We start from the raw sequence: 126,132 nt of genomic DNA on the forward strand, positions 1-126,132 counted from the left end.
AGGTCCAAGGGATACTGGGCTCATCTGCTGCTAGAGAAGCTTCATTAGCCTTCCAGAGGCCCAGTTCCCCGCCCCTTACGCCAAAGCCCCTGCCACCTGCTGCCACCTGCAAAGGAGTGGATGCTGGAAGGAGAGGGGGTGGAAGATGCAAGAAGCCTGGCACCCGGGGCCTATAACTTGGTGCTTGGGCAGGCAAGCACCTCCTCCCGAGGCCCTGCGAGCTGCATGTCGGAGGCCTGCTGCCAGCAGGCCCTGTACTTCTCCATCACTTTTATAGGACCGCATGCACCAGCGCCTGTTCTCAGGTGTTGCACAGCAGATGAAGTCCAGGCTGCGGGAACTCCCCGTCGGGACATCTCATGTAGGTCTGGAATAAGGAGACTCCCCAGGAGAAGCCACTGCCTGAGCTGAATCTTGATGGATGAGTAGGAGTTGACCAGCTAAAGGAGGAGGAGAAGGGTGTCCCGGACTCTGGGAATAGCACGTGCAAAGAGGCACAGAGGCATGAAACAGCTTTGTATGTGTGTACAGGGAACTCCACGGAGTTGGGTATTAGTAGAGCAGAAAGAACGTCTGTCCAGAAATTCCTCCCTCCTGTCAACTAAGAACAGGGAACGGCCCAGGATGGGGCTGGGAGGGCAGATAAGCACTGGGTCACAGGCCACTTGTTGTCCCGGGGTATGCAGAAGGACTATTGGGCGTTCCCCACCTGCACCCTAGGCTGCCTGGCACACTCCTACCCATCCTTCAAGGTCCCTCGCTGCAAACCCAAACAAGCCATATGCTGTCTCTGCCCTTTAAACTGAGCCCTCCTACAGGGCAGGGGCGGTATCCAACACATGGTGTGTATCCCCGACAAGGCTGGGCAAGAAGCAGGGTCCCAGCTCCAAGACCTTGCTGGAAGAGCCCCTCAGGCGGAACATAACGGCCTCTGCGCCCTCTGGCGGATCCCTCGAGAAACTAGAGTGCTCCCCAATCCAACAGCCCCCCTGTGGCTCTCAGGACCAGACACTTTCTGAGATGGGCACTGGCAGATGCCACCTAATCCGCTCCTGCCCAAGAAACAGCAGCGATGACCCCAAAGAATACCAGGGAGTGAGTGGCAGAACAGCCTCTTGCTGCTCTGTTTCCAAGACGTTCCCAGTCATCTTCCAGAGTGCAAGTCACAACCCTCTCTGAGCCTGTTTCCTCCTTTGTGAAAGGAATATAGCAAAAGCAGCCAGTACCCCCAGCACAGTGCCGGCCACTCCCTTCTCCCTGGAGACCTCCAGGTCTGGCTGGATTCGCTCAGAGTTTGTTTGAAGCTCTAAAACGGTCTAAGAATCTCCCTTTGGAGACTTTGCCCTTACTGGGCAGATGTACATTGACAAGAGTTTCAGCTCTTAGCTCACTTTCTGCCACCATATAGAAGATGGAGTTGGCCTGGCCTGAGGGTCATAGTGGACCACACCATCTAGACACTCGACTGGGCTTTCTCTAGATCATAGTGGAAAGGATACATGTCTGCACTGTCAAAGACAGTAGCCACTAACTGCATGTGGCTATTGAGTGATTGGAATTGTGGCTAATGTGGCTGAGGAACTAAATTTTTAATTTTAATTGTTATTACTTTAAATTTAAATAGCCATAATGTGGCTTGTGGCTGCCATGTGAGATAGTGCAGCTCCAGACATATAGCAAGCTCCTTATTAAAATCAAGCCCAGACAGACCTAATGCACACACACACACGCACACACACACACGGAACCCTGAGGACCTGGGGATGCGGGGAGCGGGGAGCTCAGGAGACTGCCTAGAATTTGTAGCTGAATGATTAAGACCGAGACAAACGTAAGCAATAACATGTCCATTCCCACAGTCACTGCCCCAGACCAGGCTTGCCGTCACCTGGATACCTGCAACAAACTCCCTCACCACCCATCTGTTTAAACCCTCCAGTAGCTCCCCAGAGCCCATGCACAGAGGCAAATATGTTCTCTTTCTCATGACAAATGATTGGCAGCAGCTGCCTAGAGGTGCTCACCCTTTGCAGAAAATGGCATGATCAATTGGTGATGTCTGCCTCAGGAATAAATACAGAGATGAATGGTAAGCCCTCTCTGCTACAGGATAAAATCCAAACTCTATTAATTTATTTATTTATTTATTTTAGAGACAGTGCCTCTCTCTGTCACCCAGGCTGGAGTGCAGTGGTGCAATCTCCACTCACAGTGGTGCAACCTCTGCTCACTGCAACCTCCGCCTCCCAGGTTCAAACTATTGTCCTGCCTCAGCCCCCCAAGTAGCTGGGATTACAGGCGCCCGCCACCATGCCTGACTAATTTTTGTATTTTTAGTAGAGACGGGGTTTCCCCATTTTGGCCAGGCTGGCCTCAAACTCCTGAGCTCAGGTGATCTGCCCGCTTCAGCCTCCCAAAGTGCTGGCATTACAGGCATGAGCCACCGCACCTGACCAAAACTCCAAACTCTTTAACTTGCCTAAATAAGGCCCGTTGCAGTTGGTCCTTATTTATTCCTCCAGCATCTTCAATATCATCCCACATATGTTCTGGGTCCCAGCAACACCAATATCTGCCCTTTCCAGACTCACTTTCTGCCACCATATAGAAGATGGAGTTGGATCTGTCACCCCATCATCTTCACACCTTTGTGCTTTTGATCCTGTTCCCTTGATGTGGGAGGCCTTTCCTCCTCTCAGATCCCTTCCCTACCTGTCTACTTTCGACCTATCCTCAGGTACTGCTTGAAAGCCGCCTCCTCAGTGAAGCCTCCCCTGACCACTCCTAAACTGAGCTGGCTTACTTCCTTCTCCACTGGCTCCCAGAACACTGCGAGGCTTCAGTGACAGCACACATCACATCATGTCATTATTCATTCTCTATGTGTCCAACTCCCCCAGCTTATTCTTCACTTGGTCACCTCTATCAAGTAGCAACCATGTGTCAGGGGCTCGCTCAGGGCCAGGCACTGTGCGAGGCCATTTTCACACATTATTCTTATTAATAAGCCACAAATCTAGACGTTAGGAGGTTCTCTTCCTGGCACACAGCATCCACCCCCCCTTCCCACCAGCGCCCTAATTTCTCCTCTCCCCACCACCATGGACAGTCTTGGAGGAATGTGAATCCAGGTACCACTTCCTGCCCTCAGCTGGGCTAATTGCGCTGTGGGTGGAGTGATGCGTGCACAGGAAAATTAACCGGAGCAGAACCATCCTCGAAATGTCAATGCCAGGTGACATGGGTGGGCTGGGGACCTGCCCTGCATCCCAGAACCCCATCTGCTCGGCCTTCTCCCAGAGGTGCACAGGAGCTGCCCCTGGCTGACAGCTCACCAGAAAGTGCCCTTTATTTTCAAGGTGAACAAGCATGGCCCACATCCAAATGATCCCACTGCCCTGGCCACGTCACTAGAAAGACATTTTTTCCAGAAAGTCTTCCTTTCTTCAAAGCTTAGAGAACAGAGGAGGAAGAGTGAGAGGAACATGGAAATGCTAAAAGCTTCACGCATTGTTTAAGGTGAATAACAAGATTTGCCCTTTGTACTTAGGTGAAATTTTCTTCACTTGGTCTCCGTGGCATTTTGAGTTGATGCTAAGAAAATTAGGTTAAAGTGATTCTTTCAGAGAAACACACACACACACACACACCCCAGAGCTTGTGTGGGGTGTCACATTCCTCCTTTGGATCCAGACCTAAAATCACATTTCTGTTGTGCCTCCAGTACTGGAACTGAGGACATCAGCTCGCTGAGGACAGGAGCCAGTGGTGAGACAGAGCCTGGAAGAAAAAGACGGGCCTGGAAGGCAAAGCGTGGTCCTTGCCCACGGTGGAACCCTGCCAAGTGGACTAGGAAGAGATGGGGGCTGAGCTGCCTTCTGGGGAAGGTGGGTCCTCTTATCTAGGAGTGTTTTGTTTTTCTGGTCACTGTGACAGGTCAGGGCATGCAAGGATGAAGGTAGTTGTCAGATGCTGGGGCCTGGGGGAGAATAAGTAGGAGAGAGAAGAGACCACAAGTCGGGAGGAAGGTGACAGGGAGGGAAGCCCACCCGCCCAGGAGGCCTAGTTGCGAAGAACACATGTATTTCTAGGAAGGATTTTGACATTCTTTTGCTGTGGTGTGTACATTACGAGCCCCCTCCCCCACTTCAGTCTCCCTACCACCTCCTTCCCGCCACTCCCTTCAGAAAAGTCTGTGTGTTTCTCCTATGAGTCATTTATTGCTTTGTAATGAATTACCTCAAAACTCAGTGGCTTAAATCTGCAAAATGACATGCTTATTATTTCAGTTTCTGTGGTCAGGCATTTGGGAGAGGGTGATTCAGCCTTGGAATGTCTCATAAGCTTGCAGTCAAGATGTTTAGCTGGGGCTCCACCCATCTGAAGGCTGGACTGGGGCTGGCGGATCTGCTTCTGAGATGCTTCCCTCACGTGGCTGGCAGGTTGGTGTTGGCTGTTGGTGGGAGTCCTCTGTGTCTTGTCACATGGACCTCTCCATAGGACTGTTTGAGTGTCCTCACAACATTGCGGCTGCTTTCTCCAGAGTGAGAACAAGTAGGAAGTCTGTGTCTCTTATGACCTGTCCTCAGAAGTAACACTCATTTTTGCTCTCCCGTTGGTTCCATGGATCTGACCCATTCATTGTAGTGAGGGGACCACACAGGGGGTGGAGCCCAGGAGGGAGGTACCATCAGGAGCCCTCTTGGGGGCCAGTGGTTTTGAGATCAATCAATTATATTTGGGGAAGTTGAGGAAGTTCTGTGTTCTGCATCCAGACTAGCAAAGACGAAAACAGACCTAGAGGAGTGGCAGCCAACACAGGATGGCCTGATTCCTTAGGAGTCCATGATTCTGAGAGCCTATGGTCTTCATTGTTTATAGACCAAGGGCAGCTCAAGGCTAATGATGCATAAAGAATGTGCATAAAGACCCTAGGGCTGGACAAGAGTCAAAGGTGGCCGAGGGTGTGGCTCCAGTGAGGGGGTGCCTGTGAGGACCAAAGGCCAGGGCCACACTCTGGGGAATATTTTGAAGTGTCCACGTGGATGCCTGTTGGTCCAGAGACCCAGTTATGGGAGGGACCCCAGAGAACCCTATTAGAGGGGCTGATGGCACCCTGCTTGCCTGGCTGGGGCTGAGATGACTGGATGGTGAGGTTTGCCAGGCTGCCTCCCCGCCAGTCCTGGTAGAGCAGCCCTGGAGTGTGCTGTCAGATAGGGAGGGGACAGGAGGACAATGGGGGACACCCCTTTTGACACACCGGCTGCCTCCACTAGAAGGTGAGCCATTTTCAGCCAATTCAACCATCTAATCCAGATCTTGCCAGTCACAAGCAGGTGCTTGGGGAGGGTCCTGGTGAGCTGCCCCACCCAATGGTGCAAGGGCCAGACCGAGAGTGTCCATCCCCCTCCCCCCAACCCCGAGGCCTGCTCCAACAGAAGCGGGATCTGCCGAGTGTTTACAGCCCCGTGGCAGATGGCCTCCCCTCAGCTCTCTGAACCAGGAGACTCCTCTGAGACACCCCCCAGGGAGAGCTGGAGGAGGAGGAAGGAAGGCTCAGATCTCTGCATCTGCCTGACTTATTCTGTCCCCTAGCCAGAGGCCACTGCACCCCGCACTATTGTGTGGCTGCCATTTGGATCTGAGCACCCTTGCAGGAAGCTCTGGAATTCTGCGGGAGCCACAGCAGGGGGAGCGGAGTTAGCCTCAGCTGGCTCAGCGGCTACGAGGTCAGCCCGGCAGCCTGCATTATTAAACCATCTATCTGGCTCCATCCAGGGAGATGCTGGGGGCGGGGGCAGGCTGCTGCCTGGGTCCGGAACTGGGGCAGCCGGCAGCTCCTGGGAGCTGGAGGTCACCGGCCCCATGGCTGGGCTTGTCACTGCTGACCTGCTGCCGGCTCCGAGGTTCCAGATGCTGCAGGGGCTGGAAAGGAGCTGACTGGCTGGTTTCTTCATGTTCTTTTTTCTGCTCAAAAACTTCTGGTCTCTGACTCCACAGGGTAAAGCGCCAGCTCCTTACGCTGGCATCTGGAGTTTTCTGCAACCTGGCCACACTCTTCCTAAAATCATAATAATAGCTCAAAAAGGAGGTGTTTACTCTCCTTCAGGCTTGGTGCCATGTGCTCTACATGAATTAAAGTCTCTGTGAATGATGACAACAATCTACGAGGTACTTCTGTTATTCTCATTTGACTGCAGAGGCTCAGAGATGCTAAGCAATTTGACCAGGATCACACAGTGAAGAAGAGGCGATGATTCCCCCAGGCTTTCCTGCTGATGCAGCCAGGCTGTGGCCACGAGACGCTGGGGATATTTTAGGCTCAAAGCCCCATTCTTAGCCCTACAATCGCTTGTCACTTCCCAGAGTCATGCCTTTCCTGAGGTTCTCTCACTGTAGAATCTGGGGGACTGACGGTCCCTGGGGAGGGGGATGCATTGTATATATTCCCAAGACTCCATGGCAAAGGGAGGGTTTGTGTGGCTGCTACCAAGTTACTCAGGCCCAAATCCCAGATGCTACCTGAATGCCACCTGGATGCCACCTGGGCTCCTGTCAGCTCTGCCTGCTAAACCTAGCCCCTCCTCTCTCCCTCGCTGCCACAGAAGCAAAGGCAGGTGGGTCCCATTCACCTCTGCGTGCTCAGGGTCTGGCATGCAGATGGCACTCCAAAAATATTTGCTAAGGAAAATGATCAAGTGTATGCCTGCGTGAACAAACGAAGGAAGAAAAGAAGAGGGAGTGGCCAGCATGAGGAGAGAAAACGGATGGGTGAACAGGAAGGCTGGTGAATTCGGCTCTGCCCTAGGGACCAGGGGTGGGCACTGGGCAAAGGAAATCTTCACACAAGAAGAGGTGCTCCAGGAACCTGCCTGACAGGTGGGAGGAGCACGCAGGCAGGGCGCCTGGAAGGGGCAAGACGTGGAGGAAGCTTTGAGAGGGGGCAGTAAGAGCAGGCCACAGAAGAGGCCTTGGTCTCACTCAGATCCTTCCGGTAGTTCTGACTGGTTTCTCCAAAATCTCCCCATTTTCTCTCATCTCCTGCTTTCTGTCTGCCCTCATGCTTGGAGGCCATGGAACTCCAGCTCACATGGCCCATCACAACTCATTGTCAGAGCAAGCACTGGCACAGCCTTGGCATCTGACACCTAGCTGTGCCTTAGTTCTGCCAGGTCTGGCCAGGGCGGTGATAGGGACTTCCCCTCTCTTCCGCCATAGACCCAGCTCTGGTCACAGCCAAGACCCCAGCTCCCCACACCCAGAGGAGAAGGCTGGAGCAGGGCCTGGAGATGGGAAGGGATCTGTGAGCCAGGCAGGCTCCTTTGAAGTGGGACCTCTCCTTCCTACCAGGGGCTGAGTGGGACCAGGAGGGGAGCCTGTGTCAGGGCCACAGCCATGCAGGCTGGAGTCCAGGGCAGTCCCCAGACTCCTTGGAGAGGATAACAAGACCCCTCACCACGTAGGAGCAGCTCCCTTGTGCCAGGTTGTAGATATGCCACCACGTCCTCATGCCAACCTGAGGGGATGTCATCAGTCCCCAGGACTCATTGGTTGTAAGTGACAGAAACCCAACTTAAACCAGTTTGAACTGGATGACACTCAAAGGTGATATCTCGACTCCCATAACAGGGCACGCTGCCTTGAGGAAGACTCGGAAGGAGGAGGAGGCCATCTTGAATGCCATCAACATCCTCTCTTTGTGCTGTAGTTCTCTCAGGCCCACTGTCCCTGCTGCAGGAGAACCAGGAGCCTCCACAGGCCCAGACTTACGGCCTGACAGATTCATGGCCAGAGTGGGAAGAGCTTCTCTTCCCATTCCAAGCTGAACAATTCTAGGAAAGGACTCTGATTGGACCAGCATGGGTCACACACTTATCCCTTGGACCAATTGCTGTGGCCAGGGCGACCCAGCCTGGGTCAGGTACCCCCGCCCTTGTAACCAGGGAGAGGACCTGTCAGCAGAGGAACTGGGAGGGACCCTGGCCAGACAACAGCAACAGCAGCAGTGCAGGGACTTTTTAAAAATACGTGTTTTATTTTGGAGTAATTCTGGATTTATGGAAACAATGCAAAGATAGCAGAGTTCCCGGATACCCTTCACCCAGCTTCCCCTGAAGCCAGCATCTTATATAACCGTGGTACCTTTGTCAAAATTAAAAAATTATCATTGGTGCATTACCATTAACTAAACTCCAGCCTTCATCCAGATTTACCTGTTTTTCCATGGATTCTTTTTCTGTTCCAAGATCCTATCTGGGACATGACATTGTATTTAGCCATCATGTCTCCTCAATCCTCTGGCCTGGGACAGTTTATTGTACTATGCTTGCTTTGCTTGACCTTGACAGTTTTGAAGGGCCAGATATGTTGTAGACTGTCCCTCAATTTGGATTTGTCTGATGCTTGCTTTTTTTTTTTTTTTGAGACAGAGTTTCGCTCTTGTCTCCCAGGCTGGAGTACAGTGGCACAATATCGGCTCACTGCAACCTCCACCTCCTGGGTTCAAGCAATTCTCCTGCCTCACCCTCCCGAGTAGCTGGGACTACAGGCATGTGCCACCATGCCCAGCTAATTTTTGTATTTTTAATAGAGACGGGGTTTCACTATGTTGGCCAGGCTGGTCTCGAACTGCGACCTCAGCTGATCCGCCGGCCTCGGCCTCCCAAAGTGCTGTGATTACAGGTGTAAGCCACCACGCCTGGCCTGTCTGATGCCTTCTTATCATTAATATGGGTCACAGTGGGGGAGAACAGCCCAGAGTTATAGTACATTGTCACTGCTACATGTCAGGGGGTACAGGATGGATCATTGGTGATACTAACCCTGGTCACTTGGTTAGGGTGGGGCTTCCTTCGCTTAACAGATAGGCCTTAAACTGAGGCCTGGAGAGGTGAAGCTGCTTGCACTGGAGTGATGGTAGGGCAGGAGGTGAACCAGGCCCATCTGACTCCCATTATCCCACATTCATTGGAGTTTTAGGCAGGGAAACTGAGACAGAAGCCCAGCTCTAAGAGTGGGAAGGTGAAAAAAGCTGTACCATGGAGTCTATTCGGTCGCAGCAAGAAAACTGAGCCCAAGACTTCTTTTTGGGGGGGTAAGGCCCCATCAGAATGGGCCTGGGGGCCTGGAAGCCATGGTAGATGCCAGCCAAGAGGAGTGGGGAAAGAAAACAGGGGCAGGCACGAGGACCGTGGGAAGGAAGAATGAAGGAAGGAGGGAGTGGTGAGCACAACTGCTGGAGCAATCCAGGAAGTCTCCTTGGAAGAGAAAGCCACAATTTTAAGAACAGTCAGGAGAGCAGCTCAGGTGTGAGGGCCTTCCCAGGAGACAGAGAGTAAAGTATTTAAGACCACATGCCAGGCTGGGCGCAGTGGCTCACACCTGTAATCCCAACAACTTGGGAGGCCAAGGCAGGTGGATCACTTGAGGTCAGGAGTTCAAGACCAGGCTGGCCAACATGGTTAAATCCCAGCTCTGCTAAAAATACAAAAATTATCAGGGTGTGGTGGTGGGCATCTGTAAACCCAGCTACTCAGGAGGATGAGGCTGGAGACTTGCTTGAACCCAGGAGGTGGAGGTTGCAGTGAGCAGAGGTTACGCCATTGCACTCCAGCCTGGGCGACAAAAGCAAAACTCCGACTCAAAAAATAAGACCACAGACCTTGGAGTCCGAGAGGCCTGGGTTTAAACCCTTGTGCTACCACTTCCTGACTGGTGATCTTGGGCAAGTCACTGCTTCCCAAACTAATGGGGTTTTCTAGCCCCCAGGTCTTGCCTGTCCTGCTCACCCGTCTGAAACGGTCATTCCTGAACCAGCCCTGACCAGGGGAGCCTGACCTCCCCAGCCTGAACCAGCTACCGATTTTGTGAAGCTCAGTGAAAAATGAAAATCTGGACTCTGGACTCCTTGTTCAAAAATTATTATGAATTTCAAGACAGCAATAGCAGAGCATTAAACCAAGCACGGGATCCTTCCAGGTGGGGAGCCCTGAGCGACTGCGCAGGTTACATACCCTTGAGGCTGGCCCCGTCCCCGGCCTCAGTGACCACCTGAGCCCTGTGATCTGATGTCCATATTTTCTCTGCAGTTCCTTAACTGTTAATCACAAGCTGTCTGCCGCAGCTGCTCAGACCATCATATCGAACGGTTGCTTCACTCACACATGTGTTTTCTTGTCTTGCCCTGGGTGGAAGGTTAGATGCAATGGACTCCAAGGTGCATCCAACAGTTAAATTTGATGTCCTTTAATTTAATGGCTCTAATAGTTTTCACCGGGAAGCTTCTGAGCTTAAAATGCTGAGTCAAGGGGTCAGAGCTTCCCCTGTGCGGTCTCAAAACCCTGATGATCCCCAGGCAGTTTGGAGGTTTCAGATGAAAGAAGTTTGTTAGAATTTCATTCACTGACATTTTGCAAATTTGAAATGTGAAATTAATTGTGATTTTTGCAGGAATTGCTCAGTTCTTCAAGGTGCTGTGTGTACCATACAGTCCATCCATCCAAAATGGGTCCAGAGGAAACCGGGTGCCATGGCTTATGCCTGTAATCCCAGCACTTTGGGAGGTCAAGATGGGAGGATCATCCAGCTTAGGAATTTGAGACCAGCCTGGGCAACACAGTAAGACCCCATCTCTACCAAAAAAAAAAAAATCAATCAGGCACGGTGGTGTGCATCTGTAGTCCCAGCTACTTGGGAGGCTGAGGTGGGAAGATCACTTGAGCCCAGGAGGTGTGGCTACAGTGAGCTATGATTGTACCACTGCACTCCAGCCTGGGTAACAGAGCAAGAACCTGTCTCCAAAAACAAAAACAAAAACAAAAACAAGGGGTTCCTCAACAGCCCTGAGCCTGGCTGGCACATTTTTACATGTTTTGCATAACTACTTGTTAACTTTGCATTTTCTCCCCTTATTATTGTCAAGAGGCAGAAGATTGGAATCAACTGTACTCATCTCTTATCTCTTCCATGAGAACATATGCAAGTTGCTTAATCTCTCTGGGTCTCAATTTCTTTATCTGAGAAATGGAGATTAAATGAGTTCTATGTCTTCTGGTGATCATTGCTAATTAGAAATTCTAGTGGTGCGAAAAAAAAAGGCACACCTGCTTTATTTTGCTCAAAATTTTGTGGGTCAAGAATGGAAGGGCTTAGCTGGGTTGTTTTTGCTTGGGGTTTTCATGCAGTTAGCCTCAGATGTCTGCTGGAGCTGCCATTATCTGATAGCTCAGCTGGGATGGGTACAATCAAGATGGTTCACCCGCACAGCTGGCACCTGATGCCTGCCATCAGTTGGCAGCTCTGTTGGAGCTGGTGACTGAAGTGGCTATCTGCAGAAGAGCAGAACCAGAGGAGCCGGGCTTATTACATGGCAGCCGACTTCCCCCAGAACAAGCATCCCGGGAGAAGCAGGAGGAAAACACTTGCCCTTGGATATGACAAAACATCACTTCTGCTGTTTTCTATTGATATAATAGAGTCACTAAGTCCAGCCCACAATTAAAGGGAAGGGACATAGACCCCACCCTTCAACAGGAAGAGTGTCCAAAATTGGGGTCATGTTTTAAAACCACCACAGTATTTATAAAAAGCACTTAGAGCTGGGTGTGGTGGCTCATGCCTGTAATCCCAGCACTTTGGGAGGCCGAAACAGGCAGATCACCTGAGGTCAGGAGTTCAAGACCAGCCTGGCCAACATGGTAAAACCCCATCTCTACTAAAAATACAAAAAAAATTAGCTGGGTGTGGTGGCATGCACCTGTAATCTTAGCTACTTGGGAGGCTGAGGCAGGAGAATCACTTGAACCTGGGAGGTGGAGGTTACAGTGGCCCAAGATCGTGCCACTGCACTCCAGCCTGGGCAGCAAGAGCAAAACTCCATCTCAAAAAAAAAAAAAAGCACCTAGAATAGTGCCCAGCACATAGTTGGCCCTACGTATTTCCTGTTGTATTAAGCCCCAAATGACAAAAATGGGTGGATAATGCAAAATGGTTGTTGAAACATCAAAGTGGGGACGAAAATATTAACAAAAATTCTATGATTCAGAATACAACACAATCATAAGTGGTAAGTAGGATTTTTTTATGCCTGTGGAATGTGCTGGTTCAGAAATGTATGATTTTGCACAAACAAAGAAGAAAAATAAAAATAGAAAGTGCAACCCTAAATACCTGAAAGAGGAGACGCATCATACCTCTGACCAGTGTGGGCTCTCTTATCTCAGGTGGCTGGTGGTGGCTGGAAGCCTTTGAAATGTTTTCATGTTTCCCCTACAAAACAAGGTATCACTCCAGGGAACCACTGGAATTTTTTTAGAACAAGCACAAAATAAAACTTTCCAGTACAAAATTGATGACTTCCATCACTGAAGGCAGAGAAGCGACCAAAAGCACAGAGGTATTATTCAAAGTGGCTTGCCGTGTAGAAAAGCCAGGTACAAGCCATTCTATTGCCAAGACACTTATAAAGCTAGTCACACACTGAGTGACAAGTCAGAGAGAACAGGTTAGGCTATTGGCAGGTAACACTACTGGTGGAGAGGGGCTTGAAATTCATGGCAAACAATATGGAAGGTCCATAATTGTCATATGTGCATGCCAGCAGATATTTCACTAGCAGATGAGCAAAGCTGCTGGTGAACAGGACGTATCAGACTTGGGTGGCAGGCACATCCCCCATCTTTCTCTTAATGGACCCATCTTTCTCTTAACGGAGCCCTCGAGGAGGCAGTGCACCCTGTTCTAAGCCAGTCTTGAGATCCTGGTTCCTGATTTCCCAGCCTCCCTTGCAGCTAGGGATACCCATGTGACCCAGTCTGACCAATGAGATCTAAGCAGAAAGCAGCTAGTGCATTTCTAAAGAAGTTTTTTCCTTTCCTTTTAAAAGACATGAGATACAACCAGTGGGGCCCCACCTTTCTTCCACCTTCTTCCTGTTTGGAATGCTGGTGGTGATGCTGGAGCCCACTGTGGAAGCCATCTTGTCCCACCTTGAGGCTTCTTGTCATGTGAGGAAGCCCCAACCCCTGCAGCAGACAGATGCCTCCTCTGCCCCAAAATTTCCTACTGCTCTTCCCCATCTTCACTCAAGCCATCCATGACCTTGCTTCCCATTTCACTGAGAGAGCAGAAATTATCCAAAGAGCCTCCACCAACACCTACATTCCTCTTTCCAAGGCTGATCAGTCAACTCTGCCCCTCACCAAGGTCCACCTCCACTGTGCACTATACCCAGCCCTCTTACTTCCTTAAGGAGGGCACTCCTGCAATGTGTACCCCTCTTTCTCCTGCATTTTCATTTTTATTTTTCCTTTTTTTGAGACAGGGTCTCTGATGCCTGGGCTGGAGTGCAGTGGCATCATCATGTTTCATTATAGCCTTGAACTCCTGGTCCTGGGCTCAAGCGATCCTCCCACCTCAGCCTCCCAAGTAGCTGGGACTACAGGTGCACACCACCACACCTGGCTAATTTTTTTTTTTTTTTTGGTATTTTTTGTAGAGACAGGGTTTTGCCATGTTGCCCAGGTTGGTCTCGAACTCCTGGGCTTAAGCGATCCGCCTCAGCCTCCCAGGTAGCTGGGACTATAGGCATGAGCCCTGTACCCAGCCCTCCTGCATTTTCATTTTTCCTTCTCCAGGTTCATTACCCTCATAACCACATGCATGTACTGCCATTTCTCCATCTTAAAAAACTTGTCTCGCGCATGCCTGTAGCCCCAGCTACTCGGGAAGCTGAGGCAGGAGAATCGCTTGAAACTGGGAGATAGAGGTGGCAGTGAGCTGTGAGCCGAGATCGAGCCACTGCACTCCACCCTGCTGACAGAGCGAGACTCCATCAAAAAAAAAAAAAAAAAAAGTCTCAACAGCACATCCCCAGTTCTCTCCTTTCCTTAATAGAAAGAAGATATATCCAAAGAACTCCCTTTTTTTCACCCCAATTCCTATGCATTAGGAACTAGACTCTCCAGGCTTTGCCCTTCCATGTCACTGATATGACTTTGTCGAGGTCTCCAGGGACTCCAGTGGCCAGACATTCACCCTGCCTCTGACGCACCCGTCAGCTACAGTAGACTCAGCCGGTCACTCCCTCCTCCTTGAAGCTCCCTCCTTCTGGCTTCCAGGACACTAGGCTCTCCTCTCACTTGAATGTAAGCTCTGGAAGAAACAGGATGTTTGTCATCTTGCCCACTGCTGTATCCTCACCACCTAAAACGGTGCTTAGCAACAGTGGGGGCTCAACTCTCTTCATTGAATTCATGAAGAGACTGCTGGTTGTCCCTCAATATCCACTCTCCCCTTCTTCTACAGTAATATTAATAGTTTTAGCTGAGTCCATGGCTGCCTAGATAAAGACTACATTTCCCAACTTACCATGCACTTGGGCATGGCCACGTGACTGGATTCCAGCCAATGAAATGAGGGCAGAAATGAGTTGTGCAATTTCCTGTTCATGCCCTCCAAAGAAAAGGTATGTTCCTCCCTTTGTTTTTCTGCCCTTTCCATGGGCTGAAATGCAGATGTGATGGCAGGATCTGCAGCAGCCATCGTAAACCAGATGGTGAAGCCACCTTCAGGTTGAGGAAGATGGGTAACAAAATAAAAGGGACACCCGCTCAGCGTTGCTCACATTATGTTCAGATTGTCACTGACAGAAAAGTAAATGTCTATCTTATTTAAATCATGGTGATTTTGGCTTTTGTTACAGCAGACAGACCTGTACTCTGAGGAATGCACTGTTATTTATTAAACAAATTGTAGTTTGATTTTCCATAACTTGCAACCTGATCCATCCATCCAGGAGGGAAATGGGTACCACTATTTCTTTGGGTCCTGTTCATCACGTAACAGTGATGCTGTAAGGGAGGACATTTATGGGGTAAGTTGATGAATACTTTGTGAGATGGAAAGGGACTCTGGGAACCGGGCCGGCAGAGTGCCCACCACGTGGGCTGCCAGGAAGGGCACCGCTATGTGGATGGAGGCACCTGCTCCAGAATGTCAGCACTAGGCACTTATTCACAGCGAGCAGCTGGTGGGCAACAATGTGCCTCCCAATCTTCATGCAGCACAGAGAGAAACTGAGAACATTACAATTAAACCCAGGCCACTGAGTGGACATCGTTTTAGCCAGCTGTCAGAAGAGACAGGCAGAATAAAACTGCTTTTCCAACCTGAGCAACTCTCACTGTGGAATAAATGTGCATGTCAAGTTTTTTGAAATGAGGGGCAAGATTTTTTCAATCTTTTTAATCTTGCTTTTTAAAATTTTTTTTAATTTTTTTTTGTTTTGTTTTGAGACAGAGTCTCACTCTGTCGCCCAGGCTGGAGTGCAGTGGTACAATCTCAGCTCACTGCAACCTCTGCCTCCCAGGTTCAAGCAATTCTCGTGCCTCAGCCTCCTGAGTAACTGGGATTACAGGCATGTGCCACCACGCCTGGCTAATTTTTGTTTTCTGTTATGTGTGTGTGTGTGTGTGTGTGTGTGTGTGTGTGTGTGTGTTTGTGTGTGTGTGTGTTTGTGTGTGTGTGTGTGTGTGTTTTGGTTTTTGTTTTTTGTTTTTGTTTTTGTTTTTTTTAGTGGAGACAGGATTTCGCCACATTGGCCAGGCTGGTTTTGAACTCCTGACCTCAAGTGATCCAACCACCTTGGCCTCCCAAAGTGCTGGGATTACAGGCATGAGCCACTGCACCCGACCTAAATTTTTTTTAATTTTTTAAATCTTGCTCTGCCAGGCACCATGGCTCACGCCTGTATTCCTAGCACTTTGGGAAACCAAGGCGGGAGGATCACTTGAACCCAGGAGTTCAAGGCTTCGGTGAGCTATTACCACATCACTGTACTCCAGCCTGGGCGACAGAGTGAAACCTGTCTCAAAAAAAAAAAAAAGTCTCTGTATGACACAATAATGCCATTGAAAACCATTCCTTTGATTTTAAGAAACATGACTCAGTGACACAGTCAGCACCTTGAATATTCTGACTCTGTCGCCTTGGAGCTAAAATACACTTTTCACATTTGATAAAGTGTGGGGCAAACTTCTTGATCCCCGACAGCCTGACTCTGTCCCAGTACTACATGTTTTTGTCCACTGTTCGGGGGAAGAAATCAATGACACGGCAATGAGCGTATTAAAAACCACATCCAAGCACTGCTGTCAAACAAGAAGGAATCCTCTCCAGCGTGAAATATTAAATACAACCAAAGCAGGGTCCAGGCCGTTTGTCTGGACAACTTTCCAGTTCTTGAGTGTGCTGTGTGGGATGTCTCCTCTTCTGACAGGTACTGGAAGGAGGCTTCCATGAGAAATCACCTTTTTGTCACTTCTGAGGCTGTGTCTAATCCCCAAATCCCAGAACAGGCACATGCGGGCGCCATCTCTGACCACCTGCAGCCTAGCAAGGGGCTATTGGCTTTGGGGAGATGAAGAGTGCAAGGAAAGAAGCTGTCTAGATAGGAAACATGAGCTGCTGGCTGAACTAGCTTGCCATCGAGATACAGCCGGGACCATTTGTCCACTCAGCAAGCAATGATTGAGGACCTACTACGCGCTGGGAACACAGGGCCTGGAGGCACGAAGGTGAACAGAAAAAAAAAAGACAGAAGGATTGCAAACAGAATCATCACTCTCAGTGACACAAAACCTTGTTTAAAAAATTGTGATAAAGGGCTGGACATGGTGGCTCACACCTGTAATCCCGGCACTTTGGGAGGCCAAGGCGGGCAGATTGCTTGAGCTCAAGAGTACAAGACCAGCCTGGGCAACATGGTGAAACCCCGTCTCTACAAAAAAAAAAAAAAAAAAAGTTAGCCGGGCATGGTGGTGCTGTGCCTGTAATCCCAGCTACCTGGGAGGCTGAGGTTGGAGGATGGCTTGAGCCCAGGAGGCAGAGATTGCAGTGAGCCAAGATTGTACCACTCCACTCCAGCCTGAGCGAAAGAGCCAGACCTTGTCTCAAAACAAAAAACAAACAAACAAACAAATTGTGATAAAATATACACAACGTAAAGCTTACCATTTTTAACCTTTTTAACTTTTGTCTGTTTGTTTTTGAGATGGAGTCTCGCTCTGTCACCCAGGCTGGAGTGCAGTGGTGCGATCTCGGCTCACTGCAACGTCCACCTCCCGGGTTCAAGCGATTCTCCTGCCTCAGCCTCCTGCGTAGCTGGGATAACAGGTGTGTGCCACCAGCCCAGCTAGTTTTTGTATTTTTAGTAGAGACAGGGTTTTACCATGTTGCTCAGGCTGGTCTCGAACTCCTGACCTCAGGTGGTCCACCCACCTTGGCCTCCCAAAGTGCTTTGTAATCCCAAAGGGCTGGGATTACAGGCGTGAGCCACTGCGCCAGCCCATTTTCATTATTTTTAAATACACAGTTCACTGGCATTTAGTACGTTCGTGTTATTGTGCAAACATCACCACTGTCCAGTCCATTTCCATGCCTGTTTCATCATCCCCAACATAAACTCTGTACCCATTCAATGATAATTCCCCAGTTCTCCCTCCCCACCGCCCCAGGTAACCCCTGGTAACCTCTGTTCAACTATCTCCATGAATTTCGCTACTCTAGGTACTTTATATGCATGGAATCATACAATATTTGTCCTTTTTTTTTTTTTTTTTTTTGAGATGGAGTCCCATTCTATCACCCAGGCTGCAGTACAGTGGCGCGATCTCGGCTCACTGCAATCTCCACCTCTTGGGTTCAAGCGATTCTCCTGCCTCAGACTCCCAAGTAGCTGGGATTACAGGCGTCCACCACCACGCCTGGCTAATTTTTGTATTTTTAGTAGAGACAGGGTTTCGCCATGTTAGCCAGGCTGATCTCGAACTCCTGACCTCAAGTGATCCACCTGCCTTCGCCTCCCAAAGTGCTCAGATTATAGGCATGAGCCACTGCACCTGGTCAATATTTGTCTTTTTATGTCCGGTTTCTTTCACTTAGCTAATATTTTCGAGGTTCACTCATGTTGTAGCATTCATCAGACTTTCCTTTTTCAGGCTGAATAATACTCCACTGCATGTCTACACCGCATTTTGTTAGTCCGCCCTGTGTTGATGAATACTTGGGCTGTTTCCACCTTTGGCTATTGTGAACAAGGCTGTCACAAACATAGGTGGACACATCTGTTTGAGTCCCTGCTCCCAGTCCCTTAAGTAATGTGTCTAGGAGTGGGACTGCAGGATCATACGATGATTCTATATTTAACTTTTTTTTTTTTTTTGAGATGGAGTCTTACTCTGTTGCCCAGGCTGGAGTGCAGTGGTGCGATCTCGGCTCACTGCACCCTCCACCTCCCGGTTCAGGCGATTCTCCTGCCTCAGCCTCCTGAGTAGCTGAGATTACAGGCACCCGCCACCACGCCTGACTAATTTTTGTATTTTTAGTAGAGACAGGGTCTTGCCATGTTGGCCAGGCTGGTCTTGAACTCCTGACTGCAAGTGATCCACCCACCTCAGCCTCCCAAAGTGCTGGGATTACAAACATGAGCCACCACACCCGGCCCTATATTTAACTTTTTAAGGAACTGCTAAACTGTCTTCCACAGCAGTTGTGCCATCTACGTTCTATTATTAATTTTACATGTTATATTTGATTTAGTTTTTTGTTTGTTTGTTTGTTTGTTTTTTGAGACGGAATCTCACTCTGTCACCCAGGCTGGAGTGCAGTGGCACGACCTCGGCTCACTACAAGCTCCACCTCCCGGGTTCACGCCATTCTCCTGCCTTAGCCTCCCGAGTAGCTGGGACTACAGACGCCTGCCACCACGCCTGGCTATTTTTTTGTATTTTTTAGTAGAGATGGGGTTTCACGGTGTTAGTCAGGATGGTCTCCATCTCCTGACCTTGTGATCTGCCTGTCTCGGCCTCCCAAAGCGCTGAGATTACAGGCGTGAGCCACTGCGCCCAGCCCAATTTAGATTTTTTAATGATGACAAATCTGAGTTTACCTAATCGGTGGTGCACACGGGCACCCTGTGCCATCCTGTAGTCCAAAAGGTCACAAGTTTATGCGATGCTCCTCTGGAGTGTTTCAATTCTAAGATTCTGCAACTGAAGGCTGAAATTCTAAGATCTTTTCATGCTAGGATTAAGACCTGTGGCACCCCATTCTGAGGTTGGGAGAGACAGGATCTGTGAATTCACTTCCAGACCACCATGGTGTACGTGGGCTCAGCCTGCCCTGTCTTCTCCACACTGCTTGGGAGGAAGGCTGCCAGAGGCTAGGCAGCTAGGGAGGGGCAAGAACTCACCACCACCAGCAGCTGCAGCCATGGAGCTGGGACTGTGGGAATGGAGAGGAAGAAGTGGAGATGGGGACAGATGGAGGAGGAAAGAGCAAGACCTGGGGACCCACTGGAGAGAGGACAAAAGTCCCAGATCCCCTACCTGCCTGACTGGGGCTGGTGCAGTGAATAGGAAGGGCTGAGAGAAGAGAAAACCATTCACTCATTCAACAAACATCCACTGAGCACTGGGATGCCAGCTGGGAGCGGGGCCTATGGGGATGGAATGACCCAGCCCTGCCCTGTGCCCACTCTTGTGTGTCTCTACTTTCACCGAGTCTAAGCAGCCTGCCAAAGGTCTCCCCAAAAGAACCACTGCCACTCAATCATAGCCACCATGCATGTGGGGTTCACCCCATGCCGGCTTCATTCTGAGCGCTTTACCTAGATGATGAATTCTCACCACCTGCGCTACTTTACAGGTAAGGTGACCGCAGCTCAGAGAGGCTGAGTAGCTTCCCCAGGATCACACAGCTGGGGAGTGAAGGAACCCACACTCGCCACCCCAAACTGCCTCTCTACATGCACAAGCCTTCTCTGAGGATCCTGAAGATGAGACGTGGGAAGGGACTGACACACATTCCACAGAATCGGAGGTTTCCAAGTCCTCTCAGGGGCGGCACCACCATCAATATCCCTCCATCTAGCCCCCTCAAGCTGTCTCTGGGTCCCCCTTCCTTCTGCCCAGATCCCTGCAGAACCCACCCCACCCTCTGCAGCAACAAATTTCTCTTCCTTCTGGAAAGCAGTGGCTGATATGCCCAACCTACCATGGCGGCCTCCACAGAAAGCCAGGCCCTCTCACTCCCCGTGAGCAGTCAGGGCTACTAAGAACAAACATTTTTCCCCTTTGTCACATAGAGTAATAGACTCTTGAAAAATCACATTCTGGGAGGCTCATGGCTGAATCTTATAATCTGAGACTCTCCATCAAAGAACCTCAGAGCCACCGACTAATAGAATCTCGAAGTCAGTGACTGGAGAATCCTACGATGCTGCACTCTCTCCATCACTGACTGGACAACAGCTGGTGTCACAGAGCAGGGCAGGCAGGGAGGCTGAGGGATCGGGGAGGCAAGAAAGCCTTGGGGTACAGAGGACAGGGTGGGGTGCTGGAGGGAGGCCCAGCCTGTTGTCATGCTGGAGGAAGCAGTTGGTGGGTGAGGCCTGGCTTTGTTACTGATGGTTTTTAATTATGTAAATCAGCCCAGGGCCTGCGCCTGGCACAGGCTTGGCATTCATCAGCTGGCAGCAGAATTAATCAATAAACAACCAGCTGGATGGGCCTGGGCATGAACACCCAGCCACGCCCCCACCACCCCTCCAGAGGGGTCCTCCCAGGTGGGCAGGGGAGGAGCTACATGGAAGCTGCCGCTCCCGGCTGTCAGTGCAGTTGCACACACACACGCACATGCACCCTGCGTGCATCGGCAGCTTGGACTCGCTGTGCATATGCACAGGTGAACACACCTGCACATACAGAGAGGCGCGGCATACAAAGCACGCACTCAGACCCTCCGCCCCCGCAGCCCAGCACACATGCAGGAATACAGCCGTAAGAGGCGAGGGCCTCGTTACAGCCTCACATTTCACAGCTCACAGCCACGCCATTCCCCTCTACAACCCGCCCTGGGAGGCTGGCTGGGATGGGCTGGGCTGGGCTGAAGCCCTCGTTTTACAGATGAGGAGACTGAGATCTAGAGAAGGGACTTGCCCAGCATCCTCCCCAGGGGTCCTTCCTCCCAACCCACCTCACTCCAAGGTACAAAGGGGCTGCAGGCCCAACAGAACTGAGGAAGGAAAGTGAGAGGCACAGGCGCTGGTGGCCCCAAAGTTTCTGAGGCAAGGTCCCCTCCCTGAAAGCAGGGCCCTTGGTGACCTGGCAGAGAACAGGGTAGGGCAGGTGACCCAGTGGGGGCACAGGCGGGGGCCGGGCAGGAGCAGGTGGTGGAGCTGGACACCAAGGCCCTCTCTGCTCTCCAGGGAGCCATGATGGATGGCTGCCTCCCAGCCAGCGTGCTCACTCCTGCTCCCGGGGCTGCCCCATAAATCAGCTCCCTCATCTCTGCCGTGGCTGTTCCTTGATCGCTTTTCAGCATCGAGGGGAGAGAGGGAAGTTCACCATCCCTAGCGGCAGGAGGGGGCTAGCAGAGAGGATCATAAAATTAATAGAAAGGTTTTCTCTTCCCCTTTTTGCCTTCTCTCTGCTTCCAGCTTTCTGCCAGCCTCTACCCCTCTCTGGCTGGGGCTCACTAAATACTGAGTGAGGAAATAGGACCTGAGGCATGGATGAATCTCTGAGACATCTAGCACTGTGTGTCTCTGTCGCAGCCTCAGCCATGGCGTTTCCTAGCAGCCCCCAAAGACAAGGAGAGGAAGCAGGAAGGTGTCCTTCCTGGTCCGAGCAGATCTCAAGTAGCTCTAGAAGGAGGCCAGGAAAGGGCCTTGAGTGCTAGGGATCCCTTTTAGAGATCAGCCTTTTGGAGCCCCCCACCCCTTGGAGAAGCTGATGAAGGCTGTGGGTGTCTGTGAAGGCCCTGGGAACTCGACGCCACACAGCGCAGCAGTCACTAGTTCAGCCTCTGCGGCCAGCCTCCCCAGTCCAATTTCAGGCTCTGCCACATAGTAGCTGTTTCACCATAGGCAAGCTGCTTCCCCTCTCTGTGCCTCAGTTTCCTCATGTGCAAAGCAGGGTGTTACAGGACCTGCATCCTAATCAACAGATACATATTCTTTAGAAGAATCACTGGGGATTATAGAGTTAAATGCTCTAAATATTATCAAGTGTTATCATTATTAAAGACACTGGCTCTCAGACCTTCGTGTTCATTCGCTGGAGGCTTTTCAAACCCTGATTGCTGCCCCCTGAGTTCCTGTCTCAGTAGGCCTGGAGAAGGGCCCAAGGTTGCATTTCTAACAAGTTACTGGCTGATGCTAGGACACTGGTCCAGGGGCCACACTCAGAACCCACTAGAGCCCATGTTGGTGTTGCTGATCCAGCTCAGCCCCCTCACCACTCTACATCTTAAGAACTGAGGCCCAGAAAGGTGAGCTTGTGCCCAGGGCCATACCCAGTAAGGGTGGCCTAGGCCTCAGTCTACCACGGGGAGGGGTTCTCAGCAGGAAGTCGGAGGAGGGGACCTGGAGGTGGAGGCGGCTCCATCATGGCCACCACCCACCCTCCTTCCTCCCCCATTCCCCCCAAACCAGCTCCAAGAGCAAAGAGGCAGAATTTGCCTTCCTGGCCAGAGGTAATCTTTTAATCTCTTTGGCTTTAATCTTGCAGCCCAACATAAACCCAAATCTGTACAGGGAAAGGAAGGGGGTGGGAAATACAGATCTCCTTTCCTGGGGAGGGGGTAATCTAGGCTTTGCCTTTCACTTTGCCACAGATCTCCCATACCATTTCCACCTTCCCCACTCCTGCTTCTGGGAGCACTGGGCTGGGAGGCAGATCCAATAGGGCATGAGGGGGCAGAGAGAGCAGCCAGATGGGGTGAGGCAAGGGAGATTCACTTGTTAAAAGGAATCCACTTTGATAGGCAAAGCTTGCTTAAACAAGACATGAAAAGCATTAGACATAAAAGGAAAAAATTACAAATTGGGCTTCCTTACAATTAAAAACTTATGTTCAGCAAAATACACCATCAAGAGAAAGAAAAATCAATCCACACGTGCAGAAAAGATATTTCAGTACATATATCTGAGAAAGGACTAGTAGCCAGCATAAATAAAGGACTCCTACAAATCAATAAGAAAAAAAAACAATTTTTAAGTGGGCAAAAGATATGAACAGGCACTTCACAAAAGAGAGTATCAAAATGCTCAATATATACTTGAAAAAGACACCAACCATGAGCAAGCAGCAGAGATACACAACTTGAAATTACCTCAAGCTGTCATTCACACTCGCCAGACTGGCAACATTTAAAAGAACAAAAACATCAAATGTTGGAAGGATGAGGATCAACTTTCTTATACAGTGAGTGGGAGTGTAAATGGTTCAGCCACTTTGAAAAACTGTTTGGCAGTTTCTTCCTGCTATGGTTTGAAGGTATATGTCCCCTCCAAAATTCATAGTTGTCAATATGAGAGGACTAAGAAATGAGACCTTTAGGAGGTGAGGAAGCCATGAGGGTGGAGCCCTTCTGGATGGGAATCATGCTTTTATAGAGGAGGTCCAAGGGAACTGTTTGTCCCTTTTTGTCCCTTCCACCATATGAGGATGTAATAAGAAAGCCCAGGCCCTCACCTGACACTGAATTTGCAGGCATCTTGATCTTGGACTTCCCAGCCTCCAGAACTATGGGAAATACATTTCTCTTATATGAATTACCCCATCTCAGATATTTTGTTGTAGCAAGAGGAAGGGACTAAGACACTTAAAAAAACTAAATAAACACCTATTCTATAACCTAACCATTCCACTCCTAGGTATTTACACAAGATAAATGAAAGCAGGCCAGACACTGTGGCTCACACCTGTAATCCCAGCACTTTGGGAGGCCAAGGCACGAGGATCACTTGAGGCCAGGTGTTTGAAATCAGCCTAGTCAACAGAGTAAGATATCATCTCCACAAAAGAAACGTAAAAAGAAATTAGCTGGGTGTGGTGGCATGCGCCTGTAGTTCCAGCTACTCAGGAGGCTGAGGTGGGAGGATTGTTTGAGCCCAGGAGGTCGAGGCTGCAGTGAGCCAAGATTGTGCCACTTGTCACTGCACTGCAGCCTAGGCAACAGAGTGAGACCCTGCCTCAAAAAAAGAAGAAGAAAAAGAAGAAATGAAAGCATATGTGTACACAATGAATGCAAATTCTCGCTGACTAATTTTAGTCCCAAACAGAAAACAACCCAAATGTCCATCAACAGGTGAATGAATAAACAAATTCTGGTCTATGCCCACAGTGGAGTTCCAGTCAGTGATAAAAAAAAAAAAAAAAAAAAAAAAGGATCAATTCCAGGCCCGGCACTGTGGCTCACGCCTGTAATCCCAGCACTTTGGGAGGCCGAGGCAGGTGGATCACAATGTCAGGAGATTGAGACCAGCCTGGCTAACACGGTGAAACCCCATCTCTACTAAAAATACAAAAAATTAGCCAGGTGTGGTGGCGGGCACCTGTAGTCCCAGCTACTCGGGAGGCTGAGGCAGGAGAATAGCATGAACCCGGGAGGCGGAGTTTGCAGCGAGCTGAGATCATGCCACTGCACTCCAGCCTGGGTGACAGAGCGAGACTCCGTCTCAAAAAAAAAAAAAAAAAAAGGATCAATTCCTGACATACAAACCACAACCCGGATGAATCTCACAAGGCTTATGCTAAGTCCAAGAAGCAAGAGAACGCACTTTATGAATCTATTTATTTGAAGTGTAAGAACAAGAAAAACCAATTTCTAGTGATAGGGATTAGAAAAGTGGTTACCTTTGTGGAATGGGAGGTCGGTGACTGGGAAGGGACACAAAAGGAAACTTTTTGGGGTTTTGTTTTTGTTTTTTGGTTTTTGGGGTTTTTTTTGAGATGGAGTCTGGCTCTGTTGCCCAGGCTGGAGCGCAATGGTGCAATCTCAGCTCACTGCAAGCTCCGCCTCCCCGGTTCAAGTGATTCTCCTGCTTCAGCCTCCCAAGTAGCTGGGATTACAGATGCCCAGCTAATTTTTTGTATTTTTAGTAGAGGTGGGGTTTCACTGTGTTGGCCAGGCTGGTCTTGAACTCCTGACCTCAGGTGATCCACCCGCCTCATCCTCCCAAAATGCTGAGATTACAGGCATGAGCCACCATGCCCAGCCAAAAGAGACCTTTTTGGAATGCTGGGCATGTTTGATAAATGTATGTATATCATTGAACTAAACACTTAAAACCCATGCATTTTCTTTGCTTTTCTGTATGTAAACTATACCTCAGTTGTTTATTTTTTTTTAAGTTAAAGTAAAAAAGAAAAGGCACCACATGAGGAAATGCACTCAGGCCATCCCCCACCCCCTCAGGAATAAAGGACGCAGGGACCCAGCCCAGCTCTGTGGCGTGTGACTTCCACCTTATTCTTTAGCCTCCCTCAGCCTCTGCCTCTCCACAGTCTCCCCATCTGTAAAACGGGGATGAAAATCTCTGCCCACCCTACCCAATGTGGAGAGGACCAATGGGAAAATGGAGGCGAATGTCCGTTCATGATTAAATGTTCCCTCTCATTGTCACAACCCTCATGACACTCTCCCAGGGCCCAGCAGAAAGGGTGAGGAGCCAGGAGCATGGGCTTGGTCACTGGCCCTGCTGCAGAATCTCAGGAAGCCATTCCAGGTGGCCTGCCACCTGTGGGTCACCGCATCCGCAAGACCCCAGGGTCCCTCTATCTTGACTTCCCAGGTGGACCACCCAGACCTGCCAACTCAGAGCGATGCCTGCAGTGCCAGATGACTGTACTGCCACTGCTATCGCCACAGTTCCTCTCGGAACATACCTGCAAGGCACAGAGCCCCATGCCTGGCAGCCTTCTCCTTCTCTCCTTAGACCCCTCAATGACTGTCCAGCAGTCTTGGAGAACCTCCCTCCCCAAGAAAGCAGAACCTCCCTCCCCAAGGCTGGAACTGCCACAGGATACTAAAGGAGAAATAAAACCCCGAACTTGCAATCAGCTGAAGGGGCGGGTTTCCAGTGCTCGCCTGTGGGACCCCTTCCCCCTCACCTATCTGGCTGTTTGAGCTGAAACAGTCACAGCACTTGGACAAATAGACAGGTTGTACCTTGCAGTGCACAGGAGTCTACTGCATGCTGTGGCAGAGACTGTGGGGGGCCCCTACCATATCCTGTCTCCCACCTGCCTTAGCAACAAACACTTGGATGGCAATGTGCCTGGCCAAAAGGTTCCGTTTCTCAGCCTCCCTTGCAGCTAGGAGTGGCCATTGAGGGCCAAGTGTAAGTTGTCAGGTGGGACAGAAGGGAACATTGGGGCCAGTGTGTGCCCAGTCCCTGCTGAAAGTTAGACGTGATGATGGAGGCCCAGCAGCCATCTTGGATCATGAGGTGACCTTGAGGATGGAAGCTGGCTGCTAAGGCGGGTGGCACTGAAAGAGAGGAGCCTGGGTCCCTGAAGACACCATTGGGGCCCCCACTAACCCAGGACGCCTACCCCCGACGTGTTAGGTGAGAGAGTGAGAAATCTGCATATGGTTTAAACCACTATTATTAATATTTCCAGCCTCTGTTCTCAGCAAAGGGGAATCAGCCCTGACTGATACCCAAACCCCGTGAGGTAGACACCACTGTGCAACCCCTGCCCCTTGCACCCCCGTTTTACAGATGCACCCCCAGCCTCCCTTCCTCCCTCTGTGATGTCTGTGATGCCCAAAAGACTAGCATTCCACTCCCAGCCCCCTGACGCTGTGAGTCAGCCTCTGCCAGACCTGGAGCGGGCCCCACGGCTGCAATGTCAATGGTGCTCCATGCAGATGGCTGCGGCTCGAGCTGGTGACACGAGCACTGTTGAGAAAGCAAAGTGCTGTCATGGACAGCGTGCCCTGCTGTAGAGATCAAGGGGAAGCCGGAGAATATTTAGAAACCACAGAGAACAGACACACGAAGTGAATACCAGTTGGGTATAGTAAAAGCCTCTTTTAAACCTGTCCTACTCTTTCTGTGCCATGTGAAATCAAGTCGCTGGCAAGAAGCTCTCCGGTAAGACTAAGGTTTGCGGCTCTGCTGCAGGAAACACCATGAATTCCACACCGTGACCACGTGCGGGGCTGCCCTGCAATGCAGGGCACAGTGGCTGGGTACTTGGCAAGGACCCTAGACAGCCTGGGCTCACATCCCTGCTCCGTGAACTGGTTAATCTCAGGGCAAATTACTTCACTTCTTTGTGCCTTAGTTTCTTCATCTGTGAAATGGGCAACAGAGGGCGGCTGATCTGGGAAGAGCTTAGAGCGATGCCTGCTACACAGGAGGGGCTATTAAGGATCAGCGCCATTCTCAGGTTCACGGTGAGAACCTAATTTCCTTATTGTCTGTTTGTTATAGGAAACTGAATTTACTCACCAGCATTGGAACATTCCAACCGCTGAGTCACACTCACTTCTCTTATCATCATTAACCCTGCGTAGGGGCTCCTGGCGCCAGAAGGAGCAACCCAAAGCTCTTCGTCTTGGTGAGATTGATGCAAGTAAAAATAAGTAGTGATTATAAGTGATTCACTTGTCAAACGCAAGGTCAAGGGTCCCAATTTGTACATGTCACTAAGGCAGCATCAAGAAGCTCCCCACATCCCAAACTGTCTCCCCTCTGACACTAGTGGAAATTTCACTGTCAGAGCCAGAGAACTCCGAGGAGGAGAAGCAATTTCAGAGCACAGCGTCTTAGAGTAAATGAACATATCGAGGTCAGCTGGGGGGCTGCGAATCATGGCAAGGAAAGGGAGGGAAGGCCAGGGGCAAGTATTTGGACCCTCTCAGGGTGGTTGAGGATTCTGCAGCCACTAAAGGCGCACACACACATACGTGCGCGCACACACACACACGCGCGCGCACACACACACACACACATGCTAGTAATCGCTTTACCCCAGCAGTAGGGGCTTAAGCCTCTATCTAGGCTAGCCCCACCCCCGCCCCCTGCTGCATTAGCCACCTCTGTCCCAAGGCAGGATCCCCAGAGGTTCAACAAGGAAACCCTGCAGGGCTGGAAGCCAAATGCAATAGAGAGTTAGCAGCCACCAGTGGTCACACCCAACTCACACACATACACACTCACTCATGCACTCATACACACAGACAACACACTAGACTCAGACACCCACCGAGCTGTCTTCCCAAAGTCATGACAAATCCAGAGAGAGGTCCACAGAATTGTCCTATCCCAGAGAAATCCACAGAAACACAAGTAGCTGGCACCGAGATACTCACACTCTGCCCCCAGGATCTCTCTGCCTGGGTGCCCCCGTTCCTGCCCATGAATAGACATTCTGCCCGGGGGGAGCCAACCCCAGTCAGGGTTTCCTCTCCCCACCTCTCCTTTCCCAGGTACGCAGGCCCCCAGTACGTTTTCGCCTTCCGTACCGCCTCAATTCGTGCCCCTCCTCGCCCGGGGACTGTGAGGACCCAAGAACAAGGACAGTCTGCCATTTTCCTGTGACCTCCCCAGCCCCCATGGCAGGAGCCGCAAACCCCCGCGACCCTTCTCGTAGGGTTCACGCCTCATCCCAGCTCCTTGGAGAAGCTGGCGGCTCTTCTCATTTTCCAGTGAGTGCGTGAAAATACAGATTAAACCAATTAGGGAAAAGTCGTCAGAGGGCAAGGCGAGAGCCACCACTGCACCTAATTGTCAGCTCCAGCAACGCACAATGAGACAGACTCACAGATTACAAATGCACACAAATTCCGAAGTAGGAAGGGGGTGGCAGGATGGGGGCAGGCGAGCTCCATTTTAGATTCCCTTGTTTTTGTTTAGATGGCTTTCCTCTGTTGGCAACACACTTCCGCCTTCATGCTCCCAGGAAAAGCAGGCAGGGTGGGAATGATTGCAGAAGGGGAACATGAGGCCCAACGGACTGGTAAAGGACAGTTGCAGAAGGCCCGGGCCACCCAGACTGGTCTTCTCCTGGCTGGGCTGGAGGTGGGGATATGAGGGCCAGTCCCCAGCAGAGCCCCATTGGCCTGAAGGTCTGCTCTCTGTCCCACTCCTCTCCCTACAAAGAACCAGCATGTGCCTGAGAGGCAACCTTGCCCCTCACCAAATGGCAGGATTATTTAACTGATGGCTGCTGTCCCCCAGATGGTCATGTTTGTTAAATCTGGTAAGGAGACGTGCTGTGTGCTTTTCTTCCCCCTGGCTGGGGAGGATTTTCTTAGAATCTGAGTGCAAGGGGCCCACTTTCGTGACCTTTTATCCCATAAGGCCCCTCCCAAGCCTAGCCTGGTCCCCTCAGTGGCACCCCAGTCATCTTAACCTTCCAGCCAGGCCTGCCTTGCCCTGGTCCAGGTGAGAAGCCAGTGGTGATGCATGATTGCCCTCTGCTGGTGATGTTCTGCACTGTCCACTGGGACTCCTACCCCAGATCCAGCCAGGTAGCAGCATTCCCCACACACACCTCCAGGACTGCCTGGCTGGGTGAAGGAAAGGGTGGGCACCTGTGGGAGGAGCACAGAGCCCTAAGAATGTGCTTCATAAAGGCCCAAAGAAGCTGGGAACAGCTCCATTCCTGTTCCAGCAGCAGGGGGTGTGACTGTGGGTGGCAGGTGGACACTGAGCATTTTCCAGCAGGGGGCAAGGGAGGGTGCCTGTCATTGCGTATGGACTGTCAGAGAGACTTAGCATATGTGGGATGGATGAAGGAAGGAATGAGTGAATGAAGGAATGAATGAACTCATTATTTCCTAAAAGGTCATGTGAATAACACTAGTAAACTATCAGGGTAATTTTTAGATAATAGCGATGAACTTCTTTAAGAGTTATGTATCTAGTTTGATTGTATCTGATCCATCAGATTCATTAATATTTAAAACGAATGTCTTTAGATACAAAAGGGCCCATGTAAAGAAAGACATTAGGTAAATAACATGTATGTACTCTCAGCTCCTAGCATGGGTGTTCAATAAATGCTAGTAATGAATGAAGAATAAACAAATGCATGTACAGCTGACAAGGCAGATCATGGATGATCATTATAGGGCAGTAGGTCCCACACTTAGCTGTACCTTGCCATCACCTGGGGAGCTTTAAAGATTATCTCTGGGTGACTCTGTGTCTCTGAATCTCAGGTGACTGGGGAGGAAGATGGTGCACCCTGGACAACCCTCAGAGGAGGAGAAAATCACCGGCTCCCAATTTGGGCAGCGAATCAGAAGCAGCATGGATTCACTGCCTTTTGAAATAGTGAAACTGCCGTCATTGGAGAAAGGCGAACTGTGGTTAGGCGACCTGGGATTCCTCTGCTGGGAGAGAGGTTGAACTAGGTGAACTTGAAGGTTTCATGCAAGGAAAGATAAGTGAGCTGATATTTATGTAGACCAGCTTCTAGATTGACACTAAGTACAAAGCTAATGTGTATTTACTATGGCTTTAATCTATACTGATTAAGAACGTCTCATTTATTCACCTGCACCTCATGTTTTACTTGGCATGTATCTTTATTATAGTTAATATAAATATTACATTAGCGGCTTACAGAACATATAGAATTTGCTGTCCTGAGTTTATTTACAAGTTAGTACCTCATTTATGAGACTTTTTACCCCTTGAGAACATCTGCCTTCTTCTTGAAAACTGTGACTGGTTCATTATAAACATATATTCGTATAATGGAGTTAATGGGGTTATCATCTGTTTATCTCTTTTAATTAGGTCCTGATTTGCCCAAACAATTTCAGTTACTTTCTTGATTACAGTTGGAGGAGCATATGGTTTGGTGTGGGCTTGGTAAAGAGCTGCTGTCTGCTTCTCTAAATCCACATATAGTATCATATGTGCAGGCTGAGTTAATATTTGATATGTGAGTTGTTCCCTTATCTTGTTAGATACTCTTGATAAAAGAATTCCCACTCATGAGTTTTCACGGATATACCTCTGGAAAGGAATTGAGAAAAATAAATGTTGTGCTATTTGGAAAGGTTGGGAGACACGTTGCAATCGAGTCTGAGTTTTGATATCAGCTTAATGGTATTCGAATAGTAGCTTTTTTTTTTTAGCTTTGAGTGGATTTTTAAAACATAAAGCATAAATAGATTTGTCGTAGTGCAGGGTCAAAATTAGTTCTGTTGATGGCAAGTTATGCAATATTAATTGTTTTATGAACAAATGCAATTAAGTTGCAAATCCCTTGACAGAGTGCAATGTTAGGCCAATGTTTTCATCAGTATGAGGAAATGTCAGATTAGCTTCCCCAAGGAAGACGAAATCTTTGGCACGATGCCGAAAACATACGTGTTTGTTTTATAGCCGCGCCATGCTCTCTTACATGACTGGTGGGAATAAAAAGGGACACATTCACTCTCAAGGACAATTGGATAGCGTCTACCGAAATGATAAATACACCTTCTTTTTTTTTTTTTTTTTTTTTTGGAGATGGAGTCTCACTCTGTCACCTAGGCTGGAGTGCAATGGTGCAATCTTGGCTCACTGCAACCTCCGCCTCCCGGGTTGAAGTGATTCTCCTGCCTCAGCCTCCTGAATAGCTGGAATTACAGGTGCACACCACCACACCTGGCTAATTTTTTTTGTATTTTTAATAGGGACACAGTTTCACCATGTTGGTCAGGCTGGTCTTGAACTCCTGACCTCGTGATCCACCCGCCTCGGCTTCCCAAAGTGCTGAGATTACAGGCGTGAGCCACCGCGCCCGGCCATAGATGCACCTTCTCTTTAATCCGCCAGTCCTCCAATATACTCACATCTGCACTTAATAACACGTGTATGAGAAAATTCACTGTAGCATTGTTTGAAAAGCACATGATTGGGAAAACCATCCAAATGCCCATCCATAGAGGACTGACTGGTCAATAGAAAACTGTACATTTATTATGTGGAATACCATGAGGCTGTCAAAAAAAGAATGAGAACTCAACAACAACAACAAAACCACCTGAATAAAAACTGGGCAAAAGAGTTGAATAGACATTTCTCCAAAGAAGTTATACAATGGGCGGCCAATAACACCTGCAAAGATGTTCAACATCCCTAATCATTAGGGGAATGCCAATCAAAACCACAATGAGGTGCCACTTCATACCCAAGACGATGGCTATTTTAAAAAAGAAAAATAGGCAAGTGTGGTGGCTCACGCCTGTAATCCCAGCACTTTGGGAGGCTGAGGCAGGCGGATCACCTGAGGCCAGGAGTTCAAGACCAGCCTGGCCAACATAGTGAGACCCTGTCTCTACTAAAATTGCAAAAATTAGCTAGGTGCGGTGGCACTCACCTGTAGTCCCAGCTACTCGGGAGGCTGAGGCAGGAGAATCACTTGAACACAGGAGGTAGAGGTTGCAGTGAGCTGAGATCATGGCACTGCACTCTAGCCTGGGTGAAAGAGTGAGACTCAGTCTCAGGAAAAAAAAAGAAAGAAAAGAAAATAATTGTTGGCCATGATGTGGAGAAATTAGAACACTTGTGCATTGCTGGTAAGAATATAAAATGATGCTCTGCTATGGAAAACAGTATAGCAGGTCCTCAAAAAAATTAAACATAGAATTCCCATATGATCTAGCAATTCTGGCTATATGCCCTGAAAAACTTGAAACTGGGGACTTAGACAGATATCTGTATACCCATGTTCATACCAGCATTATTCGCAATAGCCAAAAGATGGAAGCAAGCCAAATATCCATTGACATGAATGCAGGAGCAAACTGAGACATATCCATTCTATGGAATAGTATGCTGCCATAAAAAGGAATGAGGTGCTGATATATGCTACAAACATGGATGACCCTTGAAAACATTATGATTAAACATTACAAAAAAGTTGTGGTGATGGTCACACAACATTGTGAATAAAATCAATGCCACTGAATTGTACACTTAAAAGTGGTTAAAGGCCAAGCACAGGAGGATTGCTTTGGCAGGAGGATCGCTTGAGCCCAGGAGTTCAAGACCAGCCTGGGCAAAATGGCAAGACCCTATCTCTACAAAAAAAAAAAAAAAAAAATGTAGATTTAAATTAGCCAGGGTGTGGTGGCATGCCCCTATAGTTCCAGCTACTCAGGAGGCTGAGGTGAGAGAATGACTTGAACCCAGGAATTCAAGGCGGCAGTGAGCTCTGATTATGCCACTGCACTCCAGCTTGGGCAACAGAGTCAGACCTCGTCTCTTTAAAAAAAAAAAATGGTTAAAATGTTTAAAATGGTAAATTTTGTTATATATATTTTAATGCAATTTTTAAAAATTAATAATGTCATTTTTTAAAGCGTGGAAGTCTAGGGCCGGGTGCAGTGGCTCACACCTGTAATCTCAGTACTTTGGGAAGCCAAGGCGGGTGGATCACCTGAGGTCAGGAGTTCAAGACCAGCCTGGCCAAGATGGTGAAACCCTTTCTCTACTAAAAATACAAAAATTAGCTCTACTAAAAATACAAAAATACTAAAAATACAAAAATTAGCTGGGCATGGTGGCGTGTGCCTGTAATCCCAGCTACTTGGGAGGCTGAGGAATGAGAATCACTTGAACCCGGGAGGCAGAGGTTGCAGAGAGCCGAGATGGCTCCACCGCACTCCAGCCTGGGCGATAGAGCAAGACTCCGTCTCATAAATAAATAAATATATATATATATATATATAAAGTGAGAGTCTAAATCCCCTCCCTTTGAATATGGGCTGACCTTGGCTACTGGATTCTAACGGCATGATGCTGCCTGTCTTCCTAGGCCAAGTCATAAGAGGCCCTTTGGCTTCCACCGAGCTCTCTTAGCTGGGAGCCCTGAGCCAACATGTAGGAGGCCAGCTACCCTGCAACAAGGTACTGGAGAGCCCTCATAGTCGTAGGAAATGATGTCTGCCCAATGCTGGCCCAATAGGACCAGCTGTTCCAGCCCCAGCTATCAGGGTCTGCCCGGCCTGGGCCTCAGACAGGTGAGAAAGCCTCCAGATTGTCCCACCCCACTTGGGGCCACCTCAACCAACACGGTGCCGAGGTGGATGGAGCAGAGATGAGCTTTCTCACGGAGCCTGCCAAATTGCAGATTCATAAGCAAAATGAATGTTGGTGCTGTTTTATGCCATGAGGTTTGGGGGTGGTTTGTAATGCAGTAGTAGATAAATGGAACAGTGAACACATTACTTATGTATTTGAATTCGTTTCAATTTAATTTAAAAAGCATCAGATTTAAATAAAATGGATTTAAACTACATAAATGTCTCTTGCAAACCAATTGGTAAATTGGATGGTTTTCATTCTCATGGCTTGCATCTTGCCTCTATAAAGCTATTAAAGGTGCAAAAATGTTTTCACCTGAATACTGATAAAAGCTTGGTGGTCAGCGAGGTGGAGTGAGGGGGAATATAGTTCTGTCGGAGGGCTCTCTACCCAGAAGGCAAGGGCGGGAAGGAGAAAGGTAGCTGGGGCTACATACCATGAAGGGGCAGGTTTCCAACCTAGAAAATTAAAGACAAACCTGGTCAGCAGGTCCTTGGAATAAAACCCAGAATGTGGAGGAGTTAAGTGAGTGATTGATACATCACCTGAGATGGGGTTTCAGGAGGCTTGAGAAGGGAAGGAAGTTATATGGCCTAAGACCAGGACCCCTGAGGAGCTAAAGGTATTCATTAAGCGCAGGTGGCTCCTGCCTGTAATCCCAGTACTTTGGGAGGCCAAGGCAGGTGGATCACCTGAGGTCAGGAGTTCGAGACCAGCCTGACCAATATGGTGAAACCCCATCTCTACTAAAAATACAAAAATTAGCCAGGCATGGTGGTGGGCGCCTGTAATCCCAGCTACTCAGGAGGCTGAGACAGGAGAATCGCTTGAACCCGGGAGACAGAGGTTGCAGTGAGCCAAGATCGTGCCACTGCACTCCAGCCTGGGTGACAGAGCAAGACTCTGTCTCATAAAAAAGAAAAAAAAAAAAGAAATCCGTAATGCATCCTCCCCAAGGATTCTCCACTGTCCCCTTCCTGTTTATTTCCTCCATCACCCCATCATCTCTGAAATTCCTGTTTGTTTGCACCTGCTTGATGTCTGTCTCTCTGTATTTGTCAGGACAGGCTAAGTGCTGCAACAAACACCCCAAAATTTAGGGCCTCAACTCAACACTAGTATGTTTCTGCTGCTTGCAACAGTTCAGTGCCACTATTTGGTGAACAGACTTCCTCCTGCTGTTTCGGGTCCTGGGCCCCTCCCGCCTCCAGGCTCTGCCCTTCTTGCACCCAGAGGCTTCTCTCACCAGCCAGGGAAGAAGACGAAAAGAGATCATCTCATGGGGGAGGGCTTTATGGGCCAGCCCTGCAACTGGGGCACATCCATCAGGCAGAACTCAGTCACATGGCCACCCTCACTGCAAGGGAAGCTAGAAACGTCGCCCAGCTGGGGGCTCAGGAGAAAAAGAGGAGGAGCCATGTCTGCCTACTCTCCCAGTATCAGATCCCAGGGTGCTAGCTCTCATCCACCTTATTGTCCGTGTCTGGCACTGTAACTGGCATATAATGGGTCTTCAGCAAATGCAGAGTCTATGAGTAAATGAATGGTGCTCGGGCTGGGTCCTGGGAACCAGGCCAGGTGGGCACTTTCCTAGTACATGCTGGGGGGCGGGGCGGGGAAAGAGGGAGGGATGCAGTCACTCCCAGTTCTCAGATCAGGAAACCGAGGCTCTGAGAGTGAAGCCACATGCACAAGGCCACGCAGCTTGTCAGTGCCAGTTCTCAAATGCAGGAAGCCTCTGCCACCAAATGTCTGTTCTCTCCACTCCCCTGGCTGCCTCTCTAACACGCACACTGACTGGACTCAGGGTCTGGTTATCTTCAAGGCTGCTCTCCTTTCTAACAACCAATGAACCATGTTTGACAAGCTGCAGGTGGCTTGAGGAGGCGGCTGTATCTCTCTCTCATCCCTACATGCCCCGTGGCTACCAGCACAGCCCTTGAACACAGTAGGTGCTCAAACCATGTTTGGGGGATTAATTTGTTCACACAGGATCAGGCTTCATGCTTTGCTGCTTGCACAGTATGGGGGCCACTTACAACTTATAAAAGAGATCGAGGGGATATTTATTATACGGCCCCTCCCTGTGCACAGTCAAAGCTGTCTCTGCAGCGAGACCATTGTCCTCCCTGAAACTTGCTCCCGAAGCAGGGACCGGGGCTGCATCATGTGGGGGTCAAGACCACAGGTGTCACCTGGCCCCCATCAGGATTAGACTGTGGATCCCTGCCACATACAGAGACTGACCTTCCTTGCCCCCAGCTAGTCAGTCCCAGGGAAGAGAGTCGATGGAAGCGGCAGTGTGGCTCTGTCCGCGGTGCTGAACTGTCCTCTAACTCCCTCACCTCCTTCTGTAACCCAGCAGCAACTTACGACCTCCTGGGTGGGGGGGGCAGGTAAAAATACAGATTCCCTGGCCCTTTCTTTAAAGATTTGGGTTCTGAGGATCTAATATGGAGCCCTGGGATCTGTTTTAACCAACTATCCTAACTGCTTGTGATTCTATCCAGCCATTTTGGTACTGGCCTGAGTTTGAACACTGACCTCCATAATCAGCTGGTCTTCATGGAGTGCCTGCTATGTACCCAGCACTGTGCCAGATACTGTAAGGCACAGAGCTGCATCAGGCAGGGTAGACGTGGGGAGGGAGGGAGAGAGGGAGCCCCTTCTGCTTTGTGTAGACACAGCACCAGGCACATACCTGGCCTTTATCCTGCAAGATGAGATACATAAGCATGTGAGAACGGTAGTTATCATAACCATAACCAGCATCTGTATCTTTCCTTGAAGTCTCCACGGCCCTATCTGCAAGGCACAGTATGACACATTCTGCTCCTTCAGATCTCGTGGCCTAGGACCCAGACACAACGCCACTTCACACATCAATGTGCCTGATTCCTGCCGCCCAGAACCCCCCAGAATGTAGTCCTCCCTCCCTGCACCATATGGTTGCTGATTATCATTGTTTACATGATGTGCTATGTTTTCTTTTTTTTTTTTTTTTTTGAGATGGAGTGTCACTCTGTTGCCTGGGCTGGAGTGCAGTGGCGTGATCTCTGCTCACTGCAATCTCCACCTCCCGGGTTCAAGCGATTCTTCTGCCTCAGCTCCCTGAGTAGCTTGGATTACAGGCATGTGCCACCACGCCCAGCTAATTTTTGTATTTTTAGAAGAGATGGGGTGTCACCATATTGGCCAGGCTGGTCTCGAACTCCTGACCTTGTGATCTGCCCGCTTCGGCCTCCCAAAGTGCTGGGATTACAAGTGTGAGCCACCGCGCGGCTGCTATGTTTTCAATCATGTCCCAACTGGGATTGGGACTCCCTATTGAAGGCAGGGCTCGCACCTGATTGTCCCATGTAGCATCTGACACAGGGACCCATCCCATCCCCACTTCCACCTCCCTGACCCCTGCTAGAGGAGGCGAGCAATTATTGGAGGATGAGTAGGGAGAGGAATGTGCCCAAGGGAAGTGCTCCTGGGTTACACAGCAGCTGAGACAAGTGCTCAGAACCCAAAGAAATCAGGGTGGGCCTCTGGGAAACCAGGCAACAGGCCAAATGCAAATCAGGCAGGAGCCAGAGTTGAGTCAAGGCCTGGCTTTCCTTTCTCTGGGTGTTTGGGGCTAACAGGAAGTGGGGCCAGGACAGCTGTGCCTGGTAAAAACAGATGTTCTCTGGGCCTGAATGTGGGGCGTGGAGGAGGGGGGAACTGGAAGGAGAGGGCCACAGCCAGTGAAATGAAATATGCACAGACTGACTTTTGTTTATTCCATTTTACTTTTATTATGGAAAGTCTCAAACCCCTACAGAAGTAGAGGGACTGGTATGAGGCACTCCCACGCACCCATCACCCAGCTCTAACTGCCATACCCACTTTGCCATTCTCATTCCATTCCTCCCTCAAGCCCCTTTTTAACAAAAATGTCAGACATCAGATCATTTCACCCATTAATATTTCAGAATGTATCTCTCACTAGCACATTTCTAAAAATAAGCCCAACATCATCACCATACCTAATAAAACGAACCATTCCTTAAGATCCTCTAATATGCAGTCCATCTTCAAATTTTCTCGTTTTCCTGAAAAATGCTTTTTAGGGTTCGTCTGCTTGAATAAAGATCTAAACAAAGTCTTGTTGCCCAGGCTGGAATGCAGCAGCACGATCTCGGCTCACTGCAACCTTCGCCTCGGGGTTCAAGCAATTCTCCTGCCTCAGCCTCCCAAGTAGCTGGGATTACAGGTGCCCGCCACCACGCCTGGCTAATTTCTGTATTTTCAGTAGAGATAGGGTTTCTCCATGTTGGCCAGGCTGGTCTGGAACTCCTGACCTCAGGTGATCCGCCCACCTTGGCCTCCCAAAGTGCTGGGATTACAGGTGTGAGCCATGGCACCTGACCCATACATTGCATTTTGGTGCTTTATCCCTTAAATCTATTTTCCTCTCTAACAGTCTTTTCTCTCTTCCTTTTTATGCCCTTTTACTTGTTGAGGAAACCAGGCCCTTCGTCATGTGAGACTGTCCTCATTGTTGATATGGCAGACTGAACCCTCATGGTGTCATTTAACATGTTGCACTGTCCTCCCGCTTCCTGTAGACTGGTGTTTAGGTCCAGAGGGTTGAGGTGATGTAGGGTCAATCATTCTAGCAAGCGGACTTCCTGGGAAGTGCTGTGTCCTTCCTATGGGATCACATCTGGAGCATACTAAGAACGCTTTCTGGGTGATACTAAGAAGGCTTGGTGCGTTCTGGTATTGCCAGCCTGATCCCTCCATTAGGAAGCCCCACTGCATTGCCTCAGTTATTTCAGTACCTTCCATAGCATCTTAAAACACTGACAGAGCTGGAAGAGATCTGAGAAGTCCGTTCACTTATGTTTCTGTTCGCTCCTCAGATATTTGTTGAGAATCTACTATGCCAGGTCATGAGCTGCAGGGAACAGAACCAAGGGGATCCTTGATCGTGGAGCTCACAGCCAGGTGGGAGTAGACAACAAACAAATACCTGGAAGGCAGGTCTGCAAGGGTGACGGGTTATGACTGACTATAACAGGTGATTGATGACCACCAGATGGCTGCTGTGTGATGGGAGTGGGGAGCCTCCCTAAGAGGTGGGACATGGGAGCTTGACAAGAACAAGCCAGCTGTGCAGGAGTGAGGGTTGCAATACAAGGAGAGGCAAGAACTGGTGCTGGCAGAGAACGTGGCACCTGCCACAGCAAGCAAGGAGGCCATTGTGCCAGGAGCCAGTGAGCAGTGGAGAGAGGACTACAGGAGCAGCGAGGAGGCTGCTGTGATAACAGCCAAGGTAAGGAGTGGAGGTGATGGCCAGCCCAGTACCCCAACCTCTTACTGCTGAGAACGTGAGTTCAGCAAGGACAGAGAGGTGCTACTTACTGAGCAACTACCCCACATCAGGAGCTTTCTATGCAGCATCTCAAAGCCTCGCAGCCTGCTGCATAGGACCCACTGTGCCCATTTTACAGATGAGAGGCCAGTGAACAGTGAAGCCACCTGCCTAAGGGCATAGAGCCACAGGTGGGCAGCAGGGTGGAGCCCAGGCCTGAGGAGGTTCTCCAACTCTTCAAAGTTGTCCCGCAGCGAGATGACCACTGCAGAGCCAGCCTGCCTCCAACCTTGGCTCTGGCACCGAGAAGACCTGTGACCTGGCCCACGGACCTTCTCCCCTTCTGTGCCTCAGTTTCCCAATCTGTAAAACGGGAATAACGATTGTACCTACTTCAAATAGGTGGGAATGAAATGAATTAATTTATGTCAAGTACTTAGAACAGTGCCTGACCCCCAACATGCACGTGATGGTAGATATGTATGTTTATAGTTCTGTTGGCATCAATACTTACAGAAGGGCAAAGCTGAGATAATAGGTCACCAGCCTCCCGGGGTGGAGTCCACCTCACTCACAGCAGGAGCAGGTGCATCAATTAAAAGATTGCCAGGGCCAGGCGCGGTGGCTCACATCTATAATCCCAGCACTTTGGGAGGCCAAGGCGGGCGGATCACTTGAGGTCAGGAGTTTGAGACCAGTCTGGCCAACTTGGCAAAACCCTGTCTCTACTAAAAATACAAAAATTAGCCAGGCATGGTGGCACATGCCTGTAATCCCAGCTACTCAGGAGGCTGAAGCACAAGAATCACTTGAACCCAGGAGGCGGAAGTTGCAGTGAGCCAAGATCATGCCACTGCACTCCAGCCTCGGTGGCAGAGTGAGACTGTCTCAAAAAAGAAAAAGGTTGCTGGGAGGAGAGGAGACCTACCTTGGGCCCCTGCACACTCCTTGCTGGGGATAGGGGCTGGTTGAGGGAGCCATAGACCCCTATAGGAGATCTCCAGGCTCCTTCTGGTGTCTGCCCCAGGCCAGGGCTCCTGTTCTGGAGTCACTCTCTGTCCCTGTTATCATGGAGGCCTACCCTCAGCCACCTAGCCGAAGGATCAGTGACCACCCATGGTCCTCAAAGTATCCCATCCACATGCACCCTAAAATGGGCAGGCAGAGCTCAGGCTAAACGGGAGGAAGCTCAGCGGCAGCTATGTGCCCAAGGGGCATGGCAAGGCCAAGACTAGGGGGTCTAACCTTGCTACCCCAACCCACACTCAGCCCCTGCCTCTGGGGCCCAGATGGGTCACTTCAGCACAGGGTACAGGGAGCTTCCTAACTTCCCAGGCAGACACGCAAAGGGTTAAACTCAGACTCCCTCCTTCCTTCATCCCAATTCTGATCCTTGCTGACTCTGCTCCCCCTCCCTACCCCCAGCTATTCTGGGACAATGGAGGCAGCAGATGGCCCGAGTCCTGTTCCCTCCACCCGACCCTCAGGATCTGGGAGCAACCCGAAAATCTGCTGCCGCGTCTAAATGCGGGCCAATGAGCAGCCTTCCCTGGGTGGGGTGGGGAGGACGGTGACTGTGGATGGCACCATTCCAGCCCCACGGGGCTGCAGGGCCGGGGGCTGCCCTCACTCGACTGGCATCCCATAAACCCAGCCCTGGGCCAGCCCAGAAAGAAGCGGGGCTTTGGAGAAGCACAAGTGGCCGGTTGCACCCAACTCACTGTGTGACCACAGCACGTGGCAGTCCCTCTCTGGACCTCTCCTCCCTGGAAAACAAGGGGCTGGCTTCAGGTGCTCAGTGGTTCCAGATGTCCCCAACACAGATGTAGCCAGAAGACAGTTTCTGATTCTTCAAGGGTGGAGCCCCTAGCCCTGGCTCCCTGGATCAGGGCCCCTCTGGCCCTCGGGATCTCTCCTCCTCCTTCCCCATCTGAGAGCCCCACTGTGACCCCAACTCCGAGCATCACTGGGCATGACACAGACCTCCCCTCTCTAACCCTCCCCTGCCTATGTGCCACCCTGCCTGAAATTTCACCATGATCACTTTCATTCATCCATCCACCTCCTTGGGATCCGAAATTCCAAGGGCACTTGCATTTATTCAGTTCCTGCCCTTGGCTGTCAAATCGCCCTTTGGCACCATTATCTCATACCTGAGGCTAAGTCCCTCAGCACTGAGTCTCCATTCCGCCTTCCCTGATTCTCTGACCTCCCCGAACCCAGGCCCTGGGGGCAGAGAAAAGGAGGAACCACTCCACACCTCACAGCACACACACTCACATGTATACATCATGTACACATGTGCGACACAGCCACAAAAACACACACCACAGGCTGGGCGCAGTGGCTCACACCTGTAATCCCAGTACATTGGGAGGCCGAGGCAGGCGGATCTCAAGGTCAGGAGATCGAGACCATCCTGGCCAACATGGTAAAACCCTGTCTCTACTGAAAATACAGAAATTAACTGGGCGTGGTGGTGCACGCCTGTAATCCCAGCTACTCAGGAGGCTGAGGCAGGAGAATTGGGAGAACTGCTTGAACCCCGCAGGCGGAGGTTGCAGTGAGCCAAGATCGCGCCACTGTACTCCAGCCTGGTAACAGAGTGAGACTCTGTCTCAAAAAAAAAAAAAAAAACACATGGACATCTTTATGCACAGACACATGTAGAAGGTACATGCCACACACACACACACCCGTGTACCGACTCACACACCATGACTCACAAACACGCCAGTAACAGTCACCATCCACTCTGCCCTTCCTTTCTCTATGCCAGGCTCTGTAACATGGTCTTTGCACACATCCTATCACACCATCAAAAGTGATCACCATCTCCACTGTGATAGACAGATAAAGACCATACCCCGTCAGGAACAATTTGGCTGCATGTAACAGAAAACTGGACCAAGAGAGACTTAAACAAATAAGCATTTAATTTTCATACAGAACCAGATGCTGGAGGGAATAGCTGTGGATGATTGTCTTGGCCTTTCCTTCATGGTAGCAAGGTGGCTGCCCCAGATCCAGCCATCACACCCACATTTATAGCAGGAAAATGGGGAGTGGGCTGCAAAACCTTCCCCAGAAACATCTCTACTGGATTTGCTTAGTTCCCTCTGGCCAGAGTTGGTCCCATGGTAGCCCCTAACAGCAAGGAAGGCTGGGAAATGAGCAAAAAGGATCATCACAATTGGCTGGGACCCGTTATGCTCCATCATCTGGGCCCTGGCATGCTGAGGCTCCAAACAAAATCTGGTCCTGTTAGCAAGGGGTGGGGAGCAAGGAGCTTTGGGAGACTGGTTGGCAACAACAGCAGGTGCTGCAGACCCTGGATTCTGCCATCATTCCACCCGTGTCCCTTCAGGAACTCGGGACACAGATGAGGGAGGCAGGAGTGGGCGGCCCAGCGCTTGAGCCCCAGGGGAATGACTGAGAGACATTAGCCAGGGCCAACGGCCAGACCCCACCCAGAGGCCATGTCACTGCCTAAAGGGTTAGGACCCCTGAGCCCCAGCCCAGCTCAAGTGCCCCCTGCCCTTTTTCAATTCAGCCTCCTGAGGGAGTCTAGCCCCTGGAGCCTCTCTGGCCACCACCTGGTCCACCTGGTCCCCTGGGCTGTCTAACTCACCTCCCAGGGGCCTGGGGTGCCTTCAGTGCCAATTGCCACTCAGATCCTGGGCTTGCCAACCACCCGAAGGCCCTGCCAGAGACTGCCTATCGCAAGACACTTGCCAGGGACCTACAGCGCCACCTTGGGAGCCAAGGCACACCCAGAAGTCTCGGCCCAAGCTTTGCCCAGCAGTTCAGGATTCATCGGGCACCCAGCTGGGGACACCAGGGTGTATCTGGATAGAGGAGACAATGGAGGGAGCGAAATCTGCAGAGAGACCAGAAAAGGACAGGATGGTCACCCCCACTTCTGCTCTCAGCCCACTCTCCTAGGTGGACACATGCCACAGAGGCGGTTTGGAGCAGGGTTTCTCTACCTCAACACCACTAACACTTAGGGCCAGAGAATTCTTTGTTGTGGAGCTGTCCTGTGCCTTGCGAGATATTTAACAGCATTCCTGGGCTCTACCCACAAGATTCCAGTAGCATCTTCCTGAATCATAAGAATCAAAAATGTCTCCGACATTGCCAGATGTCCGCTAGGAGACAAATCACCCCCACTTGAGAACCGCTAGTTTGGAGAAACTTCAAAAGCCAGAGAAGCCATAAAGAGACCTCAGCTGAGGCCAATCATCTGATCACATGCATCTGAATCTCTAGGTGGCTCCAGACCCATTTGGCAGTAATCTATGACTTCTAGAATCTTCGAGCTTTGAGGAAATTTAACAGCAATTCTTAAACCTCTTGTCAGTATAGCTACGGCTTACAGACTTCTGCTGACGGGGAGCTCATCCTACTAGAAGGCAGCTTCGTTCGTCTTGGAATTTTGAATTTTTGTTCCTATATCAAGCCAAATTCTGTCTCCTTGTAATATCCAACTTGTTCAACGTAGCCTTGGCCGCAAGGGCCCTCAGCATCACGGGAGCCCTCTGCCGCAGGACAGGCAGCACTGCAGAATGTCAGGGCCAGGGGCCCTGGTTCCTCCAAGCATCACAAGCGTCCAGACAGAGCCTACCAAGGCCTTGGAGAGGCCCCTGCCACGTCCCCAACCAAATTTGACACCATTCCCTCCTCTTCTCCACATTCCAGTCACACAGTCTCCCTTTCCTACCTTGAGCAGGTCAAGGCCTGTCTCCTGCTATCAGGCCTTTGCATATGCTGTCCCCTCTGCGGGAGTGATCTGCCACCTGCTCTTCTCCTAGCGAACTCCTGCTAGCCCTTCAGGTCCTTCACGTTACCTCCTCAGAGAAGCCTTCCCCGGCCAGCCTCTACTCCCCAGTCAACATCAGGGCTCTGACTTACTCTCCCATAACAACCTATACTTGCATACTCACCCTCATCCCCTACACACACAGTGTCCCAGACTCCCCGTCCCCCAGGACTCCCTCTGGACAAGTCTCTGTCACTCAAGTGGGCCCAGAGTTCACCCCATGCCCTCCTCTACTCGTTACCTCCCTGAGTCCCTGCTAAGTCTCCAAAGGCAGAATCAGGGCTCCTTCCCCAGTTCCCAGACCCATTGCATGTCACTACAAGGAGCAGAAATGCAAATAGAAGGGTTGGGGCTAGTCCAGCTGCCCAGAGATGGAACAGACTGCCACAGGAGGGAGGAACTCCCCATGGCTGTAGGCATGCAAGGTGAAGCCAGCCCATCAGTTGGCAGAGATGCTGGGAAGGGGTCAAGCATCAGTTCTGGGGTTGGACTGATGGGCCCAGAGTCCATGTGTCCCCTCCCCCAACTCCTCTGCACCCCCCATCCCGCCACCCCTGGTCAGAATCACAAGCCATAGCTGGGCCGGGGGCAGCGGCTCATGCCTGTAATCCTAGCACTTTGGGAGGTCAAGGCAGGCGGATCACTTGAGGTCAGGAGTTCGAAACCAGCCCGGCCAACATGGTGAAACCCCGCCTCCACTAAAAAAAAACACAAAAATTAGCCAGGCATGGTGGCAGGCGCCTGTAATCCCAGCTACTCAGGAGGCTGAGGCAGAAGAATCATTTGAACCCGGGGGGCGGAGGTTGCAGTGAGTCGAGGTCGCACCACTGCACTCCAGCCTGAGCAACAGAGCGAGACTCCATCTCAAAAAAAAAAAAAAAAAAGCCACAGCTGGCAGGTGCTGGTGTGTGGAAAGGAAGCTGCATATCACAGGCTATGCTCCAAGACTGCTCTAGACAAGTCAGGAGCGGATTTGGGTGGCCCATCTCCCCGTGGCCAGTTCTGGGCAGAACTGGAAGGCGTTATTCCAACCCTTTACCTGCCTAAAAGAAGCATTTAAGAGTATCAAAGAAACAAGGAGTCCAAAAGAGATAAAATAAAAATCCCCTACCAGAGCCTGAAGTTCCACCATGAGAGCATTGCCTGTGCTCAGGGAAGGCATTTCAGCCTTCCAGGGACTCCCGAAGAACCCCAGAGGATTGGGGCTGGGAGAGCTCTTCAGATCCATCATAGCCAGCCTCCAGGTGTTACTAATGGGAGACTGAATCCCAGAGAGGGCAAGACACTTGCCCAAGGTCACACAGCAAGCCAGTGGCAGGGTCAGAAACTGAAATCCACTCCCTCCACTCCTAGCTCTGTGCTGTCAGCCACCAAAGCCTGTCCCACTCCGCTCCCTCCCAGCTCCCCCATGTCTGGATGCCTGGACTCAGCCCCCACTCCTCCCATCCAAGGTTCCAGCCCCCAGACCCACCTGGAGGGGTCCTCCTCCGGGGAGAAGGGGCCCTGTAGCTTAATGACGTTGAGTTTCCCCTCAAAGACACCGTAGCTGAGGGTGACCTGGGCAGGGAGATAGAAGAGTGTTGGGGCATCACACTGGGTATCCCCACAAGGGGGCAGCATCCTGGCACAGGTGGAGGAGGGGTTTTAAGCTGCAGGGAAAGCTGCCCGGGAACCTGAAATTTCCCGCTGGTGGCGGGAGCCCACCCCACGCCCCAAGGCACTTCACAGCTGGAAGAGCACTGACATGCCCTTAATCCCATTTGCTCCCTCGAGAGTTGAGCTCCCCTGAGAAGCTGGAACAATACCCCCATCTACAGATTTGGAAACTGAGGCTCAACAGGAAAAGGCAGCTTTCCAGTAAGCTGCACGCCTGGACTAGAATGGAGGTTTTCTGAGACTCACTGGAGGGCCTTAGCACATCCCTCTTCACCCGGAGCCTCTACTCCACCAGGCAGTGACGACATGGATCATGATTTCAGTTCAGAGGCTGTAGAGCACAGTGGTTAAAGACTGTGGGCACAGGGACCACCCAGCTAGGGTTCCAGTGCCCCTCTGCCCCATATTAGCTGTGTGCCGTGGTCAGTTCAGCTCGCTGGGTCTCATTTTCCCCATCTATAGAATGGGGATAATGTTAGTACTGACCTCATGTGACTACTGTGAGGAACCAGAGAGTTAAAGAAGCGTGGCTGGGTGCGGTGGCTCATGCCTGTAATCCCAGCACTTTGGAAGGCTGAGGCAGGTGGATTACTTGAGGTCAGGAGTTCGAGACCAGCCTAGCCAACATGGTGAAACCCTGTCTCTACTAAAAATAGCCAGGCATGGTGGCGGGTGCCTGTATTCCTAGCTACTCAGGAGGCTGAGGCAGGAGAATCACTTGAACCCGGGAGGTGGAGGTTGCAGAGAGCCAAAATCGTGCCATTGTACTCCAACCTGGGCAACAGAGCGAGACTCTATCTCAAAAAAAAAAAAAAAAGAAGGGAAGGACCCCAGTGTGGTGCCTGGCATTGTGGGTACTCAGGATACCCTAACCATTAGGATGCCCTGGTTTGGGCTGCCTCAAATCTGCCTCTCTTTCCTGGCTTCAGGCCCTGCCATCCTAATGGGACCAACCTCATACCCCATGGGGTTCCAGGCCTGGCCAATCAACACTAACTCCAGGTGCTGGTAGGAGATGGGTCATCTGACCCAAGCCCAGTCATCAAATCAATGAACGCCAGCCCGGGGATCTGAAGGAAGGAGGCGCTCTCCTCCGATAGTGGGGGGAAAGCTGGGGCTGCCATCTTGCCAACATGAGGGCTGAGCCCACCTGAGGATGGGCCAACCTGGGGGAGAGCTTCTCAGTTTATGTGAGCCAACAATTTCCTTTTCAGGTTAGCCAGTTCATGTTGAGTTTCTGTCACACCGTTGGGCAGGAGATCCCGGGGACGCTCCCAGCCAGGACCATCTACAGTGTCAGAGGGCAGCCTCTCCGAGGCAGAGCCAGTTGGACCTGTATCACCTGCCAGGTGGTGGGATGGGGTCCCCCTCCTCCCCCAGCCTAACATAATGCTAAGCATCCCCCCGAAGACCCATTCCATCCTGGTAACCTTAGGGTTGGCAGGAACAGCACTGAGCAATGGATAGGGGAGTTTTGATGAAGGAGGGGGCTCCTAACAGGTAAAATTAGAAGGGCCAGCTGGGCTCCCCGGGAGGAATGTGGGGAGGATGGAAGACTGAGTGGAGGTATGGGTGGAGAGCAGGGTGGTGGGAACCTGAAGACAACCTCATCTCATTTGTTCAGGTCCTTCCCGGCATTTGAGGACCAGATCAAAGAATTTCAGCTTCACAAATGCTAATCCTTGAGGGTTAGAGGTGAAGGGGTTGAGTCCCTGTGTACCCTTAGGGTGTCCTTTGCCACCCTAGGCCTCAGTTTCCCCATCAATAGGGAACACCCAAGACCCATAATCTGGAGTTCCAGGTTTCTTTCAAATGCCAGGAGGGAGGGCTGGGGGGACCCCATGTTCCTTTGGTTCCCCCTTCCCATTTGCCACCTGCCCCCAAGGCCAGCTCACCTGTTCTGGGAGCTGTGCAGTCCTCAGCAGCTGCAGGGTCTCCAGGTGGGAGTGGAAGAGGGGGCTGGGCTGCAGGCGGCCGCCCAGCTTGCACTCAATGATATAGCCCATGGTGCAGTCATCAGGCAGCCGGATAAGAGCAGATGTGTCCATGAAACGGGAGCCACTGAGGGACAGAGCCAGACTACAGAAGCTGGCCCAGGCTCTCCACACCCAGAGCCGTGGGCCACCCCATGAAGGCCCTCCACTGGGACAAGCTGGCAGAGCAGAGCACCTGCCTCCTGCATACTGTATGACCTTGAGCAAGTCAGGAACCTTGGGGAGCCTCAGCCTCAGTCTCCTGTTCTGTGAAATGGGGATGCTAATGGCCGTGTCTTCATGGAGCTGTCGTGAGGATTAAACAGGGAATGGGAAGATGATGCCCTTTATAAATGTAGCCTTTCCTTCTCTCCCTGTCTTGTCATTCATTCATTCACTCATTTATTCATTGCTGGTGCCAGATACCATGCTAGGGCTGATGATACAGAGATGAGAAAGAAACGCTTCCTGCCCCCAACAGCAGCCCCTATTCTGGGGGGAGACAGAGCAGGGAGCAGGTCTTTCAAAGAGTGGTGCTAAGTCAGAGGGAAGCATGCTGCCTGGGGGTACAGGGAGAATCAGGAGGGCTTTCCAGAGGAGGTGGCAGCTTTTTTGTGTGTTTGCTTGTTTGTTTGTTTGTTTGTTTGTTTGTTTTTGAGACAGAGTCTCCCTTCATTGCCCAGGCTGGAGTGCAGTGGTGCAATCTCGGCTCACTGCAATCTCCGCCTCCTGGGTTTAAGCAATTCTCCTGTCTCAGCCTCCTGAATAGCTGGGACTACAGACACCCGCTGCCATGCCCGGCTAATCTTTGTATTTTTAGTAGAGACAGAGTTTCACCACGTTGGCCACGCTGGTTTTGAACTCCTAACCTCAAGTGAGTCACCCACCTCAGCCTCCCAAAGTGCTGGGATTACAGGCGTGAGCCACCTAAACAGAGTCTTGCAGGATGGGCTGGAGTCAGCCAGTGCTGAGGGGAGACAGGAACAGAGTCCCAGGCATGGACTTCAACTGGCCGCGTATACCCCATTAATGTCGCTGCCCTGGATGCTTGTCCAAGGGGCAAGTGGATGTGGAAATCCAGCCTGTACTCCCCTCCCCAGCCTGCACTCCCCTCCCCAGCCTGCGTGCCCTCAAGCTGCACCTGCAGGAGTTGGAGGGAGGGGGCTTTTTCTAATTCACACAAAGGTAATTTAGAGGTGGGCAGAAGCCTGGGTGGGGGCACCCCAGGCACACGGATGACCCTGGTCATGTGTACACACACAGTTCTGTGGACATGCCCCAGGACAATGAGCCTGCTCTTGTCCAGTATGAATCGCCTGGGGGGCCCCTCCCAGCCAGAGCAAGGCAGGGCAGGCTTGGGTAGTAGCAAGGCTTGCAGACCTTGGAGCCAAACCCAGCAGCTGAGTGACCTTGAACCTGGCTGACCTCAGACTGGCTTAATCTCAGTGCCTCAGTTGCCTGAGATCTAGAAACAAGACTAACGCCACCTTCTCGCCCAGGTGTTGTGATCCTCTTGATGGAGCACAGAGCTGGCTCAGAGTCAGTCCTCAATACAAGGGAGTGGCTGCTGATGGTGCTGTTAATAATAATAACAGCCCGGAAAGACCTCCAGAAGCCAGGCCTCGCCACTTCTAGAACACCTGTGTCCCACCCCCACCCACACTGCGGCCTCCACTACCCCTGAGATCCCCTCATAATATTAGGAGTAATATCATCTCCCTTAGATGGCCCAGTGTATACTGGACTGTCCCAGCTCAAATACCACCTCTTCCTGGAAGCCTTCCCTTCTTCCCTCACCCAGAAGGCCCTTCTCCCTCCTCTGAAGACCCTTAGATTTGGCCTTCACCTCCCCTACGGCATTGACCAGTCAGAAAAGGGCAGTAAATAGCACCTACCAGGGCCTGCCCAGACATTTTCTCATTTAACCCTTACCACACCGTTGGCCACTGCATTATCAGGTCCATGTGCCGACGGGGGGACTGGGGCTCTTGGAGATGACATGACTTGCCTGTGAGTGGCACGTCATGCGCTCAGCCGTGCAGCCCCTGAGGGCAGGTGGCAGGTGGCTTGTTCACCACCAACTGCCGCTCTGTGACACACACAAATGAGGAGCAGCTTCTCCTGAGCTCACTCTCAAAGCCCTTCCTGCTGCAAAGGCCCCTCCTGTACCCCAGCTGCCACCCCCTCCCTGCCTTCCTGCCCACCCCTGGGTCTCTGCTTACCTGGCCCATGGAGCCATCTTCAAAGCCAGTTTGCGATTGATGCAGAAGCCAGCACCCCCAGTGGCAAACCAGAACTGTACCAGCCTCTGAGGGAGAGGAAGGCCAAAGGGCAGAGTGAGCCTGGTGGCAGCTGTGGGGAAAAGGGACAGCCAGGCCACCCTTCACCCCCAATCAGCATGGCTCAAAAGCCCTTTATTTTGAATCTCACTAGAGTCTTGCTACAACCTGGCATTATTGCACGCATTCTACAGATAAGAAAACAGAGGCCCGAAGTCACATAGTTAATTATGAGTGGTGAGGTCACTGATCAGACTCAAGTCCAGCTGAATTCCAGTTAAAGGGGACAGGTGTTGTTTTACCCACCCGGCCACCATGCCCCTTTCCCCTGAGAAAGGTCTCTACCTCACTCCATGTGGCTTGGGAGGGGCTGCCGAACATGGCACCTGCTCTCCTGGGCCACAGAGGTGGGCCTAGGTTGACGGGGCCTGAGTGTGCATAGGAAAGATGTGGCTGGGAAACAAAGGTCGGGCTGTGTCCAATACAAATCACTAACACTTTTTTTTTTTAAGAGACAGAGTCTTGCTCTGTTGCCCAGGCTCAAGTGCAGTGGCACCATCTCTGCTCACTGCAACCTCCGCCTCCCAGGTTCAAGCGATTCTCCAGCCTCAGCTTCCCAAATAGCGGGAACTACAGACGTGCGCCACCACACCCAACTAATTTTTGTATTTTTTAGTAGAGACAGGGTTTAACTATTTGTTGGCCAGGCTGGTCTCAAACTCCTGACCTCAGGTGATTCACCCGCCTCGGCCTCCCAAAGTGCTGGGATTACAGACATGAGCCACCGCGCCCGGCCTCAGATCACTAACACTTTCTAGTGTTGACTTCGTGCCAGGTCTCATTCCAAGGACTTGGAGAGATGACCTCATTTCATTCTTTCTTCTGTGTTCACAACCACTCTTTGAGTAGGGGCTGTTATTACCCATTTCACAGATTAGGAAACTGAGGCACAGAGAGGTGAGGTGACCTCAGTCAAGGTCACAAAGCCAGGAGGTGGCAGGGCTGCCGTGTAAACCCAGGGAGTCAGGCTCCAGTGTGCAGTTCTCCGCCCCAGAGGCAAACTGCTTAGGCAGAGGTGAGTGGCCAGCAGTGAAGTGGTGTGAGAGCCTGGGGGACCCCCTGGCTCCCCTGGAATCACTCATACACAGAGCCCTAGGGCCCAGAAGAATTTAATTAAGGCTCAGAGGCTGATTAGCTACTGATAATTAAGGCTCTGTGTTTTCTGCTTTTGGTTTTCCTAATGAAGCAGATGGGGACCTGGGAAGGGAGGTTGAGCCCCGCTGTGTGCCCAGCTCCTGCACCAGGCACTGCCTCTAGAGAGGGACCTCCCGACCTGTCTTCTTCCTGGAGCCAAGGGAGTCCTAGGGCCAGGACCACTCTAACACCTGATGCCCAGGGGGTCCTGGGGACAGGGAGAGAACCATGCAATATTTGGGACATACTTATACTAAAAACTTCCTCATTATTTATTGGAAAGTCAAGTTTAACTGGATGTAGTGGTTTTTCATTTATTTGTTTAATGAATCTGGCAACCCAAATCAGTGTCCATCCAGGTCAGGAACTGAGGTGGGTACAGAGCCCCCTGTTGTGCCAGGTGTCGACTCTTCAGTCACAGGCTAGTGGAGGTGTCTGGAGAGAGAGGGTGCCCAAGGAGGGGAAGGTGGGGAAGGGTTCTGGGGCTCAGGCGGCAGCAATCACCCAGCCCCACAGTATTCAGCAATTTTTTTTTTTTTTTGACGGAGGGACGGAGTCTCGCTCTGCCGCCCAGGCTGGAGTGCAGTGGCACAATCTCAGCTCACTGCAACCTCTGCCTCCTGGGTTCAAGCGATTCTCCTCTCTCAGCCTCCCGAGTAGCTGGGACTACAGGTGCCCGCCACCATGCCCAGCTAATTTTTGTATTTTTAGTAGAGACGGGGTTTCACCATATTGGTCAGGCTGGTCTCAAACTCTTGACCTCAGGTCACCCACCCACCTCAGCCTCCCAAAGTGCTGGGATTACAGGCATGAGCCACTGCCCCCAGCCATTCCAGCATTTTAACAACCTGCACACCTACATGGGGACAACCAGGTGACTGGGAGCCCTGCTGTGGTGTCACACAGCCTCAGCTCACCTGGATGCTCCCTAAGTGACCAGGACAAGCCGTGGTTCCTGGGGGATGGAGGCCTCACTATGTACTGTGTCTGTGCCACGACTGCATGATCTCAGTCTCCCCATTTCACAGAGGAAGAGACTGAGGGTTGAAGAGGGGAAGCTACCAGCCCAAACCCACATGGGGCCAAACCTGAAACCCAGAACCCCTCTCACCTCTCTAGCACACCCCCACCCCCAGGACCGGCCTGGCCCTTGGGATCAGCGGGCCAAGGGGCAAAGGAGGAGGAGAGGGACCCACCGTGCGGTTGTGGGGCTGTGGCTCTGAGGCATGGATGGGCCGGTTCAGGCTGGGCCTTCCCACATAGACGTCGCGGGCCAGCGGGAAGGCTCTCAGAAGCTGCAGCAGCGCCCTTGGGTTCACATAGTTGTCATCGTCCACATGGCAGAACCACCTGTAGGGATGAAACAGGGACAGTGAACTTGTTGGGGGGGGTTCCAAGCCAGGGTCCCCAAGCACCCCCACAGTCGGTCAACAGTGACAGAATGGGGGTAGGGGTGGGAGAGGCTGACATTTAAGGCATCTGTTTTGTGCCAAGTTGCATATTGTGTAAGCTCATGAAGAGGGTACCCACTTCACAGTTGAGGACCAAGACTGAGAGGTTAAGACACTCGCCCTGGCCAGGTGTGGCGGCTCACGCCTGTAAGCCCAGCACTTTAGGAGGCCGAGGCAGGCGAATCACCTGAGGTCAGGAGTTTGAGACCAGCCTGGCCAACACGGTGAAACCCCGTCTCTACTAAAATTACAAAAGTTAACCAGGCATGATGGTGGGCATCTGTTATCCCAGCTACTTGGGAGGCTGAGGCAGGAGAATCGCTTGAATCCAGGAGCGGAGGTTGCAATGAGCTGAGACTGCACCATTTGCACTCCAGCCTGGGCAAGAAGAGCGAAACTCTGTCTCAAAAAAAAAAGTCATTTTCCCAAGGTCACATACCCAATCCTGAATGTCAGGACTGGAACCCAGCTGGACTTCCCAGCCATCTGCCCACTGCCTGGTAGAGGAGTGGGGGCTGAAGTCAGACCCCAGGAGGCCCAGCGGTTATTTTCACTGGGCCCAGACCACACTTATCCCCAGAGACCCAGGAACACTCGCCTAAGCCCACTGGCCAAGAAGGTGTCGAACTCAGCAGCCATCTTGCAGGACAGAGCTGGGTGGCTGTGTTCCGCAGAGCAGTTGGTGACCACAAGGTGGGACCCTGGAGAAGTGAGGAGGAGTCAGGGGACCCTGCCCAGGTCCCCCCTTCAGAGCCCTGAACACAGAATACAGAGCAAGGCTGGGCTACAGGGACTCTGGAGCAGCCCGCCCACTCCCATTTTACACATGGTAGCACTGAGACCCGGGGAAGGCAGACCTGCCCAGGACCACAGAGCTAGTGGACAGCAGGCTGGGCTGGGACTCAGGTGTCCAGGGCCTTGTCCGGCACAGCTCCTCCCCATACCCACGCCCACACCAGTTTCCAGGGAAGAGGCCCACTTCCCTCCTGGGCAAAGGGGAATCTCCACATGCCAAGGGTGGGCGGTCCATTTCCTGGGAACCCTCAGGCCAGGGCACAGCCGCCCCAGCCTTCCCAGGCAACAGCTAAAGTCCCCCACCACACCCAGGCCGGGCAGAGTTACCCAGTCTCTCCTGGAGGCCTTTGTCTGGGCTGTCGGTGAAGACAAATGTCTAGGAAGGAGAAGAAGGGGTCAGGACTCACATCGGCCCAAGGGACACCCCAGACCAATCCACAGCCCACCACCACCAGGCCCCAGATGGACTCTGTACTCCTCCAGTGACAGACACACCCCTCTCATGGTCACACGCTCCTTTAGGACAACATACAACACATACAACCCAGCTTTTGTAGACACACAACTTCAGGGTGTACACAGCCCACAGTCTAAACACATACACTCACTCCCTTTCCAGAGCAGCACCACAGGGACCCAACCACAGCCACACACCTGGGCAGCATCTCACCCTCTTCTATCACACACACACACACACACACACAAAATCTCTCTCTCACACACACACACACACAATCACAGCTGCACTCGGCTCCTCCACAATCACATAACACAACCTTAAACCCATTATCAGGACACAAACTCTATGTGAACAGACACACGCCCACACCATGGGACACCACGCCACTAGGGAGACGTCACACCTTCACAGCCACACAAACCCCCTGTGCAAGCCATCTCGGAAATGCTGCCTCACAACCCAGTCCAGCTCTCCCAGATTGGACATGCACGTGCCCGCAACGACCCTCAAACCTCACGAGGCAGGCGTTGTCATCTGTTCCCTTCCCAGATGACAAAAAGGAGGCTGAGTGATGGACCAGGATTGGCAAGTGCCAGGCTGAGATTCAAACCCATAGGCCCCGGACCTCTCCCCACGGCCTCCCAGGCAGCTAAAGCTGCTCAGCCCTTACATAATCCAAGCTCAGACTCTGAATGAGAGGTAGAGGAAGTACATGGATGCGACAAAGACAAGCCAGGCTGGGGACAAAGACAAGTCAGGCTGGGGACTGGTGTCCTTCCCATTCCACGCCCGGCCCAACATGGCAGAGCTTCTCAGCTGCCCAAGTGGGTCCTCTCACCCATTGAGCATCAAGGGCCTTTGAGGGCCTCCCCGGCCCTGGGACTGCCCGGCCCAGGACTCAGGACAATTCCGGACCGTTTCCAAGTGTCCCACCTCTTTCAAGCCCCCAGACTCTCTCCGCCCCCACTGGGGCCACACTCGTGGCTTAACCCTGTCCTCCTTTGAAGCTCAGCGCCTCCAACTGCAATGCTCCCCTCTGCTTACCCAAAATCCCCTCCCTCCTTTCCAGTAATTAGCCCTTCAGATCAGAACAGTCCCCGCCTTGATCCTCAGTTTACCCATCTACAAAAGGGGGATAGTAGTGGCTGTGAGAATAAAAGAAGATTGTGTGTAAAAGAGCAAGGAAGAGTTGACAGTGAAGTCAGGCTCAACTACTTGTATTTCAGGGTACACTGAGGCATAGGAGGCCAGGAGGCCAGGAGCCAGGTTTGACACAGGAAGGCGCAGGAGGGAGCCAGGCTATCTCCCAAGGCCCATGGCCACAGCCCTGCTTCTGAGCCACTATCACCTCTCACTGGACTATTGTAAGACTCTGCCTCATTCCCTCAGATATGTTTCCCTGCCAGGACCAGAATCGAGTAACACCCAGCTCCACCCACCAGCCACTAACACCTTTCATGGCTCCCTACTACTCTTGGGATAAAGGCCAGCCTCCCTAAGTGTGGCCAGTGAGGGGCCACCTGGCCACCCTGCCTGATGTAGTCTGATCTCATTACTTCCTGTCCACCCCTGGGGCTTCTCTGTCTGTCTGTCTCTCTCTCTCTCTCTCTCACACACACACACACGCACACACACGCACACACACATACACACACACGCGCACGCGCGCACGCCTCTGAGCCTCTGCACATGCTATGCCCTCTTTCCACCCTCTAGCTCCCAGCTCAGGCATCACCTCCCCCAGGAAGCCTTCCCTGACACCCCTCCAGCTACTTTAGAGGCCCCTGCTATGTGTTCCTCAGCCCTCTGTTTCTCCTGTCACTAACAGCAGTTAGCAAAACTCCCTGGTTACAGAAATTTCTCTCCCCGTCTCTTCCACCAGACTATGGCATCCTGGAGGCCACAGGCTGGGTCCAATTTGTCTCCTTGTTCCGGCACCTGGCTCTCCTCAGGAAGGCCTGTGCAGCATCCACCCTCCGAGCCTCTCTCCCTGGGGTCTGTCTCCCACCGTCAGATTTAGCGAATGCTGGAGGTCTCTGGATTTCCGCAGGGGGAAATGGTGGTGGTCCAAGGCTAGACCCTGGTCCGCTTCTCCATGAAGCCCACTCCGTCAGTGACGCCATGCAGCCTCTCAGCTTTAAACACCATCAGGGAGCTGGAGACTCGTGGACACCACCAGCCCTAGCCTCTCCCTGAGCTCCAAACTGTCAAATCCCCTGAAACCATGACATCTCCTGGGGGGCTTAGCACATCAAGACTGAGCCTCCGTTCTCCCCAAGACCTGCTCCTCCCTCTCACTGGTTGGGACCCAAAACCTCAGACTCCCCACTCCTCCTCTCTTCCTCTCACACCTCTTCCCGAGCCTATCATCAATTCTGCTCACCAGCCTCCAAATCGTCTGGGACGCTGCTCTTCCCTCCGGCCCGCCCGGCCACCTAGTCCCCGCCACTGTCGTCACCTGCTGCCTGCTTTGCTGCAGGCCCTCCTCCCTGGCCTCCCTGCTCCCTGCCTCCGCCCCAAGTCTGTTTTCAACACAGCCTCAAGGGATCCTATAAAAGAAACCAGGCCTTTCCTGCCCTGCCCTCGACAAACTTTTGCCACCAAACAGCCACCAGATAGTGAAACACTCTCAAGCTTGGAGCATGGGCCAAATGGGCTGAGGACTGTTTCCCGGTGAAGATCTAGTAAGCCTGAATAAAGCAGGAGAATAGGCACTTTGGGAGGCCAAGGCGGGTGGATCATTTGAGGCCAGCAGTTCAAGACCAGCCTGGCCAACATGGCAAAACCCCATCTCTACTAAAAATAGAAAAATTAGCCAGGCGTGGTGCGCATGCCTGTAGTCCAAGCTACTCAGGAAGCTGAGGATCACTTGAAACCAGGAGGCGGAGGTTGCAGTGAGCCAGGATCGTGCCACTGCACTCCAGCCTGGGCAACAGAGTGAGACTCTGTCTCAAAAAAAACAAAACAAAACAAAACACCAGCAGCCGTGAACAGAGTGAGGGAGAGAGCCGGGAAGGGGAGTCCAGGTCCAGAGGGGGTGGGGGCACAGGAGAGGGCAGTGAGGCTGGTGCTTTCAGTCCCTGGGAATCCTAAGGTTGGCACAGAGCGATGGGCAGAGTTTCTTTGGAGCCAAGGGCTGCATTTGACTTGTTTAAGGAGGGGAGCTGACAATGGTGAAAACTTCACAGGCAGCCGCGGGAAACAAAGGGACACGCAGCCTGCTGGGGCAGGGGAGGGGTGGCCGGGGACCATCTGCTGCAGAGGAGGGGAATGGTGGGGCTGCTGCCACCTCTCCCCCCAACAAGGGGACCATAGGGAGGAGAAAGGCTCGCCTTGAGCACAAAACCTGCCTCCCCCAGCCCACCCCCTCAGCCCAGGACAAAGGCCGCACACGAGTCCCGGCCCCTGCCACAAGGCCCACCTGCCACCCGACTGCCCTTAACCAGCCAGGCGGGCGCCCAGCGCTGCAGTTAACCAGCTCAGGCCCGGTCCAGACACTCCTGCCCTGTGCAGATGGGGAAACTGCGGGCCGAAAGGGGAGGGCCTTGGCTGAGGTCACAGAGAGAAGTGAGCCAAACGGTGAGAGACGTGGGGTAGCGAGCGAGGGCCTCCCTGTCCTCCCACCTCCTCCTCCATCTCAGCATCCTTCCTTCTTTCAACTTCAAGGACAAGATTTCTAGAGTCTGCCCCTCACCCCTCGGGTCCAGCTGAGTGGATTCATCTCCCACTTCGGCTGAACCCTGCTCAATGTTTGCACTGTAAGGCGGGAGCATCACGGCCATCACAGCCAATCTCTGGGGCTTACTGTGAGGGTGAAACAAGCAACTCGCCTGGTCTACAGCCCTGAGCATCGGCATAGCTGCCAGCACCCCCACTCCCACCCCACTGCCTGATTCACATGTGGGATCGAGCTTGGGACATGAAAGGGGTTGTTCTTGCCTGCATTTGCTGGCCTGGTACTGCCAGGCACAGCCACGCAGGCTGAAGGCCAAGGACCCTCTCCTGTAGCCCAGTGACCCAGGCCTCACAGGGCTCCCAAGTCTCAGCAGGGGAGAAAAGCACCCAACCAGGAGCGAGGTTCTAGGTCCCACTGGGCTCTGTCCCCTCAGGCCTTCTGCGTGACACCACGCCAGCCAGCACTTCCTCCTCTCTGGCCTCAGTTTCCTCATCCGGGGCAAGGGCACTACCGCGGTGATGGAGACAAGACAGGAAAGGGCCGTGGGCCATGTGAGGCCACGCTCCTGGGTACACAGACGCATAAACAGGAAGGCCTGCGGGAGGGTCCGCCTCGGCGGCTTCCGCAGGAAGAACCAGGATCTCCCCAAGATGAGAAGCCGTGTGGGGCCCAGAGAAGAGCTGGGGTGCTGGGGGCCAGCTGGGGAAGAGTTAATCCCAAGTACGAGGGCAGAAATCAGGGCAGGGTGCCCCTCCCCAGGAGGGCCTGGCCTCTGCCAGCCATCCTCTCCCCCTCCTTTTGGTCTTCCAGGAGGTCTCGACTATCTCCAAAGACTCAGTCACTTCCTCCCACTGAGCCAGCCGCCAAAGAGGGGACGGATGTGTGTGTGTGTGTGTGTGTGTGTGTGTGTGTGTGTGTGTGTGTGTGTACCCGTTCTCCACCTCCCCCATCAACGGTCCCGAACACCAACATCACTAACTTTGCTTAAGGAAGATACTGGATGCGAGGAGGGAAAGGACTGGAAGGAACTTGGCTCGCCGGAGCTGCACAGCCATGTGACAGACATGCCTCTTGTCACACACATCTAGCACACTCCAGTTCCGTGCATGTGAGCACACACACACACACACAATCCCACGTGCCAGGCAGGCCTCCCCGACCTCCGGCCCACCACTGCCTCAGCCGCCACCCTCGTGGCATGTGCTCTCCTTCCCTCCCTCGGAAGCAGTCCGCAGGAAGCCAACACAGGAGGCCAGACATGGCGGCCTCGGCACACCCGGGGCAGCAGAGACACAGCGGCAGGGGCTATCGGGAAGGCCGAAGGGATGCCTCCCCCAAGAACAGACCCCACCTAGACATTCTCCTCCCGTCCTCCACCCTCAGAGCCTGGGCAGGACAGCACCTAGGGCCTGGGTGGGACAGCCTGGCCTGGGCACGGGTCTGGGTCAGGACCTCTTGGAGGCCTCCACCCCAGCTGCCCAACACCCACCATTACCCCTGATGCCAGGCTGGGCCTGGGTGGCTAGGAGCGAAGCCCCCACGGGAGCAGCTAGGAATAGAAGAACCCCCAGGAGGGACCCGGGAGCCTGGAGCAGGGGCCCAGCCTGGCCCCCAAAAGTGGTGGAGCGGTAGGACCTGGGTGCACCTGGAGTCAGGACCAGTACAGGGCACAGGCAGGGCCGCAGGCAGCCCCTAAAGCCCGGAAGAAGGAGAGAGGAAGAGGATCCCTGATTAGGCAGGTATTGGGCAGCTTCTCCCATGAGGCAGTCAGGGACCCCAGCCCAGTAGAAAGGCCTCTGAGAACCCCTTAGGCCAGGGGCCACCCCCCGGGCCCAATGTCACCCACTTGTCACCTGTTCCCTGGTCCTGGAAACCCACGTGTCAAGCAGCAGCTCCAGGCGCAAGCGGTGGAAAGCCCGGGTCGTCTTCACTGCAATGAAGACATCGTGTAGCTGTAGCTCAGGGGGCCCTGGGCTCGGCTGGCTCAGCTCGGGGGTCTCCTGTACCCGCTGCGGGGACAGGTTCAAGTGGTACCGCAGACACAGGAGCCCCATGCACAGGAGGGTGAGGAGGGCTCCAGCCAGGCCCCGCAGGGGCCGGCACTGCATTGGTTGGCCCTGGGACCCCAGACAGCTCAGCCCCCAGATCCCAACCAGACAGGGAGGGGAAGCTGGTCAGGCAGGGGCTCCAGCAGAGGCAAAAGTCTGGCAGGCATCAGGGGCTGGCAAGGAGGGAAGAGGTAGGAGCTGAGGCTCTGGACCCAGAGGCTGAGCCATGGCAGCACGATCTCGACCGCCGCCAGCCCTCCACCTGCTCCCGCTGTCCTGCCTTCCGCAGCCTCCGGGACCGCCTGGCCCCGCCCCGCTTAGCCCGGGGGGCGGGGCCAGACGAAGGGAACCCCAGACAGAGGCGGCTGAAAGGAGGCACCAGCAGAAAGGGCAGCCCCGGCTCTGCCAGCTGCTGCGGTGGGAGGAAGTCACAACAAACCCTCCGTGCCCGGTGGAAGGGAGTGTCCTCCAGCACCATCCACTCCCCCAGAGAGCTGTCAGCTTGGCCCATTCAACACCCATTACTTTGGTGTCCTGCTTCACCCAGCCCCCAGTTTTTGCTCACAGGTTTCCTCCGGGATGCTCTCCCGTCTTCCACCAGCCTCACCCACATTCCCTCCACTAGGCTGAGTTCTATCTGGACTTCAAAGCTTAAGGGTTCCCTCCTCCAGGAAGCCTTCCGTGATAACCTCTTAACCTCTGGGGCTCCCACAGTTGTTTGCTCAGTTCCTGAGGTCTTCACAACAGCACTGGGACTGTCGTTCCCAGTTTATAGCTGAAGACATAAGGCACAAAGGCACAGAATGAGCAAAAACGATCCAGCAACTCAGCCGCAGAGCTGGCAGAACCCAGGTCTCTGTTCCTCATCTAGTTCACAGGAGGTCCCCTGAGGGCACCTGTCCAGCTGTGCCCCAGCCCATACCTGACCTCACTCCGTAGTCTCTGGAGCTGCCTCTCTCCCAGCGCCTGACCAGTGGACAGACAGAGGGCCTTCTCCAGCCACCACCTCCATCTTGTTTCGCACAAGCTCACTCACGCCTCCTCCCTCCTCCGCTCAGAGCCTGCACTGGCTCCCATTTTCTTCAGAACAAAAGCCAAAAAGCACACAGCAGCCCACAAGGCCCTGCGTGAGCTGGCTCCCAAGTTACTCCCACCCCATCTCCTGCTACTCACCCTGCTCCACTCCAGACCCTGGGACCCTCGCTGGCCCAGGCACCTGGCCGCCACAGGACCTTGGCACTTGCTGTTCCCACCTGGGCCCCTCCCTAGAGATCTGCATGTCTCACTCCCCCGCTCCCTTCTGGTCTTTATACAAAGGTCACCATCTCTGTGAGGCCCTCCCTGACCACGTTATTAACATTGCAACCCCTTGCCGCCTCCTTCCCAGCCCCCCAGGCCTGTCCCTCTCAAGCCACTTCACTGTTTTCTTCATCACACTTTTCATCTTCCAACATTCTGTATGTTTAACTAAGTTTCTGTCCTCTCCTCATGAGAATATCAGGGCAGGATTTATTTTTTGATCACTGAGTCCCTAATCCCCAGTGCCTAGAACAATGACCAGCAGACAAGAACTCAATCAATGTTAATTCAACACAACAAAGTACCAGGTGGCTGGCGAAGGGAACTGGCCCTGCCGGGCTCAACCCTGCATGAGGACAGCTGGGGGAGAGGAAGGGAAAACCAACCCTTTGAATGACCTTCTCATGGGCCAGCCCCCAGCCAGGCCCCGTCACAGGCCATATTCTCAGAATGGTGATGATGCCAGCCTTGGTGATGATCCCAGACTCTGCACCCCACAGACCAGGTTTAAATCCTGACTGGGGGCTGGGCGCCGTGGCTCACGCCTGTACTCCCAGCACTTTGGGAGGCCAAGGCAGGTAGATCACTTGAGGTCAGGAGTTCAAGACCAGCCTGGCCAACATGGTGAAACCCCGTCTCTACCAAAAATACAAAAATTAGCTAGGCATTGTGGCAGGCGCCTGTAATCCCAGCTACTAGGGAGGCTGAGGCAGGAGAATCACTTGAACCGGGGAGGCAGAGGTTGCAGTGAGCCGAGATGGCACCATTGCACTCCAGCCTAGGCAACAGGAGTGAAGCTCCATCTCAAAAAAAAAAATTCCCAACTGGGCCACTCACTGGCTGTATGACTCTAGGAAAGTTACCTTCATCATTTCTAAAATGGGGACAAAAATATGACTTGGTGACGATTACAGGATGAGTGGGCTTCTCCACCCCACAGAAAGGATGCTTGACACGGGGAACAGGCAAAGGCAGCCAAGTCACAGGCCCTGCCTTTCCCCAGGCCAAGCACTGGGCCAGGCTCACTGTGGGGCAGGGGGAGGTTCATGTACCCAAATGCACACAGCCCAGTTTCCATGCCCAGGAAGCCACAGACATCGAGAGACAGCCACACAGACACCCTCGTCCCGCCACAAGGCAGGACATGGCACGGGCCAGGAGAAGTCCCAAGGGCTGGGAGGACCTGGTGGTGGGCTTCATGGAGATACATAGTATCTCAGCCAGGCTTCAAAGATCAGGAAGATTCAGGCAGGGAGAGCAGCCCAGGCAGGGTCCACATGAGCAGAGGAGCACAGCTAAGTGTAAACTGAAAGGCCACTGCCACTGCCCGCGGTGGGGATGTGGCTGGGGGGATGGCAGAGTCAACACCTGGGAAGGCCTGGAGTAGAAAGCGGCATTGCCGCTGATTCCCATGCAGTGAGGCTGCCCTTCCCCCAGGGCACCGCCTTTGCCACTCAGGGTCCAGCTCTCCAGCCCCTACCCCAGTGGTGACAGACTGGCAGGCCTCCAAGTCCAATCTGCACCTTGTTAAAGACACCCTGTCGTAGAGAGTGGGAAGACCTTTTCCCAAGCAATGGCTCAGCCCCAGCCACACGTGCTCACCTAGCCGTGGCCAATCCGTACCTCCATGCTCACTCCACCATCCTGGCCTCCACTCCACAGGGGAGGGCCCTGGGCCCAGAGAGGCCACCCGAGTTGCCAGGGTCTCCTGGCTGACCAGAGCTTTGGGTTTCAACCAAACTACAGTGCCCTGCGCACCCTGCACTCCATCCTGGGAAAGCCTGTCTGGGTTCCCGGGACAGCCTGGGCCCACCGTCCACCCTGGCCTCATACCCAAGCACCGTCATCCTGCGTGGTCCAGTCTCTGAGACCCTCACCACCTCTCCCCTACACCCACTCCTTGTCTCTTCCCACTAAAGATGGGGCTGTGGCCCCCTGATCCACACCCCAATCCCCTCCCCAGCTTCTCCATTCCCTTCTCCACCCACCACCCCAAATCCCCAGCCCTGACCCCTTCTTAAGCATTTTTCTTGTCAAACATGGAGATCCAGACCCACCCCTGGAGGCCACAGAGCCCCTCTTCCTGTCTGCTCCTCTCTCCTCCACTGCCCCTGCCCCCCACCCCCTACTCCAATTGGCCTCAGCCCTCTCTAAGTCAACTCCAAACCAGAGCTCCCATAGCCCTGCTCCCACATCCTGAGAGGCTCCCACAGCCTCCAGGGCACAGCCCAAGCTCCTTTGCGTTCCCAACCCCATCCCTGGACTTGCCCTTCCCAACCTCATTTCCGACCCCATCCAAGGTGGCTAGATCCAACCCATGTGCTGCCTCTGAGCTTTCGCCCTTGAGGCTACCCTACCTAGTTAGTACAACCACACCCCAAGCCCCAGGGACCTGCCCAGCCTCATCACTGTGGCTGAGGACAGTCACCTGCACTTGGACACGTAGGTCCAATAAGTGGTTCTTGAAGAAAGGAATCCCAACTCCCAAGCTCAAGTGGCACTTCTTCCAGTAAGGCTGCCTGGATTGCTCCCAGTGGGAGCAACCATCCTCTCTCCAGTAGAGCTGTCTCAGGAACCTGCGTGCATACCAAGGGTTTGCTCTTGAGCTCCTGGGCTCAGCAGCCAGGCCCCTTCAGTCGGAGGCCACACCCTGCCAGTTTTGGTGCCCTGCTCCAGGGGACACTCCTCTGATGATCAGCTGTGGGCAGGGCTGAGCGTTGGGGTGGCCCATCTGTGGGGCCCTCCTCTGGTCATTCAGGGGCAGGTAAGGTGACGCCAGCACAGATGGCGGGCGGCTCTGGGAAGAGGCAGGCGGGAAATCCGACCCTCCCGACAGGCAAGCGGGGACCTGAAAGGTGGTATCCCCCTGAGCTGGGAGACAAATGAGGAGACTGACGGGGACCCACGCCAGGGATACAAGCAAGCAGAAGGCCACCAGCATCTATGACAAAAGTGTTTAATGTTCCATAATGTGCAGCTTCTAAGTGAAAAAGGCCCGTTAATCATCCACGGGCCGTACATTCTCATGACAGAGCAGCCGCCCTCCTCGGCCCCCCAAGAGGGAGGCATAGGCAGGGAGTGGACCCTGTGAGGCACGGTCCTGAGTGTGCCCGCCTGAGTGTGCCCGCCAGGAACGCACGCGTGTTAGTGCCCACATGAAACAGGGGTGGGGCGTGACATTTACACAGGAGAGAACCACAGACACCCATGTGAGGAGACACGAGGGGCACAGGTGACCGTGGGCCAGGGAAGACCCCAATCCATGCATGGCTGAATCCACGAGGAGCGTGAGCTGGATGGTGGGAGTCACACGGTAACGGGCTCGGGTCTCCTAGGAGCAGAACAGGCCCAGGTCCTCAGGAGACCTCGTGCCCAGGGCAGCGGGACAGACCTGAGCCTGCCCATGAGAACTTGAGTGTGCAAACCTGCGCACAGGTGTGAGAACAGACTCCAGGGCGAGTGTTTAAGGAGAAGACACAGACACACATAAGACCCACTAGTGGGAAGGTGGAGACCCCAGGAAAGGTGGGGAGGCCCAGAGCAGCAAGTAGAGGGGAGTGGGCGCTCTGTCCCGGGACTCCCACAGGCTCGGCAGGGCCAGAGACAGCCTTGGGGGTGAGAGGCCAGAGCCAAGGGCCCTGCATCTGAGAGTCCAAGGGTCTAGGAAGGCTCAGGGTGGGAGGGCCCAGCTTCACCACAGACACCAGGGTCCACGCTGGCTTGGGAAGAAGGTGCAGGTATCAGATGAGCCTCAGGCCTCACTGCTGCTGGGGCAGCCTCTGCTGCTGCCGCACTCCACCCACACAAGGCGGGCCTGCTCCTGCAGGATGCGGCCGCGCACCACCTTGGCCAGCTCCTCTGCGTGTCCCCACTCATGGGCGGGCACCTGCACCCAGGAGCAGGGAAGCCCCCAGAGCACCTGCTCTGAGCCACGGCACTGCCGCAGCAGCTCTGAGTCCCGCCAGCCCGGCCGGCCCAGCAGACCCCTGCCGAGAGAGGAGTGGGCAGCAGTCAAAGTGGGGGACCAAGACAGACAGAGAGACAGGGAGAGAGGGACAAAGGGGGAAGAGTCAGAGAGAGAAGATGGACAACCAAAGAGAGACAGATGGCAGATGGAGATGGAGAGAGAGAGAGAGAAGGGGAGGGAGAGACAGGGGGAGGGAGAGAGAGGGGGAGAAGGAGGGGGGAGGGAGGGAGGAGGGAGGGGGAGGGGGAAGGTTAAGAGGGGGAGGGGAGGAGACAGGGGAAGGAAGGGGTGGAGGGGAGAGAGACTGGGGGAGGTGGGGAGGGAGAGAGGTGGGAGGAAGAGATGGGGGAGGGAGAGAGAGGGGTAGAGAAGAAGGAGGGGGTAGGGAGAGGGGGGCAGAGAGAGGAGAGGGAGAGGGAGGGGGAGGGAGGAGGGAGAGAGAGGAGGAGGGAGAGAGAGGGGGAGGGAGAGAGAGGGGGAGGGAGAGAGAGGGGTGAGGGAGAAGGAGAGGGGGGAGGGAGAGAGAGGGGGAGGGAGTGGGGAGGGAGAGAAGGGGGAGGGAGAAGGGGGGAGGGAGAGAGGGGGGAAGGAGAGAGGGGGGAGGGAGAAAGAGGGGGAGGGAGAGAGAGGGGGGAGGGAGAGAGGCATCCTCAAGGAGGAAGCTCTCAGGTCCGAGTGCCCTGCCCACTGCCCCACCCACCCACCTCACCTGACTTCCCGGACATTCTTCTCAGTCACCTCCACGTGGATGACGATGGGGTAGATCTCGTTCTGCACCAGCTCCCGCACACCCCGAGCACCCAGCTCCAGCAGGCAGTGCTTCTGCTTGGAGGATCGAGGCTACATTGTACTCCTGGGCCAGAGACATCAGCCTCCCATGCTCTGCCCCCAGACGGGTCCCCTATCACCGCCTTCCCAGATGCAAGTCCTGCCTCCCCACCCAGAGGGACCCTGGCAACGAGGAAGGAGCCCAAAAGTACAGACACGAGGCCTGGGCTCATGGGGCAACCTGGAGATACACACCTCCCCCTCAGGACCTAGGCCTCCCCACCCGGAGGATGGAGCTGACCCAAACCCACCTACCACCCACCACCTTATAGCCGACTGCCAGCTCCCAGGATAGTGGCAAGTTCAAGGATAAGGATGTGTAGGTGAGCTGTGTCAGCCAAACACCTCAAGGGGGGCCCACATGCAGTCAACTGCCCCCACCCACCCAGGCAACAGGTGAGGAAACTGAAGGCCACAGGAGGGAAAGGACTTGGCCAGGGCCGCCCTGCCAGTGAGCAGCAGAGCATGGCCTGCGCTCAGACGCTGGCGCTCAAGCCCAGAACAGCAGCACCTGCTCTGGGCCACCTCTGTGAGCACCCCAGGCCAGCCCCCAGCACCCACCTTCCCAACAGACTCCTGGATGGCCCGGATCCTGCTGCCTAGCCCAGGGGTGGCAGGCTGAGCCTTGGGGGCTCCAGGCGCTGAGGATGGGCACAGTTCCTCCCCAGAGAGGCTTTCTGCACAGGGAGTGGAGAGGGAGAGATGAAGGGTCCATGGGCCCGGCTGCCCAGAGGGGCACCCAGCCTCCCCTCCTCGGCACATAGTCTCACCCGCTGGGCACACTTGGAAGTCCAGCCGGGAGCTGGGCAGGTCTAGCAGGTTACGGATGAGCCGGGGCGCCAGGCACTCAGGCAACAGCACCACGGGCCGCAGGGCAGACACCAGTAGTGGCCGCACCAAACTGTAGGGTCTGAGGCTCCGCTCCGGCTCTGTGGCAGGGGAGGGGCGCAAAAGAGATAAGGGCACAGGCAGGCAGCATACCAGCTCCTCGATACCCCAAAACCCACCCCGCCACCCATCCCTTCCTAAGTCCTGCTGCTGCTCCTCCTACACATGCACGCACACACACATACCCCCCACTACACACACACACCCTTAGTAGGACCGACGGTGGCAGTAGGCTCCTCCCTGATTCTCCGCCTCATCCCTGCCCCCTACAGGTCATTCTCCACCCAGCAGCCAGAGAGGCTTTAAAAAGCAAATCAGATCATGTTAACTCCCCTGCTTTCAACACACCAGTGACTTCCCAGATTCTCAGGAATAAAAGCCACATCCCCCACGCGGGTGACGCAGTCCTGCCTGAGAGCCTGGGGAGGCTGCCAGCCACTGACCCCACACCACCAGCCTCCACTCTCTCTTCAGCTGCCTCCAACCACAGGGCCTTTGCATGCCCTGGGGCTGCCCAAAGCCCCAGCCCTGCACCACTCAGCCCAGTTAACCCTTGCCCTCCCTTCAGAGCCTAGGTCACACCTTCCCTGGTCCCCAGACAGCAGGGCCCCTGGCATGTGCCCCACGGCCCCCAGTTCTCCACTGCACACCTCACACTCTCTCATTGTGTTCACAGGTGGGATTATCTGACCCTCTACCCCCTAATTAGACAGCAAGCTCCATGAGGGCAGGGGCAGTCACGTCCCCAATGCCTGACAGCTGGTACTCAATACTCACCTGCTGTCCCCAACACCCTCCAAGCACACCACACACAGCCATGCCTCTGTGCCTTCTGCCTGGAACGAACTCCTCTTTAACTTTGAAGGCCCACGCGGAAACTCCCTCTCTTCCAGGAAGTCTTCCCTAACTACCTGCTCCTCTTGCCCCAGATTTGCTACTCCCTCATCTGAGCTCCCCCAGCCCCTTCTCCCTGTCTGGCCTAAGGCCTCACCCTACTGCCTCCGGGAACCCCCCTGGGTCCTCACAGCACCTGCCACCACACACGTGTGAGAAGCACCGCTACACACACTCTGCCAGAAAAGAACAAGCCAGTATGTGTGCAAACCCACAGTCACAGCCACGTCTGCATGCACCTCCCCGCAGGGTCTCCCTCAACCTTGGCAATCACCATGGCAGGTGGGGTGGTCTTGTCTCTCAGGCCCCCAGCATGACCCCCACTCCTGTTGGAACCCTCACAACAGGCCCTTCCAGGCCAAAGAGGCCACCCAAGCTAAAGGCCACCCAGCTGCACACATCCCTGGACAATGGGAGCAACACGGGATACAGCTTTGCCCCCGCGCACTCACCTGCACAGGGCTCCAGCAGCAGCTGATCCGGGGAGTCCGCTGCAGGCGTCCCCATGGGCTTGGGCCTCACCAGCCGCAGCTGGTCCAGGGCTCTCTTCTTCAGCTGGGAGGATGCAGGGACAGAGGAGCATCTGAGAGCTCAGCCCTGCCCCCTCAGGGAGAGGAGGAAACGGGACCCCTGGCAGAGCGGGCCCCACTGCCACTGTGGTCCAGGCTTGCCGGAAGAGCCTGGGTCAGCAAAGATGTCCTTCTCCACCAGGCCCTCCCCTGCCCCTCCCCAGGCAGATGAGAGCAGCCATCCCTGTGGCCCAAGGGAAGCCAGCCCGTCTGAGCCTGGTGGAGGAGCCTTAGGTATACCCCCAAGCTATAGATGGGGAGACTGAGGCCCAGAGACCAAGAGGAACCAAATGTCACATACGAGGCAAACTTTAGGGTCTCTTCCAATGAATTAGCAATGTGACCTTGGTAGGAAAATTAATGAAACCAATAAAGATGGCACTGATTTTACCAATACCTGACACGTCTCAAATGCCTACAACATGACAGACACTCACTAAGCCCCTGAGGGGCACTAACTCACGGAAGTCATCTCCCACCACGCACAGCCTGACAGGCAGTACAACCCCCGCATTGTACAGATGAGGAAACAAGCCTCAAGGAAGGTTCAGGTGATTGTCCAAAGTCACACAGCTGATAGGTGGCAGAGCTGGGGTCGAATGCAGGCTGCCTGGCTGGGGCCCTCGCTCTTCCTCTATCTGATGGCTCTGAGCCTCACTTGCCCATGTGCACAGCAGCGCTGGCCACGAAGCCCAGCCACCATCCAGGCGTTGGAAAAGGGGACGTGACTGCTGGTTTGTTTTTTTTTGGGTTTTTTTGGGTTTTTTTTTGAAACGGAGTCTTGCCCTGTGGCCCAGGCTGGAGTGCAGTGGCGCGATCTTGGCTCACTGCAAGCTCCGCCTCCCGGGTTCACTTCATTCTCCCGCCTCAGCCTCCCAAGTAGCTGAGACTACAGGCACCCACCACCACACCCGGCTAATTTTGTTTTTGTATTTTTAGTAGAGACGGGGTTTCACCGTGTTAGCCAGGATGGTCTCGATCTCCTGACCTTGTGATCCACCCGCCTCGGCCTCCCAAAGTGCTGGGATTACAGGCGTGAGCCACTGCGCCCAGCCTGTCAAATGCTTATTATGTACCAGGGGTACTCCTGCATACTAGGCACGCTTTACCTCATTTCATCTCTAAACTACCCTGGACGGTGAGCTCTGCTGTTCTGTTTGCTGGGCACATAGTAGATGACCAATTAAATCACCAGGGAAGGAGGGAGGGAGTGTCTTCCTAGGTTGCCAGAGAACAGAGCCTGCTAGCTCCCTTTTGGACCCCACCCTTGGGGCCCCCCACCCACTACCCGCCCAGCCGTGCTCACATTACTGCGGGGGCCTCGGTGCCGGCTGGAGGGCAGGCATTTCTCCTGAACTTCTAGGAGCTGCTGGGCTCTGTGGGAGGGAGTGACATCATGTGTGTAGGAAGGAAAGCTCCTCATTTCTCCTCGAACCCCCCGCCCTGTCCCAGAGGATGGTGAGGGAATGCAGGCGGAGGGAGAGCACCCCCATCTGAGCCCTGGCTCCCAGGGGGACCCCATCCCCAGCTCCTGGCTCTGCGTCACCTTTGATAATTGGGCACGGTGCCCCGGTCCAGGTCCCGCAGAGTGAGGGGGTCAACCCGGGTGCAGAACCATTCCTGCCTCCGCTTGTATGCCGAGTCCACCAGTCGAAGGATCTCTTGGGCTTTCACGCAAAGGGCATGGGGATCTGCCCTCTCGGGCAAGGTGAGGTTGGCACGAATGTAGAAGGGCTCGGCACCTGGTCCCTTTGCCCAGGCTTCTAGGGCCTCGTGGAAGGACTGGCAGGCTGGGCATGGATGGGGCAGGGGGCAGCAAGGAGGACAAGAGGAGGATGGTGAGGTCCAGGATCGGCCTTGGTGGGGCCATAGACGTGGCCCTCTCGAGGCCTGAGCTCCCAGGACCCGACCTTCACCTTCTTGGAATGACTTAGGTCCAGAGGGGGCAGGGACTTGCCCAAGGCCAGTGCCTTCTAGAAACAGAGCCAGGACTCAAACCCAGGTCTCTGGACTCCTAATGTAGTGCTCCTTTCACTGTAAGCTGCTTACAGAGGGAGGCATAGAGAAAGGGCACAAGGACAGACAGAAGGAGGCATCAGCAGGCGGGGAGCCAGGAGAAAGGCAATTGGGGCAAGGCTGGTCCCTTCTCAGGTCCTTGGTCCCTCCCCACCCCATGCACCACGGGTTAGAGGACCCTTCTGGGGCCATCAGCTCCGACTCCCAAGCCAGACTTACCCTTCGAGTCCATCAGGGAGGGGAGTGTGGACCCCTGATTCCAGAGCAAGGTTCTCTGCTGGGCCTCGGCTTCCAGGCACGCCCCCTCCAGACCAGCAGCTTCCACCCTTTGCTGGGAGAAAACCCAGGCAGGGAGGGAAAGAAGTGAGCCTCTGAGAGTAGAGCAGCCCAGGGGCTGGAGGAAGATCAGGTGTGGGGGTGATCATGCCTCACAGTTCAGATAGCGCCCCCTCAGAAACTGCCATGCCCAGCCCAGTCAGACCCGTCCCCATCCACAGGACGCCCCCATCCACAGGACTCCCCAACCCGCCCAGCTCATCCAGGTCTTTCTCGACTTGAAGCGCAGGAATGTAACGTGCTGTCAGTTGGCTCCACCTCCCAGTCCCTGCCCAATCAGACTTCAATTAAGCCTGGCTGAGCAGGCAACCACAGCTAATCACTGAGCCCGCTTCGGCTTTGGCCAATCCCCAGAAGCTCCGCCCGGTGATCTTGATCCACCAATTAGGGGATGTCCAGCCTGGGCAAAAGCACTGACCCCACCCCCCCAGCTCAGGAGGCAGGGCCTCACCTCTCTTGGTTCCATCCTGGCGGACCCAGGCCCAGACAGCACCCTGCGCACCACAGCCCCAGACCATCTGTCCCCATAAAACGACAGTCCATCTGGTCCCTTGTCCTGCGGCTCTGGGCCCCCTGGGGGGCTCCGGCCAGACACCCGAATAGCCAGAGACCTGAGAAGGGAGAAAGGAGATGAGAGTTGGAGTCCAATCAGTACTTGGATTCAGTTCAGCATTCTTGGAAAACCACAGTGATTTCATTTCCCAAGTATGCCATGACTCCCACCCCAAGGCCTCTCCATCTTCTGTGCCCTCTTCCTTGCCTTCTCCACCTGGGAAATGCTGATCATCCTTCAAAGCTCAAGTCACAAGCGGCCTCTCCCCTGGACCTGGGCACACGGTGCAGTGGAGCCTGCGTGCCACAGAGCACTCCAACTTTGCCTTGCCACGGCTCTTTCGTTTCCTCCATCAGAACGAACACCTTCAGGACCAAACTTCTATACTGTTCCACTCTGTAGCCCTGGCACCAAACCCAGTGTCTGGCACATAACAGATGACTAATAAAAGCTTGTTATATAGCCAAGTGCGGTGGCTCACGCCTGTAATCCCAGCACTTTGGGAGGCCGAGGCGGGCGGATCATGAGGTCAGGAGTTCGAGACCAGCCTGGCCAACATAGTGAAACCCCATCTCTACTAAAAATACAAAAAAATTAGCCGGGCGTGGTGGTGGGCGCCTGTAATTCCAGCTACTTGGGAGGCCGAGGCAGGAGAATTGCTTGAACCCAGGAGGCAGACGTTGCAGTGAGCCGAGATTGAGCCACTGCACTCCAGCCTGGGCAACAAGAGTGAAACTCTGTCTCAAAAAAAAAAAAGCTTGTTATGCTCACAGTCTGAGGAGGGAGGTCACCATTAGCACGTGGCACAGATCCAAAGGTGGTTACAAGCAGCCGTGGAAGCAGAGAGAGGCTTCCCACGGAAGAAGTACCTAGGCTACACGCTGGTGAAGAATAGATGCACTTTGGTGACAGATGGAGGAAACAGAGTTCCAGGCTGAAGAAATATATCAGAGCAAAGGTGTGGAGGACAGAACACAGGATGTGTGGAAGAATTTAATAATAACAATAGCAGCGAACACTTCCTGGGTGCTTTCCATGTGCCAGACACCATGCTGAGCTCCTTGCCCTAATTCTTATTTTACATCCTGGGAAGCAGCTCCCAGGAAAGGCAAGCTGGAGCCACCCTTTGGAGGGCGTGGAACAGAGGCGTCTGGTTTTCCTCCCATGGGCAGGAGGACCACTGACAATTAAGACGTCACCAAAATCCCCATCATGGTAGGGTTCTGCCTGTCCCTGGATGAGAAAAGGTGAGGCCTTGTGGCCAGGCTCAGAGACAAATGGACCCCAAGTCCCCTGCCAGACACCTTGGCCTGGAGGAGGTGGGGAGACCAAGGTCAGCAGGTGTGCTGGCTGGAGAGGCAGCGGGGCGAAGCATCTCCATCCACCCCAGCAGCTGCAGCCCAGACACAGCTGCACTGCCCCCTGCTGCCAGCCTGGGGAGGGCGAGGCTGCAAGGACCTCCACTCAATCAGCACTGCTGGGGAACAGCCCCGCCCTCTCAGGTAAGACACAGAGCCAGGCCAAGGGGCTGGACAGATGCAGGCATGGGAGGCATCATTCAGTGCCGCATGTCCTGGCTGCATCGAGGTGGCATGGAAAGGGGGCAGGCCTGAGACCTGGCCTGGCTATGCTGGCCGTGGCTTTGTGGCTGGAGCACACGGTCCGCTCCAAACCCCAGGGCAAACTGCACCCTAGCCTGGGCAAATGAGCCGGTTGCTGAGCGTCAGTTACCGCATGCATAACAGGAAGCTGACAATGGCACCCCTTGCCCTCTGTGGGTGTTGGGGCAGGGGGCACATGAATAAAAGATAATGCAGGGAGAGGTGGAAACCAGATGACTCTGGGGCCTCCAAACTGCAGGCCTGGCCCTTAGTGGCTGGTAACATTCACTGGGTTGTGACTGGGACAGCTGGGTAACGCTATGGAATAGAAAGTACAACGCTATCCCCCACCCCGCTCCCGCCACCCCAGGTAAATCCAATTATTATCTCATGACCTTTTTGTTCCAGGCGTGTGTACCGGGTTTCTCTCACTGTGGGTTGTGGTCAGATGGTCCGAGAAGCACAGCACGCAGGGTGCCAGCAGGAACTCTGGGGTCAAACGGCCCAGCTGCTCAGCCCCTTGAGCCTCAGCTCCACCCACCTCCCTGGCTAATCGCTGAGTTTAGACATGGGCAGCTCTCAGAACAGGGCCCAGGAGACACTAAGTGCTCTGTCAAAACTAGACATTTACTGGCATCAGGTGTGATTCACAACAAATCACCTCTCGCTCACCTCAGTTTCCCCACCTGTTTCAAACCCACAGACAACTGACCATCATGGCCTCTCCAGACCAGAGCCCAGTAAGCAGCCGGCATCCAGGCTCTTCCACCAAGCCTACCCACCCCACCCACCTCTACTCGCTCCCTCCCCCACACCTCTCCCCTCTGCAATGCAAGCATCAAGGCTGACCTCAGCTTTGACCTCAGGTTTTTCAGGCTCTTCTTGACAATTCCTGCAGCTCCCTGAAGACCCAGCTCAGGTGCCCCCTCCTCCAGGACGCCCTTGCCAACCTCCTCAAAGGACCAGTGACTTCTCTGAGCCTCCGCAGACCAGGAATACCTGCTCCCTGCACTCCTTGGAGTCTGCAGAGCCCACAGGGGCTTGCCCAGAGCAGGGTCCAGATAGGGTTCCTCCCAGCCCCCCACCTCAGCAGACAAGCAGGAGGGGGAGAGAAAGGACACAGCAGGGAGAGGGGCTGCCTGCTCCCCGCTCCTGGGACTGGCTGACCAGCTGGCTGCCTGTGGGGTACTAGGAAGCACAGTGTCCTTAGCCACCAGCTCCCGGCCCCCTCCCTAGTCAGGTCAGGTCACAGGCAGACAGGAATGGGGCAAGTCTGCCAGCTCTGCCAGCTCTGAGCAGTGACAGGCCACATGGCCTCAGTGAATGTCCCCTAGGGCCCCGTGGGAAGATCTCTGAGTAGTCTGCATGCCTGCTTGGTACCAGGTCAGGGACCTGATGCTGAGACTGAAGCATGCCACACAGATCACCTCAGTCAATCCTCCTGACAACCCGATGGTTGAGATAAGGGAAACTGAGGCACAGGAAAGTTAACTTGCCAAGAATGGGCACAGCTAGTGGGCCGTGGAGCCAGGCAATGACTTATGGGAACCCTCTCTTTGCAAGGACAGAAGGTGCCAGAGATCCCCTGGGGCCACGTGAGCGAGCTGGGCAGTGGTGAGGCTATGCTGGGGAGACGGCACCCTGAAAACCTCCAGTGCTCTCCATGCTCTGCCTCTCTCACCCAGCACCTCACTTGCCCCATGAGTTCTCCCTTGCTGTCCCCCACCTGACTATCTGTCAGCCCAACCCCCGGTCTGCCCCAGCCCCCCACTATCCACCATCCCCTCCCGGCACCCAGGATCCAGGAGCTGAGAAGGGCAGGGCAGAGAGGCTGAGGGCAAGAGATGGGCAGGAAATGGGAAAGAGGAGAGAAAATGCCCAACATGGTGCCCAGTACAAAGTGGGCACACAATACGGATGCGAGATCTCCAACAGCTGAGACAGTGGGGAGGCACATCGGAATCTCCAACCAGCTCCGAGGGGCCTGTCACTTGGGACCAATTTCTAACTGTCTCTGCACTTCAGTGTCCTGGTCTGTGTAACGAGGTTAAAATTCCAGCCTTGCAGAGCTGCTCTGGGGATTAAACAACAATGGCGACAATAATCATAGCTAACCGCGAGCATATGCTGACATCCACCGTGAGTGTGCTAAGCATTCTAGAAGGGATACTCAAACCCCCATAGTGACCCTAAGGGACAGGCACTATGTGAGCCCATTTTACAGAGCAGGAAACTGAGGCACTGGGAAATTCAGAGACATGCCCAAGGTCCCACAGTAGCAAGTGCTGGCACCAAAGCCAGCTCTTCCCACCTCGCCATAACACAACCCCAGGAGACACACAAGTTGCCCCGACCTGGGACCTGTCTGGGCCCTCATCTCCCTCTCCCTCTCCTCTCCGCCTGTCCGCCTCTCTCTCTCTCTTTCTCTCTCTCTCTCTGTCCACCACCTCTGCACCTTCCCCAGCCTGTGTTCTTCCCCAGGAACCTCTCTCCTCCCCAGGAACAGCATGGGCAGCAGAAGTGGCCTCATGTGATCGTGGGGCCAGGGCGGGGCTGGGACAGAGGCTCCTGCTCCCTGGCTGCATCCTGGCGCCCCCTGGACAACAGCCAGGACCCCTGCTGCAGCCCAAACTGGAGGAAGGGAGGAAGGGCCGAGGCGAGCAGGAAGGGAGGCGCCTCCACCCCTTCCCCGAGAAGCACGTCCTGCACAGGCAAAAACAATGTCTCGCTGGGCCCACTGCCGGGGGCCAGGTGGGGGCAGGGCCTGGACACTGGCTGACCAAGCCGCCCGGAGGCCAGAGGCCCTGGTCCTATGCTGTACCGATCTGCTGTGTGACCCATCCCTCTGCACCCAACACCTCCACATTCCAGCGCTGACAGTCCGTGTTTCCTATGCCCTTTCCAAAACCCAAATCTGATCAGGTCACTATGAACCCAGACCTGGTACTTCCCAACTGTGGGACCCTGGGCAAGTTGCTTAACCTCTCTGAGCCCCAGTTACCTCCTCTGTGGAACAGAGATAATCGTCATTATGCCTACTCCCCAGACAAAGAGCATGTTGTAAAACAGCCAGCAGCTGGCTTTGCAGTTAATAACTAAACCCTCCCACACTTCCCAGAGTGTACAAGCCAAAGTCCACACTTTCTCAGCCTGACTCAGGAAGCCTTGACTTTCGCCCTTCCCCCTCGCTCCTCCTCCAGTCACCGGATGCTCTCCCTACCTGCCCTCTCCTCACAGCTGAGTTCCAAGACCACAATGGCCGTGCAGCCCCCGCTGTGCCCCGCCCCTCCCTCAGATACACTGGCAGGTGTGAACAGCGGCCACGCTCCGGCCACACTAACAGCACGTCGCCTACAGTGCACTCTGCACTAATGGGCTTTGTGACTCCTGTTATGGACCTGTGGCTGGCCCGGTCACAGGGGCTCCTGAGGTGACCCAAGCCCACCCACAGCATGAATCTTTGCTGGGTGGCTCAGTCCCAGGGACTCAGAGCCAAGGGACTGACAGGCAGGACACTGGGACAAGGACAGCTTGTAAGTGACAACTATTACTAAGCACCTGCTACATGCCTGGCAGAGCTGGGTGCTTTGCTTCTGCGAGCAGAGCCCTCAGAAGACCTCCATGCAAAAAGGGTCACCATCTCCCTTTAGCTACTGAGGAAATGGAGGCCCAGAGAGGTGAAGGGACCAGCCCAAGTCACAGGGACGATCAAGAGCGGCAGCAGGATTGGAATCCAAGGGCTGCCAGTGCCTACAGATCTTAATCTTCCAACAGTTGCATAAAACAGGGGCAATTGCTCCTCCCACCTCACTCCTGTTCCCCTCTCAAGCAATCACCCCAGCTCCACCCACCGCAGGCAGCTATAGTACCTGTTGAGGAAGTCCAGGCCACAGCCCCGAGCCAGGAGGCCTTCTGGCTTTCCCAAAGGCCACACGCTGTCAGAGGATGAGGACGAAGAGAGGCCAGGGGACCAGGGCTTAAGTGTCACACTCCCTGGGGAAAAAGAATGAGGTTCAGGGGTCTGGGACTGGGAAACAGGGATGGCCAGGGTCCATGACCGGGACTGACCCCCCTCCAGCCCAGGACCCGAGAGGCCTTGGCAGGTTTGAGGCCCCAGGAGCACATCAGACCCACTGGGCTCAGAGATAGGTCAGGGCCCACCAGGCTGACCCCGCAGTTTCCCAGAAGAGGGTGAAAGGTGGCCCAGAACTGAAGAGCCTCGTACATCACAGGAGTGAGGGAACAGGAGTGAGGCCCAGGACTGGGCTCGGGGTGAGAGGCTGGAACCAAAGCCCCCAGGGGCCTCCCAAGCACAACCTTCCTGCCTGGCAGGGGCCACGGTGGGGCTTCAGGGAAGGGGGTGCAGGCCAAGGGTAGTGCAGGTGGTGCAGGCTTCAGGTGGGCTGCAAAGCCACCTCCCCCGACCAGAGGAGCCCTCCCCACGGAACTCAAGGGCTGTTACCTGTGATGTCTGACATGCTGCTGAAGGACCTGGGCAGAGAGAGGGCAGGGAGGGGGCAGGAGGTGAGGCACAGTGGGCACCCTGCCCCACTCCCTCCTCCTGCCCCCACACCAGATAAATGTCTCACAGCCCCCAAGCAAATGCATGCTAGACTCAAGGCGGGGTCCCAGGTACAGGGCACCCATGCCACCTGGCTCCCCTAAACTCCCAGGGTAAGAAGTTAATGTCCTGGCCTCTGTCCAGTGTTGTTCCACCTACAATGCCCTGGCATGCCCTTCAAAGCCAGCTCTTTCAATGCCACCTCCTCCTGGAAGCCACCCCTGATTTCTCACCCCTCACCTCACCCTCACTTGCCACCTTTGTGGTTTGTGACTCCCAGGTACGCCTCCTAAATTAAACCATGACCTCCTCATCAGACGCCTCCTTGGGACAGATTCACGCAGATCAAGGCCATACTGACCACAGCCTCCCAGGGCCCAGCCTCTCACCAGTAAAGGAATAAATCAAGGGCTGCTTACAGGGGAAAAGCAGTGACAAGGATCGCGCCCCAGGAGGCAGGCTATCTCCCGCCCTTGGTCTTGCCACCAGAGGGTGCGCCTTGGTTTTTCTGGTCCCTATTTGCTGCTGATGCCCAAACCTGGGGCCTGGCTTTCTTGCCGGAGGTCCCTGATACCTTGAAACATTCTCCAAGCCCCCTAGTCCTGAACCATCAAGCTTCTCCTTGGCTATAGGATCTTCAAGGCTTGACCCCCAGTGACCCTCCTGCCAGGATGCTTGGCTAGGACTGAGTTCGCTCTGCCCATCGGCCTTGTCTTAAGCCTGACCTTGGTCGCCCCTGTGACTCACAGGACCTGGGTTTCCAGAGCTCCAGCCATCTGAGGGCAATAAAGGGAAGTGACTGCCTGGACCCGACTTTGGCATTGCAGATTCTGGGAGGTGGCTGTTCGGGAAACGGCAGCCCCACCTCCCTGGGTGTCTACTGCTATCCCCAGCCATCTCACCTCTTAGGGGGTGCGGGGTCCTCCTCACGCTGCCGGCGGAGGATGGAGCCGGCACTTGGGGGGAAGGGCAGGATGGAGAGCCGGTTGATCTCCTTTTCACTGTCTGTGGCTTCCTCCTGCAATGCCATGAAAGGGCCTGGGTCACCCCCACTGCCCAGCACCATCCCAGTCCTCAGCACACCTGGTTTGTGCCCATTCCACAAATGAGAAGTAGGGCCCAGAGCAGAAGAGTGGGCTCTGCAAGATTATAGTGTGCGGGTGGCTCCCCAGGCCTCCTGGCACCTATGCCCGGCAAGGAAATGGTTCTGGGTGAGCTTCAGTAAAGTACTTGGCCTCCCTGCGCCTCAGTGTCCTCACCTGTGAAATGGATCCTTCAGAAAGCACTCTCTACATTAGTAATAATGCTATAGCAGTGTCCCCCCTTATTTGGGATGGGGCAGTTGTCTTACCGAGTTGTGAGGCTCAGGTCCCCCCATGACAGCTGCCTCCCCAGTTGCTTCTGGGCCTCCCAGAGGGGAGGGGAACTCGCTCAGGCTCCAAGTGCTGCTGAGATTGGAGCACAGGGAATGGGAGGAGGCACAGGCCTGGAAGAGGGAGAGGAGAGGAAGGAGGTGAGCAGTGCTAGGCCCACGCCAGCCACAGTCCTTTACTGAGCACCTGCCATGTGCCAGCACAGGGACAGATCCCTGTCCTCAGGGAGCTCACAGCCTAGAGGGGGAGATAAACTGTAAACCAGAAGACATATGAACAAAATAGCCCCAAGCTGAGACAATAGCAGAAGGAAGGTGCCCAGGGCATGGAAAACACACAAAGACCCCACCCAGCCTGGGAGTCCAAGTACTCTCCAAAGAAACTGTGGTTTGAACTGAGAACTCAAGGGTATATAGGCGCTAAGTAGGTCAAGCTGGGATGGTCCAGGCAGATCAACAGCATGTGCAAAGGCCCTGAGGCAGGACTGTGATGCATTCCAGTTCAAAGACTGGAACCCACAGAACCAGGCGAGAGGACAAGAGGAACCCCACCCGCAGGGCCTCTTGGCCATGAAAAGGGACTCTGTCTTTACCAAACAGCAAAAAAGCCACTGGGGGTTAAAAAAAAAAAAAAGTCATGGATTAATGCTGACTTTTCCTACATTCCTCCAGGCCCCAGTGCTTCAAACACCAGGCCTGCGGAGCTCACTGTCAGGCAACTCAAAATAAGAAAACACAGGCTGGGCGTTCGCACCTCTAATCCCAGCACTTTGGGAGGCTGAGGCAGGAGGATCCCTTGAGGTCAGGAGTTTGAAACCAGCCAGGCCAACATGGTGAAACCCCCATCCCTACTGAAAATACAAAAAAAAACTTAGCTGGGTATGGTGGCAGGCACCTGTAATCCCAGCTACTAGGGAGGCTAAGGCACGAGAATAACTTGAACCTGGGATCCAGCCTGGATGATACAGCAAGATTCTGTCTCAAAAAAAAAAAAAAAGGAAAAAGCAGAGCTCCCGGCAGCAGCCTGAGGACCACGATCCAATTTACAGTGGGTCTGGGACTCCAGCTCCAGTGCTAGCTGGCTGTGTGGCCTTGGGCAAGCCCCTGACCCTCTCTGGGCCCTGTGCGATGAGAGGATTAGACCAGCTGGTCTCTGAGGGATGCTTAGGCCCATGTTAGTCCTGACTAGCTGGTCTCTGAGGCCGAGGTTTTGCATTCTAACATGCACACAGGCACTCAGGCAGCCAGCCTTCCCCAGTTAAATGCAAAGACCAGCTCCAAACTATTCTTAGTGTCCCAGAAGCAACCCCAGAAACTCAGAGACCAACATGCCCCCCCGCCTGCTCACCAGCCCACACCCAGCCCAGCCTGGGTTCAAGTTCCCGCCCCTAACTGAGGACTCTTCCCACTTCCCCCAAGCTTCCTCCCCTGGCTGAGGTCTCCCACCAGGGCCGGCACGTTCCCAGCCCTGGCCAAGAGCTCCTGCCAGGACCCCAGCCTTCCTGCCAGGACCCCCACAATCTTGACCCGCTCACCTTGAGGCAGGTGCCACCCTGGGCCCGCTGCAGCTGCACCTCCAGCAGAGCCTTGGTGCCCTCCAGGCTGGTGAGCGTCGTCAGCAGCTCACCCCGCTCCGCCTCCAGGCCCCGCACCTGCTTGCGGTACTGGTCCTTCTCGATGAGGCTCTGTGAGTACTGCAACTGGATCCGGTCACGGCTCTGGATGGCCTAGGGTGGGGGGAGGGGAGGCAGCAGCTGAAGGAGCCACCTTGGCCCAGCTTTCCTGGCCTATGACTTGGAGAATGGGGACAGTAAGGAGAACGGCAACTATCACTTACTGAGCACTGTGTGCCGGGCCCTGAGCTAAATTATCAGCTCATTTAAATATCTTCACACTAACTGGCTAAGTTAGATACTATTAATATCATTATTCTCATTCTGCAGATTGGGGAAACCAAGCCAGGAGCGACACAGCTGGGATTCAAATCGGGCAGTCCATTTGCAGAATCCAGGCTCTCACCATTTCACCAAGAACTGAAAACTTTTCCACGAGACCTGCTGTGTGCCAGGGGCTTCACTCCCAGCATCCCAGTCAGTGGAGAAGCCAGGAGTCAAACCCAGCCCACTGCATCCACAGTGAAGACCAGGGGCTCCAGAGCTGGGCCCATGGTCCAGACCTGTCACGCATGCCTCAGAGAGAGCCGGGGGCAGCCCCATAAAATGCAGATTCCTGGGGCCCACCCCAGACCACCTGAATCAGAACGTCCAGAGAATGAAGCCCCAAATTTGCACTTTCAAGCTTGCCAGGGGATTCTGAGGGCATTTCTAATATGCAGACTTCGGCTGGGCATGGGAGCTCATGCCTTTGATCCCAGCTGAGGCAGGTGGATCAGTTGAGCCCAGGAGTTCAAGACCAGCCTGGTCAATATGGTGAAACCTTGTCTCTACTAAAGACACAAAAATTAGCCAGGAATGGTGGCATGCCTGTAATACCAGCTACTTGGGAGGCTGAGGCAGGAGAATCACTTGAATCTGGGAGGCCTCAGTGAGCTGAGATTGCACCACTGCACTCCAACCTGGGCAACAGAGCTAGACTCAGTCTCAAAAAGTAATAATAACAATAATATGTAGACTTCAACTCCTCTAGTGGGATTCACACCTGGTTAAGGACAAAAACCTCCTGCCCTTCCCCGCTGCACATGGAACCTCACACAAGGAGGCTCAGGGGCCTGGTGGCACTGGCCGGAGGTCCTCAGCCCACCCCACAACCTTGGCAGGAGACAAGGGTCATAGTGCCCAGGGACTGAAAGCCAAAACTTTTGAGAATTTCTTCATCGGCTTCTATTTGTAAGCACCCCCTCTGTGCTGGCCTTGTCTTTGAGATGGAGAGAACAAGGGATTCAGAAATGAAGACACCAGGACCAGCTTCTGTAACTGCCACAGGAGCTCAGATGAGGCCAGTGGGTCCAGGGTGTAAGGTTGGTATCTCAAGGGCTCCAGGTCCCCTGTCTGGTTCCCCCAGCCTTTGTGCCCCATCCTAACCCAACAGGGAGCAGCTAACATCTCTTTCTACCATTCTAGTCCCCTCCATTGCCCCTTGTCTCCTCCCATATGGAAAGCAGCAACTGGCCCAGGGCCTCGTACACGCAGGCTGGGCTCACCTGGTCTCGCTCCTTCTCAATCTCCTCCAGTTGGGCCAGGACAGTGGCCATGCGGTGCTTGTACAGGTCACAGTCCTTCTGCAGCGTGCGGTGCTTGAGCCGCAGGTCTTCCATCTCCTGCAGGTACTGAGGGTGGCACGGGGCGGGGTCAGACCACAGGGCTGGGGACCACGAGAAAGCTAACCAGCAGGTGCCCAGGAGGGCCAGTGAGAGACGCTCACCAACAGTCCGAGACCCAATAACAAGTCCCCTCCTGCCCAGTGGAGTGGTCTGAGCCACTGACTTTACCTCACAGGCCCTCAACTGCCTAATCTGTAAAACGAGAAGAATGATCATCATTTCACCCATCCGGCCACCCTTGGCCTCCCCACTCAAACTGCAACCGGCCCCTTCCCCAGCTCTGCATCTCCCACGGCGCTCATCGCCTTTGACTACATGAAATAGCTGACGTGGGACTGTGTATCTCACATACTGCCGGTCTCCCCTGCTGGAGTTCCCCCTCAAGGAAAAGGCACCTTTGTTTTGCTCACTGCGGCGTCTCAAGCGCCTAGAAGGGTGCCTCCGTCAACATCTGAGAACGAATGAATGCAGTTCTCAGCGCGGCGCCTGCGTCAAGCAGATGCTCAGGGAAGGCGTGAGCACACTGGCCCTGCCTGACACCCTCCCGCACAAGGGGCAGGGCACGGGCAGGGCCCCACCTGGTCTCGAAGCTCCTCGGCCCACTGCAGCTCCCCCTGCACGGCGTGCAGCTTCTGGCACAGCTCCTGCCTGCTGTCCTGCGCCTCCCGCCAGTCATGCTCTAGGATGTCCAGCAGGATGCGCTCGGAGCCCGGGGCCCCCGGCCGGCTCACCTCCTGGGGATCACAGGGCAGGGCCACCTCAGGGTCTGGCTAGGGGCCCACCCTGGGTGTAGGAAGGAAGGGGACACACAGCTCTCAGCCCTCCAAACCCACCTGACCAGCTCTGCCATGCTGGCCCAGGGCCTCGACCCTCTCTGGATCTCTGTCTCCCCATCGGCAGAGTGGGTGTGGCCCCACAAGCCCTACCCACCCTCCAGGGAGTATCTGGGGTACAAGTAAGCTAATAAGCTAAGTGGATGAGGGTGTGACTGGACAAGTTCAGCCAGGATTATTCCTAAACAAGCAGCAGGCACACACTCATGCTCTGGCCCTCACCCACCATCCAGGGCAGCAGATGGCGGCCATTCCCAAGGCCTATTCCCACCCCCATGACTAGGGGTCTTCAAGCGGCTGAGCCTGGCCCATACAGGTAGACCCTGGGCCCAAGATCTTGCCCCCAGACCCACACCCCAGCCAAGTGCCCCAACCCCATGAAATGCACTGGCTCCCATCCCCCACTTCCTGTGTGGAACAATGGCCAGGAGGCAGGCCCATGCAGCTGCTGACCTGCCACTGACCTGCCGCAGGACACTAAGCAAGCCCTAGGGCCACCAGGCCACACCCTCTACAAATCAAATTAAAGCTGGGGCCCTTTCCCCAGAAAAATGCTCACACTCAAAATCAGGGGGGCAGTTTTAGGGAGTTGGGGACCTTCTGGAGGCTGCTCACACACCCTAGACCAGACAACCAGGGACAGCCACATGCTAAGGGCCCTCAGCTCAGAGCTTCAGGCAAGAGGCTAACGGGACTCCATCCAGATCTCAGATCCCTGGTTCTGAAATCCTCAGCTTCCCAGGCCTTGGGAGGATAAGCAAACAGCAAGAGGACCTGTTTTCCAGGTCTGACCCCCGCCCCGACTCCATGTCCACGAGCCCTGGCCCTAGTACCTGCTGCAGACCCTCCTGACCTCCCCCCAGCCTGTGCCCATGAACCCTGGCCCTGGTACCTGCTGCAGGCCCTCCTGACCCCCCCTCAACCCCCATGCCCATGAGCCCCAGCCCTGGTACCTGCTGCAGGCCCTCCTGACCCCCCCTCAACCCCCATGGCCACGAGCCCCAGCCCTGGTACCTGCTGCAGGCCCTCCTGACCTCCCCCAACCTGTGCCCACGAGCCCTGGCCCTGGTACCTGCTGCAGGCTCTCCTGACCTCCTGCCAGCCTGTGCCCACAAGCCCCAGCCCTGGTACCTACCGCAGGCCCTCCTGACCACCTCCCACCCCCGTGCCCATAAGCCCCGGCCCTGGTACCTGCTGCAGGCCCTCCTGACCCCCCCTACCCAGCCTGTGCCCAGAAGCCCTGGCCCTACTACCTGCTGCAGGCCTTCCTAATCCCCCACCCCGCAGCCTGTGCCCACAAGCCCCAGTACCTGCTGCAGGCCCTCCTGACCACCCCCCACCCCCGTGCCCATAGGCCCCAGCCCTGGTACCTGCTGCAGGCCCTCCTGACCCCCCCCAGCCTGTGCCCACAAGCCCTGGCCCTGGTACCTGCTGCAGGCCCTCCTGCAACTCCCGCAGCGACGCCGTCAGCCGCTGGTTCTCAGCACGCAGCTCAGAGACAAGGTCCGCATTGTCTGCCTCCTTCTCCTTCTCCTTCTCCTTCTCCTCTGCCCCAGGGGGCGGGCCCCTGGCCCTTCGAAGCAGTGCACACTCTTCCTCCAGCCGACTCACCTTGAGCTTGAGCTGATCCACCTGGAGCCCAAGACATGGGTCAGCCCAGAGGGGGACACACTGGGAGCCACGGGTTACAGGCGTGGGAAGACCTGCTCCCTCACTCCTGGGTGCCTCCCAGATTCCCAGAGAAGCCGAAGCAGGAGTCCTCCTGCTTGTCTATGAAAACAGGACAGGCTGGACAGATATAAAACAAACAGGGCTGAGGAAGGAGCAGTGGGTAGCAAGGCCAAGGACACCCTCCCAGGGGAATCCACTCTAAGAACTTGTGGGCGGACGTGCTGCATCACGACACGCTGTCTGTCCCGCAGTTCTGACACTGACTCCCGTCAATTTAGCCCAGTATTCTCATGGCAGAAAAGGAGGAGGGCCGCATCAAGAAGAAGTGGAGCCAGGCACAGTGGCTCACGCCTGTAATCCCAGCACTTTGGGAGGCTGAGGCAGGCCCTCAGCGGATCACCTGAGGTCAGGAGTTTGAGACCAGCCTGACCAACATGGTGAAACCCTGTCTCTACTAAAAATACAAAAATGAGCTGGGCGTGGTGGCACATGCCTGTAGTCCCAGCTACTAGGGAGGTTGAGGCACGAGAATCATTTGAACCCAGGAGATGGAGGTTATAGAGAGCCAAGACTGCGCCACTACACTCCAGCCTGGGCAACAGAGCAAGACTCTGTCTCAAAAAAAAAAAAAAAAAAAAAGAATAAGGGAAACCAGGCCTAACACTTTAGGAGGCCGAGGCGGGCGGATGGAGACTAGCCTAGTTAACACAGTGAGACCTCGTCTCGACAAAAAAAATTTAAAACATTAGTTGGGTGTGGTGGTGCGTGCCTATTATCCCAGCTACTCAGGAGGCTGAAGCGGGAGAATCACTTGAGCTTTGGGAGGTTGAGGCTGCAGTGAACCATAATCGTGCCACTGCACTCCAGCCTGGGCAACAGAGCGAGACCCTGTCTCAAAAAAAAAAAAAAAGAAGAAGAAGAAAAAGAGAGGAGGAGGGAGAGGGAGGGGGAGGAGAAGGGGGTGAGGGGGAGGAGAAGGGGGTGAGGAGGAGGAGGGGGAGGAGGAGGGAGGGGAAGGAGGAGGGAGGGGGAAGAGGTAGAAGGAGAAGAAGGAGGAGGAGGAGAAGGAGAAGGAGGAGGCGGGAGGAGGGCAGAGGAGGAGGAGGAAAGAAGGAAGAAGGAAGAAAGAAAAAAGAAAGAAGGAGAAAAAAAAAAAACAGGGTCAGACCCCAGCTCCGTCTCTAGCTCAGTGTGACCCTGGGCAAGTCATGGCCCCTCTCTGTGCCTCAATCATCTCATCTGTACGGGGGGTGTGAGGGGAGAGGAGAGGGCAATGGTTTTGAGAGTTGAGGGACTCATCCAGTCCAGGAACCAGATGCTCCCCGCAACAAGCCAACATCTCACCTCAACACACTCTCAGAGACTCAGACTTGGTCTGGTCCACCCTGAAAGGAATTCCTAACAGAGCCTCCACTCCAGATTTGGCTGTTGGTTCATCTCCCTCAAGAGCTCCACGTCCAGGGTTCAGGTTTCAATTTTGCTACTTCTAGGCTCTGTCATCCTGAGCAAGTCACTTACCTCCTCTGGGCCTCACTTTCCTCATCAGTAAAATGGGCCCAGTCAATCCCCTGGCCCCATCATTTGCCTCCCAAAGGTGTTGCAAGAATCAAACAAGACAGCAAGTGGGCAGAGGCCTCTAAACTGTGAAGGGCTACAGAGCTGCCACAGTGTGACCGTGGCTGTCTTCACAGCTTCAAATAAAATCCCATGCCCCTAACCAATCACCAGTTCGGAGTGTGCAGCCAGAACTTGGCCTGGTATGGCGGGTGGGCAGCTGTGGGGTGACCACCAAGCTGGGAGCAGACATGCATGGCCAGTTTGCTGGACTATGAGTGCACTCAGCCAAGCGTGACGCATGTAGGGTCTGAGGTGGCCAGACAGTGACAAGAGTGGCAGCAGGTGGCAGGCCATAAAATGAAGTCATTGTTGGGAAAAGGTCACAATGACTTCTGGTGCTACAGTCAGGCATGTAATATTTGGTGCCCTAGGAGTCCCCTGGCCTCTCTTGGAAAGTGACTTGCTAGTCCCCCAGCCTTGAGAGGTTAGAATGGCACCCCCCGCTCCACACACACACACATACACACATACACACACACACACGGGTCTGGAGGCTGGGTCAGGCAATTCTACAAATTAACAGTCCATTCCTCCTCCTCCGCAAGAGACTCAGAAAGAAATTCATGACTCCGCATTCCTTTCCACTCACAAAACATGCTTTGTGAACAGCCAGAGAAAGACAGCTCGTTACAAGGACAACTGTGGTCACACCCTCTCAGCAAACCACAGCCACACACCAGGGCCTCCTGCCTGACCCCTGGCCGGCCAGCTTCCCTGATGAGCTCAGAGAACAGGACACCTGGAGTCTCCGACGAGCAACAGGAAATACGGATGCATTTAATCCTGGCGTACAAACTCACTGAGCACAAAATCATAGCGTTCGTTCCTTCAGTTTATGTTGCTTAGAAATAACAGCTCGTTAAATTTGCACCTTATAAAACAGGGTATTAAATCCCAGCCGCCACACACCTGCCTATGGGAGGTGGGGACGCAAGCTGCCAAGCCAGGCACGATCAGGTGCTCTGTTCAGATCCATCTGCAACACCTTTGTTAATTCTGGAGCAGAAAAGCTCCAAACATACATTATAAATTAAGGTAAATTTATAGTAGCTAAGTTTAATTTCACTTCTTTTTTTTGTTTGTTTTTTGAGACAGAGTCTCGCTGTGTCGCCCAAGCTGGAGTGTAGTGGCTCAATCTTGGCTCACTGCAACCTCCACCTCCCGGGTTCAAGCAATTCTCCTGCCTCAGCCTCCCAAGTCCCTGAGACCACAGGTGCATGCCACCACGCCCGGCTAATTTTTTGTATTTTTAGTAGAGACGGGGTTTCACCACGTTAGCCGGGATGGTCTCAATCTCCTGACCTCGTGATCCACCCGCCTCAGCCTCCCAAAGTGCTGGGATTACAGGCATGAGCCACTGCGCCTGGCCAATTGCACTTCTTAGGTCCCTAAAATAGGAAAAAGCAGCCACTCTGCCTAGAGGCAGATGACCTGCAGACTACAGAGGCACCTCCGACCATCTCTTTTCTATCCCCCTCCCCTGTCCCAGCAGCCCCCAGATGGCCACACACACAAGACATCTCCCAATCCCATCACGCCCAACCCAAAGGTGGGACAAGCTGTGAGGGCTGCAGCCCCTCCCAGTACCCCCAGCCTGCAGCCCTCACGCCGTCCTCTCTAAGCAGCAAATTATTTCTTCTGAGAAAACCCAACAGCAAGCCGCATGTCTGTTTCAGAAAAAAGGGGAAGCCCTCTGGGTAAAGAAAGGGGAGCACTCCTACCTGCCAGCCACCGCCCCTCAGCAGTGCTAAGAGCCAACTCAGAAATCCTTCAATCCGGCTGAACACAGTGGCTCATGCCTGTAATCCAGCACTTTGGGAGGCTGAGGCGGGCAGATCACCTGAGGTCAGGAGTTTGACACCAGCCTGGCTAACATGGTGAAACCCCATCTCTACTAAAAATACAAAAAAAAAAAAATTAGCCAGGCATGGTGGCACACACCTGTAATCCCAGCTACTCGGGAGGCTGAGGCAGGAGAATCGCTTGAACCCGGGAGGCAGAGGTTGCAGTGAGCAAAGATCTCACCACTGCACTCAAGCCTGGATAACAAAGCAAGACACCATCTCAAAAAAAAAAAAAAAAATTCCTTCAATCCCAGGACATTGGGAAAGTGCTCTAACCAACTTCTCTGTGCCTCAGTTTCCTCCTCTAGAAATGGGGAAGATAGTGTTGTCCACCCCAGCGTAGGGTGGCTGGAAAATTAAAGGGGTCTGTGCATGGCAAGCACTGAGGATGGTATCTATAAAGCACAAGGGCGTTTTATAATTGTTATGTCATCCTTATCCGTGATGAGGATGAGGAAACTGAGGCACAGAAAGGAAAGCCTTCCCCATGCCACATGGTTTTTCGCAGTAGAGCAGGCCTGGGACATGTCCCTGTCCCTGCCCATCACTCCTCAGAAAGCCTCCGTCTCCTGCCACACACCAACCAGGCCCTCGAACGATAGCCTCAAGGTCATCTCACAACCTCAAACGAGCCACCTACATCCTCAAGCAGGACCAGCAGCCTGGACCCTTCAACTGGTGGCCTCAACACCCCCATCAGGTCTCACCTCCCCAAGATATCAACCCACCTGGCATGCACAAACCGAGGACTGGCACACCAGTGCACCCACATCTACAGCCTCACAGCCACGTGCAATGCTGTAGCCACGGCCCAAGGCTCCTGGGGTAGGGAGGCTTCAAACTCCACGGTCAGAACCCACTGTGCAGCCTCGAGCAACATGGCTGGAGAGAGCCTCCTGCGTGCCGCGCGGCTGGCACTGCTAAGCCCTTGACGTGGATCAGCTCATTAAATCCTTGGAACAACGCCCTGTGGCAGTCAAATACTGGTATTATCCCCCTGCTGAGTCCCAGTCAGAAACCAAGAAAGTGAGATGCAGTAAGAGGCACAGCCTCACTTGCTGCTGGAGGGAGTCAGGTGAGACTTCCCCACACAGGGAGTAGGCGGAACAGCAGCGTGGGAAGGGGGCTGGCACTGGAGCCAGCCGGACCCGCTTCAAATCCAGGCTGTGCCGCTTCCTGGCTCTGTGACCTTGAGCAAGTCCTTTCACTAATCTGAGTCTCAGAGTCTGTATTTGCAAATGAGGACTTGGCGTATGGTGCTTTGGTGAGGATTAGAAGACATGATGTTTATAACCTATGTGGCTCTTGATAATAATATCAACAATGGCTACTGATGACACAAGTTGTGAGCAGTGTGCTAGGGACTGTACATGTTTGAAACTGTATCTTAAACTCACCGGGCCAGGTACGGTGGCTCACGCCTGTAATCCCAGCACTTTGGGAGGCCGAGGCGGGCAGATCACCTGAGGTCAGGAGTTCGAGACCAGCCAGGTCAACATGGTGAAACCCCATCTCTACTAAAAATACAAAAATTAGCTGGGTGTGGTGGCACGAGCCTGTAATCCCAGCTACCCGGGAAGCTGAGGCAGGAGAATCGCTGGAACCCAGGAGGCAGAGGCTGCAAGGAGCCGAGATCACACCACTGCACTCCAGCCTAGGCAACAAGGGTGAGACTCTGTCTCAAAAAAAAAAAAAAAAAAAACAACTTACCAAATCCTCATAACCCAACGTTTCTCGGCCCCGGCCCTACCGATGTTTTAGGCTAGGTAATTCTTTGCTGGGGACTGTCCTGTGCCCTGCAGGGCGTTTGACAGCATCCCTGGCCTCTACACACCAGATGCCAATAAATCCCCACTAATTGTGACAACCAGAAATATTTCCCAGCCATGGCCAAATGCTTCTAGGGGGTCAAAATCACCCCCCATTGAGAACCACAGTCATAACCCAATGAAGTAGGTACACCAAGCACTAAAAGGACTTATCCATGTCAAAGAGCCAGCAATGGTGGCTCTGGGACACAGGCTGGCTGGCTACTACATTGCAAAAGCTGCCCCTTCCCTTGCCTCCCCATCTCCCCAGGGCCTACCGCCAGCTGCAGGTCACGGCTGCGAAGTACAGCCGAGTTCTTCTCCTCACTGAGCTGTGCCAGGCGCATGGCGATCATGTAGTTCTCATCCTTGAGCCGCAGCAGCTCCAGGCTGCCCGCCTCCCAGTCCTCCCGCAGCCGTTGACAGCGCTCCTGAGCCTGCTGCTGGTCCCGCAGCCGCTGCTCCAGCCCTGCCCGCTCCTCCTCGAGCACCCGGCCCCGGGCCTGCAGTTGCTGCTCCCGCTGCAGCTGGCTCTTGCGAGCTTCCCGCAGCCGTCGCACCTCTGTCATCAAGAATTGGGTCAGGCCCTCAGGCCCCTCCTCATCTGCCAGGACAGAACAGGGGACAGAATAGGCAGCTCAGGCAAGTAAAATCCAGGAGATAACATACTGTGTCAAAAAACTCAAACCATAAAAACACTAGAGGGAAATTCTGGAATATATTTGTAGAATTTGGGAGTAGGGGAGGTCTTCCTAAACAACACACAAAATCCAGGAGTTATAAGAGAAAAAAGATGGACAAATCCATATAAAAATGTTTAAACCTTTGAAAAATGAAAGATGTAACAAAGTTAATAAGCAACAGAGTGGGAGAAAATATAACAAGAACTCAGAGCCATAATATATAAAGAGCTCCTACAAATCAATAAGATCAACAACCAAATAAAAATATGGACAAAAACTATCAATAGGCAAGTCCCAAAATAAAAATAGTTAATAAATACAGGAAAATATGCACCAACCTATCAACAATAATTACAGTAGCTACTAATATTTGTTAACTTCATTCTTTGTGCTAGATATATCTTAATCTTTATGACAACACTATAAGGTAGGTACTATTATTGTACCCATCTTAAAGACAGAAAAACTGAAGCACAGAGCAGTTATTTACCCAAGGTTTAATAACTAGTAACCTGTGAACTGTATCACTCAATGAAATATAAACTTAAAACAATAACATTATTTTTTACATATCAGAATGGCAAAAACGTTTAAACATGATCCCCAGGATTCAAATGGGCCCTTACACATTCCTGGTAGGAGGTATGTTGATTTAACAGTTAAAATACACAGACTCTTTGAGAAATTCTTCTCAGAACCTCTTCGCCTGAGATGCATTTGCACAAAGACGCACATACAAGGATGTTCCCGCATCATTGTAATAATACAAAACCGGAAACCTAGGTATCCATCAACTGGAAATGGGTTAAATGAATTATGTCCTAACTTCACTAATGAACAGTATGCAGTCACTTAAAACAAGTGTATGTAACAGAGGTGAAAGAATCACTAAAATCAGTTGTTCTAAGAAAAAGCAAAATACACACGTAGGCGTGTGCGTGTGTGTATGTGTTTGTGTTTTTTATGTAAAAAAATTCAGCTAGGCGCAGTGGCTCACGCCTATAATCCCAGCACTTTGGGAGGCCGAGGCAGGCGGATCACAAGGTCAGGAAATCAAGACCATCCTGGCCAACATGATGAAACCCCATCTCTATTAAAAATAAAAATACAAAAATTAGCAGGGCGTGGTGGCTCATGCCTGTAATCCCAGCTACTCGGGAGGCTGAGGCAGGAGAATCACTTGAACCTGGGAGGCGGAGGTTGCAGTGAGCCGAGATCGCGCCACTGCACTCCAGCCTGGTGACAGAGCAAGACACTGTCTCAAAAAAGAAAAAATTCAAAGTCATCTGGAGCCTCTGTATTTTTTTACATAAAAAACTATACACCTGTGTATGTCAGACATATGTCTGAAAACAGTATCACGAAGAAAGAGCCATCTTAGGCATGTGGCTCTGAACTTGGAATAACAGCACTAGCACTCAGCCCCACCCTCAGCCTACCGTGGGGCCCTGGGCAAGCCCCTTCAGCCTCTCCATGCCTCAGTTTCCCTTACTGTTCAACAGGTATAGAGGGAGCGCCTCCCTAACAGGGATGGGGAAAGGAGCCTGTGCACTGGAGTCCGAGGTGCCAGCATCCACCGCAGATCCACTCACCGAGGATCATGGAGCAGCGCTGGGCGGGTTCCTGGCCCGTGAGCAGCGTGAAGTGTTCGGGGTAGTAGAACTCCAGGGCTTCCAGGAAGGCCTCATAGCCCCTCTTGCCACGGCAGCGCAAGATGTCCATCAGGCGCCCTAGAGAGTAGTGGGGGGATGTACCCAGGGTCTAGGGGAAGGCCTCCCCAGGTGCCTGGTTGCTTCTGCCCCCACCATGCTCCAGGCCCACGTTCCCCAGATTTTTGAGCCAGTGACACACACAGGGGCCTGTCCCAACACATCAGGGAATAGAAGAGAGCCATTCTGCCACAGCCAGGGGAGCACATTCCCTCATGACTCCTGGGCTCCCAGAGCTCCCCAACATCCCCCACAGACACAGATGCCGGCCCGCAAATGCAGCCTGCCTTTTCAATGGCACAGAGAAGCCCCCTCTATCCCCAGAAGCAAAGAAAATACTTCTCCCATTGGCCATGCCTGAAATTCCACCATTAAAGACCATTCCATCATGCCTTTGTGAGTTCTGGTTCAAAGGCACACCCTGTGGGAGAGGGGACCCACGTAAAGCTGAGACGGATCTTGACACTTGAAAAAGGACTCCCCCAGGAGTGTATGGTGCACAGAGGGGACAGACAGAACTCGGAGATCAAAGAGCGCAGGAAAGGTGCCAAGTCCACCGGCTGTGACCGGGAGGTCCCAGGCCCAGCCGGCCCTGGCAGCCACATCCAACCTTCTGCTCTAATGTGGACCCAGGAAGTGGGAGAGAAACCCAAGAGACAAAACTCTGACCCCGGTGTGGGCAACGCGGACCGCCAAGGCGCAGTGGTGGGTGGGCAGGAGGCAGGCTGGTGGGCATACCCAGCCGGCCCACTCTACTGATGCGGAGACCGAGCCCCAGGGCAGCAGAGCCCTAGCTTCGCGCTACACGGCTGTGGGCGCTGCGCCCAAGGGCACGGCCGGCCCAGGTCGTGGCCCACTCGGGACCCGCGGCTCACCGGTGCGGTTGACGCGGCACGGGAAGCGGTAGGTGCTCAGCACCTCCTCCTCGTCCTGCTCGTCGATGACCCGGCACTGGCGCAGATACGGCGTGAGCTTGGCCGGGTTCAGGGCGCGAGCCAGCCGGTGCCGGACGCCCTCGATTCGCTCCCACAGCGCGTCCTCCTCCGCCTCGGACCCCGAGCCGGCCCCGGCCTCCTCCTCGGCCTCCCCCGCCTCCGCCCGGCCCGGCATGGCCGTGTCCTCAGGGTCTGCGGGCAAGAGGTGCACGGGGGTCGACCAGGGCTCCCTAGGGCTAGATGTGCGGCCAAGCACCCCCGGGGCGTCGTCCGCAGACCCGCCGTCGGGGGCGCGCCCCGAGCTCCCCGCGACTCACCCCGCACGCTACAGCCGCCTCGGGCTCCCGGGTCCGCGCTCGGGCGGCGGCTCCGCCGGCGCAGGGGGGCGGTGCCCGTGGCGCCCCCGGCTCCGCCCCCGTCCCCGCAGCCTCCTGGGCTGCCCGGGCCTCCCCACATTGCCGCCCGCCCCGGGTCGTGCGTCCGGCCCCCGGCCACCCCGCGCGTCCGTCCGCACGCCCTCCCTCCCGGCCGTCCGGCTGCGCCTCCCCCTGCTTCCTGTTTCCCGCCGGCTCTCCAGCCCGGCTCGGCGGGGTCCTGGCCGCCCGCCCACACCTGCCCGGCCTCTGGGCGGGGCGGGGGCGGGCAGGCGCGCTCACACCCCCCGCGCGCCGCGACGCACCTTCCCCGGACCACGCGCATCGCCTCCCCACGCCCACAGCGCGCCCGCCCGTGCGGGGCTAGCCGCTCACGCCCGGCGCAGCCCGCGGGCACTCAAGCTGGGCTTGCCCTTCCCGGGTCCCCACATGCACTGCAGGCGCGGGAGCTTCCCTGGAGCGCAGGACAGCCCCGGGGGGGACAGCAATGGGCAGAGGTCATGGGGGCCTTCTGCAAGATGGGGGTCTGAACCTGCAGGGCAGCACTGCCAACTCCCCTCTTACGCAAACTCCCGTGGCACTTGAGGACCAGGGACCCCACAATTCTCAAAGGGTATTCCTCCAGGTGTTGGTCCCAGAGATGCTGGGGGCGGGCTGTGACTAGCCATCCATACTCCCGCTCCTGCCTGGGAGGCCGGTGGTCTCTTACCATGATACTGGCCGAGTCTACACGGTATCTGCTGGTGCATGCGATACAGTCTCGCTATGCATTAGAAGCTGCCAGGTACCTGCTGCCAGGGAGGAACAGGGGAGGCAAAACCGGTACAGGGAAGAGGTGTGAGCTCCCTAATCGCCTTCCACAACTTCTGAATTAGATGCCGTGGATATATGTATTACTTATCCAAAGAATTAAGGTTTCAATCAATAAAAGCTCTGAAAAGTCCTGCTTAAATTAAGGCCGGGGGCGGTGGCTCATGCCTGGAATCCCGACACTTTGGGAGACCGAGGCGAGTGGATCACCTGAGGTCAGGAGTTCGAGACCAGCCTGACCAATATGGCGAAACCCCATCTCTACTAAAAATATAAAAATTAGCCAGACGTGGTAGTGCGCGTCTGTAATCCCAGCTACTCGGGAGGCTGAGGCACGAGAATCGCTTGAACCCAGGAGGCGGAGGTTGCAGTGATATCGTGCCACGGCACTCCAGCAGCCCGGGCAACAGAATGAGACTCCCCCTCAAAAAAAAAAATAAAATAAAATAAGCCCAGCGGTAAAGAAACAGATTTAACTTTATATATCCTGGTGTCCTTTTCCAAACTTAATTAACCACAGCCTTTTTTTGGTTTGCATTTGTTGTACATTTGTTTTTGTTTTGGGTGTCACCTGTTTACATGCAGAAGAAATGCTTTGGGAGAACTGAATTCTAGTGCAAATTCCTCAATTAACAAAGGAGGAAGCAGAGCTCAGAGAGGGCAGGAACTTGCCCAAATTCACACAGCGAGGCCACAGTGGGAATAGGCCCGAGCCCAGCCCCTGGCCTCTGTCCTCTCCAAGCCCCGAGTCCAGGCACACACCAGGCCTCCCTTTCAATACGTCCTTTCCCTCTCTGTGGCCTTGGTTGCCCTCCCACGCAGAGCGGCAGCTCCTCCCACCAGCAGCCCTACTCCTTGTGAATATTTTTAACTTGGCCAGCAGAGCGGGATGGACGCCTTGGAAAATGAGGCTATGGTTAATTATTTTTTCATCAAGAAGCTAAGCAGGGCCTAAAGATAAGGCACAGAAGCCAAGAGGTCTCTGCAGATAAGTGGACAGAGAAGTGAGGGCACACTGGGTCTGAACAGGCAGGTAGCTGGGTACACCGAGCGCCCCTGGTGCCCGGCATTCCAGGGGAAGCGACAGAGTTCCTTTGGGTACCACACTCCCACATTCACATGTACAATTATACAGGCATGCACACACACCATCACATACACATGCACACATACACACCCACCCACTGTGGGCATCAAGCCAGGCAGGAGGCAGACAGGGGCGTACCCACTTCCCCACAAACATCTGAGCCTCCTCATCTTTCCCCTGTCCCTAGGCGTCCATAGCACCGAGTGTGCAAGCGTGTGATTAGGTACCATGTTCATTATTGTCCTCTTGTGAGTTCTGCTACATTCATCTTCTCTCTATAGCTATGCCAGGAAGGCGGGCAGGGACTACAGCAGGGACACGGAGAATCTAGACTTTGTACCAGGGGCCCTGGGTTCTATCGCGGGCTCACCGCTATGAGTATTGTTCTTCTTTGAGTCTCCATTTCCCTGTCTGCAAAAGGCAGGCGGTGAGTAGTCCCAGCCACACCTACAAAGGCAGACAGTCCAGGAGCGGAGAGTGCCCTGGAGACCGACATTCAGCCTTAGCTGCATCTACTCGGACAAATTCCTCCCCCTCTCAACTTCTACATCTGAAAAGTGGACAATAGTCCCCCATGTGCAGGGACTGCCTCTGAGTTGCAGTCTCTCCATATGTGAAGTGGGTACAGGAATGTCAGTCCTCTTCCCAACTCATCAAAAGGCATGCCTCCATGTTTCAAACCAGTCTACGTCCTACTGCCTGTAGCCCCACTGGTCCAAGCCACACATGCCCCCACAAACTCCCACCCACAGTGCTATGGGCTATGGTATGTTCTCCACTCTGCAGCCTTAATGATGTTTGTTTGGTTTGGGAGGTTTTTCTTAGACAAGGTCTGGCTCTGTCACCCAGCCTAGGGTGCAGCGGCGCAATCATAGCTCACTGCAGCCTTGAACTCCTGGGCTCAAGCAATCCTTCTGCCTCAGCCTCCCACATAGCTGGGACTGCACATATGCACCACCATGCCCGGCTACTTTTTTTACTCTTGGTAGAGAGGGGTCTTGCCACGTTGCCTAAGCTGGAAAGAATGATGGTTTTAAAAACAGAACAGGTTTTTCTCTGGCTTAAAACCTCTTAATGGTTTCCACCAAACTGGAATAAAATGCAAACTGCCCCCAGACCCTGCTGGCTCCCCCCGCCTCCCACTTCCCACTGCCCCACTCGCTCACCAGCCTCATTCTGTTCCTGGAACCTGTCAGCTTTTTCCACGTCAAGGCCCTTGTCCACCCTGTTGCCTCTGCTGGGACTGCTCGTCCCTCCACTCCTGGTATGGAGGGTTCCTTCTAGCTTTTCAGGTCTCAGATCAAATTCCCCCTCCCTTGATTCAGGAGCACCCTCCAGCAGGGAGTTCCATACACCCCATCCAAGCCATTCTGTGCTACGTAGGGGCCAAAGGACAGCTTCTCCTTCTCCCTCTAGAAGTTTGCCGGAAATGCGCTGACAATAGGCAGATAAATGAAGAAAAAAAGCATAAAAAATGTATTTAACATGCCTAGCACAGGAGAATCTTAGGAGAATGATTACCCAGTAATCCATTGAGGTCCAGACGTTATATCCGCTTCTTCGCTGGGGAAGGGGAGACGGGGCTGTAGGAGTGAATGATTGTTAGGAGGCATTAATGGGCCTGGGAGGCAGACATTATCTTACAGATGATTTTCTTTGGAAATTGAATGGGACCGAAGAAGAAACACTCATTTGGGACAAAGTTTGTCTGGACTCTGGATGTGGTGTTTAATTTTCTCTTCCTCTGTGATATGAATTTTAATCTCCAGTGAATGAAATTTCAGGGAAGGGATCGAAAGCAATCGTGTTCCTCTTTGGGGTCCAGTTTCTAGCAGATAAGGGAACTTCGGAGAACAGCCTCCCCCTGTGCTTTGGGAGAGACAGAGGATTGACAGAGAGGATGGGGGAGAGGTTGGCAGACAGACCTTGAGGTTGCGTCTTTATTCGGCCTGTCAAAGTGCCTTATTTGGCAGGTATCACTTTCTGAGCCCCCAGAGCTATTTCCTCTCTATCTGACATTTTCCTGGTGCTTGCTTTGCTGCACCAGGAAAATGTCAGCAACCTGTGTGTTGCCTACTTCCATCCCAAGAACAGAGCCGTCCTTGGGTAGCAGGAGTGAGCTGGAATGTTCCAAGAGTGGTGAGGATGAGGAGTGGAGCAGGGGAGGAGAGGAGGTTGAAGGAGGATTGGAAGGGGGGCAGACAGAGCAAAGGCCTTGAAGGTCATTATGAGGACTTTGGCCTTCACTTTTCTCGGTAGTAATACGCCGCTATCATTGTCTTCCACAAATCAGCCACAAAGGCCACAGAAGCAGGGATCCACCTTTTTGTTCATTCCTTCAAGGATGCCCCTGGCCCAAGCAACCCTTCCGTTCCTCTTTGTCAGCCTCTGATTGCATCCAGGAATGTGGGTCTGGAGTCATCTAGTCCATAAGTCTGGGTGCCTGGTGAACCTGTGCTCCCTGACCCCAACCCCCAGCCCCATCTCGCCTCCTCTGGCCATCTCTTCACTAGGATCAGGGCCTGGGTCGCATGGATCCCAGCACAGGACCTGGCACTCAGGTGTTCAGCAGGAGACGAGTGAGTGGGCCCAAGAGTGGGGAGAATTCCTGTGATGAGCTGCACTACACCACAGCCAGAACGCGCAGGGTTCAAATTCCAGGACAATGTGTGCCTGTGATCTTGGTCAAGTTCCTAAATGCTTCTCTACCCCTCATCTGAGGGACTCTAGCACAGCCTGAGCACAAGACAGATGCTAAATGCCCATCCTCAATTGAATTTGTCCAGAGATGTCACTTCCCCTCCCCATTGCCCAGTGTCCCCCGGGGCACCTTTACATAGCAGCCTTCCCTAGGTCCTATTCTTTTTTTTTTTTTTTAGACGGAGTCTTGCCCTGTCACCCAGGCGGGAATGCTGCGGCATGATCTTGGCTCACTGCAACCTCCGATCCCTGAGTTCAAGCAATTCTCCTGCCTCACACCCACCTAGTAGCTGGAATTACAGGCGCCTGCCACCACACCCACCTAATTTTTGTATTTTTAGTAGAGATGGGGTTCCACCATATTGGCCAGGCTGGTCTCGAACTCCTGACCTTGTGATCTGCCCGCCTCGGCCTCCCAAAGTGCTGGGATTACAAGCGTAAGCCACCGTGCCCAGCTCCCTAGGTCCTATTCTATGGGACTGAGGAGAGAAGGGGCTGGGGAGGCTATTGTGCCCAATCACAAGAGTCTAGGCTGAAAGGATCCTTAAGACCTTTATTTTATAGCTGGGCACGGTGGCACACACCTGTAATCCCAGCACTTTGGGAAACCAAGATGGGCAGATCACTTGAGGTCAGGAATTCGAGACCAGCCTGGCCAACATGGTGAAACCCCATCTCCACTAAAAATACAAAAATCAGCCAGGTGTGGTGGCGGGCGCCTGTAATCCCAGTTACTTGGGAGGCTGAGGCAGGAGAATCATTTGAACCCGGGAGCCAAAGGTTGCAGTGAGCCAAGATGGTGCCACTGCATTCCAGCCTGGGCGACAGAGCGAGACTCTGTCTCAAAAAAAAAAAAAAATTATTATTTTATACATACTGGGGAAACTGAGGTTGCAGTGGCCCAAGTGAGCCCTGGGTTCCCCAAGGCAGGGAGAGCAGAGCACAAGGAAGCGAGATAGGAACAGCCAAAGGGATGGAGCTGGCCCTCCAGTATCAGGTGACTGCATCTCCCTGAGAACCGGGGACTCCTGCAGGGGCCAGAGGAAGGGTGGCCCTGTCCCCACCTTCCCTTTCTCCCATGGCCACCCCCAGCAGCCTTGACAGCAAGGAGTAGAAATGCTGACCCACCCTCACCCTAATTCAGACCAATTACGGAGATGTGTGCCTACTGCCTGGCCTTGGGCTGGGCAAGGAGCTGGGTTAGGCTGGGGATATCCAGGGATGGGGCAGGAAGCTGTGCCAGGAGGTGAGAGATGGGGCTGGGGCATGCTGGGAAAAGACAGAGAAAACTGAAGCTGGGCTACCCAGACCTGGCTCCCATCGCTGAGACTGTGCCATCCAGCCCCGTCCCTGCCCCTCTCTGTGCCTCAGTTTGCCCCTCTGCACCACAAGGTGATTGGAGGGAGATGCTCACCCTAGCAAGCCCCTTGCACCTGAGAGGAGCTCCCAGGGGGCCACAGGACACAGCCAAGGGTGGCCATGGGAGCTCAAGCCACCCACCAGCATCTCCATGGAGGAACTCTGCCTGGAGCCCTGAATTCCAGTGTGCCTGTGGAATCACTGGGGCTGAGTCAGAGGAAAGGGCGGGCCAGGGGAGCCACGGCTCTGAGTCACTGGGGCTCCGCGGGCTGGCGTGCCTTCCTCTGCCGCCCACACAACCACCCACCCAACCATGGAGTCCCAACCACAGAATCATCCTGACCTGGATTCAAATCCCAGATCAGTGAGGTCGTGAGGTCATGACCCTGGACAGGACTGATGTGTAGAGACAATCATGGTTGTGTCTGATTAAATGAATGACTTTATGTGAAGTGCTTGGCACAAAGTTGGCACTCAGTGACAAACACTTTGCTCAGTAGCAAACAGTTTTGAGCCCTTACTATGCACCCAACATATGACGTACCAGCATTTTCCAGGGTTAGCTCCTTAAATCTTCCTAATAAACCCAGGAGGTAAATCCTCCTATTCTGCCCACTTTTCAGATGATGGAACAAGTTTGGTGAGGTCCTACAGTGGGCACGTGTGGACCTGAAAGGGAATTATCACAGATGTTAAGTGTGGGGTGAGGGCCTGCCTTGCCCCACCCCTCACCCTGCAGCCCAGGTTGTGACATTCCCCCACCTGCCAGCACAGTCCCCTGCCAGTCTCTGTGCCCAGCCCTGTTTGTTGCCCTGAGGATCCAAATGAATGGACCAACGCAAGCACTGCTTTGAGGAAGCAGGTTCATACCCAACCACTTTTAAGTTGCTGGCAGCGATGAGAGGAGGAAATCCTGGACTCTGCCCAGAGGCATCAAAAACTAAAGCAGAAGAAGAGGCAAAAGAGGAAAGGCGCTCCAGGCAGGAGGAACGGTCAGTGCAAAGGCCCAGAGCCCAGAAGTCTCATGCCAGGCTCCCACAGGGATCCTCGTCCTTCGCTTGCTTTAACTTGCACAGTTTCAGTCCTGTTCGTCCTTGTTCCCATGACTCAGGCGCCCCCCGCACAGGGGAGGAGGAGCTGGTGAGTGGGCCATCCCTGCCTGGAAGGCTGGTGAATAATTGTCCCACTGGGGTTCACACTATGGACTGTGCCAGGTGCCGAACTCATTCCATCTCACGCTACCCCAGGGGGCGGGGCCTGTGACTACCCCAGGTCCAAGTGAGGAGGCCCAGGCTCAGGTAAGGCCACGGGCAGAGCGCCCCGGTCCCACCCAGCCACCTATGTCAGCCTCAACGCACTCTTGGGAGAATGAGCAGCCTCTGTGGCTGTGGAAACCCAAGTTGAAATCCCTACTCTGCCCCTCTTTTGTTACTGGACTTTGGGGAGTTGACACCTCCTTTCTTGGCCCCATTTTCCATCCCTGTGCAGTGGGGGCGGCCTGAACGAAAGGGACAGCAGCATGGCCTGGGGTCAGGAGCACCGGCTCTGGAGCCGGAGCGCCTGCATTCACACCCTCTCTCTGGGCCTCAGTCTCCTTATGGGGAGGATAGGAGTAGTGTCAAATGACAACACGCTTAGTTTAAAGATCTAATTGGCTTTTAGGGCCGGGTGCAGTGGCTCACACCTGTAGTCCCAGCACGTTGGGAGGCCGAGGCAGGTGGATTGCTTGAGGTCAGGAGTTCGAGGCCAGCCTGGCCAACATGGTGAAACCTCATCTCTACTAAAATACAAAAATTAGCTGGGCGTGGTGGCAGATGCCTGTAATCCCAGCTACTAGGGAGGCTGAGGCAGGAGAATTGCTTGAGCCCGGGAGGTGGATGTTGCAGTGAGCTGAGATAGCACCACTGCACTCCAGCCTGGGCAACAGAGTGAGACTCCATCTCAAAAAAAAAAAAAAATCTAATTGCCTTTTATTTGCAATTCTAGAATCAGGCAACACCTCCCCCTGTGAAATAGAAGGGAGATTCCAATAAGCTGAACAGAGGATGTTAGCTTTTTTATAGGCAGAGAGGCGGTAAAGAGGGCAGAGACAGAGAACGAAAAACGGAATGGTTGTTTCACAGTTACTTTCCTTGTAAAGGGTTACAGCAGAGAAGACTTCTGTAGGCCAGTGACTCAGGTTGACTGGAAGCTCCTGTTCTCTAGAGAAATAGACCCATTTCAAAGTTCAGTCTGAGCACGGAGCTCTTAGCACGAGTGACTCCTTTCTGATTTGGTCTGGTAGGAGGGGCCTAGTACAGGAGGCTAGTCTGAAACAATGGCCTCCCATGCATTTTATTTAACAGCACCTACCGGATAGGCTTGCTCCGAGGACAGAATGAGTTAATACACACAAATAGCTTAGCACGGTGGCCTCCACATAGTAGGTGTTCAGCACAGTGCTGGCTGTTGTCATCTATGAGTATCCTATCTGCTGGGACAACCCATGACCGGCAATCGGGGTGGCAGCAAATTCTGCTCATTCCCCCCACCACCCCCCCCGCCACTCCCGTGCCCATCCTGGCCTAAGTCCCGCACACCTGGCCCCAAAGACACCTCTGGACTAGCTCCACCCCTCTGTCTGGAATGCTTTTCCCTCCCCTTTCCTCATGCCCGGCTCCAAAACACCCTTTGGTTCTCTGCTCACAGGTCCTCTCCTCAGGGAGATCTCCCTGCCCACCCAGTAGGAAGGAGATCCTCCAATTTTTTATTTTATTTTATTTTATTTTATTTTATTTTATTTTTTATTTTATTTTATTTTATTTATTTTATTTTATTTTATTTATTTTATTTTATTTTATTTACTTTACTTTACTTTACTTTATTTTATTTTATTTTATTTTATTTTATTTTATTTTATTTATTTTATTTTATTTTATTATTTTGAGACGGAGTTTCACTCTTGTTGCCCAGGATGGAGTGCAATGGCGCGATCTCGGCTCACTGCAACCTCCACCTCCCAGGTCCAAGCGATTCTCCTGCCTCGGCCTCCCGAGTAGCTGGGATTATAGGCACCCGCCACCACGCCTGGCTAATTTTTTGTATTTTTGGTAGAGATGGGGCTTCACCATGCTGGCCATGCTGGTCTCAAACTCCTGACCTCAGGTGATTGACCCACCAGGACCTCCCCAAGTGCTGAGATTACAGGTGTGAGCCACCATGCCCAGCCCTCCAATTAGCTTTTTTGTCTCCAGCCCCTATTTTTCACTTTGGTACTCTCATCAAAATCTGTCAACTCTTTTATGTGTTTGTCCACTTCCGTCTCTATAGAATGTAAACCCCTGAGGGCAGAGGTGGTGTTCGCACCTCCATCGCCGCATCCCTAGAGCCTAGCTCAGTGCCTGGCGCGCAGCTGGTACTCCAGAGATATAGGTACAATCAATGAATGAATAGTACGTAGTAGGTTCCTAGTAAATCCCACACACTAAGCCTAGCTCATCAGTGACTGGCATACAGGTGCTCTCAAGAAATATGTGTAAAATGAATTAATTAATAGTATGAATTAGGTTCCCAATGAGTGGGCTCCCAGAGTGCAGGATAGGACCCTAGTGCTCGGGGCAATATAATAATTGCCAACATTATGGCTGGGTGAGGTGGCTCGTGGCTGTAATCCCAGCACTTTGAGAGGCCAAGGCAGGTAAATCACTCAAGCCCAGGAGTCTGAGACCAGCCTGGGCAGCATGATGAAATCCTGTATCTACAAGAAAAGTACAAGAATTAGCTGGGTGTGGTGGCACATGCCCATAGTCCCAGCTACTCGGGGGGTGCTGAGGTGGAAGGATGGCCTGACCCTCCGAAGCGGAGGTTGCAGTGAGCCGAGATCGCGCCACTGCACTTGGGGCTGGGTGACACAGCAAGACCCTGTCTCATAAAATAATAATAATAGGCCAGGCTCGGTGGCTCATGCCTGTAATCCCAGCACTTTGAGAGGCCAAGGTGGGGGGAACACCTGGGGTCAGGAGTTCCAGACCAGCCTGTCCAACATAGTGAAACCCCGTCTCCACCAAAAATACAAAAATTAGTCAGACGTGGTGGTACATGCCTGTAATTCCAGCTACTTAGGAGGCTGAAGCAGGAGAATCCCTGGAACCCGAGAGGCAAAGGTTTCAGTGAGCCGAGATCGCACCATTGCTCTCCAGCCTGGACAACGAGAGTGAAACTCTGTCTCAAAAAATGATAATAATAATTGCCAACATTATGGAATGCTCGTTATATGCTAAGCAGCGTTCTGAGCATCTTTCCTCCCCACAACGAACCTGTGAAGCAGTCACTATTTATATATATATATACATATATATATATATATATTTTTTTTTTTTTTTTGAGACTGAGTCTCATTTTCGTCACCCAGGCTGGAGTGCAGTGGCGCAATCTCGGCTTACTGCAACCTCCACCTCCTGGATTCAAGCGATTCTCCTGCCTCAGCCTCCTGAGTAGCTGGGATTACAGGTGCACACCACCACTCCTGGCTAATTTTTGTATTTTTAGTAGAGACGGGGTTTCACCATGTTGGCCAAGCTGGTCTCAAACTCCTGGCCTCAGGTAATCCACCCGCCTCGGCCTCTGAAAGTGCTGGGATTACAGGTGTGAGCCACCGTGCCCGGCTAGCAGCCACAATTTCTATCCAGATTTCATGGATGAGGAAACTGAGGCTCAGAGGCAAGTAACTTGCCCCAGGGCACCCAGCTATGTGACCTGGAATTTGAACCTAGACACACTCTGGTTCATAAAGTTGGCTTGCTTTTCAACACTGCCCACTACTGCAAGCAGGAAGACTTCCTGGAGGAGATGTGGCAGAAGCTGGGCCTGGGAGAGTGGAACAGATTCCTACAATAGGGAACTGAGTCGCTGGGTGCAGCAGCTGGCAGGAGTGGAGCAGAGAGGGCACTGGGGAATAAAGTTGGCAGGTGTTTCAGTTATCTATTGCTGATAGGAATCCACCCAAAAACATGGCAGCATTGACTTAGCAACAATCATATACTTAACTCAGGAATCTGCAACTGGCAGGACTCAGCAGGGACAGCTCATCTCTGCTCACATGACATCAGTCCTCTGTGGTCTCACTACCTGGCCTCTACAACATGGTGGCAGCAGGGCAGCCAGCTTCCTACATGGTGGTTTCAAAGACACATGTCAAGAGACAGCCAGAGGAAGCCATCGCCTTTTATGATCTGGCCTTGGAAGTCAGCCAGTGTCACTTCTGTTATATTATATTAGTCAAAATACAAGTCTGCCCAGGTTCAGGGGAAAGGGGAGGACTGGGTATAGCCTGTTTTATACAGTCTGATAGATAGTTCTGGAGGCTGAGAAGTCCAAGATCAAGGAGTCAGGAGATTTGAGTCCGGTGAGGGCCCACTTTCTGGTTCACTGATGGTGCCTTCTTATTGTGTCTTCATGATGGAAGGGGTGAGGGGTCTCTCAAAGGTCTCTTTTATAAGGACACTAATCCCACTCATGAGGGCTCCACCCTCGTGATCTAACCACCTCCCCAAAGTCCCACCTCCTAATTTTCTTTTTTTTTTTTTTGAGACGGAGTCTCGCTCTCTCGCCCAGGCTGGAGTTCAGTGGCACGATCTCTGCTCACTGCAACCTCTGCCTCCTGGGTTCAAGCAATTCTCCTGCCTCAGCCTCCCAAGTAGCTGGGATTACAGGCGCCTGCCACCACACCCGGCTAATTTTTTGTATTTTTAGTAGAGACAGGGTTTCATCATGTTCGCCAGGCTAGTCTCGCACTCCTGACCTCAAGTGATTCTCCCGCCTCAGCCTCCCAAAGTGCTGGGATTACAGGCATGAGCCACTGCGCCTGGACGCCCTACCTCCTAATACCATCACCTTGAAGGTTAGGATTTCAACATATGAATTTTAGGAAGAAACAAACATTCAGACTATAGCATGATGAAAAAACAGAATTTAAGTGTTATAAACCCTGAGAAAGCAAAAATAACATCAACAATAATAGTAGAAGGGGAAATAGGGAAAAATGTAAAAGAGCTTTCACCTTTTGTTAGAAAGAACCGATTCATACTGATTAAATTGAAACATGTAGTTCTTTTTTAATTATTCCAAATATTCCAAATAAAAGATAAGACTGTCAGGATGAATAAAAGTAACAAACTCCACTATATGCTACTTACAAGATATATGATTTAAATATAAGAACACAGAAGGCCCGGTGCAGTGGCTCACGCTGGGTGGGTGGATCACGAGGTCAGGAGTTGAAAACCAACCTGGCCAAGATGGTGAAACCCCATCTCTACTAAAAATACAAAAATTAGCTGGTGGTTATGGTGGTCACCTGTAATCCCAGCTGCTCAGGAGGCTGAGGCAGAGAATTGCTTGAACTTGGGAGGCAGAGGTTGCAATGAGATGAGATCACGCCACTGTGCTCCAGCCTTGGAAACAGAGCAAGACTCCGTCTCAAAAAAAAAAAAAAAGAAAGAAAAGAAAAGAAAATAACACAGAAAGGCTGCGAATTTAAAGATGGAAAGAGATCTATCACCCAAACAATAACCACAAAAAAATCTGCTGTACCTGTCCCAAAGTTAAAGAGTAGAATTTAAGGTAGGAAGCATGAGCAGAAACTTCATTTCAGTTAGGAAGGTATCAGAATCCCAAGTCTGTATACATCCAATAGCAGAGCTTCAAAATACAAGTAAAGCCCAATGGAACTAACAGGAGAAATAGGCAAGTCTAGTCATGGAAGGAGACTTAAACACACATCTCCAAAAAACTTATGTGGATTTAACAAAGTCACTAGATATGGGGTCAATAGATAAGCTCAACTATATCTCTGTCTATTAGCCACAAATATAAACAAAGTTTTTTGTTTGTTTGTTTGTTTGTTTTTTGAGACGGGGTCTCGCTCTGTCGCCCAGGCTGGAGTGCAGTGGCACGATCTCAGCTCACTGCAAGCTCCACCTCCCAGGGTCACGCCATTCTCCTGCCTCAGCCTCCCGAGTAGCTGGGACTACAGGCGCCTGCCACCATGCCTGGCTAATTTTTTTGTGTTTTTAGTAGAGACGGGGTTTCACCGTGTTGGACAGGATGGTTTCGATCTCCTGACCTCATGATCCGCCCGCCTCGGCCTCCCAAAGTACTGGGATTACAGGTGTGAGCCACGGCGCCCGGTCTATAAACAAAGTTTTTTAAATGAACCCATTAAACTCCTAGCAGATAATATGGAAGAAAATCTAGATGACCTTGGATTTGGCAATGACTTTTTTTTTTATTTTTCTTTTTTCGTTGTTGTTGCTGTTTTCGGTTTTGTTTTTGGAGACAGGGTCTTGCACTGTCACCCAGGCTGGAGTGCAGTGGCACAATCATGGTTCACTGCGGCCTCAACCCTCTGGGCTCAAGCAACCCTCCTGCCTCAACCTCCGGAAGTACTGGGATTACACGCGTGAGCCACCACACCCAGCCTTATTTTTCTTTTCATTTTTTTCCTTCTGGTTTGTCACGGGCTCAGAAAGAGGGCAATGACTTTTTAGATAAAACTGCAAAGCCATGATCCATAAAAGAAATAATTGATGAGGCCAGGTGCAGTGGCTCACGCCTGTAATCCCAGCACTTTGGGAGGCGCCAAGGTGGACGGATCATGAGGTCAGGAGATCGAAACCATCCTGGCTAACATGGTGAAACCCTGTCTCTACTAAAAATACAAAAAATTAGCCAGGCATGGTGGCGGGTGCCTGTAGTCCCAGCTACTCAGGAGGGTGAGGCAGAAGAATGGCGTGAACCCGGGAGGCAGAGCTTGCAGTGAGCCAAGATCCCGCCACTGCACTCCAGCCTGGGCAACAGAGCGAGACTCAGTCTGAAAAGAAAAAAGAAAGAAAGAAAGAAAGAATTGATGAGTTGGGCTTCATTAAAATTCAAAACCTGTGCTTTGAGAAAGACACTGTCAAGAGAATAAAAAGGTAAGACCAGGAGAAAATATTTGCAAAAGACATATCTGATAAAAGACTGTCAACCAAAATATATGAAACTCTTAAAACTCAACAATAAGAAAATGAACAGTGGAACGTGCCTATAGTCCCAGCTACTCAGGAGGCTGAGGCAAAAGGATCACTTGAGCCCAGGAATTCAAGACCAGCCTGGGCAACATAGGGAGACTCCCATCTCTTAAAAAAAAAAGAAAAAGAAAAAAGAAAAGAAGGCGGGGCACAGTGGCTCGCGCCTATAATCCCAGCACTTTGGGAGGCTGAGGCAGGTGGATCACCTAAGGTAGGAGTTCAAGACCAGCCTGACCAATCTGATGAAATCCCATCTCTACTAAAACTACAAAAATTAGCTGGGCATGGTGGCATGCGCCTGTAGTCCCAGCTACTCAGGAGGCTGAGACAGAAGAATTCCTTGAACCCAGGAGGTGGAGATGGTAGTGAGACGAGATCATGCCACTGCCATCCATGCCATTCCAGCCTGGATGACAGAGTGAGACTCCATCTCAAAAAAAAAAAAAAAAAAAAAGAAAGAAAGAAAGAAATGTGTTATCAGGCCATGAAAAGACATGGAGGAAGCTTAACTGCATATTGCTAAGTGAAAGAAACCAGTGTGAGTAGGCTACATACTGTGTGATCTCAACTATATGATATTCTGGAAAAGGCAAAACTATGGAGATGGCAAACGGATCAGTGTTTGCCAGGGGCCCCCGGGAAGGAGGGGATGATTAGGTGGAGCACAAAGGATTTTTAGGGCAGTGAAACTATTGACTATGATACTATAATGATGGATACATGTCATTATAATTTGTCAATTCCATAGAATGTACACCAAGCATTTACAATGAAGCTTATGTCAACTATAGGCCTTGGGTTAAAGATGTATCTATCCATGTACCTTCACTGATTATAGCAAATGTGCCACTCTGGTGTGTGATGTTCATGGAGAATTCTGAGTTGGGGGGTGGGTGTTATATGGGAAATCTCTGTACTTTCCACTCAATTTTACTATGAACCTAAAACTGCTCTAAAAAATAAAGAAAGTCTATTTTTAAAAAGAAGCCATTTATGGAAGCATCAAAAACATCAACTTGGTAGGAATAAACCAAACAAAAGATGTGCAAGATCTGTACACTGAAAACTACAGAACGTCGTTATGTATGAGTCACTAGGAAAAGCAGATCCAAACCACAATCCGATACCACTTCGCACCCACTCAGATGGCCGTAATCAAAAAGACAAACAAAACAAGTGTTCGCCAGAAGGTGGGGAAATTAGCTCCCTCACACATTGCTAGTGCGAATGTACGATGGCACGGTTGCTTTGGGAAACGGTTTAGCAGTTCCTCAAAAAGTTAAATATAGAGTTACCATATGACCCAGCCACTTCACTCCTAGGTATAAAATACCCAAGAGAATTGAAACTACATGCCCACACATCATGTTCATTACACATGATGTTCATAGCAGCATTATTCATAATAGAACAAAAGTATCAACGATCCAAATACACATGCATGGGTGAGTGGATAATAAATGTATCATTCCAGCCATAAAAATAAATAAAGTTCCAATATGTGCTACCACATGGATGAACCTTGAAAACATTACACTAAGTGAAAGAAGTCAGACACAAAAGGCCACAGATTGTATGATCCCATTTATATGGAAAGTCCAAAACAGGCAAATCCATAGAGACAGAAAGGAATTAGTAGTTGCTAGGGACTAGGGGAAGGGGAAACAGAGAATGACAGGAATGGAGGGTGACAGGTGGTGTATGAGGTTTTGGCGGGAGTGAAAATATATCTGGAAATTAGGTAGTGGTGAAGACTGCACAACTTTTTAAATATACTAAAAACCTGGCCAGGCGCAGTGGCTCACACCTGTAATTCCAGCACTTTGGGAGGCCGAGGGGGGTGGATCACAAGGTCAGGAGTTCGAGATCAGCCTGACCAACAAGGTGAAACCCTGTCTCTACTAAAAATACAAAATTAGCTGGGCATGGTGAGAGATGCCTGTAATCCCAGCTACTTGGGAGGCTCAGTCAGGAGAATTGCTTGAACCCCAGGAGGTGAAGGTTGCAGTGAGCCAAGATCGTGCCATTGCACTCCAGCCTGGGCAACAAGACCCAAACTCCATCTCAATAAATAAATAAATATACAAACAAACAAAAACCCACTAAATTGTACAGTTTAAAACAGGTGAATTTTATTGTATGGGAGTTATATTTCAATTTTTAAAATTAATAAAATGACATTATTGTGGGAAATTAAATAAGATCTAAATACATCACTCGGCACAGTGGCTCACTCCTGTAATCTCAACACTTTCAGAGGCCAAGGCAAGAAGATTGCTCGAGCCCAGGAGTTCCAGACCAGCCTGGGCAACATAGTGAGATCCAGTCTCTACAAAAAATAATTTAAAGATTAGCCAGGTATGGTGGCACATGGCCTGTAGTCCCAGCTGCCGGAAAGGATCACTCAAGCCCAGGAGGTCAAGGCTACAGCGAGCACGAGAATCGTCTGAATCTGAGAAGCAGAGGTTGCAGTGAGCCAAGATCACACCATGGCACTCAAGCCTGGGCGACAGAGCGAGACCCTGTCTCAAAAAATAAATAAATAAATAAATAAATAAATAAATTTAAAAAGTGGTATATTCACACAGTGGAGTGCTACTACACAGCAGTGAAAATAAATAATAAATGTATAACTACAGGCAACATCGCGGACGAATCCCATAAACATAATGTTGAGTGAAGGAAGCCAGACAGAAAAGAGGACAGGATTCCATTTACGCAGAGGACAAAACCAGGTTAAAATCTGCAAGATCAGGATAGTCCTTCCTTGTGGGAGGAATTGTAGAAAGTGGGCTCACAGGGGTTCATGGGGGCTGGCTGTGTTCTGTGTCTTTATTTGGTTTCTGGCTACATGGCGTGCTCACTGTGTATACATTTATTTCATATATATAATATTTCAATTAAAACGTACCTCTGCTTCTCTGCCATGGGCTGATGTGCGCTCCAAAAATCCATATGTTGAAGTCCTAACCCCCAGTATCTCAGGATGTGATCATATTTGGAGATAAGGTCTTTAAAGAGGTGACTGAAGACTGGGTAAGCTGGGCGCGGTGGCTTACGCCGGTAATCCCAGCCCTTTGGGAGGTCGAGGTGGGCAGATCACCAGAGGTCAGGAGTTCTAGACAAGCCTGGCCCACATGGCAAAACCCCATCTCTACTAAAAATACAAAAATTAGCTGGGCATGGTGGTGCATGCCTGTAATCCCAACTCCTCAGGAGGCTGAGGCAGGAGAATCGCCTGAACCTGGGAGGCAGAGGTTCCAGTGAGCCGAGATTGCGCCACTCACTACACTCCAGCCTGGGTGACAGAGCAAGACTCTGTCTCAAAAAAAAAAAAAAAAAAAAAGACTGGGTGAGGTGGCTTACACCTGTAATCCTAGCACTTTGGGAGGCTGAGGTGTAAGGATGGCTTGAGCCCAGGAGTTCGAGAACAGCCTGGCACCATAGTAAAACCCTCCCCCCATACAAATTAGCCAGGTGCAGTGGTACCTGTCTGAGGTCCTAGCTACCCTGGAGGCTGATGCAGGAGGATAGCTTGAGCCCAGGAGGTCAAGACTATCGTGAGCCGTGATTGTGCCACTGCACTCCAGCCTGGGCAACAGAGCGAGACTGTCTCTGAAAACAAAAACAAAGCATAAAGAGGTGACTAAGTTAAAATGAGGGGCTGGGCACAGTGGCTCACGCCTGTAATCCCAATACTTCGGGAGGCCGAGGGGACACTTGAGGACAGGAGTTTGAGACCAGCCTGGCCAACATGTGAAACTTCATCTCTGCTAAAAATACAAAAATTAGTTGGCCGTGGTGGTGCATGCCTGTAATCCCAGTTACTCGGGAGACTGAAGAAGGATAATCACTTGAACCAGGAAGGCGGAGGTTGCAGTGAGCCAAGATCATGCCACTGCACTCCAGCTTGGGCAACAGAGCGAGACCCTGTCTCAAAAAAAGTTAAAATGAGGTCTTTAGGGCAAACCCTAATCCAGTATGATTTGGGCCTTTATTCGGTTACTGGCTACATGGCGCGCTCACTCTGTATACACTTATTTCATGTATATAATGTCAATCAAAATAGTACCCTTGCCTCTTATAGGAAGAGGAGATTTGGACACAGATGTGTACAGAAGAAAGACGATGGGAAGACGGCCATCTACAAGCCAAGGAGAAAGGCCTGGGAAGAAGCCACTATTCCCATCCCTTGATCCTGGACTTCCAACCTCCAGACTGTGAGAAAATCAATTTCTGCTATTTCAGCCTCCCCAGTCTATAGTAGTTTGTTAAGGAAGCCCAAACTAATACAACCCCCAAAGGTAAATTATATGCAATCATATGGAATAAATGCAAAAATGTCATTAGATGGCAAAAGACAGTACAGAATTGTATATCGTATGCCACCATTTCTTTTAAAAAGAAGTGGGGGAATGTGTGTGTGGTGTGTGTGTCTGCATATACTGTGTACATGTACATACATATACATATATATAAATCATCCCAGACCATCTCTGGGAGAATATGGAGGAAACTGCCATCAGCTATTGTTTTTCATTTATTTTTTATTTATTTATTTATTTATTTTTTGAGATGGAGTCTCGCTCTGTTGCCTAGGCTGGAGTGCCATGGTGCGATCTTGGCTCACTGTAACCTCCACCTCCCGGGTTCAAGCAATTTTCCCTGCCGCAGCCTCCTGAGGAGCTGGGATTACAGGCACCCCCCACCGCCACCACATCTGGCTAATTTTTGTATTTTTAGTAGGGGTTTCGCCGCATGGCCAGGCTGGTCTCAAACTCCTGACCTCAGGTGATCCGCCTGCCTCAGCCTCCCAAAGTGCTGGGATTATAGGCATGAGCCACGGTGCCAGGCCTTTTTTTGTTTGTTTGTTTTAAATAGAGACAGGGTCTCACTATGTTGCCCAGGCTAGTCTCGAAGCCCTGGCCTCAAGTGAACCTCCTGCCTTGGCTTCCCCAAAGTACTGGGATTACAGGCGTGAGCCACTGCGCCCAGCCAGCTGTTGTCTTTTAGAGGGGAACTGGAGGCCTACATAAAGTTGGTTTCGTTTTCTTTTGTTTTTTGAGACAGAGTCTCACTCCATCGCCCAGGCTGAAGTGCAGTGGCACAATCTCGGCTCACTGCAACCTCCACCTCCCCGGTTCAAGCAATTCTCCTGCCTCAGCCTCCCGAGTAGCTGGGATTACAGGCATGCACCACCACAGCCGGCTAATTTTTGTATTTTTAGTAGAGACAGGGTTTCACCATATTGGCCAGGCTGGTCTCAAACTCCTGACCTCAAGTGATCCGCCCACTGTGGCTTCCCAAAGGGCTGGGATTACAGGCGTGAGCCACTGCACTCAGCCCTACGTAAAGTTTTAACCCAGTTAAGTATATTTTTTAAATCACTAAATAGTTCACACATATGCAAATGTTTAGAGAAAAACAATGAACACCAAAATATTCAAAAAGACTAATGTTTGGAAAGTACTCAGAATTGTATTCCCCAAAAATTCATTCCCCCAAGACCCACAGGCCTCAGGGGTCTGCAGGTTTCTCTCAGGGCCAGAGACGGGGAAGGGGCCACCTGGCAAGGGCGGTCCTTGGCACCTTCCCCCCTTTACAGAAGAGGTGTAGAGATGAGGGTCTCACTATGTTGCCCAAGCTGGTCTCGAACTACTGGGCTCAAGCAATCCTCCTGCGTCAGCTTCCCAATAGCAGGACACCCTGAGAAGTTTGAAGGCTCACACCCAGACCCATGCACAGGTCTAGTTTTTGTCCACGGCATGGCGTGGGTGTGGCTTTGGAGTTGGCGGCAGCTGAAGGCTGGGTGATGTTAGCAAGGTCTCAGCCTCAGTCTCCTCATCTGAAAAACTGGATAGTAATTCCCTCTTTATACTGCGGCCATGAAGAAGAGGGCTGATGTGGGTGGAGTGACTGGTGGGGCAGGCGCTCTGTAAGTGGCTGTCAGCAGGGCAGGGGCTGGGCTCAAGCCTGTGACCACACTGCTCCAAGCTGGACACACGGTGGCGCCCTCGTCCCACAGGTGCAGCACCAGCTCTAGCCTCTGGTGGCATCGGTTACTGGAGGGAGGGAGGGAAGAAGAGAGGAACGGAGTTATATTTGCAAACACACTGCCCACTCTGGGCCCTAGGGGTGGAAAGGTGAATGAGGACCACACAGTTCCTACTCAAGGAGGCTGGATTGGAGGGGCTGGGAGCCCCAAGGAGGAGAGGAACGTGGGAGAGGGCACTGCCTGGGGATTTTGCAGTGGGTTGACCGGTGGCCCCCCTGCAAAAGACATGTCCACCTGGAACCAGGGAATACAGTCTTATTTGAAAAAAGAGTCTTTGCGAATGTAATGAAGATAAGAATCTCGGCCGGGCGCGGTGGCTCACTCCTGTAATCCCAGCACTTTGGGAGGCTGAGTCTGGCGCTCAGCTCCTGAGGTCAGGAGCTCAAGACAAGCTTGACCAACACAGCGAAACCCCCTCTCTACTAAAAATATAAATAAAAAATTAGCCAGGCATAGTGGCGGATGCCTGTAATTCCAGCTACTTGGGAGGCTGAGGCAGGAGAATCGCTTGAACCCGGGAGGAGAGGGTTGCAGTGAGACCAGATTGCACCATTGCACGCCAGCCTGGGTGACAAGAACGAAACTCCATCTTAAAAAAAAAAAAAAAAAAAAAGTAAGGATCTCAAGATGAGATCGTCCTGGATTATCCGTGGGGGGCCAAATCCACTGACAAGTGTCCTTACAAGAAGAGAAGATGCTGACACAGAGGGAGCTACACGGAAATGTCGGCAGAGGCAGGAGTGAGGCTGCCATAAGGCAAGGACACCTGGAGCCACCAGAAGCAGGAAGAGGCAAGGAAGGATTCTCCCCTAGCACCTTCAGAGGGAGCGGGGCCCCTCCAACAGCTTGATTTCAGACTTCTGGATTCCAGAACTAATCGTTTTTGTTTGTTTTTCAGTGACAGGATCTTGCTCTGTTGCCTAGGCTGGAGTGCAGTGGTATGATCATAGCTCGCTGCAGCCTTGACCTCCTAGGCTCAAGCGATTCTCCCACCTCAGCCTCCCAAGTAGCTGGGACTCCCAGCTCACACCACCATGTCCAGCTAATTTTTTAAAGTTTTTTGTAGAGATGAGGGTCTCACTATGTTGCCCAAGCTGGTCTCGAACTACTGGGCTCAAGCGATCCTCCTGCGTCGGCTTCCCAAAGTGCTGGGGATCACAGGCGAGAGCCCTGCACCTGGCGTGGAGAGAATAAATTTTTATTGTTTTAAGCCACCAAGATTGTGGTCATTTGTTACAGCTGCCACAGGAAACTAATAGAGATGTTTAAATTTTCTTCCTGCCACTCGGTTCACTGACTCCCACTCCCAATAGCCTACAGGATTGTGCCCAAGGCCCCAAACTCCCGGCCCTCCTACTTCCCCCCGAAACCCAAACTCCACCACACCCACTGCTCTCCAAACACACAGGCTCTTTGACACCTCTGCACTCTTGCTTTGGGGGCTCTCTGCCTGGGATGCCCTTCCCTTGCTGATCCCCTGGACGACTACTACAGACATTTCAAAGTCCTCATTCAACATCCCCTGCTAAGTATATTAGTATCTTCTGAATCAATGGCTTCCAGGACACTCACACTCCTCCATCTCCCTCAGCCCACTGTGTTCCTCGCTCCTTGTTTCATCACCAGCAGCTCAGCTACATGCCCCACCCCCTCCACTAGTCTTCTCCTGGCCTCTCCATCCCCAGAACTAATGCCCTTGTTCAGGACCCCCATCTCCCACCAGGCTTCTTGTGCTGACTCCTAACTGGTCCCTCTGCCCTGGTCTGGCCCCTCCAGTCCATCAGCACTCTGTAGCCCTGGCGTTCAGCTCTACCATGTCACTCCTCTGCTCAAGAGCCTTCCATGGCTCCCTGCTGCCCCGAGGAGAATATCCAAAGGGAATGATAGTATCTTCAAATGCTCCTTCCCACCTCTCACCCCACCAGTGTCCAACACATCCATGTGCTACACACCTCTCGGCATTTGCACAGGCAGTGGCCTTCCCCTGGCATGTCCTCTCCCTGTCTGCCAGGCATGCTCCAACCCATGTCTTGGGCAGCCCCTCCCACAGTACCCACCATTCAGCAGTGGCATGAGCTAAAACATCACAAGGCTGACCATACACCAGGTGCTGTCGTAAGCGCTTTACATGTGTTAACCCTTTGGATTCTCATAACAACACCAGGAAAAAGCCACCATTCCTGTGTCCAGCTCACAGATGGGAAAACCAAGGCCCAGATGGGAGAAGAACCATTCCGAAGTGGCAGAAGGAGGCCGGGCACGGTGGCTCACGCCTGTAATCCCAGCACTTTGGGAGGCCGAGGCGGGCGGATCACAAGGTCAGGAGATCGAGACCATCCTGGTTCACACGGTGAAACCCCATCTCTACTAAAAATTCAAAAAATTAGCCAGGCGTGGTGGTGGGCGCCTGTAGTCCCACCTACTCAGGAGGCTGAGGCAGGAGAATGGCGTGAACCCGGGAGGCGGAGCTTGCAGTGAGCCAAGATCGTGCCACTGCACTCCAGCCTGGGCGACAGAGCGACACTCTATGTCAAAAAAAAAAAAAAAAAAAAAAAAGGTGGCAGAAGGAGCCAAACCCAGCCTGCACTGTCAACCCTCCTGGTAGGGGCCTCAGAATTGTTGAACCTCCCCTTACCCACACCAAGCCCGAATGCACCACCCTCTCCTCCGTGGATTCCAAATTTTGTAAACACATCCCTCACCGTGCTGTGCAAGGGTTACCCCGATTACACGGTGGTCTCCCCCTCCCAGAAGCCCCCGGAAAACTTCACTGTTCTTGTCTAGGTCCCTGGTAACTGGCACAGTGCAGGAGTTTAATAAACGAGAATGAATGAGCTCATGAGCAAATGGTTTCCAGGGAAATTGGGCCCTGGGGATTTCTCACCCTCCTCAAAGAACAAATTATGCAAATTCTCTGGGACCAGGCCCTCTGCTTTCCTCCTCCCCACTAGGTTTCTGGGAGGGTGTCTGGGCTCACCAGAAAGTGCCCCGGGCTCTCTAGTGGCCTGTTTCCTGATTACAAATGAAACTAGGGCTTAAAGCTGGTGAATCACTAGCAACTGCCAGCCAGGGCGTGCTGGGTGTCAGGTGGGGTGGATGGGAGAAGGCAGGCTCACAACCAGACTTCCCTACTACTCCTGCCACCCCCAACTTCGCCATCGCGGCATGACCTCCCCAGCCACTGATGACACTAGCTAGGAAAGAGCCTAGCTCTGGGGGCTAGACAAGCTTGAGCAACTCCTGGACTGTCCACATTCCTATCCCTGAGCCTACCACCCCTGGGTCCCAGGAACCCACAGCCTGAACCATTCGCAAACCTCTTTCCAAAGCCCAGTCTCAGGTAACTCAGGGATGGTATCCAGGGAGGTACTGTATCCCCATTTTAGAGATACAGAAACCAAAGTTCAGGGTGAGGGAACTACCCAAGACCACCCCAAAGAAAGTAAGTAGGGCCTAGGAAGTTGAACCCCAGTCTTCTGCCTCTCCAGTGGGGTTTAAAGCAGAACTGGCCTTTTTTTTTTTTTTTTTTTTTTTTGAAACTAGGAATTGCCCTGTGGCCCAGGCTGGAGTGCAGTGGTGCAATCATGGCTCACTGCAGCCTCCTCAAACTCTTGGGCTCAGGCGATCCTCCTGCCTCAGCCTCCTGAGTAGCACCACCATGCCCAGCTCATTTTCTTTTCTTTTCTTTTCTTTTCTTTTCTTTTCTTTTCTTTTCTTTTTCTTTTTGAGATGGAGTCTTGCTCTGTCACCCAGGCTGGAGTGCAATGGCATGATCTCAGCTCACTGCAACATCCGCTTCCCAGCTTCAAGCAATTCTCCTGCCTCAGCCTCCCAAGGAGCTGGGATTACAGGTACCTGCCACCACACCATAGAGATGGAGTCTCACTGTGTTCATTAGGCTGGTCTCAAACTCTGGGCCTCAACCATTCGGCCATTTCTTGATTCAAACGTCACAAACTTAGAGGGCAAAAGAGTGAAAAGTAAGGATCCCAGCTCCTACCCAAGACTCCTGGAGGAATTTCATCAAGTGTTCAAGGACCCTGAGGCAGGTTGGGAAACTGCAAACCAGTGGGTAAGAGCCCATGTCCAGATGGACGCCTCACAAGTCACAGGGTTTTTGTGATGTTGGGCAAGTTTCTTAGCTTCTGTAGGTCTCAGTTTCCCCATCAGTGAAATGGGAACAAATCTTAGGACCTACTGCAACATAGGATTGTGGTGAGGATGACATGAATCAACACGGATGAGGCTCAGAGCAGTGCCAGGCGGGCAGTACATGCTCAATAAACAGTAGGGTTTTTTAAAGTATTTTGAAAGATTCAGGCCGGGCACAGTGGCTCACGCCTGTAATCCCAGCACTTTGGGAGGCCAAGGTGGACAGATCACCTAAGGTTGGGAGTTCCAGACCAGCCTGAGCAACATGGAGAAACCCCATCTCAACTGAAAATACAAAGAAATTGGCCAGGCGTGGTGGCTCACGCCTGTAATTCCAGCACTTTGGGAGGCCGAGGCGGGAGGATTACAAGGTCAGGAGATCGAGACCATCCTAGCTAACGTGGTGAAACCCCGTCTCTACTAAAAAAAACACGCCAGGCACAGTGGCTCACGCCTGTAATCCCAGCACTTTGGGAGGCCGAGGTGGGTGGATCACCTGAGGTTGGGAGTTCGAGACCAGCCTGACCAACGTGGAGAAACCCCGTCTCTACTAAAAATACAAAATTAGCTGGGCGTGGTGGCACATGCCTGTAATCCCAGCTACTAGGGAGGCTGAGGCAGGAGAATTGCTTGAACCTGGGAGGCGGAGGTTGCAGTGAGCCGAGATCACACCACTGCACTCCAGCCTGGGCAAAAAGAGCGAAACTCCATCTCAAAAAAATAAAATGAAATAAAATAAAAAATAAAAAAAAACACAAAACATTAGCCAGGCGTGGTGGCAGATGCCTGTAGTCCCAGCTACTCGGGAGGCTGAGGTAGGAGAATGCCATGAACCCGGGAGGCAGAGCTTGCAGTTAGCCGAGATTGCACCACTGCACTCCAGACGGGGAGAGAGAGCAAGACTCCATCTCAAAAAAAAAAAAAAAAAACTGGCTGGGCATTGTGGTGCATACCTGTAATCCCAGCTACTCGGGAGGCTGAGGCAGGAGAATCACTTGAACCCGGGAGGCAGAGGTTGCGATGAGCCGAGATAGCACGATTGCACTCCAGCCTGAGCCAACAAGAGTGAAACTTTGTCTCGAAAGAAGGAAAGAAAGGAAGGAAGGAAGGAAGGAAGGAAGGAAGGAAGGAAGGAAGGAAGGAAGGAAGGGAGGAAGGGAGGAAGGAGGAAAGGAGGAAAGAAGGAAAGAAGAAGGAAAGAAAAGAAAGAAAGAAGGAAAGAAAGACTCACTTCCCAAGGAGGAACCATTTGGGTGAGTCCTTGTCATCAGAGAGGAATGCTCCCCATACCTGCCTGGTAGAAGGCTCAGGCCTGGGGCCTCCTTATAAATCCCAAGACCTGTCCCACCCAGACCTGCCCAGTCAGAGACTTGGAGGAGGGGAGCTGATATTTTGGGTTTATTTGTTTTTGTTTTTGTTTTTGAGACAGAGACTCGCTCTGTAGCCCAGGCTGGAGTGCACTGGTGCAATCTGGGCTCCCTGCAACCTCCACCTCCCGAGTTCAAGCGATTCTCCTGCCTCTGCCTCCCGAGTAGCTGGGACTACAGGCACACCACCACATCTGGATTTTTTTTTTTAATAGAGACAGGGTTTCACCATGTTGGCCAGGCTAGTCTCAAACTCCTGACCTCAGGAGATCCACCCCCCAACCGTCGGCCTCTCAAAGTGCTGGGATTACAGGCATGAGCCACCGCGCCCGGCCAGAAGCTGATGTTTTGAACCACAGCCCCAGGGAGTTTCTTGGATCAGGCAAGTCTGGGAATCCTAGAGGCTGCGTATCAGGTCCTTCTTTGAAGACTCTTCTGGTGAAACACCTTCCGCCCACCTGTCAACATGTCCTTGGGGTAAAGCCAACTTTCTCTTCTTCTCAATTAATAATAATGCTTCCTAACTGGAATTGGGTGCACACTAGTGCCAGGTGTTTTCTAAAATATAAATTAATTAATTTCATCCACCAATAGCCCTCTGGGGCAATTATTTTTAGCTCCATCTTACAGAGGGGGAAACTGAGGCCAGGGGAGTTCATAACTCACCCAAGGTTACACAGCTGGAAATTTGGAAGAGCCAAGACTCTCTTCCCCACCACAGAACAGCCTGTGCGAGCCGCCCCAGTGCCCCAGTCAAGTGCCTGGAGGCACCGACCCAGAGCGGGTCTCACAAGGCTGAAAACCTGGGGTCTTCCCAGGGCAGTAGGGCGGCTTCATGGAACTAGAGGCTGTAGTCTCAGTCCCAGTCCCCAGGCCCTTCCCCTCGCCAGGTCTGCATAGCCACATCAAATTGTGGTGGTTCCTTTACCAGGCTCCCCTCTGCCTTCCTGCCTGGGGCAAAAGAGGGCGCTCCAGAGCCACAGAAAGTCCACTGGGACAAATGACCTCATCCTTCCACCCCAGCCCTCCACTCCCTAAAACCTCCCCTCCTTCCCTCACCTGTGCCTTTCTCCAACCCTGTCATGTCACTAGCACTTCTCTAGAAGTGCCATGCCTTTGGCCAGGTTGTTTCCTGGGCCAGGCACACTTTTTCCCAATTTTAGGCTTCTATATTGAGAGGGTGGCCTCCTTCCTCCAGGAAGCCCTCCCTGGCTGCCTCCTCTGAGCTAGCTAGCTCCAATGTGCCCCCACGGCCTCTGGGGGATGACTGCCCCAAGCATCAACCATGTTGTGCCCTAAGGGGCTGGGGTCCGGGAGGGGAGACGAGGACAGGGTCACCTACCTCCTTTTGGGTTAGTTGAGGGAGGGTGTGGGGGATGGGGCAGGCCTCCCTCTGCCCGGCCTCTTCTGGACCAGCGACCCTGACCCTCAGGCCCTCGGTCAATACCCATTGGGCAACCACAGGATCGATCGGCTGGGGCTGCCTGGAGAGGGAGGTAGGCAGGGTTGTTTGCTTCCCCAGGGGCACCTTTGGCCAGCCCCACCCCTCCGTGGAGGTCTCCCCTGCTGGTCTCAGCCTCTTGACGTCCTCACCCCTCCTCTGGGATTGTGCAGGCAGCAGGGGGGAAAAAGAGGGAGGCAGCAGCAGATGGGGGCTGACCCGGGAGCTGGCTCAACGCCCTGCCCTAGGGATGGAGAGACTGAGGCCGCCAGAGCCTGGTCAAGCCAGAGCTGAAGCCTCCGGCCCCAGCGGGACGGGAAGGAATCTGGTCTCCTCCTTCCTGGCTCCCTCAGCCCCGCCCCCATCAGAGCTGGGGAGGCCCCGGGATGGAAGGAGAGGACTGGGGCGGGGCACCCAGACTTGGAGTGGGGCCTGGAGCCAGGGATGCTTCCTGCGGACCTTCAACTCCCACATTCCAGGCTGTTCCCAAGACTCCTCGCTCCTCCTCCCTTCTCTACCCATCCCGTGTTGCGGGCGGGGGCGCGGGTGTTAGTGGCCCGGGTCTGAGCTAGCTGCCTGGGGCCTGTGGGGGTACTCGGGGGCCCCTCCTAGGGAGGGATTAGATCTACACTAGAGGGGCTGCCCTGGAGCCCTGTCCAAGCACCACCCAAGGGTACTTGTGATTGTCGTAAACAGGAAGCCCCCCTTTCCTCACCGCACCATGTAGACAGGCCCTGTGTGTCCAGACGCTGGGCTCTGGAGGCCGGGGGCTCTTGACCTCCCCGGCTGCGTTTCCTGTTAGCTGAGCCAGAGGAGAAAGAAGGGGACTGAAATGGGCTGGACAGGGGAGGTGCCTGAGGGAGTGAGAGCTGAAGGGGAAAGAGCCGAGGAGTGAAAGGCCAGAGCCGCCTGGCACACAGTAGGTGCTCAATAGTCTGTGGCCTGAGGTTGGGTAAGAAGGGAGGGGCCCCTCTGAGGAGAGCCATACAGCTGCGGGGAAGAGTAGAGGATTCACCCCACTGCCACCAAGGCCTGGCACATAGTAGGTGCTCAGGAAATATTTGAGATCCAAGTTTAGAGTAGGCCGGGAGGAGGCGTTCTTGGAAGACGGCAGTGTTTCTGGAGGAGAAAATGAGGCCACCCCGGCCTTGCAGCCCGCTGCGGGCTCAGCATTCCCCCACCGTCCCTGTCTGGCCCCCGCCCCGCCCCGTGGCTGCCTGGGCCAGGCCACTGTCTCAAGGCCCTTTATTTTTAAAATCCCTGCGGTGTTCCTGCCCCAAGACTAAGGAGCAGTGCCAGCCAACAGCTCAGCCTGCGGCCTGGGCTCAGGGCCTAAAGGCGCCAGGGGTGGGGCATCCGGCCACCCCGCAGCTGCTGGCCCAGCGGCCTGCCTGAGCAGGGTGAGGAGGCCCCTGGAATGCCCCCACCCAGGGCCCGAGGCATTAGTCCTTAGTCCCTGGTGAAGGGACAGAGGCCCACAAGCGTGGCAGGCAGGAATATAGTAGCTTGTTCCTCCCACATCCTCCAAACAAATACGGGCACAGACCTACTGTGTGTAAGGAGGAGGTGCGAGCTGGACCTCATGGGGTGACAAAGGGGTGAGACATGCTTTCTCTTTTCCAGGGAGTCAGGGCCTGCAGAGGAAACAGGCATCGCAGTTGTGGGCATTTCTTGAAAGAGCCACGGACTGGAATCTAAGAGGCCTCTGGGCCCCAGTCCTGGCTCCATCCCTTCCCAGCTGTGTGGACCTGGGCAAGGCATTTGGTCTCTCTAAGCTTCTCTACAAAGGAAAACAATCACAGCTACCATGGAAGGCTGCTGTCTGTCACTAGACACAGCAATGAGCAACGCAGTCACCATCCCTGCCCTCACGGAGGTTAATGTCATGGGGGAAGGTGGTCCCCTGAACAAGGTCATGGCAGTCACCAGAGGCACAGAGCAGCAGCACGGAAGGGAGGGTGCTGGGGGGTAGGGGTGGGAGAGAACTTAATTTATGTGTTTTGTTTTTTTGAGACAGAGTTTTCGCTTTTTCTGCCCAGGCTGGAGGCAATGGCATAATCTCAGCTCACCGCAACGTCCACCTCCCAGGTTCAAGTGATTCTCCTGCCTCAGCCTCCCGAGTAGCTGGGATTACAGGCACACACCACCACACCCGGCTGATTTTTGTGTTTTTAGTAGAGACAGGGTTTCACCATGTGGGCCAGCCTGGTCTCGAACTCCTGACCTCAGGCGATCTGCCCACCTCAGCCTCCCAAAGTGTTGGGATTACAGGCATGAGCCACCACACCCAGCCAAGAACTTAGTTTAGATCCCTGGTCCTGTAGGCCCCTGAGGAGGGGACGTTTGAGCTGAGCAGAAAACAGCCTCTCACTTATCTGGGAAAATAAGAGTATTCTCTGCCAGGGCCCTGAGGCAGCAGATGACAGGTATAGAAATGAAAGGACTTTGTAAACCCTTGAGGGCTGTGCGCCTGGCAGGAGGTGCTATTATTATTATTATTATTTGTTTTTTTGAGAAGGAATCTCACTCTGTCACTCAGGCTGGAGTGCAGTGGCGCAATCTCAGCTGCAAGCACCGCCTCCCGGGTTCACGCCATTCTCCTGCCTCAGCCTCCTGAGCAGCTGGGATTACAGGCACCTGCCACCACGCCCGGCTAACTTTTTTGTATTTTTTTAGTAGAAACGGGGTTTTACCATGTTAGCCAGGATGGTCTCGATCTCCTGACCTTGTAATCCACCCACCTCGGCCTCCCAAAGTGCTGGGATTACAGGCATGAGCCACCACGCCCAGCCTATTATTATTTGTTTTTTTTTTTTTTTTGAGACGGAATCTCGCTCTGTCGCCCAGGCTGGAGTGCAGTGGTGCAATCTCAGCTCACCGCAACCTCTGCCTCCCAGGTTCAAGCGATTCTTCTGTCACAGCCTTCAGAGTAGCTGGGATTACAGGTAAGCACCACCACGCCCGACTAATTTTTGTATTTTTAGTAAAGATGGGGTTTCACCATGTTGGCCAGGCTGGTCTCTAACTCCTGACCTTGTGATCCGCCCACCTCGGCCTCCCAAAGTGCTGGGATTACAGGTGTGAGCCACCGCGCCCGGCCAGGAGGTACTATTATTATCAGTGTCACTATGTCAAGCGGGGAGGAGGCAGGGATGTCAGGCAGATCACACCACAGCTAAGAGCTGCCCCTGCCTCCCCTTCCCTTCACTTGCTCCCCTAGAGAATGCCAGGCTGGCCAGCCAGCATGTGTGGGCCTTTGCCCTACAAAGGGCGTTCACTCCGGCCCAACTCGTTTTTGCCTTTGATCCTCCCAACAGCTGTGGAGTAAGGCAGGCAGGGTATATTATCACATATACCCATTTGATGGATGGGGAAACTGAGGTGGGGTGCAGGATGGTGGGGGTGTCTCACTAAGATCACCCAGCTCATTCATGGCAAAGCTGGCCAGGTGTAGTGGCTCATGCCTGTAATCCCAACACTTTGGGAGGCTGAGATGGAGGATCACTTAAGCCCAGGAGTTCGAGACCAGCCTGGGCAACATAGCAAGCCCACGTCTCTACAATAATTTAAAAAATTAGCCGAGCTGAGCATGGTGGTATGCAGCTGTGGTCCTAGCTACTCAGGAAGCTGAGGCGGGAGGATCGCTTGAGCCCAGGAGGTCGAGGCTGCAGTAAGCCATATTCATGCCACTGTACTCCAGCCTGGGCGACAGAGCAAGACCCTGTCTCAAAAAAAAAAAAAAAAAGACCAAGCTGAGCCATGCAACCAAGTAGCCCAGTTCCCAGGCTAATCCATTTGCTCTGAGGTGGTCCCTTGGGAAGCCATCCTTGACTCCCCCCAAAAAACATTTCCTGCTTCACCCCAGCATCTGTCCCAGCACCCACAAACCAGATGAGCTTCTTTCCAGCACACAGACTCCACCAGGAGGTGCCAGCCACCCCTCAGGCTCCAGCCAGAGAAGAATGTGGCCTGACCCTCCCCGTGGGAGCTCTGGCCAGCAGGCCTTGGCAGAAGCGAGGCCGGCTGAGTCAACAAGAGGCTGGCAGGGGCTCAAGCTGCCCACTGAGGGGGAGTCAGAGACCCAGAGGGGGCTGCCCATTCTCCAACTCTCACTCTCTGCGAGATCCCCCCTCCTGCTTGGTAGGCGCCAGCCAGCCTGGTTAACCCCTGCAGACCCAATCGGGGAATGGCCTGGTGAGAATCCACTGTCAATCTCCTTTGGAACGGTGGTGTGGGACTTCAGGTAGGTCACTTCACCTCTCTGGGCAGTTTCCTTGCCTGTGAGATCCTCCACTTGCCCATGAGGATGTTGTCAGAGTCTTTATGAATTCATAAAGATGACTCTGCACATAAAACCCTAAACCATCGCGTCCCCTCTCTGCAGCCTGGGAGTGTGAATTTCTGAGTTCAAAGGCAGTGGCTGGGCCGGGCGCCATGGCTAACGCCTATAATCCCAGCACTTTGGGAGTCTGAGGCGGGCAGATCACCTGAGCTCAGGAGTTTGAGACCACCCTGGGCAACATGGTGAAACTCCGTCTCTACTAAAATACAAAAAATTAGCCAGGTGTGGTGGTGCGCACCTGTAGTCCCAGCTACTCCGGAGGCTGAGGCACCAGAATCTCTTAAACCTGGGAGGTGGAGGTTGCAGTGAGCCAAGAGTGCACCACTGCACTCTGGCTTGGGCTACAGAGTGAGACTCTGTCTCAAAAAAAAAAACCACAAAGGCAGTGGCTGTGCCATGCTGCCAGGTGCTGAACTGGTGCTTCATGAGTGTTTGCTGTGATGTGAAAGTTAAGTCCATGAAACAAATGAGAAAAGTACAAGGAGTTTGAGCCTCTGCAATGATTATGACACACCCCCAACCTGTGTTTCTAAAGCTCCTTTCGCAGACATGTTTGATCACAGGCATTGTTTGTTTGTTTGTTTTTGGGTGTTTTTTTTTTTGAGACACAGTCTCACTCTGTCACCAAGCTGGAGTGCAGTGACGCGATCTCAGCTCACTGAAGAGCTGAGATCTCTCTCTGCCTCCCGGGTTCAAGTGATTCTCCTGCCTCAGCCTTCTGAGTAGCTGGGACTACAGGCATGCGCCACCTCACCTGGCTAATTTTTGTATTTTTAGTAGAGACGTGGTTTCACTATGTTGGCCAGGCTGGTCTCAATCTCTTGACCTCGTGATCTGCCTACCTCGCCCTCCCAAAGTGGTGGGATTACAGGCGTGAGCCACTGCGCCCGGCCCATCATAGGCATTGTTACTCCCACTTGACAGATGAGAAAACTGAGGCACGGGGAGGCTAAAGAACTTGCCCAAGATCCACAACTAGGACTACTTGGAGCCAGGTCTTCTTCTGACTTTCTGCAAAGGGAAGCATCTGGGGAACTCTCTGTTCTCAGAGGTGGAAAGAGGAGCAGTGAGCACAGGTTATGACGAGTTGATTTCTGCTCCATTTCAGGGAGAAATTCTTGGCTGGTAGAGCTGTCCTCTTGGGGGAGTGGTGAGCTTCCAGTCACCAAAGGGATGTAAGTAGACGCAACAGCCATCAGTCAGGGTTGCTTCTGAACAATTCCTGCCCCAGAAGGATGTGTATACAGGACGTGAGGTTCCTCCTCACCCCTGGAGACCAGAGGAGATCATGGTCCCTCTGAGCGTGGTCCCAGAGCCTTTGCCCTCAAGGCAGCAGGCCACTGAGAGGTGACAGACCTGGACTCAAATCCAGCGTGACCATTTCCAAGCCATGAGAGGTTACTTCACCTCCTTGGCCTCAGTTTCCTCATTTGCACAATGGCGTTGTGAGGATCAGAGCAAATATAAGTGGAACTTCAAGCTCTGAGCTGCGTCTGGCAATCAGGAGATGCTCAGTTAATGCTCCTCCTGCTTCTGCTCTTCTTCA

General features: G+C 53.1%; 2 protein-coding genes across 3 annotated transcripts; both read right to left on the reverse strand.

The window, feature by feature from the left end:
* Positions 1–41,745: 41,745 nt before the first annotated feature.
* On the reverse strand, positions 41,746–60,190 carry MFNG (MFNG O-fucosylpeptide 3-beta-N-acetylglucosaminyltransferase). Of its 2 annotated transcripts, XM_055374573.2 has the most exons (8): positions 59,393–60,188; positions 53,731–53,779; positions 53,207–53,309; positions 52,354–52,507; positions 49,907–49,992; positions 47,607–47,772; positions 45,527–45,612; positions 41,749–43,113 (listed from the first exon to the last, which is right to left on the reverse strand). In XM_055374573.2, exons 1-8 carry the CDS (start codon positions 59,645–59,647, stop codon positions 43,047–43,049), a joined length of 966 nt encoding a protein of 321 aa, XP_055230548.1. In that variant the 5' UTR covers positions 59,648–60,188; the 3' UTR covers positions 41,749–43,046. The 2 variants fall into 2 exon arrangements, with proteins under 2 accessions (XP_055230549.1, XP_055230548.1); XM_055374574.2 differs by lacking the exon at positions 45,527–45,612 and having other exon boundaries at positions 41,746–43,113; positions 59,393–60,190.
* Positions 60,191–63,826: 3,636 nt separating this feature from the next.
* On the reverse strand, positions 63,827–93,371 carry CARD10 (caspase recruitment domain family member 10). The gene is made up of 21 exons (XM_055374577.2): positions 93,169–93,371; positions 92,792–93,043; positions 91,800–91,937; positions 89,803–90,128; positions 84,013–84,216; positions 82,330–82,485; positions 81,632–81,757; positions 80,007–80,198; positions 78,451–78,585; positions 78,002–78,117; positions 77,001–77,029; positions 76,408–76,531; positions 70,836–70,995; positions 70,268–70,379; positions 69,579–69,822; positions 69,339–69,408; positions 67,916–68,018; positions 66,452–66,610; positions 66,243–66,358; positions 65,563–65,675; positions 63,827–64,872 (listed from the first exon to the last, which is right to left on the reverse strand). The coding sequence occupies exons 1-21, from the start codon at positions 93,305–93,307 to the stop codon at positions 64,638–64,640; spliced, it is 3,249 nt and encodes a 1,082-aa protein (XP_055230552.1). The 5' UTR covers positions 93,308–93,371; the 3' UTR covers positions 63,827–64,637.
* Positions 93,372–126,132: the final 32,761 nt, after the last annotated feature.

Source organism: Gorilla gorilla, chromosome 23 (assembly GCF_029281585.2).
Source record: "Gorilla gorilla gorilla isolate KB3781 chromosome 23, NHGRI_mGorGor1-v2.1_pri, whole genome shotgun sequence".
Classification (NCBI taxonomy): domain Eukaryota; kingdom Metazoa; phylum Chordata; class Mammalia; order Primates; family Hominidae; genus Gorilla; species Gorilla gorilla.

What these genes read in the sequence shown, in the direction of transcription:
- MFNG (XM_055374573.2), bottom strand. Translation starts at nt 59,647, where the DNA reads ATGCAGTGCCGGCCCCTGCGGGGCCTGGCTGGAGCCCTCCTCACCCTC. An exon ending in AGGCCTCCAGGAGAGACTGG is followed by an intron (nt 53,310 to 53,730) that starts GTAACTCTGCCC and finishes TCACTTCTCCAG; the next exon opens with GGTCCCACCTTGTGGTCACC. An exon ending in AAGATGGCTCCATGGGCCAG is followed by an intron (nt 47,773 to 49,906) that starts GTAAGCAGAGAC and finishes TCTGTCCCTCAG; the next exon opens with TGGCTCCCGTTTCATGGACA.
- CARD10 (XM_055374577.2), bottom strand. Translation starts at nt 93,307, where the DNA reads ATGTGGGGAGGCCCGGGCAGCCCAGGAGGCTGCGGGGACGGGGGCGGA. An exon ending in CCAGGATGGAACCAAGAGAG is followed by an intron (nt 70,380 to 70,835) that starts GTGAGGCCCTGC and finishes GTTTTCTCCCAG; the next exon opens with CAAAGGGTGGAAGCTGCTGG. An exon ending in ACCGTGCCCAATTATCAAAG is followed by an intron (nt 69,409 to 69,578) that starts GTGACGCAGAGC and finishes TCCCTCCCACAG; the next exon opens with AGCCCAGCAGCTCCTAGAAG.